The sequence below is a fragment of the Oryctolagus cuniculus genome, chromosome 10, assembly GCF_964237555.1.
Source record: "Oryctolagus cuniculus chromosome 10, mOryCun1.1, whole genome shotgun sequence".
NCBI classification, from domain to species: domain Eukaryota; kingdom Metazoa; phylum Chordata; class Mammalia; order Lagomorpha; family Leporidae; genus Oryctolagus; species Oryctolagus cuniculus.
In genome coordinates, this window is record NC_091441.1 from 79,584,932 (window position 1) to 79,729,110 (window position 144,179).

At 43.5% G+C, this 144,179-nt stretch overlaps 1 long non-coding RNA gene and 2 pseudogenes across 1 annotated transcript; all 3 read right to left on the minus strand.

Annotated features, from left to right (window-relative positions):
* Nucleotides 1-7,600: 7,600 nt before the first annotated feature.
* LOC127492321 (uncharacterized) lies at nt 7,601-98,773 on the minus strand. Its single transcript, XR_007921549.2, has 3 exons — nt 98,636-98,773; nt 8,165-8,308; nt 7,601-7,891 (listed from the first exon to the last, which is right to left on the minus strand). It is a non-coding gene; the product is annotated as an uncharacterized lncRNA (long non-coding RNA).
* On the minus strand, nt 80,857-82,006 carry LOC100344478 (Y-box-binding protein 1 pseudogene; annotated as a pseudogene).
* On the minus strand, nt 92,699-93,599 carry LOC100344228 (ribosome biogenesis protein NSA2 homolog pseudogene; annotated as a pseudogene).
* Nucleotides 98,774-144,179: the final 45,406 nt, after the last annotated feature.

Below are 144,179 nucleotides of genomic sequence, written 5' to 3' on the forward strand. Positions count from 1 at the left end.
AATTACTAAAGAAAAAAAATAAGTAAATAAATAAAACGGTTCTGTTTAAAAAGAAATGTTCACGGGCTGGCACCATGGCTCACTTGGCTAATCCTCTACCTGCAGCACTGGAATTCCACATGGGCGCTGGGTTCTAGTCCCGGTTGCTCCTCTTCCAGTCCAGCTCTCTGCTGTGGCCTGGGAAGGCAGTAGAGGATGGCCCAAGTGCTTGGGCGCCTGCACCCATGTGGGAGACCTGGAAGAAGGACCTGGTTCCTGGCTTCAGATCGGCATAGCTCTGGCTGTAGCGGCCATTTGGGGGGGTGAACCAATGGAAGTAAGACCTTTCTCTCTGTCTCTCTCTCTCACTGTCTATTTCGATCTGTCAAATTAAAAAAAAAAAAGTTCATGGAAAACTGAAGATGTTTATTTTGCTGCAAAAACTCAAATCCATGCATTGTCTTTTCACTATATGCATTTTCATTAACTTTTTTTAAGATCTCTCATGAAAAAATTTTCATTTCATGGTTTTCACAATATTGAGAAATCAGAACCATGGCATAGGAGCTGTAGATAAATTATGATACATCCTTACAGCTGAATTCTATGCAAGTGTTAAAAAGTAATGAGACTGAGCTGGTGCTGTGGTGTAGTGGGCTAGACCTCTGCCTGTAGCACCAGAATCCCATATGGGCATTAGTTCAAGTCCCAGCTGCTGTTCTTCTGATCCAGCTCTCTGCTATGGCCTGGGAAAGCAGTTGAAGATGGCCCAATTGCTTGGGCCCCTACACGCTCATGAGGGACCGGGAAGAAGCTCCTGGCTCCTGGCTTCGGATTGGCTCAGCTTCAGCCATTGCAGCCATCTGGGGAGTAAACCAGTGGATGGAGGACCTTTATCTCTGTCTCTCCCTCTCTCTGTAACTCTACTTCTCAAATAAATAAATACAATCTTAAAAAAAAATGAGACTGAGCTTTGTGAGCTGATATAGTAAAATGTCCAAAGTAAGTTTTATATGAAAAATCATGTTTCAACACAGTATATGTTAATTCCTTTTTTATTGAAGAAATAAACTGTGTATGTGCACATTTGTGCATGTGTAATTGTCATATGGATGACACCATTAACAGCTACTGCTGGACTGGAGGAGAAATTCTAAAGAAATTTCACTTTTTAAAAAATTTATTTATTTATTTGAAAGGCAGAATTACAGAGAAGCAGAGGCAGAGAGAGAGAGAGAGAGAGGTCTTCCATATGCTGGTTCACTCCCCAAATGACCACAATGTCTGGAGCCAAGCTGATCTGAAGCCAGGAGCCAGAAGTTTCCTCCAGGCCTCCCAAGCAGTGCAGGTACCCAAGGACTTTGGGTCATCATCTACTGGTTTCCTAGGCCGTAACAGAGAACTGGATCAGAAGTGGAGCAGCCAGGACTTGAACCAGTGCCCATATGAGACGTCGATACCGCAGGCAGCAGCACTTTACAGTGCCAGCCCCCAGAAATGTCACTTTCTTTTTGTGTTTTGTTTCTGTTTTTGTTTTGTGGTTTGTTTTTTTTTTTTTTTTTTTGGACAGGCAGAGTAGACAGTGAGAGAGAGACAGAGAGAAAGGTCTTCCTTTTCCGTTGGTTCACCCTCCAATGGCCGCTGTGGCTGGCGCGCTGCAGCTGGCGCACCGTGCTGATCCAAAACCAGGAGCCAGGTGCTTCTCCTGGTCTCCCATGCGGGTGCAGAGCCCAAGGACTTGGGCCATCCTCCACTGTACTCCCGGGCCACAGCAGAGAGCTGGACTGGAAGAGGAGCAACAGGGACAGAATCCGGCGCCCCGACCAGGACTAGAACCCTGTGTGCCGGTGCCACAAGCGGAGGATTAGCCTATTGAGCTGCAGCGCCAGCCATCTTTCTTTCTTTTCTTTTTTTTTTTTTTTAAGATTTATTTATTTATTTGAAAGTCAGAGTTACGCAGAGGAGAGAGGCAGAGAGAGAGAGAGAGAGAGAGAGAGAAAGAGAAAGAGAGGTCTTCCATCCTCTGCTTCACTCCCCCCTATTGGCCACAATGGCCAGGAGCCAGGAGCTTCTTCTGGGCCTCCCACACGGGTGCAGGGACCCAAGGACTTGGGCCATCTTCTACTGATTTCCCAGGCCACAGCAGAGAGCTGGATAGGAAGTGGAGCAGCCGGAACTAGAACCAGTGCCCATATGGGATGCTGGCGCTTCAGGCCAGAGCGTTAATTCACCACAGCACCAGCCCCAATTTTCTTCTCAAAATAAGTTACAATACTATATGCATTGTTTTGTACTGTTTGCTTCACATGACATGGTTTGAAAGCTTTTTATAGTAAAAATATGCTTACAATGAGTATGCTTACATAGTATTCCATTCCATGAAGAATATATAAACTGACTTCAAGCCACTCCTGGATTTGTAGATAAATTCTTACTGTATTTACAAATACTGAGAATGTTTATAAGAAATTGTATATGAAAGATATGTACATTTTTCTGGTGAGGGAGTCCATATTGCTCCACAGCTCATCCAAAGGTTCTATAATTAAAATAAACAAGAGTTGATTTAGTGTGGAAGATACAGAGTGATTTATGTAACTCATTGCTTCATGAGAACCTTGTTTCTTTCCAGTTTGCGCTATTACAAACAGTGCTACAAGTAAATTTAGGATTTTCAGCTTTGATGTTCAGAAAAACATGGAAGGCACAAAGTGCTATGATATCATTGAGTGCCCTGTCAGGAGATGACTGGGTCCAGGTTCTTTTCTCCAACCCAAGAAAGAATTCAAGGATGAGACTGAAGTAAAGGCTAGTAGAGGAGTAGGATATATTATCAGCAAAACAAAAGTATGCACTTCAAAGGGAGCGCAAGCATTCTTGAGAGTGAGCTGCGGAGGTTCAGGATTATCCCTTTTGTATGATCTCAAGAGAGCAGGAATAGAATAGTCACAGGAGGTGGGTTTTGGGGTGAGGTTTCCCAGGAATACATGGAGCATTCGAGGAATTAGAGTATCATCCATTTTCTTGCCTTTTTAGGAAGTCTCAGAAGTGTCATGGTGTCAAGTCCATGATGAGAGTGAAAATGACATCCATGGCAATTTTATTACACTGTGATTATAATTCGCTATAGGTCCCTGTGAGGACATGGTCAGCAGCCGTGTTGGGCATTTTCAGCCAGAACGGGTTCTGGGAAGTGGTTTTTGGGGCAATAGTGGTTTGGGGTTACCTTAGTCACAACACAAAAGGAGGGAGTAGACATACATGGAGTAGGTGGAGTTGTAGGCAGGGACGGGTAACACATAGCACTCAGCTCCCACCTTGCCACACAGGGTACTTTAAAACATCAGACAAAAAAGGGAGGTTAAAACTTTATTTTGCTGCAAAAGCATTTTGAAATCTATGCATAGTTTTTTCATAATTGGCAATGCCCATGAACTTTTTGGAACTGCACATATGTTTAATGATGGGTGAAGCTGTTGCAGTTTAAGCATTAGCACAGAAGGTGTTCTTGAGAATCATCAGAGAAAAGATAAGAAACCCTCCTGGCACTTAAAGCCCATTAGCTCAATTAAACAAAGCCTGTCATCGGCTGCCAAATCTAAGATGCCGACAGGCAGGAGAAAAGCAGAAAGTCGAGAAAATTCATAGGAGAAAGATGGGAATGTGAAGAGGACGGAAGGGGAAACCAGTGCAGTGAAGCCCTGTTACTGATTACCTCAACCTTTCATCCTTCTTTGCTTCTAAGAAGGCCTCCTGTTGCCTGTGGGGAACAGCCCAGCCCCATTCCAGGCCCTATTGGTAGGGCTGTGGATTAACAGTATTACTGAATGGCTGACCCAAGCGAGACTAATAAACGTCCTACTCTAGAAAGCTGAATCTCCTACTGAGAACCCCTGGAAGGGCAGGCTGTTGGAGCTGAGTGGTCTAAGACTCAGCCCTGGAGCTCGTGATGCAGAGCCTCCCCCTGCCCCGCACCCACCCAAGTCCCCTGGCTCCTGCTCTTCCCCAGGTGAGACTATTCAACTCTTCCTTCTGGACTCTGAGCTACAAAATATTTTTCCAATTAATCCCTTCCTGTTTAAACTAGTGAGAGGTCATTTGAATAAGAGTCCTAACAGTCAGAACTGGACATACAAGTACAGTTAAAACACACAGCCCCTTCTTGACCTTTTGCTGATGTTGAAAATAAAACACAAACACATACACAGGAGAAATAAAATGCCAAAACACCTGACTTAAGGGTCACACAGTATTGTTGATAGAGGTGAGACCAGACTCAGATCTCTCCTCAATAGAATACAAAGTTCTTTATTTAAAAAAAAATATTTTATTTATTTATTTGAGAGGTAGTGTCACAGACAGTGAGACAGAGAGAAAGGTCTTCCTTCCGTTGGTTCACTCCCCAAATGGCCGCAACAGCCAGAGCTGTGCCAATCCGAAGCCAGGAGCCAGGAACTTCTTTCTGGTCTCCCACGTGGGTGCAGGGGCCCAAGACATCGGGCCATCTTGTACTGCTTTCCCAGGCCACAGCAGAGAGCTGGAATGGAAGACGAGCAGCAGGGACTAGAACCAACACCCATATGGGATGATGGTGCCATAGGTGGAGGATTAACCTACTGCGTCACCGCGCTGGCCCCCAAGTTCTTTATTTTAAAAAAATTTATTTCTTAATTTGAAGGCAGAGAGTTATGGGGAGAGAGGGAGATCTTCCACCTGTGAGTGTTTAGCCTCGTGGTTAAGACGCTACATCCCACATTAGAGTGACTGGATTCAATTCCTGGTTCCAGCTCCTAACTCCATCTTCCTGCTAATGCAGACCCTGGAAGGCAGCGGTGACATCTCAGGTAGTTGGGTCCCTGCAACCATATGGGAATCCTGGATTGAGTTCCTGACTCTCAGCCCCAGCTCCCAACCCTAGCTGTTGCAGACATTTGGAGCACGAACCAGCAGACGGGATCTCTTTCTTTCTCACTCTCTTTGCCTCTCATGTAAATAAACACAACTTTTAAAATTTTAATGTACTTGAATATTTACAATTGTATTTTATAAAAAATGATCTGGAGTTATTTTTCTCATCCCATTTGTTAAAAATAGTTACCTCTGGCAGAAAAGAAGAAATGTGCAACTTTCAAAAAATATTTCAGCATTATTAGAATATTTTACAGTTTACATGTATAGTTTACATCTTTTCTAATTTGTAATTAGAAAAGAATTTTTAAATGCTCAAGATCCATAACCATCAAGGAAATACAAACTAAAACCATAGTGAGATATCAACTCACATCTGTTAGAACGGCAATTATCAAAAAGATGACAGATATCAAGTGCTGATAAGGATGTACAGATGAGGGAACCCTGGTATACTGTTCATCAAAATATAAATTAAGACAGCCATCTTGGAAAACAGTAGGGCAGTTTCTCAAAAGACTAAAACCAGAATTACCATATCATCCAGAAATCCTACTTATGGTTATATATCCAAAGGAATTGAAATTAGCCTGTCAAAGAGACACCTACATTGTGTTCATTTCAGCATTATTTAGAACAGTCAAGATATGGAAGCATAACTGTGGATGAATCAACGAATGAATGGACAAAGAGAACGTGGTCTTTCCACATGATGGGATACAATTCAGCTTTTAAAAAGAAGGAAATGGTTCAGGCATGGAAAGCCAAACACGGAGGCAAAAAATGACTTACATGAAAGATCTCTGTGAGTGAGATCCTGGTGGAAAGAAGGGGCCATCAAAGAAGGAGGTACCTTTCTCTGAAGGGAGGAGAGAACTTCCACTTTGACTATGACCTTGTCTAAATAAGGTCGGAGTTTATGACTCAAGAGGTTTCCATAGCCTTGGCAGCTCATGATAAGAGCCTCGGGTGATTACTGACATCATAAATAAGAGTGTCAATTGTTAAATCAACAACAGGAGTCACTGTGCCTATGCTCCCCATGTAGGACCTCTGTCCTTAATGCGTTGTACTATGAAACTTACTGGTAAAACTAGGCTTCAAACAGTACTTCATACTTTGTGTGTCTGTGTGGGTGCAAACTGTTGAAATCTTTACTTAGCATAGAGTTAATCTTCTATATATAAAGATAATTAAAAAAGAATCTTAATGAAAAATGGGATGGGAGAGGGAGTAGGAGGTGGGATGGTTTGGGGGTGGAAGGGCGGGTATGGGGGTAAGAACCACTATAATACAAAAGTTGTACTTATGAAATTTATATTTATTAAATAAAAGTTTTCTATAAAAAATAAATAAAAAAAAAAGAAGGAAATGGTGTCACTTGCAGCAATGGGTAGGGACTTGAAGGACATTACAGTCAGGTGAGTAGCACTATGGCTGGGGTTGTATGACAAGAATAGAAGTCTGCTGCTGACAGCAGCGTGAGTTTGGAAGTGCCTTCTCCAGCCTGGGCTCACGTCTCGACTGCAGACTCATGAAAGACCCTGGGCCACAGTTAGCAGCTGAGCCAGTCCCAGATTTCTGAGCCTCAGAAATTGTGAGATAATCAATGTTTGCTGTTTAAATCTGTTACGTTTTGGGGTCATTTGTTGTACAGCAATAGATAACAAATTCACCAGACAAGGTTCTCAACTGTTTTTCTTTGGAGTTTTTCTCCATATCTGCTCTTTTTTTCTGGGTTTACATGTGATTCCTCTTAACTACTCACATCTCCCCCAAGTAACACTTTCGTGGTTCAAGACACTAGACCACTGTGAATAGGAACTGCTGAATTTCAAATTCTAGGAAAAGAGAAACTGATTGGTGCTGAATGGGTCAAATGACTGACCACTCTAGTCCAGTTGATGTGGGATAAAGTCAGGTTGTATAATCCTGGCTTCCTAGGATCCAATTTTGTATACATGGAGAGAAACCATCCTCAGAGGAAGAATGTGAACATGGAGCCGGCAGATATCCCACCAGTACCCAACTCTACACGCCTGACACACTTAAGGAAGAGAAAGATAAGACGTAGCCACCTTAATCAGGAGCTGGTAGAAGAATCAGGAATGTGGAGAATTGGAGTACATCCCCATTATCTTCTAAAATAGATTAGAGCTACACCCACGTGGCTAGGTTGATTCCATGTAGAAATAGCACGAAGGATAATATTCTTACAAACAAGAGGTGACCTCAGGAGACAAAAGTGTGAAACGAAGTAAGTTACCTCGCAAACAATGAAGTTCATGGCTATGTAATTCGAGGCTCCGTGGACATCCAGGGATATTTTCAGCTCAGCATCCAGTAAATCTTTGATCCGTATGTCACTAAGGTGATAGTTCTTGCAAAGATTGATTCAAAAATAAATACGCTGTGTGTGAATTCCTTGAGACAAAACATGAACAAATGAACAAGTGTGAAGATGATTAATACTAGGCTTGGAAGGAGTTCCTTTGGGGTTTTCAGGTGCTGAAGAAGTCAAGCTCACTTTACCAGTTGGTGTCCAGAAATAGCAGGATGTTAATAGCCGGTCTCTTGAAATCTACCTCTCTGTCATGATGCAATGGAAGTGGTAAAATCTGTGTTCTCAGTAACACTTGTCTGCAAGTGGATACAGTGTCTAATGCTGAAAAGATGAACTAAGAATTAGTATTTATAACATAAAGCCTGACTCTGGTTTTCAATTGCTTTGATATTTTAATTGTGATTCAGTTAAACACACACACACACATAGAGTGACTGTGAAGGTAGTTAAGCAACACATAAAATATCCACATTTCAGAATCTATCATCAGCATGAGTCGGACACAAGGGCATATTTGGTTTAAAATATCCTTGATAATAAGGATACAAAATGAACCCTTTTCGAATACAAAGTTTTCTAGGCAGTTCACAGTGAGCTTCCTGCTACTTATGCCCTCCAGACTCCAGAGAAAGGGCTGATCACATTGATAATCAAGATTCCCTGAAAGAAAACGAAAACAAGAAAAACCTTCTGAGTCATCAGGTTGCAGCTGGAAAATATTGGACACAAGCTACAGAGTTCTATGCATTTTAAAATACTCTTTTAACTTTTAAGTTGTTCTCTTGAATTTGACTATGAAATTTCAGGGCTTCTCTGATAGTTCTCATCTTTAGAGAGCGACAGAGTCAGATTCCAAATAGAGGCACACATCTATCACAAGGGTAGTCTTTTACCATCCACAGAGAGACACCCAGTAGAGGGCATAGTACTTACCCTGCAGCAATTTCTATGCCTGGGCCTTGCTAGTCATGTGCCTTCTTGCTCTTCTTAACTCCATTCCTAAGGGAACTGCATTCTTAAGCTCTGTTGCCCTCTGGCTCTCAGGGGGATTGGTCAATGGAAGACACTGGCGAGAGACTGAAAGGCAAGAAGGAAGACAGGACCAGAGGACTTGTTCTTTGTTCTGCTTCATTTGAAACCTCTGGCCATGGATGTTATCTCCTATGTAGCTACATTTCTGTAAGACAGCTCCTTTCTTCCTGGTCTAAGCTCCCACCTAGCAATCTATTGTGAGTCCAGCTTCCAGCAAATGGACCCAAATCCTGGACTTTGATAACTTATACCCTGCGCTCCTTCTCTCTCTCTCTCTCTCTCTCTCTCTCTCTCTCTCTCTCTCTCCTCCTGGGGTTGGTACCAGCTTTCCAGTGTTGCTAATATGACATCCACTATTTCACCTATCAGTTCTTTCTTTGTCTGTATAACCAGCATCCTACATTAAATTCCCTCTGTTTGAAATACTTTGCATCATTGCGGTTGTCTTGCCTGAACTCTAAGTGATACAGGGACACAAACATAACATACACACATTCAAAAGCAACAGGATGAATAAATGATACAGTCCAGATGGCAGAAGTCAGAAAGGCCCACAGATTTACCTTTCCTGCAGCTCAGATAGTCTCCATGTATGACCTTTCTTCTACACCTTAAATCTTTCAGTGCCAGTTTCTATAAATAATAGCTTTTTCCTTTTAGTATTCTCTAGTCAGATCTCTTACTGCTTTACCATTCTTTGCACAAGATGCTGAATATTATATTACTGGCTTTCCTCATTCACTTGGTCAGCCTTGCCAAGAAAGGCTTGAACATAGCAATGGTAGATGAGATTAACTGAACACTAACTGTAAAGGATCTTTAATCCATTATCTCCATTAATTCACAAAAAAATCCATAGATTATATGCTATTTTTGCCTCTGTCTAAAAGATTGTAAACTTGAGGCCTGGGAATTATATCTAGGGGCTGGCGCTGTGGCAGAGTGGGTAAAGCTGCCACCTGCAGTTTCAGCATCCCATATAGGCGCCCGTTTGAGTCCCGGCTGCTCCACTTCCAATCCAGCTCTCTGCTGTGGCCTGGGAAATCAGTAGAAGACGGCCCAAGTCGCTGGGCCCCTGTACCCACATGGGAGACCCAGAAGAAGCTCCTGGTTCCTGGTTTCAGATCGGCACAGCTCTGGCTGTTGTGGCCAGCTGGGGAGTGAACCAGGAGATGGAAGACCTCTCTTTCTGCCCCTCCTTCTCTCTCTGTGTAACTCTGACTTTCAAATAAATAAATAAATCTTTTAAAAAAGAAATTAAGTCTTATGTCTCCAAACATGTTATCTACCATTTCATCTTCAATGGAGACTGAACGTCCATCCTAGAAGTGGGTGCAGGTGGCCCGGGGACTAACAGCTCTAGTAGATACTGAGGTCAGTGGCAGATACATAGGAGGAAGCAAGGCTAGGGAAGGCTTTGTGAACATGGGCCAGGAGGTGCATTTAGACATACATATGATTCTCCATTGAAGGAATGATATTCATATAATGCATAACTTTTTACTTAGTGGTATTGACTCATTTTGGATTTTGTTTAATAGGAAAGACCTTGTCTTACTTCTAGAAGGATCTGAAGACCTTCTCTTGTTTGGGATGAACATAGTATCAATACTGTCTCTTCTTGAGCACTATTATTTGAGGTCCATTTATAATTCCTATCATTAAAAAAAGCAGAGTTGCTAGATTTAGAAACTGAATAATCACACCCACCCAAAGTAAACATCATTACCACCTACTTCCACCTCCACATAAAATGTATAGAAAAACAATACTATTTATTTTTCTGGAGGCCCTAATCACAGTCCAAAACATTGCAGTGATCTTGCCTACATGTTATATTGCAAAGAGTAAATATCCAATTCTCACTCAGAGTGATGAGTAAGACTGTGCTCCTATACAAATACCTGTAAAGGTCTGGGTTTTCAAAGTTAGGACTTTTGGTGTTTTCAATGAGTTAATAAAAAGCAAAATTGGTCCTGCAATCTATAATTGTCTACCTACAGATACAAGTACGAACACACACACACACAGACATACATTTGCTGTACAGGTGCATGCCTCATTTTGACTCACATTTTAGAAAGCAGAAAATGGGAATCTCTACCTCTACTCAGAAATGAGGATCTGTTCTGGAGAATGAAGGGTGAAATAAAGAACTCAAAAAGTACTGCCCAATTAGAGCCAGCATCTTCTTATGAGCCCCAGCTGTGAAGCCTGACAGGTGGCCAAGCACAGCAGATGCAGGAGGATGGAGTCCTTGGTTGGAAAATGGAAAAATACAGTTTCATACTTGATGTACACAAAAAAAAAAACACACACACAGAAAAAATGGGGCTGGCATTGTGGTACAACAGGTTAAGCAGCCACTTGCGACATCAGCATCTCATATCAGCTGTATCAGTGCTGGTTCAAGTCTCAGCTACTCCCATTCCAATCCAACTCCTTGCTGGTATGCCTTGGGAAAGCAGTGGAGGATGGCCCAAGTACTTGGGCCTCTACCATTCATGTGGGAGACCTGGCTCCTGGCTTCAGCATGAGAGTCTGAGCTGTTGCAGCCATTTGGGGAGTGAACCAGTGGATGGAAGATCTCTCTCTCTAGTGCTCTGCCTTCCAAAATTCATAAATAAATCTTTGTAAAAAAAATAGTAAGGGGGGAGGAATCACAAGAAAGAAATATGTTTTCTCCCCCTTCTTGTAAACAAAGAAAAACACTTCTCAGTGTCAGGGGTTAATTTGATCATATTTGCTTTAGAATTCTAAAGCAATAATGTGCTATTTCATACCGTGAGAAGGAATTCTGAGAAATGGTAGCAGGTGCTTTCAAATTGGGTTTAGTATCAAAATTCAAGTTCATTTACTAAATTTCTAAAATGCATGCTATTGTGAATAAAATACTTCTGGACAATCTGAACATATTTCCAATGGTGTTGCCTTGGGCACATTATTTAGTTTGGTTTATAAAATGGGTATGACAGTCTTTACCTTCTAGACAGGTACATTTTCAGCCAGTATACACTGGTACCCATCAGCATGCCTCCTACTTACTGCCCTCACCACCTTTCTCATTTCTCAGAACCCACTAGACCTGGGCCTCTCAAGCAGCTAAGAAGTTGAAACTTGACCCTGCAGGAATCTGGTAGGAGATTGCTTCACTGCCAAGGCCAATATGGGGTCCAACTGATTGGTGCTCACAGCGATTCGTTTGTAAATATTTTAACACTGCATATACAGGATGTTTGTAAAAATGAAATGGCATAGTGTAAACAGGACATGCTTAAAAATCCTCACACACTCTCTGCATGTGAAGTACTGGCCTTGAGAAAAGCCATTTTCTGTGAACCTCTAGATTTCCCACTTTTGAGACTATTTTGCTATAGGCTGTATGGTATCTGAAAATACCATATGTGTGTGACTGTGAAAGGGTGTGTGAGAGCTCTTAGGTGTGGAGTGATGTGTGAGGGAATGTGGGTGTGAGAAAGGTGTGTGGGTACAGGAAAAAGTACGATAGAGTGTGTTAAAATGTGTCTCTGTGTGTGAACATTGTCAATACAATTGTTTTTAAAGATTTGTTTATCTGAAAGAGTGACAGAGTTGGGGGCAGGGCAGAGAAAGAGAGTCTTCCGTCTGCTGGTTCATTCCCCAAATGGCCACAACAGCCAAGTCAGAGGCAGGTCAGAGGGAGGAGCCAGGCATTCCAGCAGTCTCTCACATGGCTGCCAAAGAACCAAGTACTTGGGCCATCTGCCACTATGGTCCCAGGTGTAGGGAACTGGATAGAAAGCAGAGCAGCTCAGACTCAAACCAGTGCTTCAGTATGAGATACCAGTGTCACAGGATGCTGGCTTAACCCAATGTACCACAACTGTGACACCTGTCAATACAATTTTTTATCTTCATCAATACAATTTCTAAAGACAAATTTTAAATGTATTGTTTTGCCTTCATGAAAGGCTTTAAGGTAAAATATTATTTTATTTCCTTGTGAAAATTACACTCTTCAGAGGTAAACTTTTTTTTTTTTAAGTATTTTCCCTTACCTCTAAAGATGAGCCCATTAGAACTGCCTGGGTGAAGTAAGAATTGTAACATGGTTTTCTTTCCGCTTTTGTAGTTGTGGTAAGACTAATACAAATATATTTAAGGCTAATGGAAGGCCGGCGCCGCGGCTCACTAGGCTAATCCTCCGCCTAGCGGCGCCGGCACACCGGGTTCTAGTCCCGGCCGGGGCGCCGGATTCTGTCCCGGTTGCCCCTCTTCCAGGCCAGCTCTCTGCTATGGCCAGGGAGTGCAGTGGAGGATGGCCCAGGTGCTTGGGCCCTGCACCCCATGGGAGACTAGGAGAAGCACCTGGATCCTGGCTCCTGCCATCGGATCAGCGCGGTGCGCTGGCTGCAGCGGCGGCCATTGGAGGGTGAACCAACGGCAAAGGAAGACCTTTCTCTCTCTGTCTCTCTCTCACTGTCCACTCTGCCTGTCAAAAAAAAAAAAAAAAAAAAAAAAAAAAAAAGGCTAATGGAAGAAATTCCAGGAGTTATACATTTGATACAAATAATAATTAAGGAGCATATGCTGAACTTTATATTATTACTTAATGGTTAGAATAATACAATATACTCCAGCAATAAGTTCCTGCCAAATTTCCCTTCTCATTTTTAGTATTTAAACAAACAAATCTAAAAACCCAAAGCACCACGACTATTCAGACAAATCCTGAATCATCTTCCCAAATGCAACATGTTATTGACTCAAAATTTTTATTACAATAGAGTTAGGAATAACTCCAAATGAAACATGATGAAACAACTCTCAGAGGAGGGAAATTCTTTGAATTCCCAGTGTGGAGCATGTCCTGAACTTCGTATATGCAATGGGAATGTGGCCAAGCAGCTTCCTGAGATGTTCATTAGTGCTAATGGGAGGGACAGAGCCAAGGTACATAATAAATGTGCAGCCCTCGAAGTGCTGGTATATGTGGGGAAACCAATTAGCATCGCAGGGATCAACACCTCTAGCATTTGTCCATTGGGGATCTCTTCTCTTATGGAGAGTGTCTTCTATCATTTTTAGCTGATCTTCACACCACCTTTGAAAGCAGAATTCTTCTCTACAAGTGGGTAAAATGATTGGCTATTTTACTTTTATCACCCAGCTGGGAGAAAGAACCCAAAGATTCTTCAGTCCTTTCTTACTCTCTTCATATTCAAGAGGGGGAGTTTGAAGAAACCCTTCAGTATCATTTAATAATCGAGGGCAGAATCATTTGATCTTTGCTTCAGAAATTTGATGACAAAAATAATTCTTTTCCAAGTACTATGATTACAAGAGCCTGTATTTGGTGGAGACCACTGCTGGCAATGTGATGCTGGACCAGATGAAACGTATGATCTGACACAAAAGCACGGATTAAGCCAAGTGCTCATGCTCTGATATGGCCTCATGACTCACAGTGTGACCTCAAATAACTTCTCCAACGCAGCTCTCCTATCTGCACAATGGGTAATAAATTCATACTTCATAGTATGGAAACTCAGTTCATTAGTGTACATAAACAAAACTTCAAATAATCCTTGTGCTGTCCACTCCTCAGATATTCAGGTTTGGAAGCAGGGAGAGGCACAACTCTCTTCATAGTAAAAGTTAAATGACAGAGAATCATTTTTTAAATTTTTAAAATTTATTTGAAAGAATTATTGAGGGGGGGAGAGGGAGAGAGAGGAAATGAGGGAGAGAGAGAGAATGAGAGAGTCCACCTGCTGCTTCACTCCCCAAATGGCTTCAATGGCTAGGGCTGGGCCAGACAAGCTAGGAGCCAGGAGCTTCTTTCAGGTCTCCCAGGTGGGTACAGAAGCCCAGGGACTTGGGCCATCTTCCGCTGCTTTCCCAGGTGCAATAGCAGGGAGCTGGATCAGGAGTGGAGCAGCTGGGACTTGAACTGGCGCCCATATGGAATGCCAGTGTTGCAGGCAGCAGCTCTACCTGCTATGCCACAACAGTGCCAGGACAGAGAATCTTAAATAGTCTGAAAGTATTTCAAATCAAGTTTGCTGTTTACAATCTTTTATGTTTTGACAATTTTAACAGTTCATTATTTACCTTGGTTGGAAATCAACTACAACAGATATATCTAAATGACCAGTGTTCGCTCCAACTGGCACAAGGGATGCTTTTCATTAACCTGGGTGATCAGATCTCTGTGAGTCCATAGAAAATATGCCAGGAATGACTTCATGTAGGCAGCATTTTATGTCAAGAATTTGGTGGAAAATAGTAATTAGAGTTTAGAAATATATCATCTAGCACTGGAGGAAACTCTGTGTTTCTTAAAAGGCACTACCAGATGAAGCAACTGACTTTAAAAAATTTATTTATAAAAAGGAGACAAATTACATGTATTTCATATATACAATTTTAAAAGCATAATGATACTTTCCCCCACCCTTCCTCCTTGCTCTCACTCTTCCCCTCTCTCCTTTTCTTAACTTTCTTTTACATTTACGATGACATACTTTCAACTTTCTTTACAATCTCTACTAAGTAAAAAATTCAACAAGTAGTAAGTAGAAAAGCCACAAGGTCCCCTAAGGCCCCATTGGTGGGAATGTAAACTCATACGATCCTTATGGAAGACCGTATGGAGATTCCTCATAAATCAGAAAATAGATCTACCATATGACCCTGCCATTCCATTCCTAAGAATTTACCCAAAGTAAATGAAATAAGTATATGTATCCCCAAGTTTATAGCAGCTCAGTTCACAATAGCTAAGACATGGAATCAACCCAGATGTCCCTCAACTGATGACTGGTTAAGGAAATTAGGGTAATATATACACTATGGAATACTACTCAGCCACAAAGAAGCAATTGACTTTTACTGGCTGCTTTGTATGAATGTCTGTCTTTGATGCGAGTTGTTCATTTCTGGCTTTCTCTGTGTGTGTGTGTCTCAGCAGCACACAGCAGTTTTTCTAGTATTATAATTCCACCATAGGCACTTGAAGGTCAGGAACTATATTTTTCATACTTACTGCATAAGAACAAATACTTAGTGGGTGATTATTAATGTTTTTTGTTGTTAGTGTAGTAACTAATTGTAGCTTCTAATGTAATTAAGGATTAAAAACAGCTTTATCTGAGTCATTAAAGGAAACAGAAGTATGTTAGTTCAGTGCCCTAGAGTTCTCAACAAATACATAGGAGGATTCTTAAGGGTTTTCCTAGTGCTTGATTCAGATTCCTTCCCTTTATCTCATTGTCTGAGACTAATGAGGTTCATATCCAAACCTGGCAATGAACCATCATGAGCCACCGGGGAGACATAACCAGCAATGCCTGTCTGTCACTGCTTCCCGTCTAGCCACGGCCCGCACTCCAGTTCCTCAGTCTTTCTCTGTGACTCTCTGATGGAACCTGTGATTTCAGGCAGCTCACACCACAGTCAAGTCTAATTCTCTTAATTTCCCAAGATGGGATGGGGTGGCCCTAGGAATCTTACATTCCTGTGGCTCACCCAAAGACCAGCAACTGCAGAGGAAAGAGTTGACAAAGGTCCCCAGCTGCCATGGTCTGCTGTGTAGCACTGTTCTTGGGCCCAAGGCCTCATTTCTTATGACCAGTGAAGAGCATCGGAGGGACACGGAGACAGACCCATTCCCAGGTCCAGGAGGCTGAAGTGCCTTTTGGTGGGTGCCTTGCCTTGAGGACTCCTCAATAGCCTTGTCAAACTTTCCTTAATACTACATCTAGGACTTGCCTCTCTATTTCAAATATTTGCAAATATTTGCAAATCTGGGGGCAGATTTGCAAAGAGGTCTCACGGCTTGCCCAGTCTTTCCATTTTCTCTCACAGTCATTTCCTAAAATAACTTCATGTTCATTGAATCCAGTCTTAACCTCTGTTTCTCAAAGAACTCAAACCTAGGGAAGGCAAGCTTTTATACTAGGGATGGCAAGTTGTAAACAGAGATGCCCATCCTTTGAGCAGTTTTGGAACTGGAAGGACCTTGTCCCACTGTCTCTGAATGTCTCCTCTTACAGCCCTGTGTTGAGAAGGATTCCAAAGCCACAAGTATGTTGGCAAATGTGCCACCACTCTTCAGAAGGTAGTGCTAATTGAACATGCCTAGGTATGAAACAGAGCTGTGCTGAGTTAGTATCTGCCAAGGGTGCAGTGGTTATGATAGAACAGAAGGCAGGCAGTTGCCACCATGACTCAAACCTGTTAGCAGAAACTGAGTGTGAAGGTGGTAGATGATGATGGTTTAGTTTTAGGGAGCCCATTCCTTTACCAGACTTTTTTTTTTTTTTGGTCAAGTTTATCTAGGAGCCTCAGGAACATTTGTATGTTCCAAAAACCCATGCTAGTTGGTGCATAACATCTCCATTAAAATCCAGTTCTGTATCTTAGCCTCCCACTTGCTGCTTTTGCCACACAGTAGGCTATTTTCTAGCACTTGAACTTTTCTATTAAACAAGCTTTTACTGAAGTAGTAGTTACACTACTTACCCAGATCTGATCATTACACATGGTATATACATATAATGTCGTGCTGCAGTTCATAAATATGTACAAGGACACTGCAAAAAGTTCACAAAAAATGGAATTAAAACATGAGTGTATGTTGGGGAAAAATTTTGAAAACCATGAGTAGTTTTTTTCTTTTTTTAATATATATATTTTTTATTTGACAGGTAGAGTTATAGACAGTGAGAGAGACAGACAGAGAGAAAGGTCTTCCTTCCGTTGGTTCACTCCCCAAATGGCCACTACGGCCAGCGCTGCGCTGATCCCAAGCCAGGAGCCAGGTGCTTCTTCCTGGTCTCCTATGCGGGTGCAGGGGCCAAAGCACTTGGGCCATCTTCCACTGCCCTCCTGGGCCACAGCAGAGAATTGGACTGGAAGAGGAGCAACCAGAACTAGAACCTGGTGCCCATATGGGATGCTGGCACCACAGGCGGAGGATTAACCAAGTGAGCCACGGCGCCAGCCCCGCATAGTTTTTTCATAATATGCATTTTTCATAAACTTTTTAAAGCTTCCACATATGCATGGATTTCAAAAATTTTTGCACCCAAATAAATGAATCTTTTACTCTGTTTTCTTTTCTAAGATTTATTTTATTTATTTGAAAGGCAGAGTTACAGAGAGAGAGAAGGAGAGACAGAGAGAGAGAGAGATCTTCCAACTGCTGGTTCTCTCCTGCAACAGCCAGGACTAGTCCAGGCAGAAGCCAGGAGCCAGGAGATTCTTCTGGGTCTCCCATGTGGATTCAGGAGATCAAGCACTTGGGCCATTTTCCACTGCTTTCCCAGGCACATTAGCAGGGAACTGGATTGGAAGTGGAGCAGCTGAGACATGAACTGGCACCTGTATGGGATACTAGCATCGCAGGAAGCAGCTTTACCTGTTTACCACAACACCAGCCTGTTAACTCTGTTTTCTATGAACTTTTTGAAGTACACTTGTAAAATTACAGTCAGTTAAAAATAAAAATACATTAAAAATAAAATCAGATCAATTTAAATAAGCTGAAAATTTTTAATTAAAGCAATATACACACATAGCTTTCAAAGTCTAACATAGGTGGTATTTAAAGATTTATAAGAAAAACATTTGGGGCCAGCATTGTGGAATAATGGGTAAAGCCGCTGCCTGCCCATCCCACATGGGCACTGGTTCGAGTCCCTGCTGCTCGACTTCCGATTCAGCTCTCTGCTATGGCCTGGGAAAGCAGTAGAACATGGCCCAAGTCTTTGGGCCCCTGCATCCATGTGGGAGACCCAGAAGAAGCTCCTGGCTCCTGGTTTGGATCAGTGCAGCTCCGGCCGTTGCGGCCAATTGGGGAGTGAACCAGTGGATAAAAGAGCTCTCTCTCTCTCTCTCTCTCTCTCTCTCTGCCTCTCCTTCTCTCACTGACTTTCAAATAAATAAGTAAATAATTTTTAAAAAGAGAGAGAGAGAGAAAGAAAAGACAGTCTTTCTCTGCATTGCCTTTTATTTCTGTTCCCCAGAAGCAATCCCCCACAACTCTGCTAACTACCTCAACTAGTATTTACTTTCCTGTTACTAATCTTGCATGTGCTATTATTTCTTGGTTTATCAACCTAAGAAGGCATTCACTGACTGCACTGCATGCCAAATAAGGATTTACTTCATAACTATGTCCTACTATTTTCCTTTTCCCTAATGCTCCAACACTCACTTGTTTTCCTAAACCAATAATCAATGTTGACACCATTTTGACTACCAAATATTACTCAACTAGAATAATGCCTCCTTTTGTCTATAAATGTGTATTTCTGCAGGAGTTAATAGTTCTTATGGTTTTTATATCTTTTTATATCTTTTTTAAAGATTTGTATTTATTTTTTGACAGGTAGAATTACAGATGGTGAGAGAGAGAGAGATAGAGAGAAAGGTTTTCCTTCCTTTGGTTCACTCCCCAAATGGCCACAATGGACTGAGCTACGCTGATCCAAAGTCAGGAGCCAAGTGCTTCTTCCTGGTCTCCCACACGGACCAAGTCCCACCAAAGACTTGGGCCATCTTCTACTGCCTTCCCAGGCCATAGCAGAGAGCTGGACTGGAAGAGGAGCAACCAGGACTAGAACCAGCGCCCATCTGAGATGCCAGCACCGCAGGCAGAGAATTAACCTAGTGCGCCACGGTACTGGCCCCAGATCTTATTTTTTATTAATCCTATTATTAATTTTCTGGGTTCCAGGAACACTCCTTAGTGAAACCCTTTGTCCTCCTGATCCAATCTATGCTGATTTTTCCCTGAGCTCGCTGCATGACTGCTTGCCTAGACTTGTCTCTTGGGAATAACATTCTCTATTTTCCTACATCTGAAGTTTCTCTCTTTCTTGGTTTTACTCATTCATTTTGATGCTCTGTCCATACTTTCAGTCTGCTGCTGTCCCTCCTTGGACCTCCTTCTATTGTTAGCAGCTTCCAAAGAAAGATTGAAAAAGACATAGATGTATTTAGTAGTAGCATAAAGTAAATATCTCCACACTCTCCTGTCATTTATTTAGGTAGTTACATATTTCTAATATGAACTTTGGGAGAGTACTTCTAAAGTCTGTGGAAAATGGAACCAAATGTTTTTATTTCAGTGTAATAGCATTTTTGGAAATCCATGCACAATTTTTTCATCATTAAGTGTTTCCTGCAACCTTACTGAAGACTTTTTATATAGTCTAGGATTAAAACCACATCTAGGAAGATAATGTCTCCCCCTTGTTACTTAAAAGGTACTTTTCTAGATTCTGACATTGCTATTGAGAAATCTAAGGTCATTCTTTATTTCAGCCCCTTTGTTCTATTGTTTTTCTCCCATGGAAGTTTTTAGGTTCTTCTTATCCCTTGGGCGCTGAAATTTCACCATAAAATTCCACACTGTATGGTATTAGTTTAAGTTCAGAGATGAAGTAGTTGTGCAATAGGTTTATTGGGTACTTCTCAAAAACAGCATTTGTAAGGGATAAGAAAAGCAGGATAGGGCAGAGATAGAAGTTGAACCTTGGTGCAGTTGAAAAAGAGACTTCAGTCAATCCTATAGGTGACTTCTGGAACTGGAGCAACTCTTCAGAATTGGCCCACCTTGAGCAAATAGGATGCACCTTTATTCTCTCCCACCTGTTGATCAGTCATGGATTCAGGCTATTCCCCAAAGAACTTGGCCTTGGGTGAGATGGCACCCTTTGGCCAAGGGCAATTGCCCAAGAGAGTTGTTTAAGAACCAAGAGCCGCCAACATCGCCCTGATGTGGTGTAATAAATGCCTTGGTCCCATAGGAAAATGAGAGTAACATGAGTCTTGTGGGGAGCAACTGGGAGCAACTCGGACTAGACTAAGTTACTGGAATTAAGACTTATTCTATGCATCTGCTTTCCCACAATATGGCGCTGAGAAGGGAAACAGCTTCTACACAGCTGCCTCCAGTTCAACCAATAAACTGTGGGACCTGCTCCTGATTGGAGGAGAGCAGCGTACTCGGCGTGTGGGCAGCCGAGTTAGGATTGGCGGAGGAGGACTATAAAGGAGGAGAGAGACGGCATGCACCAGGAACATCTAAGGGGAACATCCGAAGGAACACCTGTGCAGCCCCCGAGAGAGCCGGCCGGCGGTGTGCCGCTCCCCCGCGGAAGTGGGGAATGTGGCAGGGGAAACCGCCCTTCCACGGAGGTGGAAGGGCCGGTAGCCAACGCGGGAAGAACCAGCAGCAAACCCGGGGAGGGCCGAGCAGACGAAAGAACAGCGCAGGGTCCTGTGTCGTTCCTCCACGAAGACGGGGAGCGACATAATGGTGCCGTGACTCGGATGTGAAGCCTAGGCAGGGTTTGGTGTCGTTCCTCCATGAAGAGGGGGAGCGACATAATGGTGCCGTGACTCGGATAGGAAGCCTAGGCAGGGTTTAGTGTCGCTCCTCCACGAAGAGGGGGAGCGACAAGTCTTAGTTAAATTATTGTACCGAGCTCTTTTGTGGGACTCATTCATTCTGAACAGTTATATCCTTTAACTGTGGGAAATGTTACTGAGTTTTGTCTCTAATAATTTCCTCTCCTTTTTTCCTCTACAAGCCATACTTTGTTTCTCTAGGATCGGCCTTAACTAATCTTATCTTTCTTCTTTTATTGACAATCTATTGATCAGTTCAATTTATATAACAAGATTTTTCTTCAACTTTATTTTCCAAAAGATCTCCAAAAGATTTGATTGGAGCACCAGACATACATGCTATGTGGAGTCATAGTTTACTTGTCACTTATCCTTTATCATAATTTTGTGGAATGGTTGAAGAATAAACAAACACATGTTCTCTATTGACAATTGAGACTAGGAATGATCAGTTACAGATTTTCTTTATGAGGTCTGCCACTGTTCCTTTTTGAATCCCTGCATTCCAAGTGTGATCAAAGAGAATCTACTCAACTGAAGGTGAAAGCAGAGAGTAGGATGTGATGTTTATCAAAGAGCTTTCTGAAGACTTAATAGAAATTTATTACGATTCAGAGAAATTTAAAGTTGAGTGTTTTTTTTTTAACTTTTTTTTAAATCTTTTTTTTTTTTTTTTTAATTTGAAAGTCAGAGTTACACAGAGAGAGGAGAGGTCTTCCATCCAATGGTTCACTCCCCAGATGGCTTGGGCCATCTTCTACTGCTTTCCCAGGCCACAGCAGAGAGCTGGATAGGAATTGGAGCAGCCAGGTCTTGAACCAGCGCCCATATGGGATGCCAGCACTGCAGGCCAGGGCGTTAACCCACTGCGCCACAGCACCAGCCCCTAAAGTTGAGTGTTAAATGTGACTTCTCACAGAAGTCCATAGGTCCAGTTCATTTTGAGGCATCAGCTGGGTGTTTAATTAATCCTCACTTTGCCATGAGTTTCAGGAAACAAAGCACATGTCCTCATTTGGGGTCTCTTGAGTACATCTCTACAGGCTGAGTCTATTAGAACCAAATTTTAAAAACAAGGCCTCTTTTTACTTCTAAAGACTTTCCAACAATGTGATTTTTAACCCAGGACTTGTCGCTCTTCAGGATGACTGGTGGTGGGAAATTCCATTCTCTCCATTACTCTACAGCTTTCAACAGAGCCATGTATTTCTCGATGTTGACCACAAAAAGTCTCATGGAGCCACTTTCAGATGTATAGACAATTCATTCCAGTTCATGGAAAACACAGATAGCCCATGTACTGGGTCTGAATATTTGTGTCTCCCCTGTACCCTAATCCATACACAGAAACCTAATCTTAAGTATGATGGTATTAAAAGGTAAAGACAGGGGTGGACATTTGGCACATTGATTAAGTCACAGCTTGAAATGCCTGTATCCACATCAGAGTGCCTGCTTTGAGTCCTGGCTACTCTGCTTCTGATCCAGCTTCCTGCAAACACCCTAGGTGACGGCAGAAGATGGCCCAAATACTTGGGTCCCAGCCATCCATCCACATACAAGATCTGGATTGAGTTCTGTGCTCCTGGCTCAGCTTGGCCCAATCTTGGCTGTTGTAGGCGTTTTCAGAATGAACCAGCAGATGGAAGATCTCTCCCCTCCCCTCCCTTCTGTCACTCTGCCTTTTAAATAATAAATAAATATTTTAAAAATGCATAGATTTCAAAGATTTTTTGCATCAAAATAAACACATCTTTTAACTCCATTTTCCATGAACTTGTTAAAGCCCCCTCCAATAATTATAGGATTATTTTTTCGTGTACAAGAGTCCTATGTTTATACCCAGTGACTCTGAGGTCAGTCGCTGACATGTTCAAATCCCAGTGTTGTCTCTTCCCCTGTAGTGTGTCCTTGGGACTGCACTTTAATTTTCCCATGCTCTCGTTTTCTTAACTGTAAAATAGGAATAATTAAGATAACCTACCTTAGAGAGTTGTTACTAAATTACACAAGGGAATTCATGTAAAATATCTTTTTTAAAAAAGGTTTATTTTAGGGGGCCGGTGCTGTGGCATAGCGAGCAAAGCCACCGCCTGTAGTGCCAGCATCCCATATGGGTGCTGGTTCAAGTCCTGGCTGCTCCACTTCCGATCCAGCTCTCTGCTGTGGGCTGAGAAAGCAGCGGAAGATGGCCTAAGTCTCTGGGCCTCTGCACCCACATGGGAGACCTGGAAGAGGCTCCTGGCTCCTGGCTTTGGATCAGTGCAGCTCCAGCCGTTGTGGCCATTTGGGGAGTGAACTAGCAGATGGAAACTTTCTCTTTCTCTACCTCTGCCTCTCTGTAACTCTGCCTATCCAATAAATAAAATAAGTCTTTAAAAAAAGATTTATTTTATTCATTTTAAATGCAGAGTTACAGAGAGAGGTAGAGACAGAGAGGTCTTTCATCTCTGGTTCACTCCCCAAATGGCCGCAATGACGGGGGCTGGGCCAAGCCAAAGTCAGGAGCTTCTTCTGGGTCTCCCACATGGCTGCAGGGACCCAAGGACTTGGGCCATCCTTGCCATCCTCTGTTGCTTTCCCAGGCACATTAGCAGGGAGATGGATAGGAAGTGGAGCAGCTGGGTCTCAAACTGGCACCCATATGGGATGCCAGCACTGCAGGCCCGGGCTTCGAGCTGCTGAGCCACAGCTCTGGACCCCACATAAAATGTCTTGACATGTCTTTTGCTTAGTGAACAAATATTAACTACCATTATTATTAAGAGAGTTACTGCTGCCTTTTCTGCTTGATAGTTTCTGTGTGATTTTTACATTTACGTTATGTATTTGCACAGGATGCAAGTGATATAAACTGGAAAATTCAGGGGCAGGCATTGTGGCACAGCGGGTTAAGCAGCTGCTTGGGACCCATATCCCAAACTCCTGTGCCTGGGTTTCAGTCTACCTACTCTGTTTCCGATTCAGCTTCCTGTTAACGCGCCTGGGAAGGCATCAGATGATTACTCAAGTACTTGGATTTCTGAACCAAGTAGTGTTCTGGGCTCCTGGATTCACCTTGGCCTGTCCTGGATGTTGTGGGCATTTAGGGAGTAATCAGCAGATTGGAGATCTCTCTCTCTCTCAGGGGCCGGCGCTGTGGTGCAGCAGGTTAAAGCCCTGGCCTGAAGCACCGGCACCCCATATGGGTGCCGGTTCTAGTCTCAGCTGCTTCTCTTCCAATCCAACTCTCTGCTATGGCCTGGGAAAGCAGTGGAAGATGGTCCAAGTCCTTGGGCCCCTGCACCCACGTGGAAGACCCGGAAGAAGCTCCTGGCTCCTGGCTTCAGCACAGCTCTGGCTGTTGCGGCCACCTGGGGAGTGAATCAGTGGATGGAAGACCTCTCTCTCTGTCTCTACCTCTCTCTGTAACTCTTTCAAATAAATAAAATAAATCTTAAAAAAAAAAAAAGATTTCTCTCTTTCCTCCATCTGCATCTCTCCTTCTGTCACTCTGCTTTTCAACTAAATCAATGCCTTCTTTTTACAGAAAGGTTAAGCTGGACTATTCAGGCTCCTTTATGGATACTACTGATGAAAACACCTTGAAGGTCAGAGCTAGGAGTAGATGTTGAGCTCAGCTAGTAAGATGACCCTTCTAGTTGGCCTGAATCCCCTGTTCTGATAAATTCAGGAGTAGGGCTCCCAGTTCTCCAGTTTTGTTCCCTTCTCCTCTTGATATGAAAGAGAGGCTTCAGGAGTCCTTGACCAATTTCACAGCTGACAATTGTCTGCCAGTCTGCATTGTTCAAAAGATGACTGATAATGAGGAGCTTCCTAATTACCCGAGCTCCAGCCTTGTCAGACCATAAAATCGCTTCACGAGATGAAGCTAATTGGTACTGTCAAGGAGAAAAATTCAGAAAGACCTAGATAATAAGCAGATATGGAATTAAGTTCAGATCACTCTTTTCTATTGTTTCTGTTCATAGCACTCACATAACTAACCTTTCATCTCACTGTTCACATATTGGAAAAGAAGTGGGTTTTGTCCTTTTCTCTGCTTCCATGGTGTGTGGTGAGAGAAGAACTCAATAAAAAATTATCCTTATTTCTCCGTGGCAGAGGAATGTAAAAGCTAAAACTGGAAAAGCACAGATAAAATCTCATTCAGTTAGTTTTTAGGGTTCCAGTAACCTGTCTTGTAGAATGAACTTGGGTTTTTCAAGCACAAGACAAGGTTTCAAGCCCAATCCTCCTACTCAAAATACTTGGGAGTGTGAGCGTCTTACATCACTACCCAGAGGCTTAGTTTCTACATTTGTATGTTTGTTTTCATTTGTTTGTCTAGTCATTTATTTATTTGTTTAGTCATTTATTTATTTATTTAAAATGTAGAGAAATAGAGAAAAATACAGGGAAAAAGAGAGAGAGAGAGAGACATCTGCTGGGTCTCTCCCCAAATGCCTTCCATGGCTGGGCTGGGCTAGACCAAAGCAAGCAATAGGAACTCAATGTAAGTCTCCCATATGGGTGGGAGGAACCCAAGTACTTGAACCATCACTGCTGCCTCCCGGGGTCTGCATTAGCAGGAAGCTAGTCAGGAGCCAGAGGTAGCTGTCAAACCCAGGCACCCTGATTTGGAACACAGGTACTCTGATTTGGAATTCAGCTTCTTTTTCTTTTTTTTTTTCAACTTTTATTTAATAAACATAAATTTCCGAAGTACAACTTTTGAATTATAGCAGCTTTTCCCCCCATAACCTCCCTCCCATCTGCAACCATCCCATCTCCCACTCCCTTTCCCATCCCATTCTTCATCACAATTCATTTTCAATTATCTTTATATACAGAAGATCAACTTAGTATATACTATGTAAAGATTTCAACAGACTGCACCCACAAAGACATGCAAATTATAAAGTACTGTTTGAGTAGTAGTTTTACCATTAATTCACATAGTACAACACATTAAGGACAGAGGTCCTACATGGGGAGCAGGTGCACAGTGACTCCTGTTGTTGACTTGACAATTGACATTCTTGTTTATGGCTTCAGTAATCACCTGAGGCTCTTATCATGAGTTGCCAAGGCTATGGGAGCCTCTTGGATTCACCAACTCCGATCTTATTTAGACAAGGCCATATTCAAAATGGAAGTTCTCTCCTCCCTTCAGAGAAAGGTATTGCCTTCTTTGATGGCCCGTTCTTTCCGCTGGGATCTCACTCACAGAGATCTTTCATTTAGGTCATTTTTTTTTTGACACAGTGTCTTGGCTTTCCATGCCCGCAAAACTCTCATGGGCTTTTTAGCCAGATCTGCATGCCTTAAGGGCTGATTCTGAGGCCAGAGTGCTGTTTAGGACATCTGCCATTCTATGAGTCTGCTGTGTATCCCGCTTCCCATGTTGGATCGTTCTCTCCTTTTTAATTTTATCAGTTAGTATTAGCAGACACTAGTCTTGTTTATGTGATCCCTTTGACTCTTAATCCTATCATTATGATCAATTGTGAACTGAAATTGATCCCTTGGACTAGTGAGATGGCATTGGTACATGCCACCTTGATGGGATTGAATTGGAATCCCCTAGCACATTTATAACTCTACCGTTAGGGGCAAGTACGACTGAGCATGTGCCGAACTGTACATCTCCTCCCTCTCTTATTCCCACTCTTATATTTAACAAGGATCACTTTTCAGTTAAATTTAAATGACTAAGAATAATTGTGTGTTAATTAAAGAGTTCAACCAATAGTATTAAGTAGGACAAAAAAATACTAAAAGGAATAAAATAGTAAGTTGTTCCTCGACAGTCAGGACAAGGGCTGATTAAGTCACTGTTTCTCATAGTGTCCATTTCACTTCAACAGGTTTCCTTTTAGGTGCTAAGTTAGTGTCACCGATCAGGGAAAACATATGATATTTGTCCCTTTGGGACTGGCTCATTTCACTCAGCATGATGTTTTCCAGATTCCTCCATTTTGTTGCAAATGACCACATTTCATTTTCTTTTACTGCTGTATAGTATTCTATAGAGTACATATCCCATAATTTCTTTATCCAGTCTTCTGTTGTTGGGCATTTAGGTTGATTCCATGTCTTAGCTATTGAGAATTGAGCTGCAATAAACATTGAGGTGCAGACTGTTCTTTTATTTGCCAATTTAATTTCCTTTGGGTAAATTCCAAGGAGTGGGATGGCTGGGTTGTATGGTAGGGTTATATTCAGGTTTCTGAGAAATCTCCAAATTGACTTCCATAGTGGCTTTACCAGTTTGCATTCCCACCAACACTGGATTAGTGTCCCTTTTTTACCCCTACATCCTCACCAGCATCTGTAACCACTAGGCTAAATGTCAACCCCACTTGTAAAACCAACAAACAATAAAAAGAACATTGACTTCACAGGGATTCAAATATGGTGAAGTAGATACAATCATAAGCATAGGGGCTCCCTACAGTACATGATCAGTGATTTTTTTTTCTGGAAATGAAACATATAGAACTCTTCTTATTAGATGGATTAAAAAAATTATTTGAAAGGTAGAGAGACAGAGACAGAGAGATATCTCTCATCTGCTGATTCCCCAACTGCCTGCAACAGCTGGAGCTGCGCCAGTCTGAAGCCAGGAGCCTGGGACTCTATCTGAGTCTCCCACATGAGTGGCAGGGACTCAAACATAGGTACTGATATGGGAGGCAAACTTCCCAAATGGTGTATTAACTGCTGTGCCAAATGTCCAACCCAGATGTTTTAAAAATACAATTTTCAGACACTTGCTTTCTAATACCTTGTTTCTACTATAATTCCAAGCAAGTACACTTGAAAAAAAAATGTCTGAAGAGGGTATTTAAATAAACTCCCTATCAGTGTCATAGAAATTAAGCTCTCTGAAATGCATCTTTTAGATATATCATATATGAGCAAACATTTATGTTGAAGTGTGTGTGACACATTATAGACTACTAACCTTACCATCCTTCAACATGAATAATATTATGTATGAATAATATTGTGCACACCATAAAAATAAATCGAATACACTGCATATTCAGATTCATATGATACAATCTTAAAGGTAGTTTTAAGTGAAAAACAGTACATGTGTATGTTTTCCTAGCCATAGTATTAACAAAAAGACACAAACCTGAGCACATTTCAAAAAATTTGTGGAGAAACAGACTTAAAAGATAAGTTTATTTTGGTGAAAAATATGCATGAATTTCAATTTTTTTGGCACCAAAGTAAATTTACCCTTGAGATTCACTTTCTGTGAACCATTGGAGGTACCCTCATACTTATACATGATATCTATGCAAAAATAAAGCAAAAATTGGAAACTATGAATAACTTTCAGCAGGAAAGGATTGGGGGTCACAGAGCAGTTTGTCTGTGGTTTGCTTCCCAAAGGTCCACGTGTTGGGAACTTGGTCTCCAGCATGGTGAGGTGGGGCACACTGCAGCCTGCAAAAGGTCCAGCCTAGTGGGAGGTCACTAGGGTTATTGCCCATAGAAAAGATTACATAGTTCTTATGGGCCCATAGTGAGTTCCTACAGGGTGAGTTTTTTTTAAAAGAGTGAGCTTTGGCCATTGTTGCTCTTTGGCTTCCTGTCTCACTGTGCTCCTCATCCATGCTCCTACTGGGATGGTATCTGCCATGATGGGACACATCCAAGGGGCTCTCACCAGATCCACCAACATGTTGTTTGAACTTGGAATATTCAAAACTGTGAGCTCAATAAACCTCTTTTCTTTACATGTCATTCAGCCTCAGGTATTTAGTTATAGTAATGAAAAGCAGTCTAATAGAGATGAAAGCTCATTTTTGTAGAATTTGAATTTTTTACTGATGTGTGCATAATTTGCTTTAAAAAGAAAGAAAAGAGTGTTGAGATTCAGACAATCATGTCTTTCTCCAGGAAGCTCTTTTGAAAATGTCATTAGAGAACCTAGAGGAGCTGTCATTGTGGCACAATAGGTTAAGTTGCTGCCTGTGATGCTGGCATCCCATATCAGAGCACTGGTTTGAGTCCTGGCTACTCTACTTCTGATCTAGTTCCCTGCTAAAGAGCAAGAGAAAACAGCAGAAGGTAGCCCAAGCATTTGGGCCCTGTCATCCAAGTGGGAGACTCAGATGGAGTTCCTGGCTTCTAGCTTTGACCTGGCTCACCCTCAGCAGTTTCAGCCATTTAGGGAGTGAAGAGAGAGGATAAAAGATCTCTTTATTTATCTGTCACTCTGCCTTTCAAATAAATAAAATAAATCTTTATAAAAAAGATCCTAGAGCTGATGAATTTCAGAGATGACAAGAAATCTGGGTTTACCTCTGTCAGTAACTCCAATTGCAGGCCCTTAAATCAGAATCTCCCAGAAAGCTTGTTAAATACACAGAGTTAAGGGTCATGTCCCAGAGCTACTGATACAGAATTGCAGCATGTAGAAGAAGGGCTGCAGATGAAGAATTCACATTAAAAAGTAACGTCCTGGGGTGACCCGGTTAAGCTGCTGGTTGGGATACCCACATCCAACATCAGAGCTGGTTCAGTTCTTGGCTACTTTTCTTCTGATTCAGCTTCCTGCCAACGTACCTGGGAGGCAGCAGATGATGGCTCAAGTAGCTGAGTTCCTGACACCCATTTAAGAGACCAAGATAGAGTTCCCGTATCCTGGCTTCAGCCTGGCTCAGTCCTGGCTGCTGTGGGCATTGGAGGAGTGAACCTTGGATGGGAGATCTTTCTCTTCTCTATCCTTCTCTGTGAGTTACTCTGCCTTTTAAGTAAATAAATACATAAAATAAACATTTTTAAAAAATTAAATTCTTTTTTTTTTGATATGCAGGGAAGTTTAGTTAACTATTGGTCTAGGGCAAAAATCTTCAGTGATTTCCAAATTAAGCTATTTAAAATAGCTTAAGGTGTCAAACCAGTGCCTGGAGCTCATGGTTGGAATTTATGGAAGCAGCAATGACTGGAAGAATATGGGAGCAAGGTCAAGAGCAGCAATTAGTGGATAAGGTAAGAGACACACAAAAAAGCTTTGCTTTCTACTACTGTGCATTTTGGGAGACTATTGCACATTTCTTTTAATAAAGAGATTCTGCTATTAAAAATATTTGAAAATTAGCTTTCATTTGAAGAAAAATATTCTTATGACATCCTTCCAAATGATGGCCCAGGCCAAGACAGACTAAAAGCCAAACTTTTTTTTCTAGCCTTCTTTGCCCAAGTACATCTATCCATAAAGATAACTTGTATGTACACACATGTATATGTACACAACCAGATGATACACATACATGTAGATAACCTACTATAGGAACAGAGACATTTTATATCTTCCAACACAAGGACAGCAACATTTTTAGTAAAGGCAAGAGAGAAATTTCTAAATTGTTATTTATTTGAAAGGCAGGGTGACAGAGAGAGGGAGTGAAGCAGAGAGAAAGGTCTTCCATCTGCTAATTCACCTCCCCAAATGCCCACAACAGTTGGGATTGGCCAGGCTGAAGCCAGCATCCTGGAATTCCATCCCGGCTGCCCTTGTGGGTGGCAGGGACTCAAACAGTGAACCATCATCTACTGTCATCCCAGGCACATTAACAGAGGGGTGGATTTGAAGCAGAACATACAGGACTCAAAATGGCACTCTGATATAGGATGTGGGTACCCCAACTGATGGCTTAACTCCTTGAGCCAAAACACCCACCCCCAAGAGAGAAAATTTTTTAAACTTTGCAGACAGAACAGTCTTGGTCTCACCTATTCAACTCTGCCATTGTAGCACAAAAGCATTCAAAGATAATACATTAATGTCTGGGCATGACTGTGTTCCAACAAAACTTTACATATGACTACTGAAATTTGATCTTGATGCAATTTTTATACACCATGAAGCAATACTCATCTTTTCATTTACTTTCTACCATTAGGAAGTATAAAAACCATTCTTGTGAGACATAGGAAAATAAGCAGCAGGCTGTACTTAGCTACCCTGTAATAATTTGTCAACTGCTGTTGGGCCATCTAGTGTAAATGACTTTGACATTGTACCAAGCTATTCTTCTCTCTCAGCTTCAGTTTTCTTGATCTCAAATGGAGTTGATATGAGCCCAATAAAACAGAGTGAATGATACTGAATGATATTTATCAGTTTTTGCCTCTCCATACACTAATAAACTTACATCTGTTGGTTTTATTAGCCTACATTCTTTCAGTTACAAGTAATATGGAAAAAAGGCAAAGCTGACTGTGACAATTAAATTTTAAAAACTTTTTTTGTTGTTTTTACAGTGAAAAGCTCAGGAATAACTGCATGCAGAGGCTTAGGCAATGCCACTGTGCTGACTACGTTCTCAGACAAGTTCTCTCTCAGTGATGTGGTCTGGCAGCTCCAAGTTTACATTATCTTCAATTCATGTACAAGAAGAAAGAGAGGGTATTACTGTCAGGTGGTACCCAGACATCATCTTAGAATTAACTCTAACTGTACCTGATTGGCATAGCTTGAGCTATGTATACAGATATCTCTGAATCATTCATTATGGTTCAGTAGATATGACATTCTGTTGACTAGAGGTACTAGCCACACATCTCTTGGTGCAGAAGGTAGGGAGAGGGAGTGAAATCAACTCTGCTCAAACATATAGACAGAGAGTGGGAGAGAGATGATCCCTCAAAGAAAAGAAAAATTGGGATGCTGTTTATTACCTGATAAACAATAAAGAGCTCGTATTGTGGCACAGTGGGTTAAGCTTTGCTTGTGATGCTGGCATCCCATATTGGAATGCCGGTTCAAGTTTCAGATGACCCAGCTTCCTGCTAACAATCCTGGGAAGGCAGTGAAAAATGGCTTAAGTACTTGGTGCCCTGCTCTCCACGTGGGAGACCAAATGAAGCTCCTGGCTTCTGACTTAAGCCTGGCCCAGCCCTGGCTGTTGCAGTCCTTTGGGGAGTGAACCACAAATGAAAGATTCTTTCTCTTTCTCTCTTTCTCTTTCTCGCTCTCGCTCTTTCTCTCCCACCCCACCTCTGCCTTTAAAATAAATAAATTAATAAAAAAGCCTTTTAAAAATATTATAAAATAAAGAATGAGCAGTGGGCAGCAAAATATTTGTGAACTTCGGAAAACTCCAGAACTCCACAAAATCTGATATTGTTAAGAATCTGGCCTAACTTCTTTCCAACTGAGAGAAATGGAATGAGAGAGATCTGCATAGCTGATGACTGCTTTTGTAGTTGGTGTTTTGCAATATTTCAAAGAACTATTTCTTTTCAGTCATTATGCTGTTTATCTTTCCAGAGAGAAATGTCTTCAGAGAATTAGGTCCCTAAGATTTAATTTCTCCCAAGAGGTCTAATGCAGATAGTGTTCCCCTTTCTTGTTCCATTTCCTTATTCTCCATAAATTCCTTCTTCCCAGGTCTTCTAGAAGCTGAAAGTCCAACCACAGAGAGTTTAAGCTTTCTCTTGCTTATCAACCACCAGGCACTCAGCTGACATAAAGAGTAGAAAAGACCTCAGAATGTGGTCTTATCTACTGTCCTTAGGATACTGTTAGATCTTCTGTGACTGATCTTTTTCTTCAAAGAGTTCCCTACTAACGTTCCTAGACCAATGCTTGAGATTTAAACACACAAAATTATATCCCATAAACTGCAACTTTTATGTCTAACAATATAGACTTGAGTCTTTTGTAAAAAAATCTCTTCCCATTTGTATACCATGTTGGTGCTTTTTCTGCCATTCCAATGGGTCTAGTTCTTTTTCTCTTGTGCTCTCACTCTTGCATTATCTCTCTCTAAATCATTTTCTTTGTTCTAGTGACTTGTCTTGGTGACTTACTGAAAGTCACACAGCTAGTAATTGAGAGAGTTGCAATTTAAGCTCCATCTGTCCAATTCCAAAGCCCATTCCCTTTCCACTGTACTTCACTATTTTTATTCTTTCTCCTGGTCTATTATTCAGCACAGAGTGCTTGAGGATGTGCTTTGAATCAGCTGTAGCATATTAGGAATCACCAAAGACCCAGTCTCTGTCTACAAAAAACTTACAATGTAGTGAAATATGCCAGCAGTCATTTTAGTTAAATATAACTGGCATGGCAGAAGTATGCATGTGATGCAAAATTACATCTAAGGGCTAGATCTCTTGCCTGTGCTCCAGGCTCATATTATCAAGGACCTATTGCAATTTTTATTTGAGTTCTTCCCATTACCAATTGTTGCCTAAAATAATACTCAAAGCTTAGTGACTTAAAACAACAACAGTTTACTCTTCTTATCCATTTTTTAATCAACTGAACTCGACTGAGTGGTTCTTCTGCTAAGATCAACTCCTGTGTCTGCATTCAGGTAGGCGTTTGGTCAGGGCTGGAAGAAGCACATTGGACTCTGAGAGTCCTGCATTTCTCTGCCCATGGCCTCTCATCATTCAGAGGTCTACCCTGAGCTTCCTTACAACATAGTGGTTGATTCTGAGAGGCTTAAATGCACCCTTTTTTAAAATAATTTTTTAAGATTTATTTATTTATTTGAAAGTCAGAGTTACACAGAGAAAGGAGAAGCAGAGAGAGAGAGAGAGAGAGGTCTTCCATCCGATGGTTCACGCCCCAGGTGGCCGCAACGGCTGGAGCTGTGCCGATCTGAAGGCAGGATCCAGGAGCTTCCTCCAGGTCCCCCACGTGGGTGCAGGGGCCCAAGGACTTGGGCTATCCTGTACTGCTATCCCAGGCCATAGCAGAGAGCTGGATCAGAAGAGGAGCAGCCAGGACTAGAACCAGTGCCCATATGGGATGCTGGCATTTCAGACCAGGGCACTAACCTGCTGTGCCACAGCGCTGGCCCCTCAATGCACACTTAACAAGCCTCCACTTGCATCATGTTAGTGTCCCATTGGCCAAAAAGACATATGACCAAGTCCGGAATCATTGTGGGAGCATGACTACTGGGGCCACAGATCACTGGAGGAAAGCAATGAGATATTCTACCAAAGCAATCTAGCTTTCACTACCATATCTTAGACTGAAATCACAGAGTCCCTTCAAAAACAATTTTACATTGGTATTTTTATTTATGGTATCACCATTCCCAAAATTCAAGAGTAATTGTCAACTCTGATATCTATACTACTTCTAATAAGTTCCTATTGTCTATCAATTCCCTCTGTAAAATATTTCATTCACGTCCCTTCCTTTTTCCTACACCACGTATCTATATTGTTTAGGATAATTTGCTGGCTTAGAGGAACATAGGTGTGCACTGGTTACTACTCTGTTGTAAAGGGGTTACAGGTGTGAAATGATGGTTACTACCATGTTGTAAAAGGTTAGGGGTATTAAAAGTAGTGATCCTCAGTTAAGGATCTTAGATGAATACCTAAGGAGCTGGAATCTCTGGACTGGTCATCCCCGGCCAAGAGCTATCTTGTCTATTTGCCCTGGTGAACAATAAATTCATCATTTTTATATGAGTTATAATGTGAAGGTTTTGGAAAGTACTATTATAACTAAATCTCTTGCCTTATATTCACCATTCTTACCATTACCATGTTAATCTTAATTACTTTACTCTTCTTTCAATAATATAAGTTGTCTATTGCACATTGTCCAAGCTGGCATTTCTTCCACCTGGCTTGAATAAATTTTTCAATTTTTGCCCATTCCTCCACCAAAAACAAACAAAAAACCTTACTTCTACCAAACTGATCTGACCAGCACCTCCTAAGAATGCTTATTACTTTCTTCCTCCTTGCCTTAGGGGAATCCCATCCTCAGAAACTTCCAAACCCCAGCTCTCCTTCAAGTTCACTTCAAGTTCCTCACCCCTCATGGAGGCTGTCAGATTCTGCCTGTGGTGAGTGGTATCTCTGTTTTGCCACTGAGCTGCAAGAAGATATCTACAATTTCACAAAGGCCAATAAGGTAGCCACTAGTCTTTTGTTGTTGTTGTTAATTTTTTTTTTTTTTTGACAGGCAGAGTTAGTGAGAGAGAGAGAGAGAGAGAGAAAGGTCTTCCTTCCATTGGTTCACCCCCCCAATGGCTGCTAGGGCTGGCAGACTGTGCCTATCTGAAGCCAGGAGCCAGGTGCTTCTTCCTGGTCTCCCATGTCGGTGCAGGGCCCAAGCACTTGGGCCATCCTCCACTGCCTTCCCGGGCCACAGCAGAGAGCTGGCCTGGAAGAGGAGCAACCGGGACAGAATCCGGCACCCCAACCAGGACTAGAACCCGGGATGCAGGCGCCGCAGGTGGAGGATTAGCCTAGTGAGCCGCAGCACTGGCCTGTTGTTGTTAATTTAATTTTATCTTATTTTCCCAAAGAAATCTTTTATTTAAGGAATACAAACTTCATGCATTTCCTAAATACAACTTTAGGAATATAGTGATTCTTCCCACCATACCTGCCCTCTCACCCACACTTCCACCCTTCCTCCTCCTCCCTCTCCCATTCCCAGTCGTATTCTCCACTAACATCCATTTTCAATTAACTTTATACATAGAAGACCGACTCTATACTAAGAGTTCAATAATTTGCACACACAAAAAAATTGTTCCTCAACAGTCGAGACAAAGACTTTTCAAAGTCATTGCATTTTGAAGTTAACTTTTTTTTTAGAAACTTAATTAACTTTAAAGCAGCACCCAAGAATGATACATCTTCTGTGTGCACTTAGATATAATTATAATACAACTCTCTGAGGACAGAGGTCCTGCATGGGAAGTTAGTGCACAGTAACTCCTGTTGTTAATTTAACAATTAACACTCTTATGTATGATGCCAGTGACCACCTGAAGCTCTTGAAATGAGCTGCCTAGGCTATGAAAGCCTTTTGAATCCACAAACTCTGTCAGTATTTAAACAAGGCCGTAAGCAAAGTTCTCTCCTCCCTTCAGAGAAAAGTACTTCCTTCTTTGATTATCACTTCTTTCCACTGGGGTCTCACCCACCGAGGACCTTCATGTAGGATATTTTTTGCCACAATGTCTTGGCTTTCCATGCCTGAAATGCTCTCATGGGCTTTTCAGCCAGACTAGAATGCCTTAAGGGTTGATTTTGAGGTTGGAATGCTACTTAAAGCCATTGTCATTCTCTGAGTGCACAGTGTGGACTGCTTTCCATGTTGGACCTTTCACTCGTTTACAATTCTTTTAAAAATATATTTATTTATTTACTTGAAAGTCAGAGTTACACAGAGAGAGGAGAGGCAGAGATAGAGAAGTCTTTTTTTTTTTTTTTTTTTTTTTTTTTTGACAGGCAGAGTGGACAGTGAGAGAGAGAGACAGAGAGAAAGGTCTTCCTTTGCCATTGGTTCACCCTCCAATGGCCTCCGCGGTTGGCGCGCTGCGGCCGGCACACCGCGCTGATCCGATGGCAGGAGCCAGGAGCCAGGTGCTTTTCCTGGTCTCCCATGGGGTGCAGGGCCCAAGCACCTGGGCCATCCTCCACTGCACTCCCTGGCCACAGCAGAGGGCTGGCCTGGAAGAGGGGCAACCGGGACAGAATCCGGCGCCCCGACCGGGACTAGAACCCGGTGTGCCGGCGCCGCTAGGCGGAGGATTAGCCTAGTGAGCCGCGGTGCCGGCCAAGAGAAGTCTTGCATCCACTGGTTCACTTTCCAATTTGCCGCAACGGCCGGAGATGTGCCAATCCGAAGCCAGGAGCCAGGAGCTTCTTCCAGGTCTCCCACATGGATGCAGGGGCCCAAGGACTTGGGCAATCTTCTACTGTTTTCCCAGGCCATAGCAGAGAGCTGGATTGGAAGTAAAGCAGCCGGGACTAGAACCAGCGCCTATATGGGATGCCGGCACTTCAGGCCAGGGCGTTAACCCGCTTCGCCACAGCACTGGCCCTTCCTTTTTAATCCTATCTACTATTATTACTAGACACTTAATCCTATCTATATGATACTTAAGTTAGGTTAAAATAATTAAATCAAAATGAAATTTAAAAATTGGTTTCTCACACTTGTCACATTTCTAGTGCTCGAGTGTCCACAAGTGGCTAGTGGATACTATATGGGAGAGCAGAGATATACAGCATTTTCTTCACCAGAGAAAATTCTGTTGGACTTCTAGGTCTCTGCCACCTACTTTGCAATTTATCATTGTTTCTGACTTTGGATTGGATTTTCAAGAGCCAGTTCTCAACTCACCCATTGCCTCCTATTGTAAGGCCTTGAAAAACCTGGATACTTCTTTTACTGGACTCCCTTAAGCTAGCCTTGTCCTTGTGAACAACAGCTGGCCAGTACAACCTAAGAGTATTCTTGTTGGATTGCCTCCTGGGAAAGAGCTGATTTATATGATGAAAACAGAGACGCATATAAGAGCCTCTCTCAGTAGATAACCCTATGCCTTTGGAAATGGACATGTGAGCAAGTCTCGTCTAAATCTACAGCAGCCACTGTCTTGTGACCTTAAGGGGAACTCCAAGACCATCCCAGAGACATAGTCAGAGCCCTAAAATAGGCAAATCACTGGATCAACCCTAGGATTGCCTAATCCTAAACAGTTTGGTGGGTGTGTGTATGTGTGTATGTATGCAGATAGATAGATAGATAGAGATATTTAGTATTTAAGCCTATGATAGTTTTCTGATATTTGCTGCCCTTAATCATTTCTGCTAGCCAAATCATATTGTCAATGTACAGAACACATAATGGGGGGCTGGCGCCGTGGCTCACTTGGTTAATCCTCTGCCTGCAGTGCCAGCATCCCATGTGGGCGCCGGGTTCTAGCCCCAGTTGCTCCTCTTCTAGTCCAGCACACTGCTGTGGCCCAGGAAGGCAGTGGAGGATGGCCCAAATGCTTGATCTCTGTACCCACATGGGAGACCAGGAAGAAGCACTGGCTCCTGGCTTCAGATCAGCGCAGTGCGCTGGCCATAGCGGCCATTTGGGGGGTGAACCAATGGAAGGAAGACCTATCTCTCTCTCTAACTCTGCCTGTCAAAAAAAAAAAAAAAAAAAAAGAAAAGAAAAGAACACATATTGGATTTACTACACAGCCCACTTGTTGATACAGTCCCACTTCTAGGACCCATGTGGTTACAAGGACAGGGTTCCCTCAGTGATGTTGGTACAATGTGACCTTGGCCTCCTGGCCACAACTGGGTGGATCAGAGTTGGGCATCTGACTCAAGCTGGACAAGTAAACCCTATGATTTAGAACTGAGATTCAGAAATCTCAGAACACGTCCATTTTTTTTCTCCTGAATGAGGTAATGTAGACTTTGGAGCCCTGGGTGGCTATGTTATGCCATATGGACTACGAAGAGAGAAAGCTGGAATATGAGAAGAATGAAGAAGAGAAGTGGATTCCAATGGAGTTGGAGTCTTGGTTCTAAATAAAGCCTTGCAGCATTACTGTTTTGGGGGATTCTTTCCCAACCATTGTAACAAATCCTTCCATGATAGCTCAAGGGAAATTCCAATACTTTCAGTCTATAAGATCCCTAATTCTGATGCACATTGTAATGTTAATAAAATTACCTGTAATTATGCCCTACCTCTTGATCATGTTGCAAATGTATGAAGGGATGAATGTCCCTTGGACTCAGCAGCCACAGCACATAGCAGATGATCAGTAAACTCAAGTGAGCTGATTGATTCTACTGCTTATAAGGGGCAATAAGGGGCTCCAAGGCTGGATGACATGCTTGTGAATTTCTCTTCTGAAACTCTCTAATCTTAGCCTATGTGAAAAAGTGTGTCATTTTAACAACAGCAACACTTCAATCTATATTTGTACCTGAAATTTACACTAGAAAGGTGAGAAAGGAAGAAATACAGCTCATTTTTATCTCCAAGATACAGCCAAGAAGATCAATTAAAAAATAATCTCACAGTGTGATGTCAGCAACAATTTGAAAGGCAGCCCTCGGGTTTCATTGAAAGATTTGCTAGGTAATCTGGTCACACTTATATTTGAGAATCATTTGCAGTGTGTGGTGTGTATGGAGTTTCTCTCTCTCTCTCTCTCTCTCTCTCTCTCTCTCTCGTGTGTGTGTGTGTGTGTGTGTGTGTGTTTTGGTTTCCTCTTGACACATTATTATCAAAGATGTTTAAACTAAAACAGGATATTATTGGATTCACTTAATCTGTTTTCATTTGTATTTTGTTTACTAAATCATGCCAAAGCTCTAGGTCTTGAACTAATAGGAATTCCCACTTCAATCATTAACACAACATCCGTCATTGGGTACCCAGTAGATACCAAAGGTTCAAAAATGAAGAAGTCATAAACTCTGTTTCATTAACATTGCAATGGTGCTACCATTTGGACAATTATCTCCTTTAATTTACTCTTTAATTCTTGGGTATGGAATTTGTTCACACCCCCATGTCTTAGGGACTAGCTCTATGGTTGGCATCAACTTGCCCATAAATGCCAGTAAAGACTGGCAGAACAAGTCCTAGAACTAAGAGGTTGATTTCTAAGCTGTGGGTTTTCCCCTCCATGTAATGCTGGGAATCATTACAGCAGTATAAGACTTCAGAAGATGATTCTGGCATTAGAATCAGTTTCCTAGGTCAGCCAAGAATTGGGTGTGTGACAAGGGTAGCTTTCATTATCCCTTTAAACCTTTGTTCCTTTTCCTATAAAAGGGAATAATAGTTGTACCTATCCTACATAGTCGGATTATTTAATTTTATCATATGAGCATATAGTATGCACTTGGATCAATGGAAGAGCATACCATGAACTATTTTAAATTGTCAGTTCCATAGGTGTGGTGCAATGGGCAGTAATGTCTGGAGGGGAACCTGTGTACTCACTCTAGTTTGACTGGGACAAGATCAGACATACCCCTTCCTTTATTCTACAAAGAGGATCTTCACTCAAACACAGCCAACTTGGTCCCCTCCCTCTCCTTTAAGGGAAAGTTTGCAACATCCCATAAGCTCCAAGAACTTTAGCTGCTGAGCACCTGGTGTTGCCACAACACTGCTCCTAAAAAGCTCATCCAGGCTGCTAAGGAGGCTCCATAACAGGGAACACAGTAGAATGCCCAGAATGGTGGGAATTTAAGTGGAATGAGAGGATGATGACCTCATGTCTGCTTTGCTTTACTAATTTTGGCCTTGTCTAAGTTTCTCCTTTCTTCAGCAAAGTTTATTGCTTAAACCATAGAATTTGTCCTAAACCCTGGTGCATGACAGGTGGAGTCTCCCAAGAGACATACTTTGTCTAACAACAACAAGATAGATGCTAACTGACTTGATGGTGATAGGCCTACAAGGCCTCATGTACTTGCAGGAAGAGAACCAAACAAGCTTTGAGAGAAAGAACATAGCAATATCCCAACATATCTCTTTTTTTTTTTTTTTTTTTTGACAGATTTAGACAGTGAGAGAGAGAGAGAGAGAGAGGTCTTCCTTTGTCCGTTGGTTCACCTCCCAAGTGGCCACTATGACTGGCGCGTTGCGGCCAGCGCGCTGCGCCGATCCGAAGCCAGGAGCCAGGAGCTTCCTCCTGGTCTCCCATGCGGGTGCAGGGCCCAAGGACCTGGGCCATCCTCCACTGCCTTCCCAGGCCACAGCAGAGTGCTGGACTGGAAGAGGAGCAACCAGGACAGAATCCGGCACCCCAACCAGGACTAGAACCCGGGGTGCCGGGCGCCACAGGCGGAGGGTTAGCCTAGTGAGCCAACATATCTCTAAATTGGCTTATCATATGAATTGTAAATCTGGTCTTTTCTCATTCTATGTATATGTCTACTATCATACAGAAATTTAAAAAGAGACCAAGAGATAGGGAGAAAGACAGAGAGCTCCCATCTTCTGGGTCACACAAATGCCCACAATGGCTAGTGCTAGGATGAGGCCAGAGTTAGGAGCCAGGAACACAATATAGGTTTCCCACATGGGTGGCAAGAACTCAATTACTGAAGCCATCACTTTCTTTAAAAGTTAGTGAGCTAGATTTAGGTCTTTAATCCATGTTGAGTGGATTTTTGTGTAAGGTGTAAGGTAGGGGTCTTGCTTCATGCTTCTGCACGTGGAAATCCAATTTTCCCAGCACCATTTATTGAATAGACTGTCCTTGCTCCAGGAATTAGTTTTATATCCTTGATCAAATATAAGTTGGCTGTAGATGTTTGGGTTGATTTCTGGTGTTTCAGTTCTGTTCCATTGGTCTATCCATCTGTTTCTGTACCAGTACCATGCTGTTTTAATTACAACTGCCCTGTAGTATGTCCTGAAATCTGGTATTGTGATGCCTCCGGCTTTGTTTTTGTTGTACAAGATTGCTTTAGCTATTCGAGGTCTCTTGTGCCTCCATATAAATTTCAGCACCATTTTTTCCAGATCTGAGAAGAAGGTCTTCGGTATCTTGATTGGTATTGCATTGAATCTGTAAATTGCTTTTGGGAGAATGAACATTTTGATGATATTGATTCTTCCAATCCATGAGCATGGAAGATTTTTCCATTTCTTGGTATCCTCTTCTATTTCTTTCTTTAAGGTTTTGTAATTTTCATCATAGAGATCTTTAACGTCTTTGGTTAAGTTTATTCCAAGGTATTTGATTGTTTTTGTAGCTATTGTGAATGGGATTGATCTTAGAAGTTCTTCCTCAGCCATGGCATTGTCTGTGTATACAAAGGCTGTTGATTTTTGTGCATTGATTTTATACCCTGCTGCTTTGCCAAACTCTTCTATGAGTTCCAATAGTCTCTTAGTAGAGTTCTTTGGGTCCCCTAAATACAGAATCATGTCATCTGCAAAGAGGGATAGTTTGAGTTCTTCCTTCCCAAATTGTATCCCTTTAATTTCTTTTTCTTGCCTAATAGCTCTGGCTAGAACCTCCAGAACTATATTGAATAGCAGTGGTGAGAGTGGGCATCCCTGTCTGGTTCCAGATCTCAGTGGAAATGCTTCCAACTTTTCCCCATTCAATAGGATGTTGGGATTAAACATGACAATAGGTCTGCTCTGATTTCATCATCATTTAAAAAAATCATCTATTATTTTTCACTTTATGTTTCTGTGTGGGAGCAAACTGTTGAAATCCATACTTAATGTATACTAAGCTGATCTTCTGTATATTAAGATAATCGAAAATGAATCTTGATGTGAATGGAAGGGGAGAGGGAGTGGGAAAGGGGAGGGTTGTGGGTGGGAGGGACGGTATGGGGGGGAAGCCATTGTAATCCATAAGTCGTACTTTGGAAATTTATATGCATTAAATAAAAGAAAAAAAAAAAGTTAGTGAGCTAGGGGCCGGTGCTGTGGTGCACTAGGTTAATCCTCTGCCTGCGGTGCCTGCATTCCATATGGGCGTCAGTTCTAGTTCCGGTTGCTTCTCTTCCAGTCCAGCTCTCTACTGTGGCCTGGGAAAGCAGTAGAAGATGGCCCAAGTCTTTGGGCCCCTGCATCCGCATGGAGGACCAGGGGGAATTACCTGGCTCCTGGCTTTGGATCGGCGCAGCTCCAGCCATTGCGACTATTTGGGGAGTGAACCAACAGAAGGAAGACCTTTCTTTCTTTCTGTCTGTCTCTCTCTCTCTCTCATTGTCTGTAACCTTACCTGTCAAATAAATAAATAAAATCTTTTTTAAAAAAAGAGAGATGTTGATTTTTAAAACCTTTTATTTTGATATTAAAATCAAAAAACAATGGAGATTGGGGTCGGGCGCTGTAGCATAGCAGGTAAAGCTGTCATCTGCAGTGCCGGCATCCCACATTGGCGCCAGTTCGAGTCCCAGCTGCTCCACTTCCAATCCAGCTTTCTCCTATGGCCTGGGAAAGTAGCAAAAGATGGCCCAAGTCCTTGGGCCCCTGCACCCAAGTGGGAGACCCAGAAGAAGCTCTTAACTCCTGGCTTCAGTCTGGCCCGGCCCTGGCTGTTGTGCCATTTGGAAGTGAAGCAGTGGATGGAAGATCTCATTCTATGTCTCTCCCTCTCTCTTTCTGTAATTCTGCCTTTCAAAGGAATAAAATAAATCTTAAGAAGAGTAAAGTGGGAGCTAGAGAGAGGGAGGGAGGGAGGGAGGGAGGAAGACCTTCTCTTCTTAACATTTGGCACAACCAAGGTTTCAAATTCAAACCCTAAAAAAAAAATTTAAAAATTCAAGCCCTAGACACCATTTGCTCTAATACTCCAGGGACATGGATAGTGATAAGGGCTTCTGCTGCTCCATCCTCATACTCAGAAGTCTGAGGAAACTACTGGTATAAATTTTACACTGTGAGTGGCACTGCCTGCCGGACCTTCAGTGACTCCCATGCCAGTAGTATTTCTTTCCATGTATTATCTTGGTTCTTCTCATTTCTCTGAACCTCAGCAACAGAGTTTAGCTTTGAAGGGTATGTCTTTAAGTGAAATGAAGAAACGTCAAAAAAAAAAAAAAAAAAAGACAACAGTGCCCCACAGATTGGGATGCTTGTTTAAATCTTATTTCCAATCAATTATTTCAAAATAAATTTCCCCTGGCCACTGAGGCAGGTAGATCAAGACTCAAGGGCCCAGGATGAGTGTTCGGCCAGTGGAAAAGCCAGTACGGACACCAGCATCCCACATCACAGCGCCTGTGTGCAAGCTCCACCTCCAGATCCTGACTCCAGGTTCCTGCTAATGTGCACCCCGGAAGGCAGCAAGTGATCACTTATGTAGTTGAGTCCCTGCCACCCACAGTGGTGACCTGGATGGAGTTCCTGGATCCTGGCTTCAGCCTGACTCAACTCTGGCTATTGTGGGCATCTGGGGAGTGAACCAGCGGAATGGAGCTCGCTCTCTCTCTCTCTCTCTCTCCCCACCCCAATGTGACTCTCAAATAAATAAAAGACTTAAGGGCCCAGTATAGCCCTAATATTGTGCAAAGGTACCTGAATGATGCTGATTTTTTTTAAAGATTTATTTTATTTATTTGAAAGACAGAGTTACAGAGAGGGGTAGAGACAGAGAGGTCGGTCTTCCATCCGCTGGTTCACTCCCCAGATGGCCGCAACAGCCAGAGCTGCGCCGATCTGAAGTCAGGAGCCAGGAGCTTCTTCTGGGTCTCCCACGTGGGTGCAGGGGCCCAAGGACTTGGGCCATCTTCTACTGCTTTCCCAGGCCAGAGCAGAGAGCTGGATTGGAAGAGGAGCAGCCGGGACTAGAACCGGCGCCCATATGGGATGCCAGCACTTCAGCCCAGGGCTTTAACCCACTGTGCCGCAGCGCCGGCCCCTGAGTGATGCTGATTAAGGCACCTCGAGAGACTCTGGTGTGGCTTTAAGAGGCTTGATTCTTGGTTCCCTTTTGCTTTCCATGGGGTTCTTTGTCTTGAAAAATGAAGGTAACAATTTTTTCATGTCCTGGGTGAGTTGTGAAACTCAGTTAGGATAAGATCTGTTAGAGCCTTACCTATTGCAGACACATAAAGAAAAGCCTTTTCCATTTGCATAGAAATATTTAGCTTTAGGGTGCTTATATGTATTGAAAGAGCATGTGTCTCTGTCTCTCACAATTAAAACTCCATACTCTTAGATTAGATTCCTTTTGGTTTGGGTTGCAGGTGAGGATATGCAACCATCATCTCAGATGTTCAAGAAATAATATACATGATTCCTTTTACAAGTCTTTTTATGAGAGTTGGCACTGTGGCACAGTGGGTTAAGCTACTACTTGCAGTTCCAGCATCCCATGTGGGTGCAAATTTGAGTCCCAGCTGCTCCATTTCTGATCCTGCTCCTGGCTAATGAGCCTTAGAAAGCAGCAGAAGGTGTAAGACCCTGGGCCCCTGCCACCCACATGGGTGACCTGGCTCTTGGCTTTGACCTGGCACAGCCCTGGTCATTGTGGCCATTTGGGGAGTGAACCAGTGGATGGAAGATCTCTTTTTCTGTCCCTCCTTTCTCTTTCTCTCTCTCCCTCTCTCTCTCTCTTCCTCCCTCCCTCCCTCCCTAACTCTGATTTTGAATAAATAAATAAATCTGTTTAAAAAATCTTTATAAGATGAACAGAAACTAAAACAGATGGAATGATATAAGGAGTCTCCATGTACTTCTTGCTCAACTTTAAAATTATCAACTCATTCAATCATGTTTCACATGTTCTCACATCTGAAATACTTTATTTCCTTAAAAAACTTAATGAAATCCAGCTGGTAATTGCCATTAAATCAGACTATCAGAACTTCAGTCTCTCTTCTTGGATTGTTCAAAGGTCCTGAGGTCTTACACAAAATGAATGTTTAAGGTGGCACCTTTAATATTTGCTTCAGGTCAGTTACCACAGAGCTTTGCACTGACAAGAACTGAAAGATCTCTTGAAATCAGAGGCTGTGTGATTTTGCCCACGCATCAGGAATGGTCACTGTGACCAGAGCTCCAGGACGAAGTGTCTGGCTGCAGGCTCCAGGGTGATCCACAGTCATTCCTTTCTGAGGTTTTGATAGTCTCTCACTCCTTACCCAGGGCACAGCTAGCCATTGAGTATGGGCCACACAGATCTCAAGATTTTTTGCCTGATTTTTATTTTTTTTAATTTACAACCTTTTATTTAATTTATTTAAGACCTTTCCTAATTTTTAAATAAGACTTATTATGTATTTCTTTGTTTTAAAGGCAGAGTTACAGAGAGAGAGAAGGAGAAATAAAGAGAGAATCCATCTGCTGGTTTATTCTCCAAATGACCATAACAGCCAGGGCTAAGCCAGGTTTAAACCAGGAGCCCCACGAACTCTACCTAGATCTGTCCCTTTGAGTGCAGGGGCCTAAGCACTTGGGCCACCTTCTCGTGCTTTCCCGGGAACATTAGCAAGGAACTAGATTGGAAACAGAGCAGCCGGGACTCAAACTGTTGCTTCCATATGGGATGTAGGTATAGTAGGTGGTGGCGAATCCCACTGCACCACAATGCCAGCCCCGAGTCCTCTCCTAATTCTGAGGACTCTGTCCATCCTCTCCTTGCACTTCCCTGAGACTCTGAGCACCTAGTATGATGCGTGAGCCCAGATCTAACCATTCTCTGCTGCTCTCCCCAGCTGCTTCCATCTCCTGTGGAGTTTTATCTTGTACCAGTCCAACTGCTTTCATGTTTCCTGGAGCACTGAGTGCTGCAGAGATGGATATCTGGGTTAAAATCCCAGGTCTATCCTTTAGTAGCTGTGTGACCAAGGCAAGTTACTTCATCTCTCTGTGCTTCAGTCTCTGCATTTATGGATAATCATAATCCCCTCCCCTCCATGGGGTTGTTACAAGAATACTAAACTAACACTTGGAGCAGCCTGCTGTGCAGCTAATAGCTGACTGTTGTTACAGCCCTCATCAACCCCAAGAGGTGAGCATTGTAACTAATTTTACAGACTGGGGCAAGGATCCACTGCCACGCTGGGATTTGTACACACATAAATTTCATTTACATCAATAACCTTGTTCCCACTTGGGTTTTATAAAAAGAAACCTAGGGTAGGCGATATTTGGGTTTATTTATAAATCTAGAGGAATTATTCTCTAAGCATAATTAAGCACTTTTGAGAATTCAAAAGGAAACAATTATTGAGTACAAAATGCTAATCTTAATTATTCAAGATAATTAAAAAAAAAAACTCTCCCCTCTGACCGGTCCTTGGGGAGACGCAGCTTTTTCAAACAACTGGGAGACACTCCATAAATCTCAGGTAATGTTATTTCTGTAATTCATTATTTATTTACACAGAGGAAGACGCTGACTCAACTGGCAGGAGTTACACTATTCCTTCATTAATGTCTCGTTACGAATCTCATTACTTCCAATATCTCTATCCTGGTGACAGGTCCCCAGATTTTCTGGGACGGCTCTAATTTTAAAGATCCTGTTGCGTTCTCTCTCAAATCATGGAAGTCTCTCTCAAGGTAGTGTCCATATCAGCATCCTCCATCATCTCCCAGCTCAACACTGGCACAGCCAAGGAGCAGCCATCTTCTTCCACCACCTAAACGTGAGTTTTAATCTGGAAAACACCTGCACCATGTCCCATCCACAGCAGAGGTGTGAACACCAGTGCACAACCATGCATGATGTCTCTGTGCAAAAACAAAAGCCCGGATTCTGGAAACTGAGGGCCCAGGATACAATCCTCCTATTGCCTTTTCAGCAGGGGCACCATAGACAAGGTGCTTAATTCCTCAGAAGCTCAGTTTTCTGTTTGGAAAGTAGCAAGTAGAAAATGTAGAAGAAAACGTAACAGCAGGTACCTACTTCTATTAAAAATCATTTATTTACATTCATTTTTATTTGGAAGATGAGAGAAAAGAGAGGATAGAGATCTTCCTTCCACTTGTTCACTCCACACATGTCTGCAATAGCCATGTGACGTCATGTCAAAATACATAAAGAATATCAACCTAACCAAATAAATCGTAGTAGAATTGTATTGGGGAGATGGGTAAAGGAGAAGGAATGATGTAGGATATTCCCCATAAATCAAAACAAATAGTCAATAATATCACCGAAATTCACGAACAAAGAGCAGGAGCAGTATGTCATTTAAAATTGTGGATGCCAATGTGGGGAAATAGAGCAAAATGTGCTGCACATGGCTGAGGAGCTGGATGTGGGCCTGGCAGATGCATATTTTTAGTATCAGCCTTTTAGAACTGCATTGTTTTGGATTATATTTGGCTCAAGTAATAACAGCAGCAACAGATTGTACATAAATAATGAAAACTCAGTAAGACAAAGCTTGCTCTTTGCTCGCGTGAAAGACTATGGTGAGGGTGCAGTTCCGGTGCGGCAGGGCCATCCTTTGCAGTGTTCAGGGAAAAGACTCCTCCGCAACCCCCACTTCAACCCTCCCACCCTGGGAGGGGCCCACTGCTTACAGCCCAAAGTCACCCTTTTGGCAACAGATGGAGAAGGGACAGCAAAGATGGCACATCAGGGGCAGGCAGGGACTGGCAGTCTCTTTTGGAAGACTCCTTACGCAGCCACACAACAATGCTGGTGGCCTCCTGTTGGCCAGCACATATCTCATGTCCACAGCATCCGCAAGGGGAGTTTTGGAGCATGGTCTTTATTTGGGACAGCTAAGGTTCCAGCTAAAAGACTTCCTGAAACGGAATGGGTGACAAGTGGAGGTAGTTTCAACAAGTACTACGGATTTTTGCACCACTGTCATAATACTTTGATCAAAGTAAAATCCAAAATCAAGCCAGATACAAGCGCTCTTGGATCAGATACAAGACACAGAGGGCTGGGGTTTATCCACTCAGCAACTGCATGATAACCCCTGGGCTGCCCTTTCCTCGTCTATTAATTAGGAGCAAGATTCTTGGTTGAGGTGCCGGCGTTGTGGTTTAGCAGGTAAAACTGCTGCCTGTGATCCCAACTCCTATATGGGCACTGGTTTGTGTTCTGACTGTTCCACTTGCAATCCAGCTCCCTGATATTAGCCTGGGAAAGCAGCAGAAGATGACCCAAGTTTTTGGGCCCCTGTCATCCACATTGGAGACCCAGATGAAGCTCTTGGCTTCTTCCTGGCTCAGCCTTGGCTGTTGTGGCCACTTGGGGAGTGAACCAGTAGAAGGAAAATCTGTCTTTCCCTCTAACTCTGACTTTCAAATACATTACTAATTAATTTTTAAAAATCCTTGGTTGATGTGAAAATTAAAGTAGTCCATGCTAAATAGTTCCTTGCATGTGGTAAGCATTAAAATGGTCATTGTTGTGATCATAAATATTCTACAATTATTAAAGTCAATAAGTCCCTGAAACTCAGACATCCAAGGACATACAGTTAATGAAAGGCCAAGGTAAACAAAGAGAACAATCAAATCTCAGGAAACCTAAAGTAGCCTTCAGGGAATAGGATAGACATGAATACACTGACACAAATAGCTTTACTAATGTTCAGGAAAATACCACATATATAAAACAAGAACATAAGGCATAAAAAGGACCAATCAGACAGGAGTAGTTGCAACTCACATGACTAATGGACAGCCTCAGGTTCTCTGGGATTCACCAATCTCTGATACACAATGGCTGCTGGGCCTAAGCCCCAGGTCATGTTGCAGCCACCTCTGGGTACACTTTCACCACTGGAGGCCAATCAGTTAAACAGCCGTAGTTTCTGGCTTGTCCCACTGCTTCCAGAAATGGCATGGGTTTAAATAGGCTACCCAAGAACTAGATGATAGAACCAGCATGCTAGGGTAGGGGTGAGGGAGGGGGGTGGGGAGAGCAGGAATTCACTCCTGTGAGGGCAAACTTCAAACAGCAAGAGGTAGGAAGCAGGACAATAGACCACAGAAGATGGAACAAAGACAAGTATACCAGTGTCCTTTTTTTAAAAGAATGAACTGACCTTTTATAAGTTTCATACATTAAAAATAGAGACAGATACAGGATGAGCATCTCTTATCTAAACTACTTGGATGAGAAGTATGTCAGATTTCAATTTTTTTCAGATTTTGGAATATTTGCATATATATAATGAGACATTTTGGGGATGGGACCCAAGTCTATGAAATTCATGTGTGTTTCATAGGTACTTCATACTCATAGCCTGAAGGTAATTTTATGCAACATTTTCAGCATGCCTGTGCTTTGACCAAGACCCATCAGATGAGATCAGGTGTGGAATTTTCTACTTGTAGTGTCACGTCAACACTCAAAAAGTTTCAGATTTGGCGACATTTTGGATTTTGGATTTTTAGGGATGTTCAATCTGTATTATTCAAAGCCCCAAAGTTAATAAGTAGAAAAAAAACTGAAAAAAAAAAAGACTTAAGTGGAAGGTTATTGAGTAATAACACAGAAAAAAGTCACTGTGTTCTGTGGTTGACAGATAAAGAACTAAAGGCAAACATATTATTCAAAGTTCTAAGAGTTCTTGCCAGAAAAAAAAAATGTAAGAGGCAATTCTTCTAGGCAGTAAGACTGAGAGAGGCATCATTTACATATTACATTACTTCACACTACTGACAACAATTTACACTGTTCAGATACTATGTTCATGTAGCTTCGGACGCAGATTATAATTTTTTAACTGTAGAAGAGTACACCCGGGCTTCCACATGGGTTGACACTTGTTTTGGCTTCATTTTCTACACCTTTATGTAGTTTGGGGATTTATGGTGGACAAAATTATGGCGGGAGGAACACTGATACAGCAGTGTGCACAGTGCCTGCCATGGACGGGACACACGGTGACATCTTTCCTCCTCGGAAGCAGCCCAGCACAGCGATGAAGGATTAACTGCCGCAGCGCGTGGAAAGAATGTAGTAAAGCGCCTGGCTCTGCAGATAAACACTGGTCATCACTGTCACCCTGTTCCTGCTGATCTTCAAGCTTCTAGCTCTCAGGTTCACAGAACCAACTCCCCCTGAAACAAATGGGTTTCACAAACTCAGCTAAAAACATTTGGGGACAGGTGTTTGGCACCACAGTTAAGACACTGCAGGGGACACTTATATCCCATATCAGAGTGCCTGGATTTGGGTTTGGGTCCCAGCTCTGCTTTTTTTTTTTTTTTTTTTAAGAGATTTATTTATTTATTTTAAAAGCATAGTTACACACAGAGAGAAGAGGCACAGAGAGAGAGAGGTATTCCGTCTGCTGGTTCACTCCCCAGGTAGCCACAATGGCTGGAGCTGCTCTGACCCAAAGCCAGGATCCAGGAGCCTCCTCAGGGCCTCCCACATGGGTGCAGGGGCCCAAGGACCCTTCTACTGCTTTCCCAGGCCATAGCAGAGAGCTGGATAGGAAGTGGAGCAGCCAGGACTTGAACCGGCACCCATATGGGATGCTGGCGCCGCAGGCGGCGGCTTTTATCTGCTATGCCACAGTGCGGGCCCCCCAGCTCTGCTTTCAATTCCAATTCTTTGCTAATGTGGGCCTTGGGAGGCAGTGGTGATGGCTCAAGTAATTGAGTTCCTGCCACCAACATGGAAGATCTGACTGAGTTCCCTCCTCTCAGCTTTGACCTGGCCCAGCTCTAGCCATTGCAGACATGTGGGGAGTGAAGCAGCAATCTCAATCTATCTCTGCCTTTATTTTTATTTTTTTAAAAAAGATTTATATATTTATTTAAAAGACAGAGAGACACAGAAAGAGAGACAGAGAGATGGAGAGAGCTCTTGTATCTGCTAGCTCACTCTGCAGATGGCCACAATGCAGTCAGGAGCCTGCAACCCCATTTGGGTTTCCCTCATAGAAGGGCAGCAGGCCAAGCACTTGGGCCATTCTCTGGTGCCTTCCCAGGGGCACTCTCAGGGAGCTGGATGGGTAGTGGAACACCCAGAACTGGAACCAGCACTCAGATATGGCATGCCACCACACCAGCCCCTCTCTCTGTCTTTTAAACAAAGTAAATAAATAACTATTTTTTAAAAAATTGAAAGATTCTATCAATTCAGGGTCTAAAGATTTACCAGTGGCTTTAGGGCAAATACTAACTCCTAGCTTCGCTCCTGCCATGACTCTGAGTACCCCCAGCTGCGAAACGTGACATTATCACAGATCCAGCTCAGAGAATATAGGAGGGAGTAAATGAGACAGTGCATCTAGACCTGGCACACAGGCAGTGCTCTGCAAGTGAAAGCCGACGTGGCTGTGCCTGTTACAAAGCGGCATGCAACCCCAGCAGCTAACATCTGGAACTAAGTGACCTTGCCTTGCCAAGCACTCAGGCCACAGACTCCCTGAGCCACTCTGCCGTGGCTGGAAAGGAGACGCTGTCCTCTTCCCAACCCCTGGCGGCGACGGCAGTCATCACTAGGAAATGCTGCCTCCTTGTGGAACTGCGGAGCCACAGCCAGGGGACAGGCCCATCCACCAGCTCACAATTTCACAGCCAACCTCATCTCAAAAGGGGCTTCCTAATTGTTTCGTCCATGTATTATTAATAGCCGAGTCAGTCCATGGCTGTCAGCTTCTCAGTGACCCCTAAATGGACTACCCTACTGAAAACAGCTAGTCACAACCCACCTGCTCCCAATCCTGTGCACTTCCACTCGAGAGCTTCCCTGTGCATCACATTCATCACCATTTAGTGTATGATACGCTTTGTTTTTATTTGGTGGTCCATTTCCTGCCTTTTCCTGTTACTGCACCGAGACTTACTGGGCAGAGACTGTTTTGCTCTAATCTGATCCCACGTGTCTAAAATAGCACCAGACGTTACAAGGAACACCTTCTCGAACAAGTGAATGACTGAATGAATGTTTTCTCCTGTAACATGATGGGAAATATTTGGGAACCTTGAAGTTACTGGTTTTTTGTTGCATTGAATGTGTGTGTGGAAGACCAAAGTCCATGGTACTTTTTAAAAAAATAAAAATATATATATACTTGAGAAAAACTCCCACTGGCTCACTACTCAAATGTCAGAAGTGGCCAAGGCTGGGCCAGGCTGAAGCCAGGAACTGGGAACTCAGTCCAGGTCTCCCACATGAGTGGCAGACATACAATGACTGAGCCATCACTACCGCCTCCCAGGGTCTGCTGCTTGAGCTAGGTTTTGAATCCAGGCTTCAACATGGAACGTGGGCATCTCAACCAGAGTGTCTGTGGCTAGGCCAGATACCTGCTCCCGTGTAGTTCTTTCCTAACGCAATGCAAGTACTGTAGCTGGTATCATCTCAGCAACCTGATCTTTTATTTTCTGTACAGAAGACCCAGAGAGACATCTCCTTCTGGGTTTGATCTGTAATACAAATGCAGAGACACGTATGCAACTTCAGTTTGCACTTTCTCAAGTAGACTGAAGTGTGAATGCGTGTGTGTGAAAGAGAGAGAGAGAGAATGCAGGTGTACGATGGCACTTTCAAAAAGTTTATTAAATACAAAATTAAAGAATTTATTTTGGTACAAAAAATTGTGTATCTGTGCATATTAGGGATCTTCAGGAAGTTCAGTAAAATATATATTATAAAAAAGTATGTATGGGTCTCAAATTTTTTTTTACAATAAACTTGCTTTTTAATTCCACTTCTCTATGAACCATTTGAAGTACCCACATATGTGACCAATTCAACATTCTGAAGATGCACAAAAGGTGGAAGAAGAAACTAATTTGATGATTAGAGGATAAGAAGAGGGAAGAGCAAATCTGCTGCATCTTCACTTTTTTTTTTTTTTTTTTTTTTTTAGGCAATACAAACACTGCAAACCATGGTGCTAAAAAGCATAATCTCAAATGGAACAATACTCTCTCAAATGACCAGGAAGAGAACAGAGTCACTGTCTAACATAGACAGGTGGAACGGCCTGTAATGGAAGGCTTCAAAGTCAGAGCTGGCTTCAGATTTCACATTCTAGGTCTCAGGTCAGTCGCTTCAATCCCTGAGCCTCAACACCCTCATCCAACAAATGGGGGTCACCATTTAAGTCCTGAGAATTAAGTGAGATAAGGACATTGTAATCTAACCATTCAGAGCCCCTAAGGCCCAAAACTCAGATCTTGGGGTCACTTTTCCTTATCAAAATCCTGGCTCAAGTCCACCTTCCCCTTTACATCATGAACCTGGTGTTCCCCAGAGCAAGCTACTTTTTTTCCTAATCATTTTTTCCTTTCATCTCCCATTTCCTCTGACCCCTGCCTTGTCTTTGCTGCAGCTCTTTTCTGCGCCCTGTGTTGAAGACAATCTGGAATATTTCATTAGCCATCTCTGTCAAGAGTTGGTTAACACGAGACAATTGTGTGGCCCAGGCCTGAATAAAGTTGAGGACAGCAGAGAGGAATTGTCTCCCAGCACATACAACAGTCAACTGAATTTACCTCTACTTACAATTTTAATTATTCATTTTACTTGAAAGGCAGAAAGAAGGTTGGGGGGGGGAGAGGGAGAGAGGGGGAGAGGGAGAGAGAGTATCAATCTCCCATCTATTGTTTCCCTATTCAAAGATTTGAAATAGCTAGGGCTGGGCAATGTCAAAGCCAGGAGCCAGGAGCTGGGAGCTCAATCCAGGTGTCACATATTAAGGTATCAAGGAGACCCAATTAGTTAAACCATCACCTGCTGCCTTCTAAGATGCAAATTATCAGGAAACTGGAATTAGGGGCAGGGTGGAGAATCTAACCCAGGTATTCCTATACCACAGGCAGGTATTCCTGTAGCACATGCAAGCTTAACCACTAAGCCAAACTCCCACCTCTGAATTTAAACATCCAATAGACTTTCCCTCATGGAAATTCGTCACTACACATGTGTCACTGCTGTGATTGCCGCCTTGCCACACTCACAGGTGTTGCCTACTTTTCCTCATCTATTAGCTCTAAGTTTTGTGGTTTTAGATCTCCAGCTCTCACCTTAAACTATCACCACATCTACCTCTGCATTTCCGAAAACTCACTCAGAGGCTCTGCCTTGGAAGCAGCTACCTCAGCACCACCCACAATCCTCTGGAACAGTGAAGCAGCCACAGCACCCAGGACCTTCTAGTGGTTCTTCAACATGATGAAAAGCTCAGGTCTGGCTATTTTCCCCTTTGCTGTCTCCATAAAGAAGTAGAGATAGAAATATTTGGCTCTCTACTGATATAACTGATGCCAGGGTCAATAGAAGAAATGATTTTTTGATTTCTTGTTTTGCCTTCTTTCCCTCCGCACTTTGCCTCACACACAGTATATGCTGCATAAGTAGGAGCCCTTAGGATCTGCTCTTCTGGGGTTGGTGCTCACAGCTGTAAGAGCAGATGACCACGTAGGGTCCTCATCCAAGGCAGAACAAACAAATAGTGGGTTTATTTAGGTTTCCCAGAGCAGGGTATTAGACAAGAACTTGGATGTATGTGGTGTATTTGGGACCCAGGAAGCAGAAGCAAGTGGGGACACTGAGACAAACAAAAGGGTAAAAGTCAATAATGAGCCGGCGCTGCGGCTCACTAGGCTAATCCTCCGCCTTGCAGCACCGGCACACCGGGTTCTAGTCCCGGTCAGGGCGCCGGATTCTGTCCCGGTTGCCTCTCTTCCAGGCCAGCTCTCTGCTGTGGCCAAGGAGTGCAGTGGAGGATGGCCCAAGTCCTTGGGCCCTGCACCCCATGGGAGACCAGGATAAGTACCTGGCTCCTGCCTTCGGATCAGTGCGGTGCTCCGGCCATTGGAGGGTGAACCAACGGCAAAGGAAGACCTTTCTCTCTGTCTCTCTCTCTCACTGTCCACTCTGCCTGTCAAAAAAAAAAGTCAATAATGAGTATAGAGGAAACAGGTTGTTGCTCTGGGCAACTGAGGCTCAGTCACACTGGGGAACCTTGGAGGAACTGGGACAAGGATTCTCAGGCTATTTTTCTGACCTCCATAGAGAGGAGTTTGCCCCTGGGATGTATGAATCCCCTCCCACCACCACCACCACCACCACCACCACCCTCTGGATCTGTACTTCCACGTTAGTCTTGCTGGAAGGAGACACTTCCACGGCATCAGAGTCCCACGGCAGGGAGCGGAGCTGCTCAGGTGCTTGAAGCAGGGAGTTCTGGCACACTGAAGACCGCCAGTCGCAGGTGCATAGTGCACAGGTGTTGGCTACAAGGAAGCCGGGCAGGCCCAGGTGAGCATCGCTGCAGAGGGCGAGGGCAAGAGCAGTGGGTGTTAGACATGATTTGACTAGTAAAGGTGTTTGAGTAAGGACACAAGTCGTCTGTGACTTTAACCGTCTCCTTTCTATTAACAGCAATGGAGGAGGCATCACATTTACCAGGGGAACAGCTTGTGCTAGGCAGTCCCCTGGGAGTTCCTGAGGCTTCTTTCCATCTCCATAAGGACCAAGAGGAGTCACACTTTTCCCCATCTATAGACAGAAAAAATAAACGGTATATGCCCAAGATCACTCAGCCACCAAGGGGAAAAAAAAGAAGTTTGGGGTCCAGACCTTTAAAACTCAAAACTTTACTTCTTTCTCACACAAGACAGAATGGGACAACCATCATAAATCAGCGAAAAAGGATAAGGTCTTGCAGCTGGCACTGTGGCATAGCAGGTAAAGCTGCTGCCTGCAGTGCTGGCATCCCATAAGGGCACCGGTTCAAGTCCCGGCTGCTCCACTTCCGATCCAGCTCTCTGCTATGGCCTGGGAAAGCAGTGGAAGATGGCCCAAGTCCTTGGGCTCCTGTACCTGCATGGGAAACCCAGAGGAAGCTCCTGGCTCCTGGCTACAGGCTACAGGCTCCTGGCTTCAGATCAGTGCAGTTCCGGCTGCTGTGGCCCGCCACAACAAGTGGATGGAATATTCTCTCTCTCTCTCTCTCTCTCTCTCTCTCTCTCTCTCTCCCTGCCTCTGCCTCTCTGTAACTCTGCCTTTCAAATAAATAAGTCTTTTTTTTTTTTTTAAAAAAAAAAAAAAAAGGCCAAGGTCTTCTCCCAAAAGTCTTAAGCGGTGATTTGGGGAAGAGAAACAGGTTGTCGCAGGGCTCAGTAAAGTCTGTCCCTCTTCTGCTTCCCTCCCTTACTCCTTAAATACCCGCCTCAGAACCTCAGTCCCTTTCTGCTGCTGGCAACACCTGCAGCTGGGAAGCAGGTGGTATTTACTCTACGCCCACACAAGCCTGAAGCCCTCTGCACAGCAGGGGTCTGGAAGGCAGCCGGCCTGAGAGTTGGGAGCCAGGGAGGCTGGGAGTTTACTAAGCTCCACTTTCCTCTTGCTCAGCCACACACACACACACACACACACACACACACACACACACACCCTGCAGCCATCTGCCTGCCCCTCCCAACTCCAGACAGGGGGCTGTGCTGGGCCTGTGATTGATGGGCCGAGAGAAATCTTCTGCTGGACCAGAGCTCGGGCTAGTAGCCTTCATTTCTTTGGATGTTTCTCTGTTTTGCTGTTAACTTTCCTTTTCAGGGGGCGCGGCGGGCATTTTTATGAGTCATGTGCTGGCTTTTCTTCTAAGTCATCTGATTTCCATTTAGCTTTTCCTCCGGCTTCAAGATGCATTTTCTTTTACAGTCATTTTAGTCCAACTTAATTGTGTGGCACAGGCTCTCTCTGAAGGTCTGTGTTTCTGAGTTTTGACATTCGTTTGGTTGGGCCAGATCTCCATTTGCTGTGTCTGTTCTCACTTTCTCCACTCCTTGCTCCCCCTGCTGAGTTTGCAGTCAACCAACGTTAAGTCTTCATGGCTGTTGCACAGGCTGGGTTTTTGTTAATTGAGTTTTGCTGTTTAAGCATTTATTTCTCAATATGCTTTGCTTGTTCCTCTCTTGCTTTTGGATGTTACTGAGGAGTGATGAGCATCCACAAGTGGAGGGACCTTATATTTTCTGTTTGTCTTGGACAGCCTTGCTTTGGCCTGCTGCTCTGGTGTCCAGTCCAGCACCCCTTTGAAAATGTCCCCACTGCTAGATACAACATGGTCAGTCTATTGGAAAGGGTACCTGCTCCACGGTAGGCAGCACCCGGACTTAATATATATGGATCTTAAAGGTCCTGGACCAGCACATATATCCTATCATAGGTTGTTCCCTCTGGGTTGACCTACAGTCTGGGAAAGGTCTTTGTTTTCCTTGAGGTTATATGTCAGAGCGAAGTTGCTGATTTACCTTGTAGTTAAATTTAAACTTGTGATTGAGCGTGCATTTAGAATATGCCTTAAAGGATACTAACAGGTTGGACGTAGGGAAAAGGAAAAGGTGGGGAAAGACACAGCCTTATACCTGCTGATTTATTTAGACTAACACTTGGAGTTAAAACTGCAATGTTCTAAGTTTCTGTTTTAATATTTTCTAGAAAAATAAGGCATCCTAGGAAGGGTCCCTACTTCCACTGCTGTATTTGAAAAGGCTTTGGATGGTTGATAGAAACGTGAATCCTAGCCTCAACCCTTACTAATTGACCAATTTTGGACAAATCACTAAAGCTCTGCTAGCCTTCGTTCTGCCACTTGAAGATGTGGATAGCAAAGATTGGCTCTCCTAGATTGCTGAGAGGCCAGATAAAGATTGCTTATAGGGGCTGGCATCGTGCTGTAGTGGGTAAAGCCGCAGCCTGCAGTACCGGCATCCCATATGGGTGCAGGTTCGAGTCCTGGCTCTTCCACTTCCAATCCAGCTCCACTTCTTTTTTTTTTTTTTTTTTTTTTTTTTGACAGGCAGAGTGGACAGTGAGAGAGAGAGACAGAGAGAAAGGTCTTCCTTTGCCGTTGGTTCACCCTCCAATGGCCGCCGCGGCCGGCGCGCTGCGGCCAGCGCACCGCGCTGATCCGATGGCAGGAGCCAGGAGCCAGGTGCTTTTCCTGGTCTCCCATGGGGTGCAGGGCCCAAGCACTTGGGCCATCCTCCACTGCACTCCCTGGCCACAGCAGAGAGCTGGCCTGGAAGAGGGGCAACCGGGACAGAATCCGGCGCCCCGACCGGGACTAGAACGCGGTGTGCCGGCGCCGCAAGGTGGAGGATTAGCCTGTTGAGCCACGGCGCCGGCCTCCAATCCAGCTCCACTTCTGATCCAGTTTTCTGCTATGGCCTGGGAAAGCAGTAGAAGATGGCCCAACTCCTTGAGACCCTGGGCCCACATGGGGCAGGCTCCTGGCTCCTGACTTTGGATCTGCACAGCTTTGGCTGTTGTGGCCATTTAGGAAGTGAACCAGTAGATGTAAGAGCTCTCTCTCTCTCTGCCTCTGCCTATCTGTAATTCTGTCTTTCAAATAAATAAATAAATAAATCTTTTAAAAAATTACCTATATGGGACCAGCGCTGTGACGTAGCGGGCCAAGCCTCTGCCTGCAGTGCTGGTATCCCATATGGGTGCCGGTTTGTGTCCCAGCTGCTCCTCTTCCATAGCTCTCTGCTATGGCCTGGGAAAACAATGAAAGATGGTCTAAGTGCTTGGGCCCCTTAACCCGCATGGGAGACCCAGAAGAAACTCCTGGCTCCTGGCCTAAGATCAGCACAGCAGCTGTTGTGTCCATTTTGGGAGTGAACCAGTAGGTGGAAGACCTTTCTCTCTGAATCTCCCTTTCTCTGTCTGTAACTCTATCTCTCAAATAAAATCTTTTTTAAAAATCACATATATGTGCAACTAGGGGGAGGTGATGATGGCACAACATTGGGAATGTACTAAATGCCACTGAATTGTAGACTTAAAAATGGTTGCTTTTATGTTATGTGAATTTCACCTCCTCCCCTCAACCAAAATAAACACATGAAACATTCTACTACTCAGAAGTTCATGCCCTTCTCAGTGGGGCTGGCAAAGTGTCATCTCTGTGATGGTTTGCAGTGGGTTTGACTGTCATAGGGCCCGGCTTGGCCTTCCAGGCATGGGGTCGGCACTGTGCCAGAGCTTGCTATCTGCACTGTTGAACAAATGAATGGCGCCCCCTGTTGCTGTGTGGCAGCTTGGCCCACAATCCACCAATCAGGATGATTTGCCCCAGAGTCCCTTAGATAAACTCATCAGGAGTGACTAACGTACAGGTTCCACCCTTGGAAAACCTGAGACGATAATTCTGCAGTGCAGCTCCTGATGTCCATTTTTACCAGTCTCTCCAGGTGAATCTGATCCATGTTCAAGGATGCAAGTCCCCAACTCAGGCTCTTTCATCTGCTCGGCACCGCACTTCAGAGACAGCAATGAAAACTGCTGGCAATTCCTTCAGGACACGGATGCCCTGTATTTGTACATCTCATCAAAGCTGGGCACTCAGTCCTCATGGGAATTCTCTCCAGTTTGTCTGGCAGTGCTATTCCCATTTTGTAGATATGAAAACTGAGGTGGGGGGGCACCACTGGGGGTACCGTAGCAGGTTAAGCTGCCGCCTGCAGTGCCGGCATCCCATATGGGCATCGGTTTCAGACCTGGCTGTTCCACTTGTGATCCAGCTCTCTGCTATGGCCTGGGAAGGCAGTAGAAGATGGCCCAAGTCCTTGGGCCCCTGCACCTGCATGGGAGACCCAGAGGAAGCTCCTGGCTCCTGGCTCCAGATCGTCGAAGCTCCGGCTGTTGTGACCAATTGGAGAGTGAACCAGAGGGTGAAAGACCTCTCTCTCTCTCTCTCTCTGTCTCTCCTTCTCTCTGTGTGTAACTCTTTTTTTTTTTAAGATTTATTTGAAAGTCAGAGTTATACAGAGAGAGGAGAGGCAGAGAGAGAGAGAGAGAGGGAGAGAGAGAGAGAAAGAGGTCTTCCATCTGACGGTTCACTCCCCAGTTGGCTGCAATGGCCGGAGCTGCGCTGACCTGAAGCCAGGAGCCAGGAACCACGAACTTCCTCCGGGTCTCCCACGCGGGTGCAGGGGCCCAAGGACTTGGACCATCTTCTACTGCTTTCCCAGGCCATAGCAGAGAGCTGGATTGGAAGTGGAGCAGCCAGGACTTGAATCTGCGCCCATATGGGAAGCTGGCACTGCAGGCCAGGGCATTAACCCACTGCACCACAGTGCTGGCCCCATGACTTTCAAATAAATAAATAAATCTTTTAAAAAAATAACTAAGGTGGAGAGTTTCATGCATAATCACACAGCTCAATTAGGTGAAACCACAGCACGACTCCTGACCTTCAGACTTTCATCTACAAATAATTTCTTTCCTCTGAAAACAAAATTATTCTTACCATTCTTCTAAAGCACTTTCCCCCCCTCCCCCTCCTCTCTTTCCTTGTTATTCTTTCGATTCTTCCTTCCTTTTGTCTCTAGAGTGTTGACTTCTTCCTCAAACATCCCCATTTATTACTTTTCATTTATAATCCCCTAACAGTGCACTCAGAAAAGGTGGTTACATGAGGGTGCTTGAAAGAGTTCATGAAAAGTGACATAAAAAGATAAGTTTAGGAGGGGCATTGTGATGCAGTGGGTTAAACTGCTGTTTGGGATGTCCACATTCCATAGTGGAGTGTCTGGTTCAAGTCCCAGCTACTCTGCTTCAGATCTAGCTCCCTGCTAATATGCCTGGGAAGCAGCTATGACTGCTCAAGGACTTGGGTCTCTGCCACTCACAGAGACCTGGATACAGATCCTGGCTCCTGGGTTCAACCCCAGCCCTGACTCTTGCAGCCATCTGGGGAGTCAACCAGTGGATGGAAGACTCTGTCTCTTTGTACATAAGTACATAAATGATCTCTTTTTTAAAAAAATTGTTTAATTTGTAAAAAATCTGAAAACCATATATATGACATTTCTTCCAAAAGTTTATGGAAAATGCATATTATAAAAAGCCTACAAATATTTTTGAATCAAAATAAACTCAGTTTTTTTTAAATTTTTATATAATAAACTCAAATTTTCATTCTATTTTCCTTGAACTTTGAAAGTACTCTATGTGAGTGACTATACATACCTGAAATGGAAGCACATGCAGTCATCAAAGGAGAGGAAAGGGTTTCTAGGTATGGAGGAGTGTTTGTGTGCATAGAGTAAAATGTTACAACAGCACATTTGTATGTTCACAGAAAAGATGCAAAGAAACTGCTTTCTGCAATCATACAGTTTGCCCAGGACTAAGGGATGCCTGGAGCATAAGGCTTTCAATTTTAAAATTGGTCAAACCTCAGACTCACAGTGTGTGATGGGGCAGGTTGCTGGAGGGACCAAGGTTTTCTACCTTCTTCAGCCTCTCCAGACCACAGGCAGTTATAATGGCTGTTGCACATCTCAGCTTTGGACTCAGACTGCCCGGGTCCCGCTTAGGAGCTGAGTGATCATCACACACTGCTTCTCACCTCTGAGGGGCTGTGGCCCATCTGCTAAAAGAGGCATAGTGATAACAGCACCTTCAGGGCTGGAGTTAGCCCAGCCGTTAAGACACTGCTTGAGATGCCTGTACCCCATATCAGGGTCCCTGCATTCGAGACTTAACTCTGCTCCAAATTCCAACTTCCTGTTAATGTACACCCTGAAAAACAGCAGATGATGATGGTTCAAGTAGTTGGGTCCCTGACACCCTTGTGGGAGACCCCAAATTGAGTTCTGGGCCCCTGGCTTTGGCTTGACCCAACCTTTGCTGTATGGTTATTTAGGTAGTGAATCAACAAATGGGAGCTCCCTCTCTCTCTCTCTCTCTCTATACCTTAAAACAAAAACATAAACAAATGAAAAAATTTCAAAATCCCTAAGAAATAAATGTAGAATTAAGAGAACCGGATCAATTAATTTGCTTAGCACACAATAGGTACTCCAAAGCAACAGGCATTATCTAGTATCTGTGCTATTTGAACCTATTGATTGTATCTCTTAAATCACAAAGTTAGTGTCTTATTCCAAGGAAATAATGCTTTAAAAAAAGTGAAAACCCTCTACCAGCCTGGCATCAGTCTTCGTCTTTGCTGTAACTCTGTGTGTGATCCTCTATGTACTATGTCCTAGATATTTTCTCCAGATGTTCTTCTTTACTGTTATTGAACATGTTTGACATCAATCGATCTCAGTCCTTAAAACACAAAGCACAGCCTCTCTTCTGTCCCATGCAAGAATGCGTCTGGTCTTCCACATTCTTCTTACTTGCTTGTTTGAACAGCGTTTGTCTCCTTTATTCAATAGGAAGCGATGTTTGGCCAAAACAAGCACATTTCGCTTTAACTGCCAGCTGCAGCACTTCCTTTGTCCTGAAACTCTTTCTGACCCAGAAGTGCTCTGACTGGCCACGCAGCACAATTAACAGGGTCATGTTTACCCATGCATTGTCAAGAAAAATGACCTGTTGGCTTAACCTGAGGTTTCTGTAAGTAAGAGATGCCTACTTGAAGATCAGAAATACAAGGGAATTGCTAGTGTTGGGTTTTCTCAAAGATTCCTGCCTCCAAGTCTCTGAAAGCTTTCAGTGGGAGTGAGGAATTGAAACTTAGGAAAGTTCAACTATTTATTCAAGCTAACACATATTTATTCTTCACAAAACCTGCAGAACTTTAAGTCATGAGTTGCCAGGCCTTCAAATGCTGGCCTTAAGGCAGAATCTCTTACATGTGAGGGTACTTCAAAAAGTTCACAAAAATACAGGGCTAAAAGATAAGATTAGGAGCAGGTGTTCAGCCTAGCAATTGAGATTCCAGTTAAGATACCTGCATCTCCTAACAGAGCACCTGATTTTATTTAATTATTTGAGAGGTAGAGTTACAGACAGACAGACAGGGAAAGACAAAGAGAAAGGTCTTTTACCCACTGGTTTACTCCCCAAATGGCATCAACGGCCCAGGCTGGGTTGATCCAAAGCCAGGAGCCAGGAGATTTTTCCGGGTCTCCCATGTGGGTGCAGGGACCCAAGAACTTGGGACATCTTCCACTGCTTTCCCAGGCCACAGCAGAGAGCTGGATTAGAAGAGGGGTAGCCAGTACATGATAGTTCATACCAGTGCCCATATAGGATGCCAATGCTGCAGATGGAGGCTTCGCTCACTACGCCGCAGCTCTGGTCCCTGGCTCCAGCTCTTGACTCTAGCTTCCTGCTAAAGCAGACCAAGTGGCGGCAGCAGCGATCATTCAACTAATTGGGTTCTTGCCACCCATGTGGGAGACCTGGGTTGAGTTCCTGGCTCCCAACTTTGGCCCCACCTTAGCCCTCACTGTTATAGTCACTGCAGGAGTGAACCAGCAAATAAGGGCTTTCTCCATATCTACCTGTCTCTCAAATAGACACATTTCTTAAAAGATAAGTATTTTGGCACAACAGAAAAATAGAGCTCCATGCATATAAAGGGTCTTCAATAGTTCATGGAAATCCAAATTATGAAAAACTGCTGGTTCACTTTGCAACAGCCAGGGCTGGACCAGGCCAAAGCCAGGAGCCAGGAGCTTCATCCTGATCTCCATGAGGGTGTCAGGGGTGCAAGCACTTGGACTATCTTCTGCTGCTTTTCACAGGCCATAGTAGGAAGCTGGATGGGAAGTGGAGCAGCCAGGACACGAACAGGCACATAAGGGATACTGGCATCATGAGCAGCAGCTTTGCCCACTCTGCCACAACAAGCTGCCCTCATGTATCTGTTTATAAAGCCACTGTGATTCAATCATGCCGCTGCACCCCAGCAACTCAGTCTAATCTCATAACCTCCCAAAGGCCTTACCTTCAGACACAATTGAACTGTCTCCATCCTTAATCATTACATGCATCCATTAACCACTCACACAAGACTTTGGGATCCAAGCCCCCAACATATAGGTCTTTAGGGAACACCCAAACTGTTATCTAAACTACAGCACTCTTGTTCTTAAAACAACATGGTCCTGTTGCCTTTTTTTTTTACTCCTCACAAATGCCACCTGTGCAATTGTGCAACCTTTTTCTCTTACTTTTTCATTAACTTGTTTACAACTGCTCTAAAGGAGAAAGCAATAGAGCTGAGAAGCTGAGAGCTGAGGCTTTGTACAAACTGCTGAAATCACACCCGGCAGGGCAGCGTTGGGCAAACTCTCCCACTTCCTTGCACTGTGACTGCCTCACTTGTAATGACGGGGCTATGTTATCCTACGGGGTCTTCAGAGAAACCAACCACGTAATAAACATAAATGACTTAAAACGCTGCTTGGCATGTCTCAAACAAACAAGTGCTAATCTCAACTCTACCTACGCTTGTATTTGTACCAGAGGCAGTGGGGAATTTGAAACGCTCTGCAGCAGTGGTAGACTAATGCACTGCCATCTGGTGTTTGTGTCTGCCCAGCTCCCTTCCTCCCCTCTTCAGGTAACTGACTTTGCTCTTTGTGAGAACCTCTCTGGGCACAAGGGGAGTTCACGAGCCCATGCCTGGCTAATTAAGTTGTCCCCCCTGGATTTTATTTCAAAAAGTTCATGGAAAATGAAATTAAAAGAAATGTTTATTTGGGGGCAAATTTTTTTTAAAGATTCATTTATTTGAAAGGCAAAGTGACAGAGAGAAAGGAAAACACACATACACATACACAGAGAGAGAGAGAGAGAGGGAGAGATGGAAAGAGAGACAGACAATCTTCTATCTACTGGCTCATTCCTCAAATGGCTGTGAAATCTAAGTCCAAGTCAGGCTGAACCTAAGAGCCAGAAACTCCATATGGGTCTCCCACATGAATGCAGGGGCCCAAGGACTTGGGCCTTCTTCATTGCCTTCCCAGGTGCATTAGCAGGGAGCAGGATCTCAAGTGGTGTAGCCGGGAAGGGAATTGGCATTCCAACATGAGATGCTGCTGTTGCAAGCAGCAGCTAAACCCACCACACCTCAATGCCAGCAGGTGGTATAAAGGGGAACAAGAATGACTTGTGATCTTCAAGAAATCTGTGATATGTTGAGGGTGTAATCAAATTGTCACATTTTAGGTGAACAACTGCTTTACCTTTTAGGCAGCTCATATGACAACCTAAGCAATGATAAAACCTAACATGATTTTAGGCATCTGATACTGTACTATTTCTTTCTTTCTTTTTTTTTTTTTTGACAGGCAGAGTGGACAGTGAGAGAGAGACAGAGAGAAAGGTCTTCCTTTGCCATTGGTTCACCCTCCAATGGCTGCCGCGGCCAGCGCACTGTGGCCAGCGCACCTGCGCTGATCCGATGGCAGGAGCCAGGTACTTCTCCTGGTCTCCCATGGGGTGCAGGACCCAAGCACTTGGGCCATCCTCCACTGCATTCCTTGGCCACAGCAGAGAGCTGAACTGGAAGAGGAGCAACCGGGACAGAATCCGGCACCCCGACCGGGACTAGAACCTGGTGTGCCGGCGTCGCAAGGCGGAGGATTAGCCTAGTGAGCCGCAGCGCCGGCCACTGTACTATTTCTATATTTCGTAGCTTAATATATCTATTAATTTCAGGATCCATTCAGTCAACAAATATTTTTGCGAGAGAGGTAACCCCTACATGTGCAAGGTATTCTGCAAGGTACAATGAATCCAGACCTCACAAGCTTAACCAGTCGAGGATGAACGTGAAGCAGTGCACCACATCCAGCCCTCAAGAATATACAGCAGTGGGGCCGGAGCTGTGGTGCAGCAGGTTAACATCCTAGCCTGAAGCGCCAGCATCCCATATGGCGCCAGTTCGAGTCCCAGCTGCTCCACTTCCAATCCAGCTCTCTGCTATGGCCTGGGAAAGCAGCAGAAGATGGCCCAAATCCTTGGGCCCCTGCACCCATGTGGGAGACCCAGAAGAAGCTCCTGGCTCCTCGCTTCAGATCAGTGCAGCTCTGGCCGTTGCAGCCAACTGGGGGGTGAACCATCAGATGAAAGACTTTCTCTCTGTCTCTCTCTCTCTCTCTCTCTGCCTCTCCTCTCTGTGTAACTCTGACTTTCAAATAAATAAATAAATCTTCAAAAAAATATACAGCAGTGACCACTGTGGTACAACAGGTTATGCTGCCTCTTGGGGTGGCAGCGTCTGTCCCAAGTCCTGGCTAATCTACTTCTGATCCAGCTTCTTGCTGATGTGTCTGGGGAGACAGTGGATAATTGCTCCAGTATTTACCCCTACAATGTATGTGGATGGAGTTTCTGGCTTCTGGTCTCAGCTTAGTCCAGCCCCAGCTGTTGATGGCATTTGGGGGAGTGAACCAGAGAATGGAATCCATCTCTTTTTCTCTTTCTCTGTCACTCTACCTTTCAAATAAATAATCTTAAAAGAAGAAAGGAAATTGCAGAAATTTAAAAACTGTCTCTCTCTAGACTGGATTATGGGTCATTTTTATCATTCTTTGGATTTTGTCCTTTATATTTTCTAAGTTTTTCTAGGATAAACTTAGAGTATTCTACTAGTTAGAAACCACCTTTAAAAAAAACATATTCACGGCTGGCGCTGTGGCTCACGAGGCTAATCCTCCACCTGCAGCGCTGGCACCCCAGATTCTAGTCCCGGTTGGGGCACCAGATTCTGTCCCGGTTGCTCCTCTTCCAGTCCAGCTCTCTGCTGTGGCCCGGGAAGGCAGTGGAGGATGGCCCAGGTGCTTGAGCCCTGCACCCGCATGGGAGGAAGCACCTGGTTCCTGGCTTCAGATCGGCACAGCGCGCCAGCCATAGCAGCCATTTGAGGGGTGAACCAATGGAAGGAAGACCTTTCTCTCTGTCTCTCTCTCTCACTGTCTAACTCTGCCTGTCAAAAAAAAAAAAAAAAAAAACAAACAAACAAACAAAAAAAACATATTCACTTAGACAAGCCATAGAAAGAACAAAAAAATCCAAAGACGTTCTGGTATGGATAAATATTTTCATATTGTAAAAATGATTTTCTAAATAAGGCCAAATATTTGGAGTGACTTTTCTTTTGTCCAGTCTTAATTTCTCTTTTGTTGTGAAGTTTAATGCTCTTTGAAAATGTCTCCTAGCTGTGGCATCAATATGCCCCAATTTCAAGTTTTTGGTTTTATTGTCCCTGTATATTCATATTTTGATATCTTCTGAATCTGATTCTTATGAGATTATTCCTTTGAACCTTTGAAGAGTGTGGTTACACCAACTAAATTACTTAGAGTAAGTCAGACACCAAGGATCCAGTTCTTGTTAAATACTATTCATTGTAATTGGCTTCAACTCCAGGTGACAACACAACATATCAAAACTTACACTTTACAGCAAAAGCAGTGTTGAGAGGAAAGTTTATGACAATAGGTGCCCATATCAAAAAATTGGAAAGGCACCAAATAAATGAGCTATCAATGAATCTCAAGGATCTAGAAAAACAACACAAACCAAAACCAAAACTAATAGGAGAAAAGAAATAATTAAAATTAGAGAAGAAATCAATAAAATTGAATAAAAATACAAAAGATCAGCAAAAGAAGAGCTAGTATTATGGAAAAAAAAATCTGACACATCATTGCCCCAGCTAACCAAAAAAAGGAGAGATAAGACCCAAATCAATAAAATTAGAGATGAAAAAGGAAATGTAACAACAGACACCACAGAAATAAAAAGAATCCTCAGAAATTACTAAAAAGAGTTGTATGCCAACAAACTAGGAAACCTAGCAGAAATGGATAGATTCCTGGACACATACAACCTACCTACATTGAGCCATGAAGACATAGAAAACCTAAACAGACCCATAAACAAGATGGAAATCGAATCAGTAATAAAGGCCCTCCCAACAAAGAAGAGCCCAGGACCATATGGATTAACTGCTGAATTCTACCAGACATTTAAAGAAGAACTAACTCCAATTCTTCTCAAGCTATTCAAAACAATTGAAAGAGAGGGAATCCTCCCAAATTCTTTCTACGAAGCCAGCATCACCTTAATTCCTAAGCCTGAAAAAGATGCAACAGAGAAAGAGAATTACAGACCAATTTCCCTGATGAACATAGATGCAAAAATCCTCAACAAAATTCTAGCCAATAGAATCCAATAACACATCAGAAAGATCTACACCCAGTCCAAGTGGGATTCATCCCTGGTATGCAGGGATGGTTCAACATTTGCAAATCAATATTTGTGATACATCACATTAACAAACTGCAGAAGAAAAAAACCATTTGATTATCTCAACAGATACAGAGATAGCATTTGCTAAAATACAAACCCTTTCATGATGAAAACTCTAAGCCAATTTGGTATAGAAGGAACTTTCCTCAACACAATCAAGGCAATTTATTTCAAACCCATAGCCAGCATCATACTGAATGGGGGAAAGTTGAAAAAAATTCCCACTGAGATCCGGTACCAGACAGGGATGCCCACTCTCACCATTGCTATTCAACATAGTACTGGAAGTTTTAGCCAGAGCCATTAGGCAAGAAAAATAAATCAAAGGGATACAAATTGGGAAGGAAGAAGTTCAAACTATCCCTATTTGCAGATGACATGATTCTTTATTTAGGGGATCCAAAGAACTCCACTAACAGTGGAACTCATAGAAGAGTTTGGTAAACTAGCAGGATATAAAATCAACAGCCTTTGTATACGCAGACAATGGCTGAGAAAGAACTAATAAGATCCATCCCATTCATAATAGCTACAAAAAAAAATCAAATGCCTTGGAATAAACTTAGCCAAGGATGCCAAAGATCTCTATGATTAGAATTATAAAACATTAAAGAAAGAAATAGAAGATACCAAAAAAATGGAAAAAGCTTCCATGTTCATGGATTGGAAAAAATCAATATCATCAAAACGTCCATTCTTCAAAAAGCAATTTACAGATTCAATGCAATACCAATCAAAATACCAAAGACATTCTTCTCAGATTTAGAAAAAAATGATGCTGAAATTCATATGGAGGCACAGGAGACCTCAAATAGCTAAAGAAATCTTACACAACAAAAACAAAGCCAGAGGCATCACAATACCAGATTTTAAGACATACTAAAGGGCAGTTATATATTTTTTTAATTTATTTGACAGGTAGTGTTACAGACAGTAAGAAGGAGAGACAGAGAGAAAGGTCTTACTTCCGTTGGTTCACCCCCCCGAAATGGCCACAACAGCCGGAGTTGCACCAATCCAAAGCCAGGAGCCAGGTGCCTCTTCCTGGTCTCCCATGTGGGTGCAGGGGCCCAGGCAGCTGGGCCATCCTCCACTGCCTTCCTGGGCCACAGCAGAGAGCTGGATTGGAAGAGGAGCAGCTGGGACTAGAATTGGTGCCCATCTGGGATGCCGGCGCCGCAGTTGGAGGATTAACCTAGCGCGCCATGGCACCGGCTCAGGGCAGTTATAATTAAAACAGCCTAGAACTGGTACAAAACAGATGGATAGACCAATGGAACAGAATAGAAACACCAGAAATCAACCCAAACATCTACAACCAAATTATATTTGATCAAGGAGCTAAAACCAATTCCTGGAGAAAGGATGATCTATTCAACAAATGGTGCTGGGAAAACTAGATTTATACATCCAGAAGTATGAAGCAAGTCCCCTACCTTACACAGAAAGCCACTCAACATGGATTAAAGATCTAAATCTATGACTCAACACCATCAAATTATTAGAGAACATCAGAGAAACCCTGCAAGATATTGGAACAGGCAAAGGCTTCTTAGACAAGACCCCAGAGGCACAGGCAGCCAAATCCAAAATTAACAGCTGGGATTACATCAAATTGAGAAGATTATGTATGGCAAAAGAAACAGTCGGTGGGGCTGGCACTGTGGCACAGCAGGTTAACACCCTGGCCTGAAGCGCTGGCATCCCATATGGGCACCAGTTTGAGACCGGCTGCTCTACTTCCGATCCAGCTCTCTACTTTGGCCTGGGAAAGCAGTAGAAGATGGCCCAAGTCCTTGGGTCCCTGTACCCACATGGGAGACCCAGAAGAAGCTCTTGGCTCCTGGCTTCGGATCAGCACAGCTCCAGCCATTGCGGCCATCTGGGGAATGAACCAGTGGATGGAAGACCTCTCTCTGTGTCTCTACCTCTCTCTGTAACTCTTTCAAATAAATAAAATAAGCCTTAAAAAAAGGAAACCTGTAGAGGTGAAACTGACACTATGAGAAGCAATGACTTGATCAGCTCTCATCCTGGCTATCAAGGAACAGCTTACTATTTTATTCTTTTTAGTATTTTCTTTTTCTACTTAATACTGTTGGATGAACTCTTAACACAGAAATATTCTTAGGTGTTTAAATCCAATTGAAAATTGTTCTGTGTAAAAAAATAAGAGTGGAAATAAGAGAGGGAGGAAATGTACAGTTCGGCACACATTCCCACTGGTGAAGCTAAAAACTTGCTATGGACTCCGGCCTCAGAATCAACCCTTGGGGCATTTGGATCTGGCTAAAAGGCCCATGAGAGTCTCACAGGCATGGAAAGCCAAGACACGGTGGCAAAAACAACCTAAATGAAAGATCCTGGTGAACAAGACCCCAGCAGAAGGAACAGGCCATCAAGGAGGGAGGCGCCTTTCTCTGAAGGGAGGAAGGAACATCCACTGTGATATGGCCTTGACTAAACAAGTTCAGAGTTGGTGAACTCAAGGGGCTTCCATAGCCTAGACAGCTCATGGCAAGAGCCTCGGGTGATTGCTGACATCTTAAATAAGAGTGCCAATTGTTAATTCAACAATGGGAGTCACTGGGCACATGCTCCCCACGTAGGATCTCTGTCCTTAATGTGTTTTACTATGAGAGTTAAAGATAACACTACTAGTCGAACAATACCCTATACCTTGTGCAGTTGTGTGAGTGCAGTCTGTTGAAATCTTTGCTTAGTATATACTAAGTTGATCTTCTGTATATAAAGATAATTGAAAATGAAACTCAATGAAGGGTGGGATGGGAGAGGGAGTGGGAGAGGGGAGGGCCACGGGAGGGAGGGAGGTTGGGGGGGAAGCCACAACAATACAAAAGTTGCACTTTGTAAATTCACATTTATTAAATAAAAAAAAAAAAACTTGCCATGGGACTTCAAATCCCATTAAGTTGGCAGGTACCAATGCCATCGTACTAGTTAAAGTTATCATTTCAAGTGCATAATTGATCATAAAGATAGGAATAAGTGTCAAAGGGATAACATAAATAAGATCAAGTGTCTACTAATAATAATAGAATTAAAAAGGAGAGAATGATCCAACATGGGAAGCAGGCCACACAGCAGACTCATAGAATGGAAGCCCTAAATAGCACACTGGCCTCAGAATCAGCCCTTAAGGCATTCAGATCTGGCTAAAAAGCCCATGAGAGATTTTAGGCATGGAAAGCCAAGACACTGTGGCAAAAAATGGCCTACATGAAAGATCTCTGTGAGGAGATCCCAGTGGAAGGAAGGGACTGTCAAAGAAGAAGGTACCTTTCTCTGAAGGGAGGAGAGAACTTCTACTTGATTGTGGCCCTGTCTAAACAATGTCGGAGTTTGGGAACTCAAGAGGCTTCCATAGCCTTGGCAGCTCATGACAAGAGTCTCAGGTGATCACTGGCATCATAAATAAGAGTGTCAATTGTTAAATCAACAACAGAAGTCACTGTGCACTTGCTCCACATGTAGGACCTCTGTCCTTAATATGTTGTACTATGAGAATTAATGGTAAAACTAGGCGTCAAACAGTACTTTATACTTTGTGTTTCTGTGTAGGTGCAAACTGTTGAAATCTTTACTTAGTATAGAGTTGATCTTCTGTATATAAAGATAATTAAAAATGAATCTTAATGAAGAATTGGATGGGAGAGGGAGTAGGAGGTGGGATGGTTTTGGGGGTGGGAGGGCAGGTATGGGGGGAAGAACCGCTATATTCCAAAAGCTGTACCTGTGAAATTTATATGTATTAAATAAAAGCTTTCAAAAAAAAAGAAAAAATACCATTCATAAGAATTTTGCTCTGGAAAGTGTGTGCTTTACTGGGTTTCTCAGCTTCCTATTCCTTGAGAGGAAAAAGCAATGAAGAAGTTAAAGAATGGAATGGGCATTAGGCCTAGAAGTTAAGACCCTGGTTAAGATACATTTGTGCCTGGGTTTGAGTCACAGTTCTTCTCTGGCTTCAGCTTCCTGCTAATGTATACTTGGAGAGGCATTAGTGATAACTCAATTAATTGGGTCCCTGCTATTTACATAAAAAACCTGATTTGAATTCCTGGCTCATAGCTTTGGCCTGGTCCAACCCCAGTTTTCACAGGCATTTGGGGAGTGAACAAGCAGACAGAAGCTCTGGTATCTCTCTCTCTCTCTCTCTCTCTCTCTCTCTCTCTATATATATATATATATATATACACACACACACACACACACACTCATGCACGTATATATAAATATATATATATACACATATATATATATTTAAAGGTAAAGAAGTACTTTTTGGGTAATCTATTATAGCATAAATGCATTTGAATGCATATGTTTCCTCCAAATATCCAATTGCTATTTATTAAGAGACCTCTGTGTACCAGGCACCCTACAATGATTAATTGATTAATCCATGCACCCTCATAACAATGCAATGAGTCAGGATCTAACACCTTCGTTTCACTAATAAGAAATTGAAATCTCCAACAACTTTTTCTCTAAGATCATGCAAGGATGATGCCAAATTTAAAGTCACAATTTGCGGAGTCTCTGGGATGGGTGTTTGCTCAGCAATTAAGATCCCACTTGGATGGCTGCCGCCGCGGCTCAACATGTTAATCCACACACCGGGTTCTAGTCCCGGTCGGGACGCCGGATTCTGTCCCGGTTGCCCCTCTTCCAGCCAGCTCTCTGCTGTGGCCCAGGAAGGCAGTGGAGGATGGCCCAAGTCCTTGGGCCCTGCACCCCATGGGAGACCAGGAAAAGCACCTGGCTCCTGCCTTGGGATCAGCGTGGTGCGCCGGCCGCAGTGTGCCAACTGTGGAGGCCATTGGAGGGTGAACCAACGGCAAAAGGAAGACCTTTCTCTCTGTCTCTCTCTCTCACTGTCCACTCTGTCAAAAAAAAAAAAGACCTCCCTTGGGGTTCACACATCCCGTATGCCCAGGTTTGAGTCCCAGCTCTGCTCTCAACAGAAGCTTCCTGCTGATGCACACCCTGAGAGGCAACAGGTGACAGCTCGGGTATTTGGGTCCTGTCACCTGTGTGAGAGATCTGGATGGAGTTCACAGTTCATGGGTATTTGGGATATGAACCAATGGATGGGAGCTCTCTCTGTCTCTCCATCTCTAGCTCTTTCTGCCTCTTAAATAAATAAAATACAGAAAAATTTTAAGAAACTGTGTGGTTTCCCAAGGTCATGTTCTTTCAACTATAACACACTTTCTTTCATGGTATAATGAATACAAATTATTTTTCAATTTTTAAAAAACTTTTATTTTCTTATCTGAAAGTCAGAGTGACTGAGAGAGTGAGAGAGATATCTTCCATCTGCTGGTTCATCTCCCAGATGCCCACAACACCCAGAGCTAGGCCAGGCCAAAGCGAGGAGCAAGGAACTCCATTTGGTCTCCATATGGTAGCAGGAACCTAGGCATGTGAGTCATCATGTACTGCCTCCCACAAGCATTAGCAGGAAGCTGGGCACAAAGAGTGGAATGGCCAGGACTCGAACCAGGCACTCTGATGAGATGCCAGTGTCCCAGACAGCAGCTTGAACTATGCACAATATCCACTCCTAATATAATATATATATATATTATATATATATGATATATGTATATATATACATATATCATAATATATACACATATATTATTATATATTTTATATCCACTCCTAATATATAATGTATATATTATTATATATTATAATATATATGCATATATTGTATAATATATATACATATATACTTTTTAAACCAGATTAAGATTTCTCAACTTCAGTGATATTGACATGCTGAGCCAGTGGGGGCAATTTCCTGTGCATGACAGGGTGTTGAGCAGCATCCCTGGCCTCCACTGGACGCCAGGAGCACCTCCCAGTTATGACAACCAAAAATGTCTCCAATCAGTGCCAAAGTTCCCTGGGGCAAGGGAGGTGGGGTTGAAATCATCTCTGATTGAGAACCATGTGCTAAATCATATTCACGTTATTCAGAATAGAAATGACCAGTTTTGCATTTCATAAAAACAAGCATAAAGGGAATATCCCAAAGTCTGCTGAAAGAGTCTGTGAGTTTGTCGACATGAAACAAACAGAAGCAGATATTGGAGATTTGACAATAACTCGTCTGGTGCAGACAGCTCAATGAGGTAATTTAGTCCAGAGTGGCCACCAGCCAACTTTCCCCTTTACTCATCACCCTGCATCTTGAATAATAGCACTCAAAATAAGGGCTATGTCATATTTATACAAGGAAAGAAGACTTTTCATTATAACATAAAGCACAGCATAGTCCTCAAGAAACATTAAAGCAAGCAAGACAAAGACCCTGAAAATCAATCAGCCAGTTAATTTCTTAAAACAGCTCCAGTAGGGTCAGCATTTGCCTAGCCATAGAGACGCCAGATAAGATGCCCATGTACCATATGGGAAAGATTGGGTTCAATTCCCAGCTGTGGTTCCTGACTCCAGCTTCCTGCCAATGCAGACCCTATGAGGTGGCAGGTGACAGCTCAAATAATTGGGTGGATGCCACCCATGTGAGAGACTTAGAGTAAGTTCCCAGCTCCTGCTTTGGCCTGCCTTAGTGGGCATTTGGGGAGTGAGCCAGCAAATGGGAGCTCGTTCTTTTTCTCTTTGTGTCTCAAAAACAAAATAATTAATTTTTTAAAAAGATTTATTTATTTGAAAGTCAGAGTTACACAGAGAAAGGAGAGGCAGAGAGAGAGGTCTTCCATGAGTTGGCTCACTCCCCAGATGGCTGCAACAGCTGGAGCTGTGCCGATCCGAAGCCAGGAGCCAGGAGCCCCTTCTGGGCCTCCCACATGGGTGCAGGGGCCCAAGAACTTGGGCCACCCTCCACTGCTTTCCCAGGCCATAGCAGAGAGCTGGATCAGAAGTGGAGCAGCTGGGACTAGAACTGGCCCCCATATGGGCTGCCGGCACTCCAGACCAGGGCTTTAACCCACTGCGCCACAGCAATGGCCCCAAAATAATTAATTTTAAAAAAGAAAATTCTGGGGCTGGCATTGTGGCTTAGCAACTAAAGCTACCACCTATGATACTGGCATCCCATATGGATACAGGTTCATGTCCCAGATGCTCCATTTTTGATCCAGCTCCCTGCTGACAGCCTGGGAAAGCAGAAGATAACCTAAGTGCCTGGGCCCCTGCACCCACATGGGAGACCTGGAAGAAGTTCCTGGCTCCTAGCGTTAGCCTGGCCCAACTCCAGCCATCAGTCATCTGAGGAGTGAGCCAGCCGATGAAAATTCTCTCTCTCTCTCTTTCTCTCTCCCTCCCTCCCTCCCTCCCTCCCTCTGTTGTGGATACCTTAAGGTGGACAATAGAACCCTTCATGGAGTGTAAAGTCTAATGAGGAAGCCAGACATTAGGAAAAACATTACATGGTGGACTAATTAGATAATTACACAGATCACAGGCCTACAAACGATTAATCCTTGTTATATTTCCCAATGCTGGGCCAAAAAGCACACATGGCTGCCATTTATGCTAGTTGTTAAGCTATTGTCTCTGAGCTCCAACTCCTGCTTTCTGGGTTCTGTCTTGTGGTTACACAGATGAGATACTTCCCAGATATTTTGTCAAGAGGCTCCCTGTAGGATTCAGTCAACAGAAATCATAGAGAGAGGGTAGGCGTTGTGGTACAGCAGAGTAAGCCACTGATTGGGAAGCCCACATCCCATATTGAAGTACTTGGCTCACATCCTGGCTGCCCTGCTTCCTATCTAGCTTCCTGCTAGTGCACCTGCATTGTAGTAGGTGATGGTTTAAGTACTGAGTCCCTGCCACCCATGTGGGAGACCAGATTGAGCTCCTGGCTCCTGGATTCAGTTTGCCCCAGCCCCCGCTATTGTGGGCATTTGAGGAGTGAACTATCAAACAAGAGGTCTCTTTCTCTTTCCATCTGCCTTTCTATGTTTCTTTATTTCAAATAAATAAATCTCAAAAAAACAAAAACAAAAACAGCTAACACAGAGGGAGCTTGAAAGGCAGAAGTGAGTGAAAGGCTCTGGAGAAGGGACTTCCTTTCGCCTCCACTTCCTCTTCCTGTTGAGGCCACCCTAGCATTGGCCCAGCAGCAATCACAGGGCTCTTCCCTCGTTCTCTGAGCTCCTCAACGATGATAATCCCAAACTCTTCCCTTTCACTGCCTCAGCTCTGGGGGTGAAAACTAGATTATCTCGGTGTATACTCTTGTTGCTCTTTAAGCCCTTCAACATCTGTGCAAATATCCTATAGTAAATCTCTGTTCAAAGTGGCATTTTCCACCAATTCTGTCTTCTGTAGCCATCCTCCTTAATAGCCAAGGGTCAGAGCCAACATTTCTTACCTTGGTTACCAGAATGAATACCTATGCTTCTCCTCTGTGCGTGAAATTTGAGTCAGAGAGAAATCATACTCCTGGTAGTGTTGAGCCAGGAAAACAGAAACCCAACGAGGTACTTTATCAGAGTTCAGGTTCATCTACCTGTTGCCTTCCCCTCTTCTCTCTGCATCTCTTAGAAAGAAATTTGCCAGTGCATTTGGAGCCCACTTGGGTAAACCAGGATGATCTCATTTGAAGAGCTTCACCTTACCTACATTTACACAAACTCCTTTTCCAAGATCACATATCAGATGCTAGGGTGAGGTGTAGACGCATCTTTGTCGGGGCGGGGCACCATTCCCTCTACCACACACAGTGAAGAAACAGAAAGGTGGGGCCAGCATGAGATGGAAAATTGTACAGGAGGTGGTTGTTAAAAGAGCTCCATGAGCACATGGAGCAGCCAGCAGGATCTGGGAAAGAGCTTTCCAGACAGGGAAGGACCAGGACACAGAGCCTGCTCTCTGATCTCTCTCTTCCTCTGGCCCCTAAACTCAAATCCAGTCTCTGCATCTGGCCCTGCATTCTGACCTCTGCATGCAACTCTTTCCCTGGATCTTGCTTAAGGGGTCCCTTCCATCAATCAGATCTGAGTTTAGAGATCACCTACTTCAGGACACCACCTCTGACCACATTTATGAAATACCCCACCCCAGGGTGAGGGAAATCTGCCATGTCCTGCTTCCCAGGCCCTGGGCCCACCTCTGGCTTCAGCTGCAGCTGGAGGGAGGCTTCTGTGAACTGAGACTCCCCTTGCACACAAGGCAGCCCTCCCCGGGTTGGCACTTGGGCTGTGCTTCTTCTAGCTACTGCAGTGACGCCTCAGCCTCATCTAAACACAGCTCCAAAGCGTGGGGAATGAATGCTCTGGGGTCTGACCTGATTTGTAAGGGCCATGTCCCTGAAGCCTGAACATTATGGCAAGGATGTGACACACTGCAACCCCCACCCTCTCTCACTGCCCCGGGAAAGTAAAGGTGTGAGGCAGGAACCCTTTCCTACTTTGCACATCCAGTTATCACCTACTGAAGGACTCCGTGTGCACCAATTATTTCAATGAGTCTCCTACTTAAAGAAGTGGATTCTTAAGTACTTGGTTAACTCCCCAAAATGTGAAATTTAAAATCAAGTCTTTGAGATTTCTAAATTAGAGCCTTCACTGAGTCATGAAAGAAAATTCTGACCAATATCGGTTGTCACATTAAGCCTAATTAATCCAACGAGGGGCTGAATTTCTCTTATTCAACTGTGTTTTTCTTAGATTAATTAGTGAATGCAAATCCTAGAGTATATCTTTCAGGATTTAGTTAGTGGGGAACTCAAATAATACAGGGTAAAGATGAACTCTTAGTATCTTTCAGATCTATCTGGAAGCCTTTGACTTGTATAGAACTGTTTTCTTCTGCTGGTATTTGAGGATTTCTGATAAAAAAAAAATAAGTCCATTCTCAAAGTGTCCAGATTATATTTTCTCTGTGTGTGATTTTTAGTAATTGTTTTGTCCCTGATTTTCCTCATAAATAAACTCACATTTACTATGCACTAGGCACTCTGGCTGGGCTTTTATTTTACTTCTCCTAATTTATTCCTAGAACAACACTGTGAATTTTGTAGTATTAGTGCCATTGCTTATTAGCAGAATCACAGAAAGTCTTAACTGCTTAGAGAATAGGGACAAGTGATAAACCACTTTGAAAAATGTAATGAAAGCTTGGAGATGCTTTTGGGAATAAAGATGTATAAAATCCCAAGACACAGTCATGCACACACAACTTGTATACTTTCAGGAGGTGCTTATGATGCTCCCTAACGCCATCCATAAATTTGCAAGTGAACTTGATGTTAACAAACCAGGCAGAGGAAACAGCCCCAAGAGCCACCAGCGACAGTGGCCGAACTATTAGGAGGTGGGTATATTGGAAGTCATGTCTGCCCATCTAGAGCAGCTTCCACATCGTGAGGTTCTCAGAAAGTGACAGTTAACTCACACCCAAGCACCTTTACAATACACTAGATATTAGGTTCAGCAACTCAAGTTGCCAATTGGTACACCTACATCCCATCTCAGAGTGTCTGGGTTTGAGTCCTGCCTCTGCTTCCAACCCAGCTTCCTGCTAATGTTTACCATGGGAGACAGTAGATGATGGTTCAAGTACTTGAGTCCCTGCCATCCACATGGGAGCTCCAGATGGAGCTCCTGGCTCTTGGCTATGGCCTGGCTCAGTACTGGCTATTGCAAACAATTGAAGAGTGAACCAGCAAATGGAAGATCTCTGTTTATATCTTTTCAGATGAAGTGAAAAAAATGTTAAAATTATAAAAAAAAATGAACTAGAAAGCATACTCAAGGAAAGACTGGAGAATATTAGCTTTAAGGAAATCATCACAACCGTTGGTAAAACTCCATGAACCTTGGGGACAGTGTGTTTGCTTTCCAACTCAGGAAAGATGTCCAAGTGAGAAAAGTCCAGTCTGGAAGAATACACATCAACTCCTTTCTCTGGGGCACAACTCTTCGAAGGGAAATTTGCATTGCATGGAACACAAGCCTGGCTTCACCTGCTTGGTTGGCAGATACTGCAAAGTTCAAACAGTCAACCCTCTTTGCCATTGACCTCCACAATTCCCTATGGTCTGAGCATCAGCGAAGATCTGTGCTGCTGACACATCAGAAGCAGATGCAGGACAGGACACACAGAAGACCATGGGTAACCATGGGCCTGAGATTTACTGCTGAGCAAAGGCATGTCTCATTTTTTGAACTTGTCATTTTTTATCATCTCCACATGGAGTGAAGCGAGACTGCTGTGACGGGCACTTGACCAAGGAAATTAAACTAATTTAGCCCCAGTCGTATAAACTATAGAGATGGTAGGGCTCTGGGCTCTTTAATTTGCTGATTTAGCTCCATGCAGATGGCTAAATGACAGTGATCATCATTTTTTTAAATGGAGAATTAAGAACAAAACTCTGGAACTGGCATTTCTTCAGCACAATCCTTTGATTGTTTTGGTGGCTTGAAATTTTATTTATATATTAATATTAAAACAGAACTCTAATCTGGAAACTAGGTTTTATCTGAATTTGAATAATGGAGGAATTGGAGCACTGAATTAGATTTTTTTAAGCGAGAAATGAATCCCAAGTTGCATTTTGGAAATACACCAGAAGATGGCAGTGTCTGACAAGGAGATCAGATATTTTCCTCTTCTGTTCCCCGTCTCCCATCTAGCAAAAAAGTTGTTTTTTAAGCCACAGCAAATAAAGAGGGAGCTTCAAATGAATGTCTAATAATAATGTCAGATTTTGCTATTCTTCCAATTCAATTATTGACCTGTATCAGGTACTAAATTACCAACTATCTACCAAACATTTCCCATTCCTTTAAGAACCAAATGCTAATATATAGGCAAAGAAAAATCAAGTGGTTAAGAAAGAAAAATACAGAACCTGCTAGTTGCAGCTAGAATCCCAGCTTTATTTATTCTGAATATAAAACTATGGCTACTTTTAAAAATATACTTAAATGTTTTAAAATAAGATAGTTATATATATATACACATATATTTGTGTGTATATATATATATGTAAATAGAATATACAAGGTGACTTCAAAAAGTAAGTGGAAAGTGGAATTAAAAGATAAGTTTACTTTGGTGCTAGAGATTTCAAAATCCATGCATAGTATTTGCATAATACACATATTCCATAAACTGTTTGAAGACACACACACGGGCAGAATGACACCATTTCCTTAACAAACATGCCGGGTCCTGTGGCGGGAAGTGAGGACACAATGGTAAAAAGCCAGCCAAAGGCCTTGCCTCCATGAAGCTTGTGTTCTTGCGAGGAGACACCAATGGTAAACTAATTTCAGAAGTGATCCTAAGGCACCATAATGAAACATGCGGTAGAACATGGAGGTGGTTTTGAAGGGCTTTTGGAGTTACTGACTTTTGAGCTGAGTCCTGAATAATGAAGATGAGGCTGGTGATATGATCTGGGGCAAGAATGCTCTAGGCTATGGAGCAGCATGTGCAAAGGCCCTGAGGCAGGAAGCAACTGCAGATGATTAAGCAACTTGTAATAGGGCCCATGTAGCTCAGTAAATCCAGTGGAAGAAATGATGGGTTGGAGAGAGAGTTAGAGACCAAGTCATCCAGGGCCTAGAGATGAAAGTTATGGAATTTTAACCTAGTTCTAACAGGGGTGTGATAGAGTCTGAGCTATCTTTTTTTTTTTTTTTTAATTATTTAAGACCTTTATTAGCAGGTGCTTGCAGTTTGTTGACTTTTTTGAAAAAATCAAGTTGTAAACTTTTATTACAAATTAAAAATGAAGTTCTTAAAAATCTCAACTTGACCAGATATAAAACAATTTAAAAACCTTTAAAGGTGTATTGAGAAAAACCAGGCTTTTTTAAAAAACACGTTTGTCATTACCAAAAAGAGACAACTTTAGGTAAAAATAATAAAAACCTCATGCTGCATAGATAATGCAGATAGTTCTAGTAATCTGGTCAACGGGCAAAAAGCAAGCACTTAAGGTCTTCAGCTCCAGTCTTTTGTTCATTTCTTATTGCTGGAATTTCATATTCATTTCTTCTTGTTGGATGACTAAACCGGATGATGGTAGAGATGTTAAGCCGGCATTTACTCAGCCCCGCCCTGCTCAGCCTCGGGAGCGGACGAATTCTCAGCTGGTGGATCGGCTGCTTTTGTCTCTTTGCCATCTTGTGGTTTAGGGTTATCTGGGCGTCTGCGTCGGTAGTTGAAGTTGCGGCGGTACCGACGCTGAGGTGGCTGCTGACCCTGGGTCTCATCTCCTTGGTTTTCCTTGTCTTCTTCATTGCCGTCCTCTCTAGGCTGTCTTTGGCGAGGAGGACCTCTGCGGAATCGTGGTCTATAACCCCGATACATATTCTGTCTCACTGGTCTACCTTGTTCTCCTGCACCCTGGTTGTCAGCACCTTCCATCACTTCTCCCTGCACAGGAGGGTTGGAACACTGTGGTCGACGCCCATAGAGTCTCCGCATGTAGTAAGGTGGGAACCTTCGCCTGCGGTAGGGCCGGCGTTGTTGGGCCTGGCCTTCGGGAGCGCTCTCCAATGCCTCATTCTTTTCCCCACTCTCACTATTCTGGTAATTCTGCTGGTAATTGCGTGGAGGACCCCTACGACGTGGGTAGCGTCTATAATGGTTACGATCTGCTGCATATTTACTGCCTTGCACTGGAACTCCACCAGGACCTGTAACATTTGCTACCTCCGCACCCTTTTCTCCTTCAACAACATCAAACTCCACAGTCTCTCCATCTCCTACACTGCCAAGGTACTTCCTGGGGTTATTCTTCTTTATGGCAGTCTGGTGTACAAATACATCTTCCTTGGTGTCATTCCTGTTGATGAAACCATATCCGTTCCTTACATTGAACCATTTTACTGTTCCCAAAACCTTCGTTGCGATGACCTTCTTGTCCCCGCCGGCGGGCGCCGCCGATGTGAGGCCGCCCGGGCCACCGCTCCCTGCGCTGCTGCCCGTGGTGCCAGGCTTGGTTTCGGTGGCGCTGAGGGCGGGGGCGGCGGGCGGCTGCTGGGTCTGGGCCTCGCTGCTCATGGTTGCGGTGATGGTGACTGGGGCCGGCTGCGGCAGCTGCGGCTCCTCCCGGGGTGTGATGGTAACTAGGCCGGCGGCGGCGGTGGGGCTGCTCAGGGCTCTCTGGGGTCCGCTCTCCGCTCCCGCTACCGATCGAACTCCTGAGCTATCTTTTCATCAGAGGTCTGCATGAAGCAACTTGCTAAGGATCAGCCAGCTAGGAAAGGACAGCCTACCATAGACCTAGACCGCCATCTGGGTATACAGCAAGGACCGCATGCAGGCCTGCTTTGAGACCTACCCCAACAGCAAGGAAGAATGCCAAAGGCGCCAGCCTTGCCTTTCAGTTCTAACACCTGGTGGAAGGAATGAGAGTCATGCAGAGAGAGGGCATAATTGAAGTAAACTAGTGTGCATCAAAGGATGTAAGTGGCACACAGAAGCAACTGCATTAATTAGGATGAACCATTCATCCTATTTCACTTTTGGCAAATAAAACAACATCCCAGGCAGTATTTAGAAAATGTGGCAGACACACTCTAAGATGACCCCTGATGATCCACACCTTATATGAGAGGACTTCAAAAAGTTCATGGAAAAATGGAATTAGAAAATAATTTTAGTTTGCAGCAAAAATTTTGCAATCCACACAATCTTTTCCTAATATGCATTTCCATGAACTTTTAAAAAATGTAATTATTTATTTGAGACGTAGACAGAGAGAGAAAGAGCGCACCCACTATGCTGGTTACTCTCTTAATGCCCAAAATGGCTGGGATGACCCACGCTGAAGACAGGAGCTAAGACCCAGATCTCATATGTGGGTGGCAGGAATCCAATCACTTGAGTCATCACCTACTGCTTCTCAGGGTCTACACTAGCAGGAATCTGGAATCAGGAGCCGGAGCTGGGAATTGAACCCAGATGCTTGGATGCGGGACGGGGGCATCTTAACCACTACGTTAAACACATACCCCTCCATGAACTTTTGAAGTCCCCTCACATAATTTCCTTTTCTTGAGCCTGTCTAGGTCCTGTGACTGGCTTCTAACCAGTAAACATAATGTTACTCCCATGATTACACTTCTGTAAGAGTCTGAGTAGAAGGGAAGAGACCTTCTTGCTGGTTTTGAAGAAATGGTGAGTGAGGGTGCATGACTGTACTGCCCACCTCCTGCAGTATTTGGAAGCTTGTTCTCTCCCAGCTGAGTCTCTGATGAGACCTCAGCCCCAGTCAACTCCTGGAATGCACTAAAACAGAGGATCCAGGCAAGCCAAGATCAGATGTTGACCCACAGAACTGGTGAGATAATAAAGTGTGCTGTTTTTTGTTTTTGTTTTTGTTTTGTTTTGTTTTTTTGACAGGCAGAGTGGACAGTGAGAGAGAGACAGAGAGAAAGGTCTTCCTTTGCCGTTGGTTCACCCTCCAATGGCCGCCACGGCCGGCGCGCTGCGGCCGGCGCACCGCGCTGATCCGATGGCAGGAGCCAGGAGCCAGGTGCTTTTCCTCGTCTCCCATGGGGTGCAGGGCCCAAGCACCTGGGCCATCCTCCACTGCACTCCCTGGCCACAGCAGAGGGCTGGCCTGGAAGAGGGGCAACCGGGACAGAATCCGGCGCCCCAACCGGGACTAGAACCCCGTGTGCCGGCGCCGCTAGGCGGAGGATTAGCCTAGTGAGCCGCGGTGCCGGCAAGTGTGCTGTTTTAAGCTGCTAAGCTGATACGTTACACAGCACAGAAAATTAATTCATGTGCTGTGGTGGAATGAGAAGGCCATGCCAAGATGGCCGCTGGCAAGCAAGCATCAGTTACTCAGGAATGGCTTTGAAACCCACCTGGCAACCAAGCCTGTCTGGCAACAGGCTGTGATTGGATGGCTTCGGATACTACCTGGCAACAGGCTGTGATTGGTTAGGGCATAAACCGCCCCTTAACCAGATTGGCTGCCTTGGCTATTTAAGCCGCTGCACCAACTGAAATAAACGAGTCTGCAGGCTGCTCCCCTCTGGCCCACTTTTGTCGCTCCCCCTCTTCGTGGAGGAGCGACACTGAACCCTGCCTAGGTTTCCTATCCGAGTCACGGCACCATTATGTCGCTCCCCCTCTTCATGGAGGAACGACACAGGACCCTGCGCTGTTCTTTCGTCTGCTCGGCCCTCCCCGGGTTTGCTGCTGGTTCTTCCCGGGTGGGCTACCGTCCTTCCACCTCCGTGGAAGGGCGGTTCCCCCTGCCACTTTCCCCACTTCTGCGGGGGAGCAGCACACCGCCGGCCGGCTCTCTCGGGGGCTGCACAGGTGTTCCTTCAGATAGATGTTCCTCTTAGATGTTCCTGGTGCATGTTGTCTCTCTCCTCCTTTATAGTCCTCTTCCACCAATCCCAACTCTGCTACCCACACGCCGAGCACGCTGCTCTCCTCCAATCAGGAGCAGCTCCTGCAGCTTGTCAAGTTGGTGAGAGGCAGCTGTGTAGAAGTTTACTCCTCCCCTTCTCAGCGCCATATTGTGGGAGAGCAGATGCATAGAATAAGTCTTAATTCGAGTAACAGTCTAGTCCGAGTTGCTCCCCACACACTTTCACCCAGCTCCTGGGGTCTGTGTGGTGACTCCACGTCTCTTGCCCCCACCACGCTCCTCCTCTCAGAATAAATCAACCGCAACAATGTGCCAAGTTTTAGGCAGTGTTCTAGGGTTCTTTTAGCTTCACCACATTACTGTCTGTGTCTCTTTCTGCATTCCAATGACCCTGTGATGTTGCAGTCCTCAGGTAAGAAGGCTCAGATGCTTCCTGACAAATAGCAAACCCACCTGGTATTCTAGGGAGGGAAACCATTGGAAAAGATTTTCCAAAAATAATCATGTAAACAAGTGAGCCAAAAGATTTCCTGCATAAGCTTCAGATTACCAGGACTTCAAGTAGCATGGACCTCCATTTTCAGAGGACTGTGCAACTGAAATTCTTGTTTCCCAAAGTATGCTGGGCAAACACTGGTATTCAAGGTGCTAAGGAAACTAAGGAAACTTTAGCGTGCTAAAGGTGTGCACAGACATATTTCATTGTATTTGTTTAATCAAGAATTTCCCCCATGGGTAGGTGTTTGGCCTAGTAGCTAAGATGTCAGTGTCCCATATTGAAGTATGTGGCTCTGGCTCTTGACTCAATTATGTGGACCTTGGGAGGCAGTGGTGATGGCTAATTTGTTGTATTCCTGCCACTTGTAGGAGACCTAAACTGAGTTCCCAGCTCAGTGGTTGCAGGCATTTGGGGAGTTTGGGCATAGAGCCATTACAGTGATATTATATCTGTAGAAGGTGTCAACTTCCAGTAACTGAAAAATTCCAGGGGGGAAAAATCACCTAGAATGAAACCTGATACGATCTTGTTTTTAAAAATAATTTCATATGGAATATATATATTTGCATATACATATATATACTCACAAAACCAAGGTATGTTTTCTTTCTTTTATTTACATTTTCTAAATCCATCATTTTAATTTGCATTGCATAACATTTTGAAAGAGTGTATGTACGATGAGTATTACACAAAACACATACTCCAGTTATTTTCCAAAAATAATAAATACTAATGCTTTGTATATTTGCTTCAGAGTTTTAAAAAATTATCAGAGAGATTTAACAGAGAAACAGACAAAGAGACAGAGATCTTTCATCTGCTGACTCACTCCCCAAATGCCCACAATGGTGGGACTGGGCCAGACTAAAGCCAAAAGTGAATCTGGGTCTGCCATAGAGGTTGCAGGGACCCAAATGCTTGACCCATCACCTGCTGCTCCCAGGGTGAACCTGGAATCAGAAGTGGTGCTGGCTCTCGACCAAGGCACTCTGATATGGAATGTGGGCATCCCAAATAGCATCTAACCAGTGCACCAAATGCCTGCCTCTGCTATAGACTTTTTAGAAGAAATCATACATTTATCACTTCTCTTTTATATAAATCTACATGTTTGTTTGAGGGAAAAAATGGAAGAAATCAACATGATAAATTAAAAGGGAAAAGGTTGAATAAAACCTCTCATAAACAACCTTGGTTCTCATGTTCACATATACTCTCCCAACCTTTATCTATGTCTATTTGCACATTTAAAAAAATAAAAAGCAGAAGTTTAATATTGTTTTGAACCTTAACATTTGATTTTTTTAACATCTTTTTGGTACTAAGGAAAAAATAGAAATTTTTAAGTAAACAAAATGCCTTTTACCGGTCCAGTTATATGACAGTCACTTACCACGTGTGGTTTCTAAGGACTTGAAATGTGGCTTGTCTGGATTGAGAGGCATTGTTGTCAAATAGAGTTTAGATTTTTGAAGACTTGGTGCAGAAAAAGAATGTACAAATCTCAATAATTTTATATTGATCAAATGATGAAATGACAATATTTTGATGTACCAGTTCTATATTATTAAAATTAATTTCACTGTTTCTTGATACTTTGTTTCATGTGGCTACCAGAACATTTAAAATGATGTATGTGGGCAGGTGTTTAGACTAGCAGTTAAGAGAATTGTTAAAATGCCTGTGTCCCTTATCAGAGTGCCTAGATTTAATTCATATCTGACTCCAGCTTCTTGCCAATGCAGATTCTGGGAGGCAGTGATGATGCCCCAAATAATTCAGTCCCTGCCACCCACATAGGACACCTGGATTGAATTCCAGGTTCCTGGCTTTAGCCTGGGCCAGCCCTGGCTGTTGTGAGTGTTTGGGAAGTGAACCAAACATGGGAGTATGTCTCTCTCCCTCTCTCTCTCTAATTAAAACAAAAATATGAAAATGACGTATGTGGCTTGGATTTGATTTTTGCCACACAGCCCCTGCTTTGCACAATAAAGTATGCACTTCCAGCTCTTCCCTCTGGTCCTCTTCGGCGATTAAAAAAAAACTGTGTTAAGAATAATTTCCCATACATTACCCCGAGCCTGAGGTAGGGCACACTCATGTTCCGCTGGCCCAGGCAACTCCATCGACAACCTTCCAAAGGGCCTCGCAGACTTAGGGAAAGCTTTCTATATCCCAGCTCCCCACTCGCAGCTGTACCACACCAGAATCCTCCCAGCTCAGTGTCTCTGCCAGACCAGATAATACCAGGGTGGCACAGGGAATATCACTAATGCTTGGGTAGCACAGGAGGTTGCACTGCATAATTCTAGCTTCTCCCCCAGCCTGGGAAGCCACCAGAAGGCTGTGTCAGAGTGTGGGGGAGCCCAGAGCTCATCACCCCACCCTAGGGCAGATTCAGGATACATACTTCCTGCAATTCACAGAGTTTCCCCTCCACACCCAGCAAACTTCCTACAGTGCCCACCGGCAGGTGACAGAGGCTAAACCTCCTTCCGGCACTGTCCTCACTTCCCAGAAGCCAAAGACAGATGTCCCTGCTCTTTGTTGTGAAACTAGTTCCTGGAAAAAGTAGAAAGCTCCTGGGTGTTCTGGGTCTTGGGTAACATCCCACTTACTATCTCGACCACACAAATAAGCATGTGATGTATTGACAACACTCACAAACAGCAGCCAGCCTCTCACAGGTTGGGACTGGTAGCAGAATTTTGCCATTTCCCAGTCAGTTGGGAAAAGAAAAACTCCTGCAACATGATCAGTTTTCATAAATCAAAATCTAATTCATTGACGGCATTGTTAATAATCGCTTTCTTAAAAACACTACAGCATTACTTTTATGAAATAATGGACATAAAAATTAGCACACACGTGTTTAATACACATGTGTATGACTCCGTCATGTCAGCCTCATGTCAGATCCCAAATATAGGTTGCATCATAACTGGTCCAGCCATACTAATGTCTGGGAATCAGTGGCCCAGGCTTACCCTGAGGGCCAGCTTCCATATCCAAATGCCATGAAGTCACTATAAGTTTTCTATAAAAAGACAAGCCCTTAGATTTCCTTGACATCACCAAATCTTTGAAAGCAGAAATTGCCCTTCCTTTCTGTCCATCTTATTCTCAGTCTAATCCAGGTACACAAACATTCTCAATAAATGCATATAGATCGCTATAGTGTGGTAATAATAGATGATGTTTTAAAAGCTGTTATTTGAGGGGTGGGCATTTCGGACAGGGGTTAAAAAACAGCGTGGAACATTCACCTCCCATGTAGCAGTGTCTGGATTCGAGTCCGGGCTCTGCTTCTAACTGGAGCTTCCTGCTAATGTGCACCCTGAGAAGCAGCAGGTAATGGCTCACATAGTCGGGTCCTTGCCTTTCACATGGGAGAACCTAAATCAGTTCCCAGCTCCTGGCTTCAGCCTGGCCCAGACCAGGCTGTTGCTTGCATTTGGAGCGTGAACCAAAGAGTGCTCTCTCTCCCTCTCCCATACCACCCCCCACAAGCTTCTCAAATACATTTTTAAAAACCACATTTGATCGGGGCTGGTGCTGTGGCGCAGCGGGTTGATGCCCTGTCCTGAAGCGCTGGCATCCCATATGGGCACCAGTTCTAGTGCTGCTCCTCTTCCAATCCAACTCTCTGCTATGGCCTGGGAAAGTAGTAGAAGATGGCCCAAGTCCTTCGGCCCCTGCACCCATGTGGGAGACCTGGAAGAAGCTCCTGGCTCCTGGTTTCAGATCGGTGCAGCTCTGGCTGTAGTGGCCATCTGGGGAGTGAACCAGTGGATGGAACACTTCTCTTTCTGTTTTTACCTCTCTCTGTAATTCTGTCTTCCAAATAAATAAAAAGAAATCTTTTTTTAAAAAAAGCACACATTCGATGTGTTGAATCCCTCCCCATCCCTTGAAAAAAAATTTTTGATAGAGAGACAGAGAGAGACATAGTAGAGGGAGAGAGACACAGCTCCCATCTGCTGGTTCACTCCCCAGTTGCTTCCAACAGCCAGGATCAGCAAAACCAGAGCAGGGAACTCAATCCAGGTGTCCCACATGGATGGCAGCCATTGCTGCCGCTTGCCAAGGTCTGCATTAGTGGGAAGCTGGAGTCAGGAACCAAAGTGCAGCAGTGACCCCAGGTGTGCCCATGTGGGGCTGGCATACCAATTACTAGGGCAAATGCCCAGTCCCTATGTAAAGTTTTAGAATAGCTCCCAGAAAAAAGGGAAATTCAGTGCACAGAAATAATCAGCAGTTGTCTTCATCTGTAACTGCTGAGTATCACACTACGTTCTTCTGTAAAAGTCATATACGGGGCCGACGCTGTGCGTAGTGGGTAAAGCCACCACCTGCAGTGCCTGCATCCCATATGGGTCCTGATTCGAGTCCCCGCTGCTCCTCTTCCAATCCAGCTCTCTGCTATGGCCTAGGAAAGCAGTACAAGATGACCCAAGTCCTTGGGCCCCTGCACCCAAGTGGGGGACCTGGAAGAAGCTCCTGGCTCCTGGCTTCAGATTGGCCCAGTTCTGGCCTTGTGGCCATCTGAGAAGCAAACCAGTGGGTGGAAGACCTCTCTGTTTTTCTCTTTCCACTTCTGCTGTCTCTAACTCTGCCTTTCAAATAAATATATAAATCTCTAATACAAAAAAATTATGTAAGTGTGTAAATAACAAAGAACAGATACAAAAGAGCAAGTATTCTTAACTCCTGACTCTAAAAAGGAACTGCTCATGTATTTACTGAGTGCTGAAGAACCGTAACAGCTGAGTGTTGTGTGGGGCCTGGAATGAAGCTGGATGGACGTGATGCGCTCGGAGGTACCCCCTCTGAAGGGCAGACAAACACTTACCTGGAAACATTTGATGTGGAGAGATGTACTCCATGTGAATTCAGACAATGCCCGGACAGAGTTATCTAGTTGTTAAAAGAATCGTTCAAGCAAATATTTAATTTGCTCCCAAGGGACTATAAAGGCAAGAGATAAAAGACATTGTAAGGCCTGGAAAAAAACTAAAGAGGAACTAAAGATGAGCAGAGGTCCTTGCAGCGGGGGCTCTCGTTCTCTTGATCAGGAGCTTGCAGCAAGGAGAGTTATTCTGAGATGTCGGTTTCAAAATGCTAAGTGAGGGGAAGAGCCCGCCCAGATGTGCATGGATTCATCTGCACACACTCAGAAAGAAAGGAAACTCAAGCAAGCTGGCTGGGGCCAGCAACCTGGCATTGAATGGCAGTAGCTGTCACTTCTCTGCAGTTGAAGAAGAGGCATGGAGCCCAAAGCAGACTGAGCCACCAGTTATCCTAAGAAGTGGCTTGTTAAAAAAATTTTTCATTTCATTTGAAGGGAGGAAGAGGGGAAAGGGAGGGGGGAAGGGGGAAAGAGAAAGATCTTCCATTTGATGGTTTCACTCCTCAAATGCTTGTAAACAGCCAGGGCCAGGCTAGGCCAGGTGGAAACCAGGAGGCAGGAGCTACATCTACCTGCATGGGTGGAACAGATCCAATTACTTGAGCCACCACCTGCTACCTCCCAGGCTGCACCTTAGCAGGAAGCTGGAACTGGAAGTGGTGCCAGCATTCAAACCTAACTGCTGTTAATTTGAGATATGGTGTCCCAACTATCCTCCTAACCACTATACCAAACACCCATGAGAAAGCAGCTTTAAAAAGACTTAAGATATATTAAACATTGCCTATATCCAAGTATTTAAACACATGAAGTTCGTTTTGTGAGCCAGTATGGCACAGTGGGTTAAGCCACCAGCTGCGATGCCAGGAGCTTCATCCAGGTCCCTCACGTGGGTGGCAGGGCCCAAACACCTGAGCCATTCTCCACTGCTTTCCCAGGCACATTAGGGTGGACCTGGACCAGAATGGGAGCAATCAGGACTCAAACTGGTGCTCATATGGGATGCAGGCATTGCAGCTGACAGCTTAACTTGCTGCACCACCAAGCCAGGCCCAGTGACTTCTGCTTTCTAGCAGGCAGCTTTTGAGATGTATTCAGTTAATCTGCTTATTCTTCTCAGTGATGGACTAATAAGTAGAAGAGGAAAAATAAACAGAGTCCACTGTATTCATCAATGGATTCCCTGAAAATTCACCTTGCAAGTGTTATAGTCTGAACACTCTGGGGGCAGAATTTATTTTCAATTTAGGAATCCAGTTGATGCTATATTAAGAAACATCACATGATTCCCTGTTTTCATGGAGCAAATGACCTAGTAGCTAAACCAGAAAAAGAGGAAATGTGAACTGTGAGTGGCTGGGCGGTGGAAGCCTAGGGTTTGGAGGGAAGGACTTGTCTGCCCCAGCGTGGGCACAGTGGATAGATTTCATGACTCTGACATGGCTAGCTGTGTGATATTAGGCACGGGTTCTCTTTGGGCCTCACTTTGCTCATCTGTGAAATAGGTATAAATAATAGTACCTCTGTCCTAGGATTACTATGAGGAGTTAATGATACTGCATCATAGGTGAGTATGGTGTGCCTAACAGTGATAAAGGCTAGTACTCCATAAATTGTTAATGTCATCATCATCACATCACCATCAGTGGACTTTACCCTGAAGTTCCAGGAACTCTGGTTTGTGAAAGAGCTTATTAGGGACCTCAGAGGGGATGGTGCCCCTTATTTCCATTCACCACTTCCTGCGCATGCACGCCTCGCACAACAGGGCACGGCATTCTTTTATCTTCCCTGCCAGCCCATGCAATCAAGCTTTTATCTGTTTCACACATTAGACTTTCATGTAAGAGTTCTCTAGAAAAAATTGTTATTAAATATTTTGCTATCACAAATGCCAAGCACCAGGAACTCAGTCCAAGTCTCCCTCCCGCATGGTTGGCAGGGACCCACTCACTTGGGCCATCACTCTTGCCTCCCAGAGTCTGCATTACAAGGCAGCTGGAGTCAGAGCTGGGAATTGAACCCAGGCACTCTGATGTGGAACATGAATGGACTAACCATTAGGCTAAATGCCCACCCCCAGATGTTTTAAAGTTTGAAAACCACTGGTCCGGCTTAACTTGCTCATCTTGCAAGTGAAGAAACTGAGTGAACGAAGTGGGGTGCTGGAATTTGCATCCCAAGAATACACTGTTCCCAGGCAATGCTCCCCCCATGCCCCAGCTGACCTTCTGCACAGGTCTCACTGGACCCAGGGTAAGCAACACTTTAAGAAACTGTGGGTCTCCAGTTTCAGCGCTGACCTTGCACCTCTTTCTTGGGGGAGTGAACCAATGGATAGAAAATCCTCTCTCCCTCTCTGTAACTCTGCCTTTCAAATAAAACAAATCTATTAAAGAAAAAAATGCTATGTAATAGCTATTAAAATGTATTGGTTAGGAGTTAATGACAAGAAGCTGTTCAGTACAGATGTAGGCTTTTTTTTTTTTTTTTAAGTATTAGATTTCCATGGAAGTCCCAGATATGTATGGCTGACTATATAGACTTAATTCTAAATATCAGGTGGTACCTTTAAGTCAAGCTAACCCATCACCTTGAATGCATATAATTTCTTGAAGAACATTTGAATCTTACTTTCAATTTTGAAATATGCATTACATTATCACTAACTATAGTCGTCGTATTTTCTAGATCTCAAAAATTTATTACTCCTAAGAAACTTGTACCCCAAAACTAACAATATGCAATTTCCATTTCATTTGTCATCGTTTATTATTATAGCATGTATCTCTAAACAAGGCCTTCTAAAGCACTGTCCCAATGTCCTTACCTCTAACAAATTAATAATTCTTTGTGACACTTAAATATCTAGCCAGTGTTAAAATTCCCAATGTTCTCATTTGAGTAACATTTAAAAAAATTGGAATCAGGATCCAAATATAATCCATATATTAAGATAGGTTATAAGAGTTTTTTTTTTGCTTTAATTATTCACATTTTATTAACATGTAAACCTTAAGCAGACTCCAATAAAGAACAGTCAGTAAAAGTGCATCTTTTTAATGTTTTTTACACCTTAAAATAATTCTCTTGCTGACTGCAGACATGAAGGCTATTTGGAAGTATTCAGAAAAATCATAGTAAAGACAGTTTTCCCACTTAGTTTGTAGTCTTCAATAATGATTAGGAGTTACTGTTGTCAAACAAGTAAGACTGCATTTATGCATCCATCATTTTCAGGATTGTTGGTAACCTGGGCATATTTCCCCCAAATAACCTTGCCTCCTTGAGTCACAAGGCCCAGCTCGCTCACATTCACCTCAATGACAGTACCTTTAGTAATTACACCCAGAGCTGTGTATAATGGGGATGATAGATTCTTTTTTACACCAAGTATTGGCAGACAGAAGGTGGCTTTCAGTTCTGGATGTGTTACATGGGCCTTCTTAAAACGTAAGCCCATTGGTCTAATGAATCTTTCATATTTAGGTGGTTTTCTTGTAAAGCCATCTCCAACAAAGCAGACTTTGGTAACCATCCTCTTCCATGCCTTCTTTTTTCTTTTCCCTGTCCGAATAACTTTTAATACTTCTGTTTCTCCCTGGGCACAAACTTTAGGCAGAGGGACTTCCCATTTTCCCGCCTTCTCTTTTCGTTTTTGTTTAATCATGTTGGAAAGTACTTTAGCTCGGGACTGTCCTTCTCTGTCTAGCAGATAGGCAGGCACTGCTCCCTTGGGAGTCTTTTCATCATTCTTTTGTTTGGTGTTTCTCTCATGCATCTTGATAGTCTTTTTCATCTGTATTTTCTCAGCATGGCGCTGCTTATGGTAGAGCTTGGCCTTCAGACCAATCATCTTTTTTGCTTTCTTTGAATGTTCATGAGCCTCCCCACTTTCCTTTTTTCTCTTTTTCTCATGGTAATCCAAACTGCACCCATAGCGTTTACGGTGTAATAAGTTCAATATATTCATTTTGTGGCATGGTGACGGCCTTAGAACCGCCAGGTGCAGCCTCCTGGGTGCGAAGAAGTTCCCAACTTTCAGGGCTCACAGGTTATAAGAGTTTTAAAAAACCCTTAGGTCTGCTCTTTCTGCCCTGAAAATTTACTTAGAAACTCACCTTGCCTTTGACTTCGAGTGGGATGAAATCCATTTTTATTGTTTTTGTGATTGTAAAACGTTTTCATATATATTAATAATTATACTGGTAGTTTTCAAAATTCCATGCTGTGCCTTGGTATTTAAAATAGCCATGATGTAATTTATCTTTTTTCAATAACAGTGTATGCAGAGCCCTTATTTGGGCTCATGTAAAGCCATGTGAGGGAAATGCTGTTACCATTGCAGCTCCACAATGAAGAAACACGCTGGTTGAATTCCTTGCCCTGCATGTAAGGAAATGAGTCAAACACTCTGAGTTTTACAGCCTGTATCCCAAACACTGAGCAAACCATCTCTTACATGTACCACGAATGCATCACGAGAGGCTGAAGTCTTACTTGTGGGAGCACATAGAAACTTCGGAGGTTTTTGTGTTGTTTTTGTTGATAGCTTTTACTTACCCATTACTTTTCAACGAAGAGAGATCCATGTCTCCTTCAATTTCAGCAGAATTTATACCCAGGTCTCAGCTAAAGAGTACTGGCCATAGTGATTGGGAGTGGGTACATTTTCCCAAGCTATTCCTTAAAAATATTACTGGGATATTGGTACTGGGGACAAAGTGATTGGGGGTGGGTACATTTCCCAAGCTATTCCTTAAAAATATTACTGGGATATTGGCCGGCGCCGCGGCTCACTAGGCTAATCCTCCGCCTAGCGGCGCCGGCACACCGGGTTCTAGTCCCGGTCGGGGCGCTGGATTCTGTCCCGGTTGCCCCTCTTCCAGGCCAGCCCTCTGCTGTGGCCAGGGAGTGCAGTGGAGGATGGCCCAGGTGCTTGGGCCCTGCACCCCATGGGAGACCAGGAAAAGCACCTGGCTCCTGGCTCCTGCCATCGGATCAGCGCGGTGCGCCGGCCGCAGCGCGCCGGCCGCGGCGGCCATTGGAGGGTGAACCAACGGCAAAAGGAAGACCTTTCTCTCTGTCTCTCTCTCTCACTGTCCACTCTGCCTGTCAAAAAAAAAAAAAAAAAAAAAAAAAATTTACTGGGATATTGGTACTGGGGACAAAAAAAAAAAAAAAAAAAAAAAACTTCTTTACTTGTGGATTTGGAGTTGCTGTCACTGCCTTGCCAACACATATAGGCTGAGAAGGAAAGTAACACAGAGCAGCCAGCCACACAAAGCTGGGAGACCGGGAGGAAGTAGATCCTGGTCATGCTGTTTGAGCCCTGAGCAAGCCATTCCTGAAGACAGACTAGCCTTTTTCTTCTACGACTTGTGTGATCCAATATCTTCCTTTCTGGCTTGAAACAGCTTGGTGGTTTTTGCCTTCATTCAAGACAAAACGTGCTCTAACTGATGGAGAACACTATAGAGTTAAGAAACAAAATGACCTCATCTACTCCTTACATGTGCTCAGTGTTTTAATTGCTGGCTAAGAGAATCACATTTTGTCATTATGTAATATTTCCATACACAAAGAATAAAACATCTGTAGGAGAACAGCTCCTCTCTCTCTCTCTCACACACACACACACGCACACACCCCACATGAAAAGGGCACCTGTCAAACTGCACGCCATTATTGTCTTATCTTGTTGCTGCTTTGAGATATGACTTTAATATCTTCTCTCTGGGGACCCAATTTTTTTTTTCAGTTTACTGCAACTAATCTTTCTCAACTTCATGAAGTCAACACAATTACAATCTGCTCCTTGCAGCAGATCTTAAATAATGCAATCTGCTCTGAGTGAAGCCATCAGTAATGCACACTTGCTAAGTGTGGCTTGCCTGTGTTCAGACCAAGGCACAAATTCATCATGGCTAATTAAAAAAAAAAAAAATACCTGCAGGGTACTTTGTCACTTTCATGGGCCCTATGCATTTTGCCTTCGTGAATCCCTTCCTCCATGAAAAATATTATCAATTAAATTTAATGACTACATTGGTATTAAGAAAAATATAATCCAAGCTAGAATACAGTCATTTTATAATCATATTTTAAAAGGTACATTTGCATGGGCCCCTAACTGCATCCTGGGCCACAGGCACTGTGTGAATTCTGCCTAGTGAACAAATGTGCCCAATATTCTGATCAGGTAACAAACAAGGCAACGCTGGTGAGAAAGCTCTGATGAGAAATAGGATTGGGGTAGAATTTTCAAAAGCCTCCCCCGTGAAATATAAGTCAAGTGCAAGGTGGAAATTGGTGACTTTAAGTTGGAGAAAATGGAGAAAGCAACTTGACAATGACTTCGAGGTTAACAGTGTTAGTGAGGGACTAAGTCTTCATCATGCATCTCTTTGTTGTGATACATGGGAAAGGTCACAGCTCCATTTCTGGGATATTCCTGCCAAGAATGCCTGGCCACACTTAATTGTGAGGAATTTTTGGGAAGACCCAGATTGAAGGTCATTCCACTGAGTGGAAAATGTGGACTACTTAAATATGCAAAGGATATGAAATATGGGGAGACTGAGGGGCCGGCCAGGGTGGAGGTATCCAAAAAGACATGTTAACTCAATGCAGAACAAACCCCTAGAGTGAAAAGGAAGTGGCATTATTGTGAAGCAGGCAGCAATTTAAAGGGCACGGTGGACTTGCCAGCTAGGAGAATCAGATTTAGTAGGGGGGATGTCTTTGTTCCAGAAACACACTGGAATGTTCAGAGACAATGGAACATCATGTCTGGTTTGTTCTCACAAAGGCTCAGAAAAAGATGAATGATAATGGATGCATTCTGAAAGCACCAAGGATGGAGTAAAGGTTACACATCAGCAACTACAGAAACCAAAAGGAGGAGATGCTGGATGTCATTTCCCTGTTCCGGCAGCTTTTCCTTAAGTCTGCAGCTATTTTTTTTTTTAAATACAAACAAATGGGAGAAACAAAGAATGGATTTTAAATATGAAAATAGTAAAATATATTGCTAACTCCAATCCAATACTACTGAGTTCTTTCTCATCTTCCTCCTTCCATAGTTCTAAATATCTACTCCAGCACTGAGAAAGTTGGCTCCCAGTATCCTCAATTTATTTTTTATTGACTCAGACAACATACTAAACTGAAGCCAGGGCAGAAGAAAAAGGACTTCAAAATAACAGGAAAAGGAAAAGAGAAGCCATCCCACTTTTACTAAAAAAAAATAATAATGATGATGATGATGAATACACTCCCAGTTTCACTTTGTAAATTCAAACTGAACAAATCCTAACAAAACTTGGGGACAATTTTATCAAGCCCAGTGAAATATTCTGCCCTGGAAATTTCCAAGAGAAGCATTCTTTAAAAACACAAGTCATCATTTTAAGTGAATAAGAGAAAGAAAAAGCCAATTCAAGCCAGTCAACATAGGAAAGATATTTTCATCAGTGTGTATGTACCTGGTTCTATGTTTCTCAAGAATTACCTGGAGAAAATCTGATTAATTGCAGTAGAAATAAATTTGATATGCCCAAGGGTATATGAAATGTTCATTGAACATTAGTAGTAGTGTAACAGTAATAGTAAATCACTAAGAAATGGTGATCTTGAGGTCACTCGCTTCTCACAAAGTTTTTCCAGACCACAGTGGAGCCCAGGACATTGGAGAACAGTTGTACAAATCGGACACTTTACATATTCAGGGACCTATCATTCACTTAGTATGTGGACGCACAGTGTTCCAACTCCTAGCAGACAGGTAGAGCTCCACCTACAGAGCTGCACACCGTGAGCCTAGCACTGACCATCACCGTACCCTCTCCGCGCCGTTCCGCATGCCTGGCCTCTGTGCCTGGGCTCTCTTCACCTTGCCTGTCCCCGAAGCCTTCCTAGACCACTCTGGGCCACAGTAACAATTTGTTCCCATGTTTCATGGTCTATAGCTCCACTGCCCAAGCTAGCATAATTACCTTGTATTTTTATTTAAACCAAAGTTACATAGCATTGTTCTCAGGTAGGGTCTCATATGGAAAGCTGGCATTGCAGGCAGTGACATAACCTGCCATAACCCGAAATTAATAATTTGAGTCAGCTATTTTGAAGGGATTCTCTAGCTATAGTATCCTTTTAAAAATCGTGTTGTATAATATCAAAATATATACTTATTTAAAATATTCAGGAAACATCAAGTTTGACATATACATACATATACATATATATATACACACATATATATACATAAATCATAGAAAAATCTCTGCTAACATTTTGGCTTATAACCCTCAAAACTAGAATCTAGCTACTTACTATGTGCACTCACATATATGTATATATCTTACATATAGATGTGTATATACAATTGTATACAAGTTGGTAGGTCTTCAGTACATTTTAAAAATTAATAAAACTTGAAGATCTTGCAAAACAAAACTATATATCATTTCACAGCCTACATTTTATCTAAAAATGTTTATCTTTCCATATTTCTACATACAATTCCACATAATAATTTGTAATTTCTCTGGAGTATTTCATTGTGGAGGTAGATTTTAATTTAACCAATTTTAATAGGTGGATTTTAGAAATTTCAATGTTATGAATAAGCAATATGATGAATATTGTCATGTAAAACAAATATATATAATGTACTATGAAAATTACATATGATATTTTTGTCTGTTCTTCGTAATAGTGAAAAATTTCAAGCAACTTATATGATTATATAACATAAATATATTTCTGTTCATGTCTTATATTTCCTTTTATATTAGGTCCTAGAAATAAGATTGCAAGATTGATACTTCTACCATTGTAGATAAACATTTTCTGAGGATGATGGGACATTACAGTAATAGGCATTCCAAGAAACAGTATAATTGCATCATGAGCAAGCTACAATAGGTACTTGATAATCTTGTTCTTATTATGCCAATCCTTTTAATTTACTTAAGCAGCAGAGAGACAGAGAACTTCCATTTGCTGGTTCACTCACCAAATGCTGGCATTAACTGGGGCTGGGCCAGGCTGAAGCCAGGAGCAGGAACGGAATCCGGGTCTCCCACATGGTTCATGACAGTCCTTCTAATGCTTCATGTAATCCCAACCTTCTGGAGCTGGATTTAGAATCTGAATTCCAACAACATTCCAAGGCAAGAGCTGAGTGGCAGGATTTTCCCCCATTACTATAAGGACCAAGGACTTCAAGTTGGGCAGACTACCTTTCTGCTTAACAATGACTCATCCCTACCCCTTTGCCTGTCAGAAGTCACATGTTATCAGCAGGTAAAGGAGAGAGCTGCAAGCCAGACCTGAGGGCTATTAGATCATCCCAGATTCCTGAAGATCAACCAGAATTCCTTAAGTCTCTACAAATCCTTCTTCTCTAAGCCTCTCCCCCTCCTCTTCTTATTGCTCTATCTCCACACACACACACACACACACATACACATCTTCTATTCACAAAAGTAAAAATAAAGAGTATTTTTTAAATGGGGGAAAATTATTTCACACAGGTTTCAGGGAAGGGAAGTCCTTGTTCCGAGCAAGCCTAATCAGCAGCCTGCATCCCTTAGGCAGCTAGCTTTGGTTTTCTGTTTGGTGTGTAACTGTGTGTGCTTTTGCAAAGCCTCATCTGGATTCCTTCTGCAAATGAGCATTTCCCCTGGGAACGTCTGGGTGATGCTGTCGGGGTTCAGCAGAACTGGGCTAACCCCTACCTTCTCTGGAAGCCTCTGTTTCTTTATCTGCAAAATAGGACCAATAAGACCTACTGAAAGGATACAGTGTTTTTTGTTTTTGTTTTTTTTTGTTTTTTGTTTTTTGTTTTTTTTTTTTTTTTGACAGGCAGAGTGGACAGTGAGAGAGACAGAGAGAAAGGTCTTCCTTTACCGTTGGTTCACCCTCAAATGGCCGGAGCACCGCACTGATCCGAAGGCAGGAGCCAGGTGCTTCTCCCATGGGATGCAGGGCCCAAGCACTTGGGTCATCCTCCACTGCACTCCCGGGCCACAGCAGAGAGCTGGACTGGAAGAGGGGCAACCAGGACAGAATCCGGCACCCCGACCAGGACAAGAACCCGGTGTGCCGGCACCACAAGGTGGAGGATTAGCCTATTGAGCCTTGGCGCCAGCCCTAGGATACAGTGGTTTTTAAGAGAGCATCTATACACAGTTCTTGGTGGTGCCTGACAGAGACTAAGCACTTAATACATAGCTTTTGTTATTCACTAAGCTTTTTTGTCTCCATTCTTCTTAGAAAGACCTTGAAAGAAATCTTTAGGTGAGGTTCTTTAGAGTGATCTCAGAAACTAGGTGAGGGTTGTATTGTCCTGGATTTAAATGCCAGCTCTGCCACTTAGCAGCTCTAGGGGAAAGTCATCTAAGCTCTGTGAGTTGTTTCTTTCTTGTGTATCATACTTGCCTCAAAAGCTTCTTGAAGGAAATGGTGCCCATTACACTTTTGGCATCTATTTGTATTAGGTCTCAAAGAGCAATTCTGATGATAATATTCAAGTGGTACAAAGAGGCAAGGAAGATACTTTGCTGATGCTTGCACAAAATGAATTTCATTTCTGATCATTTCCAGTAGATTCACTAGTGACTACAAATCCTTGAAGACAGAGACAGTGTCTGTTTTGCTTGCGTTTTATTCATTGAATTTGTCTACTACTGATAGTAGGTGCTCAATACATTTAGTTTAATAAATGAACGTGTCAGGTGATTGATAAATGAATGCTCTGGTGATTAAAAAAAGTCATTTATTTCACTAATCTACAATTATAGCTTTGCAGTCAAACAATTGTTCTTAAATCTTGACTCAATCACTTACTGAATGAGCTCAACTAAGTTGCTTGATTTTTTTCTCAGATTCCCTCTCAGGAAAATGAGAATAATAGAATCCAATTCAGGGCTGTGTGGGTTAAAAGAGATAATGTGTGTAAAGAGCTAAAAAAGAGCTTATGCTCAGAGCTTAGGCCGGTGTTTGACCTAGTGGTGAGGATGCCGGTTAGGATGCCTGCATCCCACATCACAGCACTGGGTTCGATTCCCGGCTTCAGCTCCTGACTCAAGCTTCTGGACCCTAAGAGGCAACAGTAATGGCTTAAGTACTTGGATCCCTGCCATCCATGATGTAAATCTAGGTTGAATTCCTGCCTCTCAGTTTTAGCCTCAGCTCAGCCTCAGCCATTTGCAGAGGGAACCAGAGAATGGATGTTCTTGCTTGTGTTCCATCTTTCAAATAAATGGATATTTTAAAATGTTTTTAAAAGTTTGCTCTCTGGAAAAAAAAGACAACACTGCCTAGGACCTCAACATACCTCAGCTGACTTGAATTTATGCCACGTTTTCCTACTCTGCCAAAATATTCTCTCAGATTAGAAGTGCACACATGTTTAGAAAGCCTTGCTGGTTTTTAATACCAAGATGGCAAAAAAGAGAAAGAGAGTGAGTATGGGAGGCCAATTACCTTCCCTGAAGTGCCCATAACCCCTACTCAGTAATTCCATCTCAATGCTCCATTATAATTAAACATGCAAATAGCAGGTCCTTGGATTCTTATCATTTCTGGTAAGGAGGATCATTTGCATCCATTTAGATAATGATGATGATGCCAACAGATCTCTTCCATTCCAAGCTGTCTTTCACTCAAAAGAGTCAGACCCAGAGGTGCTTTTAGAGACCACATTGATGGATTAATTCCATCATCATAGGGCTGTAGGAATCCCTGGGGCAGCAAGAAGACAGAATAACTTTTGCCAGTGACACCGCACAAACAGCAGATTAGGAAAGCAAATAGCATATAACTCACCCAGCTCAAAATGTAAGGGAAATTGACAAAGCCAGCAAGAAAGAAGGGAAAAGCCGCGATGAGCAGTGCTATAATTTAGCTGTAGATTTCAAGTAATAAGGAATCCACAAACTAAGGTCACTTCCCCTGGTGCTCTGGGCAGCACGGAGACATTGCTGGAGGAGTGACTCAACAGGAAGAGGGAAGAACCCACCTCATCTGTGACCACTCACATACCCATCTTCAACGATGCCACTGGATAAAGAAGCGAATGAACTAAGCTCTGGGCTTGTGTTGTATGCTAGTTAGGTCCAAATCTGCCTGAGCCCTGCTATTTTGAGCAGACCTGCTCCCACTCGAAACAAGACAAACACATGATCATCCCTGTGGACCTCATCCTTCAGGAACCCTTGGGCCTAGATTATTTCTTGAAATGCCCCAATTTCCCTTGGTTTTTGCTTTTTGTTTATGTCAGACAACAAAGAGGGATCTTAGCTTTCTGAGGAGACTGAATTGTATAAGTTCATAACCTTATTATAATTATCATAAGCCTTTGAATATGATAAATACCATGGATCAGTTACCCAGGTAAAGAGGAGCACAAATATACACAGCTTTCATCACAACTTCATTTCGTTTAGAGGAACTTCACTGAACCCCTACTGTTTATCTACTGACCCGACCCAACAAACCTAAGTAAATGGATTTCCAAGGCTGTGTCTGACTGCATATCCTTTATTTCTGTAAAGAACCATGGTGTTCCAAGCACCATGCTAGGAACTGGGATTACCATTAAAGCGTTGCTTCTGCTTCTGATGTGTTTGCAATGGTGATGGTTTGGATGTAATTTTTCCTCCACAAGTTCATGTGCTATAAGCCTGGTCCCCAGCGAGGCATTATTGAGGTAGTGAAACCTTGCAGAGGTAGGGCCTATTGGAAGGTAGATGGGTCACTGAATGTGTGGATGCCATGTTGTGGGAGTGAGCCAGGTCTCATGGGGCTGGATCAGCTCCTGGGTTATTAGGAAGTGAGTTCCACTGTCTCAGTTTGCTTTCTTAGCACATTTCTCTCTGCACATGGCTAGTTTCCTTTCTACTTCTTTACCATGTTGTGATATAGTCAGGGTGACTCTCTCCAGGACACCAGTACCTCGTTAAGACCTCTTGCCACCAGAATAAGAAGCCCAATCTACTTATTTGTCAAGTGTCTAGTCTTGAGCATTTGATATAGCAACATAAAATGGACTAAGAGCAACATAATAGAGGATATGGATGTTTGAAGGCGTTGTTTTATTAATGCCTGATAACTGCCTCAACAGAGGTATACAAATGTCCTGAGAGTATGGAAGAGAAGGTGTGGCTAAGTTTGCCTCGGGAAGTGAGGGAAGGCACTACAGAGGAAGTGAGATTGGAGTGCAGCACTGGTGTATAAACCCACTAAGGAGGTGGGGTGATGACAGCATTCCCGGCAGAGACAACAGCTGGGGCAAAGGCATGGTGTCGTGAAATAGCCTGGCAGGAGCAATGCTGAGTTTGTTGTGGGTAGAACAGAGGCGATAAGGGAGAGACAGTAGTGGAGAAGCAGCAAAGTACATACATATAGATTTTGTCAGTTGTGCCCTCTCAAATTTCGTTGTGCCAAAGGATTTTCAGCATGAAAAAGTAACAAAATCAGATTCATGAATTCATCTGTTAATGTATTACAGTGATGCAGATAATGCTGTAGTTCTGTATAGGAAAAACAAAAACCAAGTCTTTCTGTTGTCAGTCAAGCTATTATCAAACCCCATTTTCCATCACTACTGCCATTAAAAAAAAAAAAAAAAGCATGCAGTTAAATTAGTTTCCAGACTGTCAAAAAGCCCAGTGGAAAATGAAGTGTATTTCTGACACTGAATTCAGTGTCTAGTCCCCAGGAGGATGGCCATGCAATACAAACAGATGATGACGTGAGCTTCACAAATTTGAACCAAGAAAAAGCAGCTGCTACCTTAAACTAGTCATTAATAATATTTAAACACTAGCTGATGGCACATTGTGGATATTGGGGCCACTGTTAAAAAAAAAAAAGCTCAATTGTTATAAACATACTGGCTTCACTTTAAGATGGTGTTGATGATAGCGGTAGGGGGAAAAGGGGGTGGATTATTTAAAGCTAAAGTGTTTATAGCCAAAATAACCCATGAAAAATTTATTAAATGGTCCATAAAGCACAGTGCACATGCAGTATGGATATACAGATTTACAAATGTAATTCCTAACCAATAAGATTGATAAAAGGGTACATATTATAATTTGATTTTCTCTTATTTTTGCTAGGTCAATGTATTTTGGATTTTCTAACTTAAAATGCATGTGTGCCGTTAACACCACTATAACATTTCAAACAGAAAAACTGGCAGATAAATGCGCTTTAAAAATTTTAATTAGCAGGCCCTGGTGGTTGTTCCCATTGTAACATAACTCTTCTCCACACTGATGTTTTGTCTTGAGTAAGAAAGCAGCCCCAGCACTGTGGCATAGTGGATAAAGATGCTGCCTGCAGTGCCTGCATCCTATATAGGCAAGTTCCAGTCCTGGCTGCTCCACCTCCAATCCAGCGCTCTGCTATGGCCTGGGAAAGCAGAAGATTGCCCAAGTCCTTGGGCCCCTGCACCCACTTGGGTGGGGTGCTGGAGGAAGCCAGGAGCTTCCTCCGAGTCTCCAACTTGTGTTCAGAGGCCCCAGGACTTGGGCCATTTTCCACTGCTTTCCCAGGCCATAGCAGAAAGCTGGATCTTAAGTGGAGCAGCCAGGACTAGAATTTGCACCCATATGGGATGCTGGCACTGCAGGCCGGAGCCTTACCCACTATGCTACAGGGCCCACTACCCAAGCAGCATCTTAACCACTGTGCCAAACTGTGCACTTGAAAACTACTGATAACTGAGGTTTGGTCTAAAGACTTTAACAGAAGGAAGGAGGTCAGAGAGTGACTGGGAAATTGCACAGTCAATGCTGGGGTCCTACATATTACTATGTCAGCATGAGTTTTTCCATTTAACTTCCCTTGCATATCACACAGAAGTCACCCTATGGAGTCCACCTTCCAAATGTCCTCCAGTTGCCATAGCAGGTAAGTGGTGAGGTTCACCCACTGTGTTTCACTGGCTGGCCGATTCCCATTGGTCAGCACTGGGGAGGGTGCCAGCTTGGTCCATGCAGATGTCTCTCCAGTTTCAGGGAGGATTATCTTCCTTTGAAACTTAAGATGTTGGACTTACAGGCTTGTTTTTGTGTAAATTTGGATTTGGCAATGACTAGAAACTGATTTCAAAGACTCTAATGGTAAATGTTTCACATCTGCTGTTGCACCCTTAAATGTCATTATTAACTGGTCAACTCTTGCCTCCTTCTTTCTAGAACAAGCCTTTCAATTCATACCCACTCACACCCTACAGTGGTTAAAAACCTAAAATGTGGATTCAGGCATACCTGCATTCTAATCCCAGCTGAATCCTGGATAAATTACTTCTGATTCACTTTGCTCAGCTCCAAGAAGGGGGAAATAATTGTTTCTACCTCACAGGTTGTTTTGGAGTGTGAACAAGCAAATACATAGACTGTAGTCAATTTAGTGCTGATCATAAAGCAAAGCACTCACAGGCAGGTGTTTGGTGCAGTAGTTAAGGCACCAGTTGAGGGGGCCAGCGCTGTAGCATAGTAGGTTAGGTTAAGTCTCTGGCGTCAGTTCATGTCCCAGTTGCTCCTCTTCAGATCCAGCTCTCTGCTATGGCCTGGGAAAGCAGTAGAAGATGACCCAAGAGGCCAGCACTATGGCTTAGTGGGTAAATCTGCTGCCTTCAATGCCACCATCCCATATGGGCGTCAGTTCAAGCTGCTTCACATCCGGGCCAGCTCTTTGCTATGGCCCGGAAAAACAGAAGATGCCCAAGTCCTTGAGCCCCTGTACCTGTGTGGGAGACCAGGAAGAAACTCCTGTGGCTTCAGATCTGCTCGGCTCCAGGCGTTTTGGCCATCTGGGGAGTGAACCAGCAAATAGAAGACCTCTCTCTCTCTGCCTCTAACTCTGTTTCTCAAAAAAAAATTTTTTTTTTAATTTAAAAAATACACCAGTTAAGATGCCAACATATTATATTGAGGCGCCTGGGTCGGGGTCCCAGCTTCACTACCAATTCCATCTTCCTGCTAATGAACAGCTTGGAAGGCAGCAGGGACGACTCAAGTAGTTGAGTCTCTGCCACCCACGCAGGAGACCTGAATTGAGTTCCCAGCGCTCGGCTTCAGCCTAGCTCATCCTTCACAGCTGTAGGTATTTGCAGAGTGAAGCAGCAAATAGAGGGTCTCTGTGCATCTGTTTGTCTCTCAAATAACTAAAACAAGCAAAAACCAACACTTGCGATTGCAGGAGCCCTAAGCCAAAGAGGATTCATGCATAATGTTCATTAACTTTAAAGAAAGTCACCCAGAAGTTTAGTTGGGAGAGACATTTACCTTTAGTCTCAGGAGGCACTGCTGGTAGTCCTTGGTCCACAGTAATCTGCACCACCCCCTTGGCATACTCAGTGTTAAATAGTATCGGGTAAACAAGCACAATTAGCTCATGGCCAAAACATTCAGGCATGCTCCTGGTGCTCTACAAGCCACAGCTGTATTACACTGGCCCTCTCCCACCAGATTCTACTTAAGGTGTTTACCCTGGAGCGGCGAAGGAGGGCTATCCCAGAGGCCACCCTCAGGGCATAGGACAGTTTTTCTATAGGGGAAAGGCAGCATAATGAGACGTCCCTACAACACTTCATAAATATTATTCTTTATTCCTATTAATATTTTTGTTAAAGTTAATCATTGCCTTGTGGTCTGCCAATTTTGCTTCCTCATAGCAAGAATACTCTTCTAAAACATCCCATATTATAGTGTAGGTTCAAGTCCCAGTTGCTCCACCTCTGATTCAGCTTCCTGCTAAGCCTCCTGCAAAGCAGTGGAGGATGGCCTGAAGTGGGCCCCTGCCCCCCATGTGGGAGACCTCCATGGAGTTCCAGCCTCCTGGTTTCTGCCTGGCCCAGCCTCTACCATTGCAGCCATTTGGAAAATGAAACAGCAGATGGAATCTCTCTCTCCCTCCCCCTCTGTCATTCTGCCTTTTAAATAAATAAATACATCTTTTTAAAAATACTAAATAAATAAAATATAAGATTGAAGGTACAGAATTCCATTATGTATAATTAATATGACTCAATGCCTTAATTCTATTTCCTTAATAAATAAGAAGAAATGTTCTAAGCTTTCTATACTCCTAGCCAAATGCACCTAATAAGAATGCATTATTTTTTGCAAGATTACTTTTTATTAAAGATTAATATAAATTATAAGATTATGTTTCCTTATAGATTAATATAGTGTTAGTATAAAAGATTTTCAGATGTCTCAAAAAGTTTTAGTACCTTAATTTCAAACAAAACTTCTAATGACTCCTCTGAAATGGCACTGCCGTTGAACCTCAGCTTCACATTTTGGAGTCAGTACAGCTTTGTCATTTCAGAGAATGTCAAGTGGATGACTCCAAAAAGATGATAGTCTTCTGAGTGCTGTGAAACTATTCAAGCTGTTGATGATATCAATAATAGAAAAAACAGCAAATACAACTGAGGGCTCATTGTTTGCTGAGCACTGACTGCTGCAAGCATTTTACCTACATTAAATCATTTTTCTCCCAAGAGCTCTTCGAGGTAGGTGTGGGATTATTCACTTTTTTTTTTTTTTTTTTTTTTGACAGGCAGAGTTAGTGAGAGAAAGAGAGAGACAGAGAGACAGGTCTTCCTTCCATTGGTTCACCCTTCAAATGGCCGCCACGGACGGTGCACTGTGCCGATCCGAAGCCAGGAGCTTCTTCCTGGTCTCCCATGCGGGTGTAGGTCCCAAGCACTTGGGCCATCCTCCACTGCACTCCCGGGCCACAGCAGAGAGCTGGACTGGAAGAGGAGCAACCAGGACAGAACCGGCGCCCCAACCGGAACTAGAACTCGGTGTGCAGGCGCTGCAGGCAGAGGATTAGCCTATTGAGCCACGGTGTTGGCCAGAAAACATTATTTTTAAAATCCAAGTTCTTGCTTCTCACGGAGAGAAAAATACTAAGTGGAGCCTGATATCATGTGCAAACAGAACAGTTTATTTAGCAGTGAGTTTATTTAGTGAGCAGTGAGTGAATTTATTTAGCATAAATTCACGTGCAAGTGTGGGCCTCCCCACACTAAGAAATATCCAACATGAGTAAGCTGGAGAGTTGCCCATAAGTGAGAGAGAGAAAGACCAAAACTGTACCTATGATTGGAAAGGTCTGTCGCTCCCCGTCTTCGTGGAGGAACAACACAGGACCCTGCGCTGTTCTTTTGTCTGCTCGGCCCTCCCCGGGTTTGCTGCTGGTTCTTCCCGGGTTGGCTGCCGTCCCTTCCACCTCCGTGGAAGGGCGGTTCCCCCTAGCCACTTTCCCCACTTCCACGGGGGAGCGGCACACCGCCGGCCGGCTCTCTCGGGGGCTGCACAGGTGTTCCTTCAGATAGAAGTTCCCCTTAGATGTTTCTGGTGCATGTTGTCTCTCTCCTCCTTTATAGTCCTCTTCCGCCAATCCCAACTCTGCTACCCACACGCCGAGTACGCTGCTCTCCTCCAATCAGGAGTAGGTCCTACAGTTTATTGGTTGAACTGGAGGCAGCTGTGTAGAAGCTGTTTCTTCCTCTCCCAGCGCCATATTGTGGGAAAGCAGATGCATAGAATAAGTCTTAATTCCAGTAACTTAGTCTAGTCCGAGTTGCTCCCCACAAAGGTCCTCTGGAGGCAGACCAGCAACGGAAAGGAGCACAAAGAAGAACAGCCTCTCTCTCTCTCTCTCTCTCTTCCTCCCTCCCTCCCTCCTTTCACCTTTTTTTTATAAGCAAGGAGGTGGCACCCCATTGGACGTGCAAGCAGTTTGGGGTCTTACCATGCATTCTGGTCCCAAATGCAACAGGTGCATCCAGGGAAGGTGGTGTATCAAACCAACAGTGAAAGAAATAGGGTTACATTGCAGGGGTACAAGAATTACAGCTCAACTAAACCACTTGCTGCCTTTTTATCCCTCATCAAGAAGGCACAGTGGAAGTGAAAGGCACTGGCAATTTGAATAAAGTAAAACCTGGGGGGTATTATTACCATCTCATGACTTGAGTGAAGCGATGAAGAGGACCTACATTTTGGTAGATGAGAAAATAGACATGTCTTCGACATGCTCATGACAAATGTGCAGCTTGTGTTGGAGTCTTGATTCCCAAGTCCTGTGGTTTTTTTTTTTTTTTTTTTTTTTTTTTTTTATATCACACACACTTTGGAGTTTCATAGACCTCTCTCCTTTGCAAATTAGTAAATCACTTCTACTTACCAAGAGAAGAGTGCCTGCTTCATTTTAGCAAATAATTAAGAGATACTATGGACTTTGCAGAGAAATTAATTTTTTTGAATAAAAAGGATTTTTAATTACTGAAATGCCACATGATTTTTATAAAATGCCTAAGGAAATAGTGAAACATAAAGAAGAAGATAAAAATCACATCTCTAACTCAGAGAGGGACACTGGTAGACACTTTTGTGACAAAGCCTTCCACTATATAGCCACACACACTGGAATACACCTCACCTGAGATCCTACAGTTCAGATCCTACAGTTCACTCAATAATATTCCTCTATTACTACTGATATTGATATTAATTGATAAATTAATAATTAATACAAAGCAACTTATGTCATTTTTAATATCTGTGTAGTTCAGTTAACCACAATTCATGTAATCAACCCCCTATTGATGGATATTATGCTATTTTCCTTTCACGGTATACAAAATTTGATGAGCTACTTTGACATAATCCTTTGTGTATTCATCTGATTACCTCCATAGGGTAAACTCCTAGAAGTGGAATTGCTAAATTGAAGGAAATACATGTTTTACATTTTGATTCATAATTAGGTTCATAATAGCTACATAATTACTTTTCCCAGAGACAACGCAAGGGAGCTTCCAGCCCTTCCTGGTTGGTGATGAAAAGTATGGAACAGACACGACAATGAAACACATTCAATACATTTTTTTTTTTTTGATAGGCAGAGTTTGACAGTGGGAGAAAGAGAGAGACAGAGAGAAAGGTCTTCCCTCCATTGGTTCACCCCCCAAATGGCCGCCACGGCCTGCGCTGTGCCAATCCAAAGCCAGGAGCCAGGCGCTTCCTCCTGATCTCCCATGTGGGTGCAGGGCCCAAGTACCTGGGCCATCCTCCAATGCACTCCCGGCCACAGTAGAGAGCTGGACTGGAAGAGGAGCAACCGGGACAGAACTGGTGCCCCAACTGTGACTAGAACTCAGGGTGCCGGCACCGCAGGCAGAGGATTAACCAAGTGAGCCGAGGCGCCGGCCAATACATTTTTTTCTCACTTCCTGTCCCACACTTCTCCTAGTTCTCATCTTCTAAGGGAATAACAGTTTGCTTTAACTCAATGGTCTGACTTTGCAGCATTGTTTCTAACACACATAGATACCCAAACTGGGGTCCCAGAATAACTTAATGATGGACCCTGTTGCAATCTAGGGAGTTACTCCTGCTGATCGATGAAATTGAAAACTTAGAAAAATCCTGTCAGTTGCTGCTGTGAGGTGACATATAAGTTTGTATTGTAACCTTTGATTCTAGAAGAAAGAAAGTTCTTTTCAGGCTATTCCTCTGACATGGGGGATAGAAAGAAATTCTCTATGGAGCTCTTCCAAAATCCAGGTCTTTAAGTGTTAACTACCGCATAAACACGGAGGAAGCGTCAACTCCTATCATCTTATAGATGCCGTAAATTGTACAATGAATCAATCATTCCTTGAAAAATGTGCTTTATTAACCCAGGACCACTGAATAGAAAGCCAGATTTTCAATGGTTTTCACTATGGGGTGACACATAGCACGAAGTACTAGGGACCCCTGGGTGAAGAACATTTTTTATTTGACACACACTGTCTCACTGCATGCGCAGAATATCAATGGCCTTTTGTAATGCTTCAAAAGCTGAAGCACTGAAAAATCTCCATCTCTAAACCATGTGTTTTCCTAAGAGATTACTTTAGTTGTTTGGCATCATGTAACAAGCCAATAAATTTTGATGTTGAAAAAAATCAATAAAACTGTATTTGAAATACAAATATAATGTATTTATTGTTTGCAAATTTCCACTTTGGGCTGGCCAAATCCTGGGTAGTATATACCATTCTTTCTTGCAATTCCCTCAGGATAAACATGATGGGCTTCTATCAAATTGCAAATGATGACCACACAACAAAAAGAATAAAGGCAAAGAAAATTCAAATTCTGGAAGGCCAGGAAGCAATAAACCATCTGTCCCTTCCAATTTCACCAGAGAAATGCATTTTGACTTCCAAATACAGATTTCCAACACTTCTAGGTTCACAGGTACCACAGCAAAGGTTTACAGAGAAGAAAGAAAACATCCTTCTCCCTGCTTCCTCCAGGGTGATATTTCAACAGAAAGTAATGAACACTTGACAATTTTGTAAAGTACATTCACTTATCTCATTTGGTCCTCAAGTGGGAAAGTGGCATGTAGGTAGGTATCAATACCTTGGTTTTAAGAGAAGAAAAATCAGGCTCAGACATGAGAAATGTAACTTGGATTAAGCTTGGCAAGTAGGAAGCCTTTATCCATTGGGGGCTTCTTTTATCGTCATCATCATCATCATCTTCTTCATCACCATTACCAGTGGGCTTCAAAAGATCAGAGACAACGGCTAACTCCCCAATCCTCCTAATTCTTTTTTCATTCAGCCTTTGGTTTATAACTTTCACAAAAATGCTGAATATCAATAGGGCTTTCCATTGTGTTTGTTATCCTGACTGATGTTCAAATCTTATTGTAAATAGGAAGGGATGAGTTAATCCTGATAAGCCACAGTCACCATGATGGTCAAGTTTGTGTGTCAACTTGTTGGGCCATGGAGTGCCCAGCTATCTGGTTAAACAAGATTCTGGGTGTATCCATATGGGAGTTTCTGGATGTGCTTAACATTTGAATTGGGTAGATTGCCCAACCCAGAGTAGCTGAACCTCATCCAGTCTATTAAAGGCCTGAATAGAACAAAAGGCAGTGTAGGGAGAAGCTGCTCCCTTGACAGGACTACTGTCAGACTTAGCCTTTGGTCTTTTTTGGCCTTGGGACTTGGATTGTAACTTGCATCGTTGGCTCTTCTGCTTCTTGGGCCTTGGGACTTGGACTGGGCCTATCTCATCAGTCTCCTGGTCTCCAGCTTGTCTTCTAGAGCATTTACAATCACGTGAGCCACTTCCTTATTATGCATTTCTTTCTACACACAAACACTCATGGGTATCTCAAAAAAGTTCATAGAAAATGGAACTATAAGATACATTCATTTTGGTGCATAACTTTTTTGAAATCCAGTTTTTTTCATAATACACATTTTCCATGAACTTACATACACAGCACAACCCGCTGGTTCTGTTTCTCTGGAGAACCCTGACTAATACAGTCACTCAGGCTATTTTTTTCTAAAGGTTTATTTATTTGAAAGGTAGAATTACAGAGAGAGAGAAGGAGAGACACATACAGAGAGAGAGAGAGAGATCTTCCACCTGCTGGTTCACTCCACAAATGGCCACAATGGTCAGGGCTGTGCCAGGCCAAAGTCAGAAGCTTCTTCCAGGTCTCCCACATGGGTGCAGGGCCCAGGGACCTGGGCCATCTTCTGCTGCTTTTCTAGGCACATTAGCAGGGAGCTGGATGAGAAGTGGGGCATCTGGGACTCAAACAGGTACCCATATGGGATGTTGGCATTGCAGGCTGGGGCTTAACCCACTAAAGCACAGTGTTTGCCCCACTCAGGCTATTTTTAAAAAAGAAAGAGTGGAATACTGTTATCCCTTAAATTAAGTGACTGGTTTGCAAGGATTAGGATGAAAATACTTAATTGATTCAAGTATCTTTGCTTAAAATACATACTGGTGTGGGTGTTTGGCTTCGGGGTTGAGGTGCCTATAAGATGCCCACATCTCACATTGGAGTACCTGAGTTCAATTCCTGGATCTCAGTCCTAACAACAGCTTCCTGCTAATACAGGTCCTGGGAGACAGTGGTGATGCTGTCGAGTATACATTTCTTTCCAATAATTCTAGTACAGTAAGTGTAGTGTATGGAAATTTTTAGGTAATACTAAGAAGAAAATTCTGGAATTTTTTTTTTTCATTTTTGCTCATATCTCAGTCTTAGTGTAAATTTCAAAGAAGATAGTTATGAAAATTGCTTTCAAAAGCCAAAATTGTACCTTAAAAAGAGATAACGAGGGCCGGCGCCGTGGCTCAGTAGGCTAATCCTCCGCTTTGCGGCGCCGGCACACCGGGTTCTAGTCCTGGTTGGGGCGCCAGATTCTGCCCCGGTTGCCCCTCTTCCAGGCCAGCTCTCTGCTGTGGCCAGGGAGTGCAGTGGAGGATGGCCCAAGTGCTTGGGCCCTGCACCCCATGGGAGACCAGGAGAAGCACCTGGCTCCTGCCTTTGGATAGGCGCAGTGCGCCGGCCGCAGTGCGTTGGCCGTGGCGGCCATTGGAGGGTGAACCAATGGCAAAGGAAGACCTTTCTCTCTGTCTCTCTCTCTCACTGTCCACTCTGCCTGTCAAAAAAAAAAAAAAAAAAAACCAGATAATGATAGGTGATAATAATTATCTTTTTAATGATTACAATGATTATACCAGGGAACAGTGAAGCACATGTATAAAAAACATACATGCCAGGGCTGGTGCTGTGACTTAGCAGGTAAAGCTGCTGCCTGCCGTGTTGGCATCCCGTGTGGGCATTGGTTTGTGTTCCGGCTGCTTCACTTCCAATCCAGCTCTCTGCTATGGCCTGGGAAAGTAGTAGAAGATGGCCCAAGCCCTTGGACCCCTGAACCCATGTGAGAGATCCAGAAAAAGCTCCTGGCTCCTGGCTTCGGCTCAGCCTAGCTCTGGCCATTGCGGCCATCCAGGGAATGAACCAGCAGATGGAAGACCTCTCTCTCTCTCTCTCTCTCTCTCTCTCTGCTTCTCTCTCTGTGTAACTCTGACTTTCAAATAAATAAATAAATCTTAAAAAATACATACATGCCTTACAATGTCAACCCATGTACTTAAAAATATACTTTAAATTTTTCATTTTATTTGAAAGACAGAGAAAGAGAGACATGGAGAGAAATCTTCCATCCTCTGGTTCATTCTCCATAAAATCCAAGGATGGGCCAGGCTAATTTTTTAAGAGCCCAGAAGTCCATACAGGTCTCCCACATGAGTGGCAGGGACCAAATACTTGAGCCATCACTTGCTGCCTCCCAGGGTGCACATTGCAGGAAGCTGCATTGGAAGCAGAGGTAGACTCCATCCTAAGCACTCTGATATGAGATGCAGGCTTCCCAAGCAACAACTTAAAAACTGCATCCACCCCGTCCTGTGCTTTTTATAAAAATTCTATGCAATGACCAGTCATTGACTTCTCACTAAAGGTGGGAAATCAAAGTGCAGAGAACTGTAAGAACTTTGTCAAACTAGGAAGCAACAGAGCTGGAAAGGCTCCATTCTGGTACCACCACCTCCGCCCCCCGCCACCCACCCACCCACCCACACACACCCACCCACCCACACACACCCCAAATTTATTATTAATTTTCAAAAATTCACAAAACATGGAAAAAATCCCACCGTGAACACCCATATTACTCATCACACAGATTTAACAAAACTGTTGACAGTCTTTCAATCTTTTTCTCATTTTCCTCTCTTCCTTCATTTCCTTCCCTTCTTTCCTCTCTGTAGCTAGAGTGCTTCAAAGTGAACTGTGGACAGTGCGTGTTTTGCCACAAATCCTTGAGTTGTGTCTCCTGAGAAAAAGGACATTCTCCTACACGACCACAATACAATCATAAAAACCTAATTATAATAAGTATCAATAATTCCCTGGTGTCACCTAGTACCCAATGTGTATTAAAATGTCCTGAGTCCTTCCCAAATACTCTTTTTTTTTTTTTTTTTTTTTTTTTTGACAGGCAGAGTTAGACAGTGAGAGAGAGAGAGACAGAGAGAAAGGTCTTCTCTCTGTTGGTTCACTCCCCAAATGGCCGCCACGGCCTGCGCGCTGCACCGATCCGAAGCCAGGAGCCAAGTGCTTCCTCCTGGTCTCCCATGCGGGTGCAGGGGCCCAAGCACTTGGGCCATCCTCCACTGCACTCCTGGGCCACAGCAGAGAGCTGGACTGGAAGAGGAGCAACCGGGACGGAACCCGGCACCCCAACCAGGACTAGAACTAGTGTGCCAGCGCCGCAGGCAGAGGATTAGCCAAGTGAGCAGCGGTGCCAGCCACAAATACTCTTTTTTGAACATGAATCAAAGGTCACAGTTTGAATTTGGCTGTTTTAGACTAGGGCAGTTTCTTCTGTTCCTTTTTTTTTTTTTTAAATGACACTGATATTTTGAAGCAATCAAGCAAGCTGTTTTGTTGAAGGTCTCACATTCCATATTTGTGACATTATGTCCTTGTAGTTACTTTGATTTTTTTTCTATCCTCTAAACATCTAGTCAAGCATGCTTTGTTGTTACACATCTAATTATTTTAAATTCATTTTTTTAAAGATTTATTTATTTACTTGAGAGTCAGAGTTACACAGAGAGAAGGAGAGGCAGAGAGAGAGAGAGAGAGAGAGAGAGAGAGAGAGAGAGAGAAAGGTCTTCCATCTGCAGGTTCACTCCCCAGATGGCTGCAATGGCCGCCCCGGCTGCGCCGATCTGAAGCCAGGAGCCAGGTGCCTCCTCCTGGTCTCCCATGTGGGTGCAGGGGCCCAAGGACTTGGGCCATCTTCTACTGCTTCCCCAGGCCATAGCAGAGAGCTGGATTGGAAGTGGAGCAGCCAGGACTTGAACTGGCACCCATATGGGATGCTGGCACTTCAGGTGGCGGCTTTACCCACTACACCACGGTGCCAGCCCCTAGTTATTTATTTTTGTTTATTTGGAAGGCAGAGAGTCAGACAGAAGGAGAAGATATCTATTGGTTTATTCCCCAAATGTCTGCAACAACTGGGATCTGGGCTAGGCTGGAGCTAGGATCCGGGAATTCAATCCAGGTGCCCCGTGTGGATAGCAGGAACACAACTACTGGAGCTCTCATCACCTGCTGCCTTCCAGGACGCTGGAATGGGAGCAGAGTCAGAACTGGAACCCAGGCGCTCCGATGTGGGTGCTGATGTCTCAAGTAGCATCTGAACCACTATGTCAAACACTTGCCCAAATATCTAATACTTAACTAAAAAGACAGGTTGTAAACAAATAATGGCAAAGCAATGGTCATCTTTAATTCTAAGAATAACTAATACTATGTGCCCTGATGCTAGAAAAGGTATTAGGGGCTCAGTTTAAAGGAAAGATAGAAGCATGAAGATACTTCACACTTAAAATCCCTTCAGTATAAAAAGCCTGCTTGTGAGGGTTTAGGATTTGGCTACAATTTTTTTTTTTTCCACAAGAATGAATTCTGGAAAAATTTAAGTGCTTGTCTCTCAGGAAATTTTGTCAGAGACACTTAAAAATCCTATTGCTTCTGCCAGTTACGGCAAGTCTGGCTAGTTAAAAAGACACTTTCTCTGCTATTTAAATGAAATTCAGTGAGATCTTGGACTTCAACCCTATTCAAAAATCCCAGAAGCATCTTTGAGCTGCTTTCCACTACTAACCTACTATTTTTTATAAAACTACACTTCTATTCAGACTTTATTCCATTGGCAACATTTAACTTACTTCCATATCATGGACTCACTAAATATAGAAATCTCATGAAACAATGAAAAAGCTAGCACCAACTTACTTTGTAAAATGTTACTTGATTAAAGAATAATGGAACTGTAAATCTGGCACTGGGATAGCATGACAAAATGATCAGAAGGTTAGGAAGATTGACATTTTGTAACACTCAAGATGGATTTTGGTTGCTGAATATGCTGTTTATAATGCAGGTCCACAAAATAATACAATGCATATTTATTTGTGTTTCATTCCATTGAACATATTTTGATGGATTCAATGGTGCGAGGCATCCAGGAAACATATCAAGTCTCCACTAACAATGAGTTTGCCATCTAATAGGGGAGATAGTCACATGTGCAGTCATTCTTAAAATAATGTGCTGAATAGTGAAATAGTGTGTCATAAGGACAAACACAAAGGCCACATCAGCCAGGCTGGCAGGTCTGGAGGGATTCATGGGAAACAGGATGACTATTATCAGTATCCACATTGCATGTTAAGAACCCAGGCCAGTTTTGTGGCACTGCAGGTTAAGCCTCTGCTTGCTGGCATCCCGTAAGGGGCACTGATTTGGTCCTTGCTGCTCCATCTCCAATCCAGATCCCTGCTAATGTGCCTGGGAAGGCAGCAGAAGATGGCCCAAGTATTAGGTTCTTGCTACCCATGAGGGAAATCTGAATGGGGTTTCTGGCTCTTGGCTTTGGCCGGGCCCATCCCTTGCCATTGCAGCCATTTAGGGAGTGGATTAGCAGATAGATGATCTCTCCCTCTCCATCTCATTCTGTGTCACTCTGCCTTTCAAATAAATAAATCTATAAAGGAGGAGAGGAAGAGGAAGAGGAAGAGGAAGAGGAAGAAGAAGGAGAAGAAAGAAAGAAAGAAAGAAAGAAAGAAAGAAAGAAAGAAAGAAAGAAAGAAAGAAAGAGAGAGAAAGAAAGAAGAGAAAAAAGAGAATAGAAGAGAAAAGAAAAGGTCAGATGCTCTTAGAACAAGCTCATGGTCATCAGCGGCCTCCTACCTATATACAACAATGTCTGACCCTTTCAAAAAAATAATAAAAAGGTGGGGCTGGCATGTAGCAGGCAAAGCTGCCACCTGTGATGCTGGCATTCCATATGGATGTTGGTTTGCATCCTAGCTGCTCCACTTCCAATCCACCTCTCTGCTAATGGTCTTGGAAAAGCAGGGGGAAGATAGCCCAAGTGTCTATGCTCTTGCCACCTTGGGGAGATCCAGATGAAGCTCCTGCCTTTGGCATGGCCCAGCCCCGACCATTGCAGCCAACTGGGGAGTGAACCAGCAGATGGAAGACTGATCTCTCTCTTTCTCTGTCTCTGTCTCTGTCTCTCTCTTTTTTTTTAAGATTTTATTTATTTATTTGAGAGGTAGCGTTACAGACAGTGAGAGGGAGCAACGGAGAAAAAGGTCTTCCTTCTGTTGGTTCACTCCCCAGATGGCCACAACAGCTGGAGCTGCACCGATCTGAAGCCAGGAGCCAGGTGCTTCTTCCTGGTCTCCCATGCGGGTTCAGGGGCCCAAGCATTTGGGCCATCCTCTGCTGCTTTCCCAGGCCACAGCAGAGAGCTGGATTGAAAGAGGAGCAGCCGGGACTAGAATCGGCGCCCATATGGGATGCCGGTGCCGCACACAGAGGATTAACCTACTGCGCCACAGTGCCGGCCCCTTTGTCTCTCTCTCTCTCTCTCTCTCTCTCTCTCTCTCTCTCTCTGTAACTCTGACTTTCAAAATAAATGAATCTTAATAAAAAAAATTTAAAAAAAAAAGAAGAAGAAGAAGAAGCCGGGGAGACAGAAGGAAAAAGACTCAGGTTCACAGCTGGGATGTGGAGACTGAGTACATGAGATTCCCTCCCACTCCCTCATCTGCAAAAGGGAGAAGGGCAGAGATGGAGACGGACAGACTTCAGACACACAACATCTCCCACAAGAGATAGGGCTTTAAAAGCAAATTCCAAAGTATAGGAAAGGGAAAAGAATATTAGGATGTCCAACAAAATCAGCCACTGGGAGAATTCACACTGTACACAATCGAGCTAATGAAGAAATCTATAAACAATTTAAAAATCACTTTGTTTGGATTCTTAAGGGAATAAAAATCCAGAAGAAAGAACAAGAGATTATGAAACAAAACCAGGAAGAAACAGAATGACAAAAGGAGGATTTGAAAAATTATAAATCTTGCAAATGAAACAGAGTCATTGAAATAAAAATTATCTTGGTGACTCTACAGTTGATGAGAATTTTTATAATTGAAAGATAAGCTGAAGATTTTACAGAAAAAACACAGCATAGATCAAGGGGCAGGTGTTACTGAATGAGAAACTGACAGAGAATAGATTGTCATGATCCAACATAGTGCTAATAGAAATTCCATAAGAAGAACATAAAGAGGATGAAAGAGAAGCAATATTTTAAAAGGTAGTGGTTGTGGATTGTTCACGATTAAATCTCAAGATTGAGAGCAGATCATGAGAAAAGATAAATAAAAACACAGTCATACTAGCAACACCAGTAAAATGCAATAGCGAAGCTGGCAAAGAGCAATAGGGAATAAACTGTCAAAGCAGCAGAAGGAAAAGGCAGATGTTCTAGGAAGGAATTCTAATCAGCATGAGTAGATTTCTTGTCAACATTTGGTATCTGAAGTCCATGAAGTGCTGTACTTCAAAGAGCTGAGGGAAATGACTGTCCCCCTAGAGTTCTGTACTCAGCTAAACATCTTTCAAGAAAGAATGAGTCAATTTAGGACATTCAAAAAAAGGAAAACTTAACTATCTGCAGGCCCCACATTGAAAGACATATTCAAAAACAATGAACTTTAGGGAGAAAGACGTTCAGACCAAGGAAAAGCATAGGCTACATAAAACTGAGGTAAACACAGAAATTGTATAAATATGCTGGTAAATTTAGTGAACTGTTGACTTTTAAAACCTTTTACTTTGGTATCAAAATCAGAGATAAAAATAATGGGGGTTGGGGTTGGAGCTGTGGTGTAGCGTGTAAGCCGCCACCTGTAGTACTGGCATCTATATAGGGAGCTAGTTTGATCCCAGGTGCTCCACTTCCAATCCAGCTCTCTGCTGTGGCCTGTGGAAGCAGTAGAAGATGGCCTAAGTTCTTGGGCCCCTGCACCCACATGGGAGATCCAGAAGAAGCTCCTGGCTCCTGGCTTCAGGTTGGTGCAGCTCCGCCTGATGCAGCCAATTGAGAAGTAAACCAGCACATGGAAGACCTCTCTCTCTTTGCCTCTCCTTCTCTCTGTATAACTCTGACTTTCAAATAAATAAATAAATCTTTATTAAAAAATAATGGAGGTGTTTTCTTTTTGTTTGGTAGGAAGACAGACAGGGTTGGAAAACTTATACTTTGATTTCTATGTTCAGAATTATGAGTAACTGTTAAAAATGGAAATATCTTTATAACTTTCCAACAGAGTGGAAAAAGAAAAACACAATAAATACATATGTACCACTAACTCCAGGTGGGGAGGAGGAGCTGTGTCTGGGAACAAATAGGGACCCTCTGCATTGCTGACCAGGTCATAGTCCTTGATCTAGGTGTTAGGTACAAATATGGTTGTTTTATCACTATCTGTTAAGTTGTTCACTTGTCGTTTTCAGAGTGTGTGTTGCACAGAAAGAGTTTCCTGGGGCAGGTATTTGGCATAGCCATCCAGCCACTGGTTGGGAAGCCCATACCACATAGGGGAGTGCCTGAGTTTCAGTCCTGGAGTCACTCCTGACTCCACCTCCCTGACAGTGTACACCCTATGAAGGAGTGATTGCTCAAGTAGTTGGCTCTCTGTCACCAACATGGGAGACCTGGATTGAGTTCTCAAGTCCTGGCTTTCACCTGGCCATTGCCTTTGTGGGCACAATAGTCACTGCATATGCTATCTCTCTGTCTCTTGAATAATAATAATAATAATAAAAGAGTTTCTTCACATGTCTCAAAAAGAAGGTAGTAAAAGATGGGGAGAAACATGGTAAACAGAAGTCTCATAATAGAAGAGCAAAAATTAATATAACTAACCATAATAAAAATATTCATAGGTGGAGATAATATAAATTTACCTATTAAAAGTAAAGGATATCAGATTGAATTTCAAAGCATATACTTATACATTATTTGTTAGAAGATATCTAAACAAAACAATAAGGAAAATGAAAATAAAGGAAAAAATAAAAGGACAGAAAAATATATACCAAGTATTATTTTCCTACTGCTGCTATAACAAATTATCACAAACTTACAATTCTGGAAGCTAGTCCTAGCCACTCAACTTCCTATCCAGACTTCCTGCTAATGCATATCTGGGAAGAAGCAGCTGATGGCCCAGAAACCTGGGCTCCTGCCACCCATGTGGGAAACCCAAATGGAGTACCAGGCTCCTGGCTTTGACCTAGCCCAGCCCTTGCTGTTGTGGGCACTGGGTGAGTGAACCAGCAGATGGCAAAACTTACTCTCTCTCTCCCCTCACTCTGCCTTTCAAATAAATGAGAAACATTTTTTTGAAGTCTGAAATGAGTCTTATGAGACTAAGCAACGTTGTCAAGAGGGCTACATTCCTTCTGTAGCAGAGCATCCGTTCCTCACTGTTTCCAACACTGAGAGCTGGCCCATGTTTCTTGGCTCATAGACACTTTCAGCAGTCACATCACTCCAGCCTCTGCCTCGATCAACACATCTTCTCTGACTGTTTCTTATAATGACCCTTGCAACTACACTGGATATCTGAGGAAATCCACAATAATCTTCCCTTTCCAAGTTGCTTAACTTATTTACACCCATGAAGTCTTTTTTAGCACGAAATATAGTATGTTTGATGAGAATGTATGCATATTGGGGGGAAGGCATTATCCTACTTACTACAAGGAACAAAACCTCAAAACAGCTAGTACAGCAGTAATAACACCATTAAAGATGTTAATGCGTATTATTTGGGTCAAATAGATATATTGCATAATAATAAAACAGTCTATCTATTTGACAAAGCAATCAGAAACATGTATATACTTCACAGACCCTCAAAAACACAGAAAGCAAAAACTGTCAGAATTACAAGCATAAATGGACAAACAGTTATCATGGGATATTTTAATAACTTCATCAGAAGCAGATAAATTTACTTTAAACTAGGATGGTGAAGAAAAACAAAGAGGCGAGAAAGGACTTGCTAAATATCCTATGTAGGTCAAGACAAGAAAGCTTTGATAAATCCAATCAGTGGTTCTCCAGTTTTAGCTTGGATGCAAATCAGCTAGACAATGAATTAAAACACAGATTCCTAAGCCCAACCCTAGTGTTTGTGATTCTGTAGGCTTAAGGTGGAGCCCAAGAATTTACATTTCTGGCAGGTTCCCGGGTAGTACTGATGCTGGTGGCTGTGCGAAGAAGCACAATGGAGAAGCAGAAACAGTGGGTGTTTCTGCCTGTTCTTCCAGTTACAGAATTCCAAAATTCTCTTCCTGCCATTAGACGCAGTCATAGAGGGACTGTGGTGCAGAGTCTCACCCTCCTTTCACTCTGGCTAAAGGGATCAGATATGCTTTCTTCTTCTGGAATTTGATTCTTGAGCAGAATGAACCTACGGCTGAAAGCCGCTGAGTTTATTCTTCTGTTGCCACCTCCCATAGAAATGGCCTAGGCCGACACCGCGGCTCACTAGGCTAATCCTCTGCCTGCAGCACCGGGTTCTAGTCCTGGTTGGGACGCCGGATTCTGTCCCGGTTGCTCCTCTTCCAGTCCAGCTCTCTGTGTGGCCTCGGAGTGCAGTGGAGGATGGCCCAAGTGCTTGGGCTCTGCACCCCATGGGAGACCAGGAGGAAACACCTGGCTCCTGGCTTCGAATTGGCACAACGCGCCAGCCATAGCGGCCATTTGGGGGGGGGGGGGTGAACCAACAGAAGGAAGACCTTTCTCTCTGTCTCTGTCTCTCTCTCACTGTCTAACTCTGCCTGTTTAAAGAAAGAAAGAAAGAAAGAAAGAAAGAAAGAAAGAAAGAAAGAAAGAAAGAGAAAGAAAGAGAGAAAGAAAGAAAGAGAGAGAGAGAGAGAGAGAGAGAGAAAGAAAGAAAGAAAGAAAGAAAGAAAGAAAGAAAGAAAGAGAGAGAGAGAGAGAAATGGCCCATTCTTTTCTTTTCTGCCCTGGTTGCTCTCCCAAGACTGATTCTATAGCATTTTCTTCAAATGACCCCACATCTTTGCATTTTAGTGACTTGTTTAACACGTTGTTTTGCTTAAGTTAACCAGAGATTGTCAGCTGCTTGCAACCAAAGACTCCAGCTGATATCTGAGGAGTGAGAGAGCTGGTTAGGTGGCTGTGTGTTTCCTACGGCTGCAGTAGCAAACTGCGCCAATCCTGGTGGCTGAAAATAGTGGAAATTCATTTTTTCACAGTTCTGTAGGTCACAAATACAAACTCAAGTTTGAAGCAGGGTCACACTCTTTTTTAGAGACTCCAGGGGAGACTCTGTTCTTTGTCTCTTCTTGCTTCTGGTGGTCACTGGTATTCCTCAAATTGTGCCCATTGCAATCTCATATCTGCCTCCATGGTCACCATTGCCTCCTCTTCTGAGTGCAATCCCCCTCTGCCTTTCTTGTGAGGCTGTGTTGAAGAACCCACCTGGGTAACCTTCTCTTCTTCAGATGCTTACTCACATCTGCCCAGTCCCCTTTTCCAAACAAGGCAACATTTACAGGTTCCAGGTATTAGGATGCAGGCATCTTAAGAGGAGCTATTTTTCAGCCTATCATAGTGACTGTCTTCAGACTGGGTAATTTATAAAGAAATGAGATTCATATGGCTCATGATCCTGGGAAGTCCCAGAGCAGGGTGCCAGCCTCTGGAGAGGGCTTTGGTGCTGCATCCTGGTATGGCAGAAGAGTGAGGGAACACCCACAACACGGGGACAGCACAAGGGGCAGCCTAACTTGTATAACAACCTGTTCTCCCGATAACTGACCCAGCTGTATGATAAGAGCACTAATCTATTCATGAGGACCCCCCCCCTTCATGCCCCAAGCATCTCTTAGTAGGCCATCCCTCCCAACACTATTGCATTGGAGACGATGTTTCCAACATGTGGGTTTGAAGGGACACCTTCACACCATTGTCCTGGTGTTAGCACTAATAGTCTTATATCCCAGGGAAACCCTCAGTCCCAAACATCCTTGGACTAGTGTGCTTGCTCCTGAAACTCTCTGTGCCAGAAACAACAGGAGTTTACCTGGGCCTTTCTGAGTTTCAGTCTTGCATTCTGGAAAATCTCCCAGTCTGAGGCAAACACAGTTTGTAGTTTACCCTCTCTTGGTTTTACAGCAGCAGCCTAGTGACAGTAATTCTCTTTAACTCTTTCCTAGAGCACAGAAGATACCAAATATGTGGAATGCAGGCCTCTAGCAAGATGAGCCTGGAGAGCTATTAAGGGAGTAACTAATCATCATATTGCTGTTAATTATCAGTGGTCAATTTTGAAAGTGAGGTTCATTTCCCAAGAAAAACAAAGGGAAATGATTTAAGCGGATAATTTTAGATAAATAGTAATCAGCTGCTTTGAACCCTGAGGAGAAGAACAAAGAAATGAGTAACTTGCTTTAGGTGTAATTGGAGCAAGCTTACTGTATTGTTTGTCTACTGTGGGCTCCTATCCACCAGGACCATAACCATCCACAAATACTTACTAGAAATGCCAGTTCTTGAGCCTCACCATAGAATTTATGACCAAGTCTCTGAGGTTGGGGCCCAGAAATCTGAACTTTAAGCAGTCATTATGCAGTGGGTGTCTGGCACACAATTAAGTTACCATTTGGATTCCTGCATCATTGACAGGGTAAAATACAATAGTGCCTATCAAATCTGAGCACAGGGCCAGCTACCTAGCAAGAATTCACCATATTAAATTGCTTACTTGATAAGAAGTAGTCCAAAGTCTAATATTGGAGGACTTTAAAAAGCTCGTGGAATATGGAATTAAAAGATGTTTCTTTTGTTGCAAGAAAAGCTTGATATCCAGTCCGGTGTTGTGGTGTAATAGGCAAAGCCTCCAGCTGCAGCACTCCCATCCCATATGGGTGCCAGTTCAAGTCCTTGCTGCTCCTCTTCTGATCCAGCTCTCTGCTGTGGCCTGGGAAAGCAGTAGAAGATGGCCCAAGTGCTTGGATCCTGGCACCCACATAGGAGACCTGGAAGAAGCTCCTGGCTCCTGGTTTCAGGTCGGTTCAGCTCCATCTGTTGTGGCCATTTGGGGAGTGAACCAGTGGATGGAAGATCTTTGTCTCTGTCTCTCCCTCTCTCTTTTTGTAACTCTACCTCTCAAATAAATTAATTTAAAAAAAAAAAGGAAAGCTTGAAATCCAAGCATAGTATGTGCTTGAAAATGAAATTATGTGCTTTCCATGAATACTTTCTGAAAGTATGTATTTTCCATGAATTTTTTAAGACCTGGCATATGCTTAGATTTCAAATTTCTTTGCACCAAAATAAATTAACCTTTTAAATCCATTCTCCACAAACCCTTTGAAGTAACCTCCTATAGTCTTAAAAGGTAGACCACTAAAAACTGTTCTTCAACCTGAGTTCCCTCTATTGGCATTTTCAAGATTGATCGAACAGGCACAGCAGAAAGATCATTAAAGAACTCTAACTTATGTTAGACTCAATCCACTACCTTCTGTCTACATAATGGAGTGATTAGTAGCCACCTTGCTATCACTTCTTGGACCAGATTCTAGGATGAAAACACAGTGACGATTCATTTGATTTGCAGTTGAGAAGATGAAAACCAACAAAATGCAGGTATATAAACAGGCTGAAAATAGGCAGGCAGTTCTTGATTGCTAGGCAGTAATTTTTTTCAAAGCCAAGGGAACCAACTCCTGAATATCTTGAGAATTGCAGGTACACTACAGGCTAAGGGGAACTGCAGTGTCTAGAACATCTCTCAAACTTGATTCTGACAGCTTGTGTCAAGGTTATCTGGAGGACTTCTGCAACTGCAGACTTCTAGAACCCAACCTCATATGTACTACTGCAGCAGATGTTTTGGGGACCCAAGATTTTTCATTTCTAGCAAGCTCCCAGGCGATGTTAATACTGCTGGTTGGAGATCACACATGGAATCACATTGGCTTAGATTGGATGGCAGATTTTTTTTTTTTTGACAGGCAGAGTGGACAGTGAGAGGAAGAGACAGAGAGAAAGGTCCTCCTTTTTCCGTTGGTTCACCCCCACAATGGCCGCTACAGCCAGCGCGCTGTGGCCGGACCACTGCACCGAACTGAAGCCAAGAGCCAGGTGCTTCTCCTGGTCTCCCACGCAGTTGCAGGGCCCAAGCACTTGAGCCATCCTCCACTGCACTCCCGGGCCACAGCAGAGAGCTGGATTGGAAGAGGGGCAACCAGGAGAGAATCCGGCACCCCAACCGGTACTAGAACCTGGGGTGCTGGCGCTGCAGGCGGAGGATTAGCCTAGTAAGCCGCGGCGCCAGCCCTGGATGGCAGATTTAAGAACTATAGTTGTTTCCTTCAAATATTGCAAGAATTTCATTCAGATGTGCAAAAGCTAGACCAATGGCAAGGAGTTAAAGGAAGACAGTCTTTGGATTTCTATACAACAGCAAAATGTTGTAATCATTACAGCCTTTTTTTTCTTTTCTTTTCTTTTCTTTTTTTTTTTTTTTTTTTTTGACAGGCAGAGATAGACAGTGAGAGAGAGAGAGACAGAGAAAAAGGTCTTCCTTCCGTTCGTTCACTCCCTAAATGGCTGCTATGGGTTGTGCGCTGCGGCCAGCGCGCTGCGCCGATCTGAAGCCAGGAGCCAGGTGCCTCCTCCTGGTATCCCATGCGGGTGCAAGGCCCAAGGACCTGGGCCATCCTCCACTGCACTCCTGGGCCACAGCAGAGAGCTGGGCTGGAAGAGGGGCAACCGGGACAGAATCCGGCGCCCTGACCGGGACTAGAACCCGGTGCGCCAGCGCCACAGGCAGAGGATTAGCCAAGTGAGCCGCGGAACCAGCCGTAATCACTACATCTAACTAATGATGAAGGGGCTGGTTTTGTGGTACAGCAGGTTAAGCTGCAGCCTGCAATGTCAGCATCCCCTGTGGGCATCAGTTGGAGTCCTCAGATGCTCCACTTGCAATCCAGCTCCCTGCTACTGTGCCTGGGAAAGGAGTGGAAGATGGCCCAAGTACCTTGATGAAACTGCTGGCTCTTGGCTTCAGCCTGGCCCAGCCGTGGCCATTGTGGCCATCTGGGGAAGTGAACCAGTGGGTAGAAGATCTCACTCTCACCATTCTCTGTGTCTCTGTCTCTCTCCCTCTCTCTGTAACTATGCATTTCAAATAAATAAATCATTTTTTAAAAAACTAATAATGAATAATGAGTTCTTTGTCTCTAGAAACAAACAAAAGAAAAGACAAAAGACTGTTGCCAAAAGAAGCAGGAAGCATTAAATCAGTGTTGTATAGTGTACACTTTTGAATTCCCCCTGGGTATGATAATCACGTTGCTTGGGTGTGATTACACATACTCACCTCAGTTCCTTCATCTGTGAAATGGGCTAATAATTTGGGAATTATAAGAAGTTGGTGCACTGCGGGCCAGTTTCCTGAGGGGACAGGTTCTAAAAATCTTAGAGGCAGGCAGTTTATTAGGGAGTGCTCCCAGGATCAGTTCCGTGAAGTGAGAGCAGCAGGGTTGAGCAAAACAGAACCGAGCTGTGATGCAATTACAATAAGAGTTCAGCTCCTTGGAACTTGAGTGGCCCCTTAAAATTGTCCCCAGGTATGCTGGGATGCCACATCTTTACATGCTTACATCTACAGGTGTTCAGACACAGGCTGTCCCTGAAAGGTGCTTGACCTTGGACAAGGCACCTTTATCCAAGCAAGGGAAATTTCTGTTGAGGGTGGACCACTAAGAGTTGTCACAGGCAGCAGTCCTGCCATGGGGAGTACACAGCACACAAACTACTATCACACATGACTTGTTCAAAACTGGGTCTGGGCTGGCGCCACAGCTCACTAGGCTAATCCTCCACCTTGCGGCGCCGGCACACCGGGTTCTAGTCCTGGTTGGGGCACCAGATTCTGTCCCGGTTGCCCCTCTTCCAGGCCAGCTCTCTGCTGTGGCCAGGGAGTGCAGTGGAGGATGGCCCAAGTACTTGGGCCCTGCACCCCATGGGAGACCAGGAGAAGTACCTGGCTCCTGCCATCGGATCGGCGCGGTGCACCGGCCGCATCGCGCCGGCTGCGGTGGCCATTGGAGGGTGAACCAACGGCAAAGGAAGACCTTTCTCTCTGTCTCTCTCTCTCACTGTCCACTCTGCCTGTCAAAACAAAACAAAACAAAACAAAAACTGTGTCTGGGACATAGTAAGTGCTATATTTGGTGGCTGTTAGTTATTACAATATTTTATATATATAATTTATTCAATGTCTTGAATTTCTGGAGATAGTGCGCAACTACTATTATCATCTGAGTGGAAAAACTTATCTTTGGTTATCGAGTCATTTATTTGTGTGTGTGTGTGTGTGTGTGTGTGTGTGTATGCTTTAAGACAGAGTGATAGAGAAAAAGAACATGAAAGGGAGAGAAAGAAAGAAAGAGAGAGAGAGATCTATCATCTGCTGGTTCACTCCCCAGATGTCTGTAATGGCCAGTGCAAGTCCGAGCTGAAACCAGGAGCTTGGAACTCCGTCTGGATTTTCCACATGGGTGTCTGAGGCCCAAGCAGTTGAGCCAACTTCTGCTGTGTTCCCAGGCACATTAGCAGGGAGCTGGATTGGAAGTAGCTGAGACTTGAACCGGCACTCCAATACGGGAGGATGGCATCGCAGGTGGCAGCTTAGTTCACTGCACCACAATGCTGGCCACCCATTCATTTATTTTTGTAGGAAAAAAAGAAACAAAACTTTAAGCTTATTCACTTGTAAATATCTCTAAATACATTATGGCATAAATAAAAAACAGTGATGTAAGGAAGAAAAACAGGGATAGTGGCACAAAATGATGTACTGATCTGAGTCAGCAACCTTTTGTTTTTAGAGCACTTAGCATCATTCAGAAATAGGCATTTATTTGCAAAATGATATATCTATGCCTGATTGTACTATTCCAAAAGTACACTTTTTTGTAAAAAGCATTTTAAATCTCTAGAGCAAAGATATGGCAAATAGATACTCAAGTATTTGTGAGTTAATGAATGCATGAGAGAGGAAGCAGCGATGAAGCTAAGAAAAAGGACATCATAATGAACTCATCCCTTTATTAGAAGTAGCGCATGGGGCTGGTGCTGTGCCTTAGCGGGTAAAGCTGCTGCTTGCAGTGCTGGCATCTCATATGGGCACCGGTTCCAGTCCCAGCTGCTCCACTTCTGATCCAGCTCTCTACTATGGCCTGGGAAAGCAGTGGAAGATAGCCTGAGTCCTTGGGCCCCTACACCAGTGTGGGAGACCCAGAGGAAGCTCCTAGCTCCTGACTTCGGATGGACGCAGCTCCAGCTGTTGCAGCCATTTGGGAAGTGAACCAGCAGATAGAAGACCTCTCTCTCTCTCTCTCTCTCTCTCTCTCTCTCTCTCTCTCTCCTTCTCTCTGCCTCTCCTCTCTCTCTTTTTTTTTTTTTTTTAATTTCTGCCAGGCAGAGTTAGACAGTGAGAGAGAGAGAGAGAGATGGAGAGAGAGTTATAGACAGTGAGAGAGAGACAGAGAAAGGTCTTCCTTCCGTTGGTTCACTCCCCTAATGGCCGCTACAGCCGGCGCTGTGCCGATCCGAAGCCAGGAGCCAGGTACTTCCTCCCAGTCTCCAATGCAGGTGCAGAGACCCAAGCACCTGGGCCACCCACCTCTGCCCTCCTGGGCCACAGCAGAGAGCCGGACTGGAAGAGGAGCAACCGGGACAAGTACCCGGCGCCCCAATCAGGACTAGAACCTGGAGTGCCGGTGCCGCAGGCAAAGGATCAGCCATGTGAGCCACGGCGCTGGCCTCCTCTCTCTTTCAAATAAATAAATCTTTAAAAAAAAAAGTAGAGCGGGCCGACACCGCGGCTCACTAGGCTAATCCTCTGCCTTGTGGCGCCGGCACACCGGGTTCTAGTCCTGGTCGGGGCACCGGATTCTGTCCCGGTTGCCCCTCTTCCAGGCCAGCTCTCTGCTGTGGCCAGGGAGTGCAGTGGAGGATGGCCCAAGTGCTTGGGCCCTGCACCCCATGGGAGACCAGGAGAAGTACCTGGCTCCTGCCATCGGATCAGCGCGGTGCGCCGGCCACAGCACGCCGGCCGCGGCGGCCATTGGAGGGTGAACCAACGGCAAAGGAAGACCTTTCTCTCTGTCTCTCTCTCTCACTGTCCACTCTGCCTGTCAAAAAATAAATAAATAAAATTAAATTTAAAAAAAAGTAGAGCAAAAATTTGAGATCATATTTCCTGGTTTCTGACATAAAAAAAAAAGACTTGATCAATTAAACAAACTGGAATCTATAATTGGGGGTGAACATTTTGCCTACTCATACTGGAGTACCTGGCTTTGATACCTGACTTGGGCTCTTGAACGTGAACTTCCTGCTAATACAGACCCTGGATAGCAGCAGTGATGGTTTAAATAGTTGAGTTCCTGCTACCCATGTGTGAGGCCTGGTTAGAGTTCCTGGCTGCCAGTTTTGGCCACTGGCTGTCACAGGTTTTTGGAGAGTTTAATCAATGGATGGAAGCTCTCTATCTGAGACTTTGCCTCTCAAATAAATAAATAAAATTAGAAAAAAAGGAAACTTCTCAGTAATAAACTATCCCTGTTTGAGCACAGATGGAAGTACCCTCCTCATGCCAGCAGAAGCCAAATCAATAAAACCCAGAAGATACATTCAGCACTATTCCACCAGGCTGTCCTGAGAGCTCTCTCACTGTATAAATGTTGGTCTCCCAGAGCAATGCTGTTCACAGCAGTAGGTAACCAGGTGTCTGCTCTTTTGCCTTGACCCAGAGAAGACTTGAGAACATCTGGAAGAGCACATGGATTATCCCTTGGCAGCTACATAGGGGCTTGACTCAGCTGGAGGATCACGCCACATTTGTGTGCCAAAGAAGTCCCACAGATACACAGTGAAATTGCATCTAGTACCTGGAATGTGTATTTACTGTAATTATGGCAATTGCTCACTGAGCTGAAGGGACTCTAGGACCCTGTACTGCAGCAAGTCTGGCTGACTGCTAGACCAGACCAAAGGAACCAATGGCTTATGCTCCTGTCTTTCCAAGTTCACGTTCAGTGGTGTAAATTCAGCTTTGGTGGGAGAATGTATCCTATAAAAAAAACAGCAAACACTACAAGTAAGGGTTTTACTTCTTCCTCAAAAAGCTACTTTATCACTTGGCAACCAGATATGACTTAAAGTGAAACCTGGGCTGAATACAGGTAAGAAATATGTTTCTTTTCTTTTTATTTTAAAGATTTCTAATTTGTTTGAAGAGTAGAGTGATATTCACACATGTACACATACAGAGATCGAGAGCAAGAGTGTGTGTGTTTGAGAGAGAAAGAGAGACAGAGAAAGATATCTTCCATCAGCTGGTTCACTTTCCAAATGACCAGGACAGTTGCGGCGGGACCAGGCTGAAGCCAGAAGTCAGGGACGCAAGCACTTGGCCGTCCTCTGCTGCTTTCCCAGATGCATTAGCAAGGAGCTGGATTGGAAGTGGAGCAGCCAGGACTTGAGCTAGTGCTCTGATACAGATGCTGGTGTTGCAAGAGGTGGCTTAGCCTATTTTGTCACAAAGGCAGTCCCAGAAATGTGTTTCCTGAGCACATAAGAATGCATATTCAGGGCTGAGCTCAGTTCTGTCCAAGCTGTAGAACAGCAGAGGATGATGGGTGAGTAGCACGCTGTCTGGACACTCTTCTAGACATTGTAACAGGAGATTCTGCTGTGGAGTTTATTATAGTTTGTAATAGTTTATTATTAATAGTTTATTATTATTTGGTGTCATTTTGCGCCTTCTAATTCCCTTTAAGTTGCATGTCAAAACTTCCACACCAGCAGACTCTTGTGGCTTCACTAGAGTAGAAAATGTTGAGATAAGAGACAGAATTTTAAAACAGAGAGTGAGAGACTCATTAATTGTGTGTTCACTCCCTGATAATAAGCCTGAGGTGGGAGGCACAAAGCTGTGGATGATTTTGCTTCACTCAGACCCCTCAGGGAGTGAGAACTTCTTGTCCGGAGGTGTGATCCTGGTGTACAAAATGCTGCATGTCTCCCACAACCTGGCCCATCAGTGCAAGCCAACTACTTCATCTGGCGTCAACCGCGGAACCAGCCATCTGTTCCAGCGCTGGAAGAAAAACCGACTGTTGGCCCTAATGATAGGTAGAAAAACAATCCACCTTATGGCTAACTGAAAGGATTTTTCAAGGGGATTTTGACTTGACACAGTTTTTCTTAACCCCTGCATAAAATGCGATTCCACCTACTAGAAAGCAGGAAAAGAACACCAAACAGGCTTGTTAATTGCTGGCTTACAAAACAGCTAGTCTACTTTGAGTGAATTCAGACCCAGATGATTCAGGGTGAGTCCAACTAAAGAGGAGGGTCCTTTTAGTACCCTCTATTGAGAGTTGAGAGACCAATAGAAAACATGTGCCTGACAGAAGACAAACCCCACCACCACGCCGCAGAGGAGCACAGGAGGAATAATCCTGTTAGGCAATCAAAACTGAAGTGGCTCCGGTGCAGGGTACCGCCTAGATCAGCACTGAAACAGAGGTGTTTCATTATGTAACTGCCAGTGTCCATGTCAAAACACCTTCCCGTAGGAAGCAAGGGCAATTTCTTTTCATTTAGCTCTCCGATTGCTTTCCATGAGAAGATGCCGTGTGCTGAGATCTTCTTGATGGTATTCTACATTTTCCATCATATACACATTATACAGGTCTAAATGGAACTTCAAAATATAGTTGTCAAATAGGCCCACCTACACAAGAAGATTCAGCACCAATGAAGAGAAAAAGTGCTGACTATAGCCCTTTGGGTCCAGGGAAAAGTAGACACCAGGATTGTAGAGACGAATTATTTATGTTCTAATTTTTCACCTTTCACATGTCTCCCTGTCTTTTCCGCTTGGCTGGCCCGATGTAACAGAGAGTATGTGGACAAGATCGTGTGCCCAGAATGGCTCTTCCCTGCCTATAAATTACAACATCGATTTTAATGACCCCTCGCTGCGGGGACCACTGGATAGAAGTTTTAGTTACAGAGCTCCCCGACTGATTAACATGTGTAAGCCCCCAGAGGCCTCTTGAGGGAAAAGAGCAACCTAAAAACTTGAATTCAATGGAAAAGTCAGGATCTCCAGCCCACACATGGTCTGTGGGGTGGAGTCACCCTGTGTGGGGCATGGCTGTGGATCCTACTGGGTTTGCTGGAGAATATTCACTGTCTGTGAAGGGATCTCTAGGGCTCACATGGCAACAGGATTTCCTGTCCCCTCAGAAGAGGAGAAGCAGGCTCCGGTGGTAACTTCTGAACTGTGGCAGCTCTCACACTGCTGCTCTCTTTAGTGAAGTCAGAACACCACCTTTCATTTTAAAGGAAACTTTTTTTTTTTTTTTTTTTTTTTTTTTTTTTTTTTTTTTGACAGGCAGAGTGGACAGTGAGAGAGAGAGACAGAGAGAGAAAGGTCTTCCTTTGCCGTTGGTTCACCCTCCAATGGCCGCCGCTGCAGCCGGCGCACCGCGCTGATCCTGGCAGGAGCCAGGAGCCAGGTGCTTTTTCCTGGTCTCCCATGGGGTGCAGGGCCCAAGCACCTGGGCCATCCTCCACTGCACTCCCTGGCCATAGCAGAGAGCTGGCCTGGAAGAGGGGCAACCGGGACAGAATCCGGCGCCCCAACCGGGACTAGAACCCGGTGTGCCGGCGCCGCAAGGCGGAGGACTAGCCCATTGAGCCACGGCGCCGGCCCATTTTAAAGGAAACTTTACAGGGGCTGCTGCTGCGGTGTACTGGGTAAAGGCACTGCCAGCAGTGCTGGCGTCCCATACGGGCGCCCCGGTTTGAGTCCTGGCTGCTCCACTTCTGATCCAGCTCTCTGCTATGGCCTGGGAAAGCAATAGAAGATGGCCCAAGTCCTTGGGCCCCTGCACCCACGTGGGAGACCCGGAATAAGCTCCTGGCTCCTGGCTTCAGATCAGTGCAGCTCCAGCCATTGCAGCCAGTTGGGGAGTGAACCAGCAAAAGGAAGACCTCTCTATCTCTCTCTGCCTCTTCTCTTTCTGTGTAACTCTGATTTTCAAATAAATAAATAATTTTTTTAAAAAGGAAACTTTATTTATTTATTTATTTTGAGAGGCAGAGAGACAGAGACAGACAGATGGACAAAGATCTCCCATCCACTGGTTCACTCCCCAAAGGCCTGTATTGGCTCATGAGAGCCAGGAACTCAATCCAGGTCTCCCATGTGGGGCAGCAGGGACCTAACTACTTGGGTCATCACCTGCTGAATATCTGGGTGTGCAACAGTGGGAAACTGGAATTGGGAGCAGAGGTGAGACAGAAACCTAAGTACTTTATAGGGATATTGAGTGTCCCAGGAGGCATCTTAAGCATTGCATCAAATGCCCACCCCAGAAAAGCACCCTTTAATTTCTAGAGTAATAACCAGTGGAGGATGAGTGGGGACTGGGATAAAAATAACTGTGGAATAAGCAATATTTAGTTAGTTAATGGTGTCTAAAATAACAATGGGAATAGCATGGCTTTCAAGGTTTTTGACCATGATTCACAGTGAGAAATAGATTTTACATTGTAACTTGGATGTACAAATATAGATGTGCACACATATAAAACCCAAATTTCAAGAAACAAAACTCTGATATTTTCTAAAGTATTTTGTGTATAAAGTGCTGATCCATCAATTGAGTTCATGACCCACCAGTGAATCACGGCTTGCAGTCTCACAAGCTGGTATATATTGTGATGGGCAGAACAGGAAGGCCTAGGCTATGGCACAGTGACTGACAGGACTCTGCCATCGGCCTACCTATATTTGACTTTTCTGCATAGAAGTAGTCTTCTTCCATTCACTGTGCCTCTGTTTTATTGTCTATAAAGTGGAATTAAAACTCTCTAAAGGATTTGTTGTGAAGATCAAGAGACAAGATGCATGCAAAGCTCCCAAGACCATACCTAGCACATGGCAAACACCCCATAAACAGCCCACTCACCAGCCATCTACAGCCCCCAAATTGTTGCATCAATCACCCCAACACTCGTAAAGCAACATCACTAGACAATGATTTAGCTCGTGGGTCACTGGGATTCCCCTGACTGTTGGCTGTTGTCTCTGCTCTGTGAGTGTCATCCTCTAGCAAACCGGTCAGGACACATCCTTCTCGCGGTGCTAGAAGGCAAAGGGAGCCGGGGCAAGTTCTGTCTTGCAGGTATCATGCCTGCTCACCTGCCATTGACCATAAGATGTGACAAGTCAGCACAGGAGGTCACGACCAAGTTATGTGGTGAGGAGCAAGGATAGAGAGAAGGAGGAGCAGCAATGGCCACTTTTGTCATGAACCAGAGTCACAATTATGAGCCTGAGTCTCTCTCTCTCTCTCTCTCTCTCTCTCTCTCTCTCTGCACTTGGTGCTTTGTGTATCAGGTTAAGTGTTGACTACAACCTAGCATAGTGAAAATAAGGACTTTTGATTACAAGTGATCGAATGCCCACAAAAATAATTCCTATGTAACTTGGAAAAAAGCCAGTCAAGTTTAATTAACATGTCTGAGTTATAGTATGGCTGAATGTAGAAACCTAAATAGTATCTTTGATTCTCTCTCTTCATCTCTCAACTTTGTTTTGCTCTTTACGTTAGAACAATTCTAGAAATAATTTTTCCACAAAACCCCTTGCAGCACCCTCACAGACTGTAATTAGGAGGACCAACCATTCTGGGGCACTCAAAACTCCTTTTGAGTTCAGTTTGAATCACAGTTTACTTGGGGATCACAGAGAGAGAGAGAGAAAGGTCTTCCATCCTCTGGCTACAACAATCGTGGCTGAGCCAGGCCAGGGGTGAAAAGTTTCCTAGACTGTGGGACAGCCAGACAGAAAAATTGAATAAAAAATTACAATCCAGAAGAATAGAGAGAAGGCATTTTCCCAAGGGATTCTACAGAAAAGTCCCTTGATGAGTTATCATTGGCTGACTTGAATCCTATGTTTGCTCCTGAACTAATGACTACACCCAGGAAGATGAGGTCTCTGGCTAAGATCAGGTCATCTTTCAGCTCATGGTGGGATTAACTCCTGAATCCTATGAAATCTGAGCTATTCAAAAGAAAGGACCTGGATATGCAAACAACATAAGTCATACCATTGTCCATGTTTAGATGATTTATTTATTTATCTGGAGTGGGAGGGAGGAGGAAGAAAGAGGAAAGGGAGAGAACTTCCATTTGAAGTCTCACTCCTTCAATGCTTACAAGCTTGGAGCTGGGACCAGGACTGGAATCAGAGCCAGAAATGCAATTCAGGTCTCAAGTGGCAGGAGCCAAGTAACTGAAACACCACCTGTTGTTTCCCAGGGTCTACCTTAGGATGAAGCTGGAATTGGGGGCACAGCCTGGGCTTGAACCCATGCTCTTCAAATTTTGGAGCAGGCATCCCAACCAGTGTCTTAAATGCTGCATCAATGCCTGCCCCAGTGGCTTCCTTTTGAGTTCTGAGACAGTTTGAATCACAGTTTACTTGGGGATCACAGAGAGAGAAAGGTCATCCATCTCTGGCTACAATGATCATGGCTGAGCCAGGCCAAAGCCAGGAGCCAGGATCTTCTTCCAAGTCTCTCTCACATGGGTACAGGGGCCCAATCACTTAGGCTATCCTCTGCCGCTTTCCCAGGACATTAGCAGAGAGCTGGATCAGAAGTGGAGCAGCCTGGACTTGAACCGGTACTCATACGGGACGCTGGCCCTGCAGGCAGAGGCTTAACCTGCCACGCCACAGCACCGGCCCCAAAACTTGGAATCTTGACATCAGTGACTAATGTACATCTAGTGTCTTTGCCTGAAATGACCCTTTTGGCCCTTCTGAGCGATGAGCATCAGCCAGGACTGACAGTTGGTGAGATGTGCACCACAGAGGCTGGCAACTGTGCAGAAACACCACATGGCCCATCCCAATGATGCTGTGTTTTGCCAGGGTAAAAATAGCCATGACTACCAAAAAGCTAGAAGAAAAGAACAAATGGTGTTCATTTTCTTTGTGGGTTCTAAAACCACTGCCTCTCTGCCCAGCTATACTTGCAAGGAGCAGCTGGCATCAGTGAGCAAAACACAGATGAGTCCTAAACTGAGTGGAGGATCAAATCCTTCATTGTTCTTTTCAGTCTCTATTGTGCACAGAGCAAGTCATTGCACTGGCAGCAAAGGGGAGAGCTTAGTGACTATTGCTTAAGTGTTGATTATCGCCAAAGAGCAGGTATAGCAAGAGAGAGAAAAGATAAAAGCATCATGGGTATAATGCTAAAGAATCAAATAAGACATTTAAGCACTCCACTGCACATGTATGAGAAACAACCAGCCTTTAGTTGTTGAAAGCACCAAAAAAAAAAACTATAAAGAGTTTGTGACCTTATAATATGTCCTTTGATATGGAAATTTCACAAAATGATATGGATTCAAGTAGAAGGAGAAAAATATCTAGTGAGCACCAGGTTGATGTCAAGTATATAATATTTGGTATTTAACTTGACCTTCACGATAACCTTGGAAAGAAAGCATCGCCATCACAATTTTATAGATGAAATTTATGTAGGTTAAAATGCCTGCCTCAGAATATATAGCTGGTAAACGAAGAATTTCAATCCATGTTTGCTTGACTCCAAAGCCATAATTTTTCCTGTGAAAAGCAGCCAGCCTCCCAGACACAAAACCATTGAGGAAATTTTAACAGAAAATGCAACTCGAGTTAAGGTGTTTTGTTATTCTAGAGAATTATCTTTCCTATCGCTTATTTGTATACCTGTCCCTGTGACAGCTGAATAGTGCTATATAGATAAACACAGCTGATTCAATAGAGAGCACTCTGGAAACAGTTTATTATGTTTGTTCAGTATTGTGCAATGGGTTTCTGCAAAACGACTGCAAAGGTGAGATAACACATGCCATCTAACAACCATGACTTGGGAGGGAAAGACTTCATCATGAACTGTAGCACCAGGACAGACCAGGGAACAAGTATTCCCTTTCCACTCATTAGGTTGGCCAGGCAGAAATGCAACTGTCAAATATGGGTTACTATTTTTTCTTTGCCAAGTCAATGAGTAAGGATCCAAAATATTAATTATAGTGTAGAAACCACCCACCACATATTGTACAAATGGTGTGAAGACTACCATGGGCACTCCGTCTGTTTGTAACACACGGTTGTGAGACATGTCAAAACAGAAGAACAGAAGCTGTCAAGCCCAAGAGCTCATGTTAACTGGTCAAGTTACATGTCTGCTGGAGAATATAATGGCTCTGGTTTCAGGCAAGTTAACATAGCTGTGTTCTTACTAGAGAAAGCAGCAAAGGATAACTTATACCTATAAAGGTAATTAAAAGAGTACATAAAATATGTAAAATTTGGTAAAAGATATTTATTGTGGGTGCTAAAAATTTTGCTTTTGAGATAATGCCATAGTATTGACTGTATTAGGTCTGCTTCATCTCTTAGCAGTAATAACCAACAACCCCTGAAAACTTGGACCAATGACCAGGGTTGTCCCTTTTACAGGACACAGAATGTTTTGAGTTTCTTTAGCATAGATTGCATGATGTCAGGGGGTGTGGAGTAAATTTTGTAAATCTTAATTTCCCCAGGACATGGAATAACACATGAGCAAGGTAGGTGCCTAATGAATGCTAATTGCATTAGTAAATGAAACATTTGTGGTTATTTGGTTTGAGTTTATAAAGTTAGTTTTACACTTGACAGTGCTACTTATTTCTGCTCAAATTATCAAATCATCTTTTATATCATTCCCTCTAATTGACTTCTAAAATACTTATGCATCTTCCAATGATGCTTCAGTGCATATAAAAAGAAGTCTATTTTTAAAGTTAGATCCTGAAGATAAAAGCAAACTAAGTTAAGGGTGGGACACAGATACCATCCCTCCTTTCAGAATCTGTGTAGGTATCTCTGATCCACACAGACTTCTCTCTGGCTTCAAGATCCTTGGTGTCTGGCAATCTGCACAGCTATTGCCAATTGGCTGGATTTGCCCACACCTTCCCCCACACAAAAGGAACCTAGTTATTCATCCTCCTTAAACTAGGATTTCCTTTAGGAATTGACTAATTGGAGATTGTCTGAGTGCCCATAATAAAATCAATTGGTAAATTAAGATTTTCTATGCACATGTAATTCTACTGGCAATACAGCTTTATCACAAGATAGATCCATTAGATTTGCTCTTTCTTCTGTATGAACGTAAGAACTGTTTGCTTTGTCCACATTTCTACAGCATGCATGCCTACTATAGCTTCTCTTGCTTCCCTCTCCTTTTAAAAGACTTTATTCATTTGAAAGGAAAAGCAAACAGAAAGAATTGAAGATAAACAGATCTACCGTATGCCAATTCACTCCCCAAATGCCAGCAACACATAGGGCTAGGCCAGGCCAAAGCCAGCAGCAAGGAACTTCCTCTGGGTCTCCCACATGGAAGGCAGGAACCAAGTACTTGAGCCATCACTGTGGCCTCCCACCACACTGCATTGGCAGGAATTAGATCAGAAGCAAAGATTAGCTGGGACTTAAACCAGGCATTCCAATATGAGATGCAGGCATCACTAGCAGCAGCTTAACCCACTGTGCCACAGGGCTGCTCCCTACCCAATCCCCAGCTCCTTGTGAGTGGGACATTTTATGTGATATGATAAACAAAATTCTACTACTCCCAAACATGGCCTACTATAATTCAACCAGGAGATAACAAATAATACAAGAATAACTAGAGAATTTTAGAACTGGAAGGGGTCTTAGCTAGGGTATAATTCAGCAGTTCACCAATCCCTTGGCTTCAGGACCCCTTGCCAGCAACAACATATGATCCATGCCAGGTCAATGGGAGCCTTCAATGGACTTTGTGAACAAATCCATTGGGGAAAATGCCCTGTTTGCCTCCAGGCTGGCAAACTGAGAAGGTCAAGTTCACAATTTGCTAAGAGGTGACTCTTGTGGCTTCCGAGAAACTACCACCTGCAGAGTGGATCTGATGTACAGGTAAAATCAAAGCTGAGTAGAGAGACAGGGCATCCAATACCTCATCTGAGTCTCAACACACAATCTTTCCATAACTCAGGCGTGCTATGTGACCCTCAAGGGTTCATCTCCCAGGTAATTGAGCTTATAAGTCTACTTTTGCTCCAATCACTTTATGGGAAGATCCTGCCATGTACAAACAAAAATCTCTACTTACACAAATGCTCACATTTTAGGGTTATTGTTAGGATCTGGCCTAATTGATGGAAACCATCTAGCACACATGAGAGACCAAGGATCATCACAATAGATTTGGCTCATCATCCCACTCCTTTGCTGTGTAACTGTGTATCACTTTCTCACTCTGACTTTGGCCTCTACTGTATTGATTCATTGCGCCAATGAATTTGAGTAGGCATGATGCAAACAAAAGCTTGAAATGGTCTTGGACTCCTACCCTTGTTTTCACTCTGCCACCACCATAGGTAGATAAAGGATAATTTACAATAAAGATTAATGTTGAGGGGCTGGTACTTTGGCGCAGTGGGTTAATGCCCTGGGCCTAAAGCGCCGGCATCCCATATGGGTGCTGGTTCTAGTCCCGGATATTCCTCTTCTGATACAGCTCTCTGCTGCGGCCTGGGAAAGCAGTGGAGGATGGCCCAAGTCCTTGGGCCCCTGTGCCCATGGGAGACCTGGAAGAAGCTCCTGGCTCCTGGCTTCGGATCAGTGCAGCTCTGGCCATTGCGGCCATCTGGGGAGTGAATCAGCGGATTGAAGACCCCTCTCTGTCTCTTTCTCTCTCTCTGTAACTCTTTCAAATAAATAAAATATCTTTTAAAAAAAGATTAATGTTGAACCTTATCAATGAATTTGTATAGTTTCATTAAAATCCCTTGGCCTAATTTGCTCTTATAATCATCTTTAAGCTATGTATGATTTTGTACTATCTTGGATCAATCATTTGGAAATCAGTGGTCACTAAGTTATGCAGATCCTCCAAATCCACATTTCATTAATATACAAAAAAATCATATAGGTTAATATTGCTAACAATGTCATTTGAATAATCACAGTATCAGGTTCATGGTGTCAAGCTGACAGTGGTGCTTTATAAAAACTTCCAACAGGTGCTGGAGATGTGGCATAATGGGTTAAGCCATTGCTTGACATGCTGACATCCTATATGGGCACTAGTTCAAGTTCTGGCTACTCCATTTCCCACCCAGCTCACTGTTAATGCACCTGGGAAAGCAATGGAGGACAGCCCAAATGCTTGGGCCCCTGCACCCACGTAGGAGATCTGGAACAGGCTCCTGTCTCCTGGCTTTGGCCTGACCCAATGTAACCATTGTGGCCATTTGAGAAGTGAATTAGCAGATGGAAGACTTTCTCTCTCTGTCTCTCCCTCTCTCTGTGCCTGTGCCTTTACATAAATAAAAAGAAATCCTTAAAAAAAAAAAGACCTTGGCCGGCGCCGCGGCTCACTAAACTAATCCTCCACCTGCAGCGCCAGCACCCCGGGTTCTAGTGCCTGTCGGGGTGCCGGATTCTGTCCTGGTTGCTCCTATTCCAGTCCAGCTCTCTGCTGTGGCCCAGGAAGGCAGTGGAGGATGGCCTGAGTCTTTGGGTCCTGCACCCGCATGGGAGACCAGGAGGAAACACCTGGCTCCTGGCTTCGGATCGGCGTGGCGCGCCAGCCGTAGCAGCCACTTGGGAGGTGGACCAATGGAAAAAGGAATGCCTTTCTCTCTGTGTCTCTGTCTCTCTCACTGTCTAACTCTGCCTGTCACAAAAATAATAATAATAATAAAATAAAATAAAAAAGACCTTATTAAAAAGAACTCCCAACAGTCTCATTTTTACTCTAAAGCATGACTTTCATAATTGGCAATAAACATTGTCAGTTGTTTTCTTTGTAATAAGAGTTTCACTTCGTTCATTTGCAAGATAACGTATGACAAATGTTCAAGTCTGGATGACCATAGTTATCTATCAGTAGGATTCTTCAAACAGAGGTTGTGTCCCACTAACAAAGCTGTTAGTTTAGCTTGCAACTCAAACAATTACCTAAGTGCCTTTCCTTGGGACAACCAGAGTGCTTCAGAATATAGCAGCAATGCTTCATGCAAATCTTCCATTCTGTCACATGGAATACTGAGGGTTGGTATTTAACGACTTAGAAATCTGATCATTAAGGACATCCTTCAGTGAAACTGGCATTTATTATTTTTGTTTTTAATGTATTGTTATGTGCGTTTGTGAGTATGTGGCAGGGAAGAATACAATGGTTACTAGGATAGTTCGGTGCTACCACCTTCCTTCACACCAAGGCCCATCATGTTTTTGCACCATGAAAAAAAGATACCTACTTTAAATTTAATGTAAATTTAATATCACATCCTACTATATTCTTCTACAATCCAACTGCAATGACTGATTCAAAGAGCAGTGTTAGGAGATGTTCTGATGTTCACAAACCCCCATTTTCCATGAAAGTAACTCCCATTTTCTTGTAGGTGACATTACTATTTTCTCTGCAGTATATGTAGTGCTAGATGAGGCTACAGGGTAGAACTTGAGCATCCCATGCAAAGTGCTTACCTGTGCTCAGAAATAAGCATACATTAAAATGTTGAATCTAGAGAGAGATTACAGTCATATCAGCAAGTATCTGGGCTTGCAGAGGTTTGAAAGACGACTCGGTCAGAGGCCTCTGGGCATCCTGCATGATGCTGAGCGGGCTGTGGGACCTGAACCCTGTGTGTGTTCATGCATTCTGGAAGAGACTAGCATGTTGCCAGGCCAACTCGCTGTTTCTAGTTCATCTTTCCATTTGTTAAATAATGGAACAGAAAAGACCTATAGGAGACATCCTTGAAGTTATGTGAGCCAACCATGCCCAGGGGAAGAACTCTTTGAAAATTTCTTCTTCTTGCACAAATACAGTCAGATGCTAAGACCTTCCTGAGAACTAAGATAGGAAATAAATCCATTGTCTATCTTGTATTGTTATATAGGATTCAGGCAGTGTGCTTGGAATGTTTAACAACAAGTTTGCAAATAAAATAGCCCCTTTTGTATTGTTTGCTGATTTCTTTGATGAAAACACTTCCACAAAGGCTAATTTTTAGCTATCAACCTGATGTCATTGCATAGAGTTAGGGAGAGGTTGCACAGCTGGCTTCCACGAGCTGGCACAAGCCAGACAAGGCGTACCACTGACTCAGTCATTCCTTCAAACATGTATTCAGTGAGGCACATATGGCACTAGGCTCTGTGGGTAAAACAGTGAGCAAAACAGAAATGCTGTTACTACTCTCAAGTGTGTAATCTAGGAAGCAAGACAAACATTAATAAATAATCACAGAAATAAAAGTTAAACTCAAACATTCATGAACTATGAAAGCAGACACTAGGGTTTTTAACCTTGTCTGAAGGTCAGGAAATACTGAACCAAGTATTATTTATCTGTGCTCTAGTGTAGGCTATTAGTTTCAAGACAGAGGTAGAAGCAGCTTCTGATAGCTCAGTAACACCCCTTCTCACTTGGTAATCAATTCCTTACATTAAATCCCCTTTATCAGAAGCACCTAGAGTGTAGTCTCTTTTCCTGACTAGATTCTGATTGATGTACTGAGGAAATGACTTTGAACAGAAGTCTTTGAATGTCTTAGGTTTAGTTTCTCCCAAAGCAAACCCTAAAACAGGATTTGAGAGCAGAGAGGGGAGTGAGGAAAGTTAAGACCATTGAGAGAAGGAAGCAAATGAAAGGTGAGTTAAGAGCTAGTTACTGGGGCCGGCACTGTGGCTCAATGGGTTAATGCCCTGGCCGGAAGCGCCAGGTATCCCATATGGATGCTGGTTCTAGACCCGGCTGCTCCTCTTCTGATCCAGCTCTCTGCGATGGCTTGGGAAAGCAATAGAATATGGCCCAAGTGCTTGGGTCCCTGCACCCACGTGGGAAACCTAGGGGAAGCTCCTGACTCCTGGCTTTGGTGCAGCTCCGGCTATTGTGGCCATCTGGGGAGTGAACCAGTGGAAGGAAGACCTTTCTCTCTCTGTCTTACTCTCAATGTCTGTAGCTCTGCCTCTCAAATAAGTAAATAAAATCTTTAATAAAACAAACAAAAATACATCCCAGATAATGTACCTGGGAAAGCAGAAAAAGATGGTTCCATGTTCCTGGGCACTTGTTTACCTATGTGGGAAACCCACATGGAGCTCCAAGCTCCTGGTTCCAGCCTGGCCTGTTGCAGCCCTGGCCATTGCAGCCATTTGGAGATTGAAAGAGCAAATGAAAGATATCTCTCTTTCTTGCTCTCCTTCTTTAAAGATTTATTTATTTTATTTGAAAGTCAGAGTTACAGACACAGAGGGAGAGACAGAGAAATCTTCCTGCCACTGGTTCACTCTCCAAATGGCCACAGTGGTCAGAGCTGAGCCAGGCTGAAGCCAGGAGCTTCATCAGATCCCTCCTAAGGGTGGCAAGGGTCCAAGGACTTGGGCCATCTTCTGCTGCTTTTCCAGGCATATTAGCAGGGAGCTGGATCAGAGGTGGAACATTGGGACTGGAACTGGTGCCTATATGGGATGCCGGCATCACAGGCAGTGACTTAACAAGGAACAAATTACCCTTGA